Source organism: Syzygium oleosum, unplaced genomic scaffold (genome assembly GCF_021117445.2).
Source record: "Syzygium oleosum isolate NSW1041296 unplaced genomic scaffold, Sole_v2.1 Sole_v2.10, whole genome shotgun sequence".
Taxonomy (NCBI): Eukaryota; Viridiplantae; Streptophyta; class Magnoliopsida; order Myrtales; family Myrtaceae; genus Syzygium; species Syzygium oleosum.
This window is the reverse complement of record NW_026607494.1, coordinates 6,983,710-7,117,159: the sequence shown is the minus strand read 5'-3', so window position 1 is coordinate 7,117,159 and position 133,450 is coordinate 6,983,710. Positions and strand designations below refer to the sequence as shown.

Genomic DNA, 133,450 nt, shown 5'->3' with positions numbered 1-133,450 from the left:
AATCCATGGATGACAAATTGAGCTTACTTTACTCACCAATTACCATCATGAGTTTCATAATTAAAAACTCCGTTCGTCACGGTTTGATCTACATTAGGTTAATAATTTTCGGCAGGGCCCGATACTTTAGGAGCAATCACAAAACTAATGTTAGAAAAAAAAAAAAAGATCGTGGGCCACTAAACGCCTAAAATGACTGAATTGAAATCCCGTCGAAGTATCAAAGAAGAAATAGAGCTAATACCCATTAAAATTTCCAAACCAGTATCCCGCGGAGCTGTGACACACCTACTCCAAACTAATTTTCGTCTTAATAAACATCCCCAATCACTACCCATTGATATAATTACTCAAAACTAATTCTCCTCTCACAAAAAATTCAAACCGGTACCCAACGACACATTCACTCCAAATCTACCCCGTTAGCTGGTTGGGTTCCGACGTGGAGAATAGATTTGAATTGGAGATACCGGTTCAAGATTTCTCGTGAGACTTAAATTATTCGCAATAAATGTACTATGGGCTGTTGGTTTGAGATTTCTAATGGATAACCCGAAAAAGTATTCTAGAAGTACCTAAATATTTGAACTTTCTCCCTTGTAGCTGCCCCTGCCCTTGTTCAAATTTGCTTCATTTGGGGGACAAAAAGCAAATCAAAATGCCCAATTTTTTTTTTCGTTGGCGATTTATTTATGTATTGGCGCCACGAGAAGTTTATGTTATTGGTGTAGCTGCATTGGAAGTTCGAAACTGCACTGACCTTTTTGTTTGCTTGTTTGTTTTTTTTTTTTAACTTCCCCCATTTCTTTTTGGATGCCACTCCTCCTCCAAAATGCCAATCGAAACGAGAAGCAGGAAAAGGGCAAAGAAAGGCCAGCAAGAAAGACAGACACGAACATCGCACCCGATGGTTGTACTGAGTAGCCGACAAATTGTGAGCATTCAATTTGAAGGACAGTGCGGACCCGCTCGTTCTCTCCCTCCTCTCCCGCGCAATCAGCTCCATAAATTAGATCCGAAAACCCCTCTAACTCTTTTTTTTTTTTTTCGAGGATAAAAAGGCGAGGCGACCGGCTCCGGCACCAGCACTGGCACTAGAGACTCTCCCAGAGAATCATCGAAAGAGCTACATGTTGATTATGCAATGTTCTATTTGAGTCATGAGTATCATGCATGCTTCGCCGGTGACCCAAAATTCTGAGTTTGGCGAATTGTTACCGTAGCTCCAGCGGGATGATGGAAGTCGGAAAGCCTCTCCGTATAAAATATACTGCAACTAGGCAACATAACATGAGACGTTTGGAGATCCGCAAGAGTTTTGGTGGTAACTTGGCCATCTCGAAAGGACACCCCGATGTGCATTTTGGATTTCATCATTACAGAATGCGCCACAATTGAGTTGCTGCTAATGAAACTCGTCCAAAGTTATCGTATCGCGCCACTTTTGAGTATCGCGCCACTTTTGAGTATCGTAATCAACATACGATATATATATATTTTGTTCGAAACATATGACATTGTAAAGGCTCTATTACAAAGCAAATAACATTTTTAATACGGGCAGAATTACAAGAACCATGTCCAAGGTCTTCCCTAACTTTAATTTTATGCTTTCGATTAGAAATAAATACTTTTCATTTCATAATTTTGAAGGATTTTTTTTATTGTAAATTTCGCCGGTGGAGAACATTTCTCCACACGCGGCTTTCGTTACTGTCAGTGCATAAAGTTCGTGAAGTGGTTCATGATTACAGTCAACACATCGCCAATGATGCGGTCGGATGTGAAGAAAATCTTCTCCTTCGCTAGTGTTTCTACGAATAATTCATTGGCAAAAATATTATGAGAATGCATCTTGTAATTTGCTTTTAGTTTATTACTATATTTTGTTGCCTTTAGTGTGGACTTAGGGACGAAAAGTAGATTCCTTTTCAAATATTTATTTACGATATATTCTCTTCAACCCATCTAGATTTTGGAAATCATGAGATTGAGACACTTGGTTTGTATTATACATTGTGATTTAAAAATTCAAATACACCGTGACATTGAGGAAAAAGTATGACATTATATATAAATAAGTTGATTTGTGATTATAAGAATTTTGTCAACGGTTGAAATTTGTTGAGACATAAAACGGAGCACAGCATGAATACGAAATGAGGAACTCCACCCTTTATATTTGACCCAAAAAAAATTTCGACCTTTTATAGACTATGCAATGCCTCCACACAAGCAATCATATTGGTGCACCTAATATTTTTGGAGAAAAATAACACAAATGGTCCATGAACTTTGGTGCAATGAAGTCCATAAACTTTTAAATATTTAACGTGGTCCTTAAACTTTAGCCTAATGTGCAATATCGTTCTCATTGAATATTTTCATATAGTTCAGGAACTAGCTCGAATATGTATCAATAGTTCAGAGACCACATTGAACAAATTGAAAGTTTATGAATTATATGGAAGTGTTGGTTTGAGATACAGAATCCCGAAATTGTTGCAACTCTTCATTACCAAATGGTGTATAGAGTTAGAGAAACTCAAAAGCTATTAAGTACTTACTGGTTAGGTACCATAATAGCCATTTCCTATTACGCTCAAATAGGAAATTAGCCCCAGCCAGTCATGCCTTTTCCTGACAAATTCAAAATTTGAAGACTGCAGAGGTTTGCTATTTTGAATTAAATCTCCAGGTAGTTTGCAGTTAAAAGGCAGTCTCTCAAGGGCTTGAGCAAGAGGTTCATCCTTCCTACTATCTTTATGATAGAACTTTGTGTACCTAATCTAGTTCCTGAGGAACCAGACCAAAAAAAAGTTAGTTATATTGCCTTTTCAGATCTCCAGCTACTTTCCTTCTTACGCTCAAATAGGAAATTGGCCCCAACCAGTCATGCCTTTTCCTGACAAATTCAGAATTTGAAGACTGCAGAGGTTTGCTATTTTGAATTAAATCTCCGAGTAGTTTGCAGTTAAAAGGTAGTCCCTGAAGGGCTTGAGCAAGAGGTTCGCCCTTCCTACTATCTTTATGATAGAACCTTGTGTACCTGATCCAGTTCCTGAGAAACCAGACCAAAAAAAGTTGGTTATATTGCCATTTCAGATCTCCAGCTACTTTCCTTCTTTCGCTCAAATAGGAAATTGGCCCCAGCCAGTTATTTATACCAAAGTTCAAGGATTATTTGTATCATCATCCCCAGTTTTTTCGAGAAAATTAACATGCAAATGTGTTTTGTTTTTCCATAGATGGATAAGAAATCCAAAACCGTCCAAATGCCAGAAGAAAAAAACTTAGGACGATTTGTTAAATTTTACTACCCGCTTAAAAGAACGTCAAAACATTTTTACAAAACTCAATATCGTTTGGATATATGAAACGTGTATCCGAAGTTTTTTTTATTATTAAATTCTCTCGCATGGTGAGCACTTTAATTTTTTTTATTTTTTTTTAACAATGGTGAAGGTGCAATAAAAAATAGAAAAAATAAGTTTGAACTTTGGAATAACTAGAACTAGAAGGAGAACTAAGTTTTTGTCCACAAGGAAGGAACCTCCCAACAAACGTTAGTGAATGATGGCGGCAAAAAGGGGGGCGGCGGCTGGACGGCGGCGAGCTGGGTGGCGGCGACGGCGGCGACAGTTGGGCGGCTGGACAGCGACGAGCTGGGTGGCGACGGCCTCGGGGATGGCGAGCTGGGCGGCGACGGCTAGACGGCGGCGAGCCGGGTGGCGGCGACAGGTTGGGCGGCAGCGGCTGGACAGCGGCGAGCTGGGCGGCGATGGCCTCGGGACGGCGAGAGTTGGGCGGCGGCGGCTAGACGGCGGTGAGCTGGGCGGCGAGGCCTCAGGCGGCGGCTGGCGGCGACGGCGAGCTCGGCGAGGCTGGGCGGCTGCCGATCGGCGACGGACTAGGCGGCGGCTGGGCGGCGATGGACTGGGCGGCGGCTGGACGGGGACGGCGAGCTCGGCGAGGCTGAGCCGCTGCTGGGCAGCGACGGTTGGGCGGCGGCGGAGCTCGGCGAGGCTTGGGCTGGGCGCGACGGTTGGGCGGCCGGGCGGCGACGGCGAGCTCGGCGAGGCTGGTCGACGACGGCTTCAGGCGGCTGCGATCCGGGCCGGCGAGGTGCGCAGGCGAGCTAGGAGACGGCGAGCGGAGACCCCACGCGTGGGCAGACGACGACGGGGACGGCGGAGACGGCGACGGGGGCGACGGCGACGTCGGCTGCGGCGACGGAGCAAAGAGACGAAGAAGACGGCGACGACGACGAGGATAGTGCACTCGGCGAAGAAGACGAAGAACAATAATACGAGGCCAAAAACAACAAAAAATGTCAGAGAGGAAAAGCTGACCGGGGCACGTGCGCGTGCAGGCGGGAGAGAGATATTGCGACGGACGGTATCGGCCGTCGCAAATTTGCAACGGACGGGAGTTGTCCGTCGCAAATTTGCGACGGGAATTTTTCCACCCAAATTTGCGACAGACGAGAGTGGTCCGTCGCAAATTTGCGACGGATAATAAGAGGCAAAAAACAACAAAAAATGTCAGAGAGGAAAAGCTGACCGGGGCACGTGCGCGTGCAGGCGGGAGAGAGAGATTGCGACGGACATTTTTCGTCCGTCGCAAATTTGGGACGGGAATTTTCCCTCCCAAATTTTCGACGGACCAGTCTCGTCCGTCGCTAATTTGCGACGGACAAGACTGGTCCGTGGCAAATTTGCGACGGACTGCACGGAAATTTGCGTCCGTTGCAAATTTGCGAAGGACCAGTCTCGTCCGTCGCAAAGTCCGTCGCAAATTTGCCACGGACGCAAATTTCCTTTGAGTCCGTCGCAAATTTGCGATGGACTTTTTATATCCGTCGCAAATTTGGGAGGGAATTTTTTTTTCCGTCCCAAATTTGCGACGGACTTGTTTTTGTCCGTCGCAAATTTGCAACGGACATGTTTTGGTCCGTCAATTTGCGACGGATTCGAACAATTGCCGTGAATTTGCAAATCCGTCAATAATTATTCGATGAACAGTAGCCACGAATAAGTTGTTGTCGTAAAATGAGCAACGAATTTAGCGACGATCCAAATCTATTGGAAAATATAATATCGCAAATGTCATCGCACGAATAATATTTGACTTGTCGTCATTTAGCGACAAATTTTCCGACGATCAATTAAATTAAGAAGAATAAGCGACAACAACAGTAATAGAAACAACAATAATGTTAATAACAATATCAATAATAATAATTATGACAACCAAAATAACACTTGTCGCAATAATAATTACACATCATTAGTGTTTTGTCACAAAAATTTTAATCTTCGTCTTCATCTGCGTCTTCGTCTTCGTCTTCCAATTCGTCTTCGTCTTGCTCTTCGTCTTCATCATCTGTCTCAAAATCAGATTCTGAACAGTCTTGTACATTTAATTCGCAAATTTCTGTTGGATCCACATCTATCATAGCTCCACATGGATCTCGTAAAGTTGGAATGTTATATTCCTCGCTTTTCAACCGTGTTAGAAACTTCCTCTTGTTGATAGGCTCTGTCCTTCCAGTGTTCCTCGATTTTTCTCCGTGCTTTGATTTTACATATAGCCCACCAATCAGCTTTATCACGTTTCAAACTTGGATATGATGCATAACATACTTGAATTGCTTGTTGTGCCAAGACAAATGGTTCATATTTCATATACATTTTCTTGTGATTTATTTTAACCAAATTAAACTTCGTATGCACCTTCATTCCTTTGACGGGGTCGAACCACTTGCACTTAAATAACACAACCCGCATCATTAATGATCCATGGTACTCTATCTCTATGATTTCATCCAACAATCCATAAAAATCATCTTTTGAACTGCCACCATTGGATGACCGAACAGACACACCACTATTCATTGTGGCTTTTCCCATTCCATATTCTTGAGTGTGAAAATTATATCCATTTATGAAATATGCTGGCCAACTCCGCACTCTTAACTGTGGACCCCATGACAGATAATATAGCAATCCTTGCTCTCCAAGTTCATCGTGATTATTGTGAAGCTAAGGTTACACACGCAAAGTCAATAATATATATTTCAATAAATGATGTATAAAATTTTAAAAAGGCAAGTGAACGGTCCATAGGCAACTTACATATATTTTGAACCATGCTTGCAAATTGTTAATCGCACATACGGTCAAACTCATTTTGTGGTAGTCCATACATTGAAGTTTGGAAAATCCTAGTAATAAATACCATTTATATATTAGCAAATATTTGACACACAATACATATATTTGCAAATTTACACTTACTCGAAGTATGGCTCGACTTCTGGGCAGTTCAGTAAAATATATGTATGGGTTGCATGCAATTCTTCGCCTGTTAGGTAACGAGACTGACATGCGCCGCTTGGTCGACCCAGATAATTGAAAATAGAGAATGCTTTGCAATTGGGATCAATGGGGCCCTCATCATTTCTGCCTGCTCTCCGCCTCTTGCACTGCACGCGCGGCTCAAAATAGTATGATGCAAATATTGTCACTTTTTCCACAATATATGCATTACAAATTGAAGCTTCAACACGTGCTTTATTCTTCACTTTTTTCTTCAAATGATATAAGAATCTAGTTGCAATAGAAAGAAGTTTATCGGAACATAATATATAATAAAGTAATTTGAACTTTATTTAAAAAATAATTTACCTCTCAAATGGATACATCCATCGAAATTGTACGGAACCTGCAACTTTGGCCTCATAAGGCAAGTGAACTAAGAGATGCTCCATCGAATCAAAAAATGATGGAGGAAATATCATTTCTAAGTTGCAAAGAATAATTGGAATATCTCTCTCTAGTTTGTCCATGTGCGATGCTTTTAACACTGTCGAGCAAATATCATGCAGGAAATTGCTTAACTCTATAATGGAGCCCCAAACAAAATTCGATAGAACTTCCTTGAAAGCTATTGGAATTAGTCTTTCTATCAATATGTGACAATCATGACTCTTCAAACCTGTCAACTTGCATTCATTCAAATCAACACATCTTCCGAGGTTCGAAGCATATCCATCAGGAAACCGCACAGATTTCAACCATTGACAAACAACTCGCCTCGCTCCTTATCCAATGTATAAACCGCTTTTGGTTTTGGTCCCCGTCTTGCTTGCATCCACATCTAGTATTGGTCGATCACAAATATCTCTCATATCTTTTCTTGCATTCAAGTTGTCTTTTGTTTTTCAGGTGACATCCATCACAGTATTTATGACATTGTCGAAAACATTCTTTTCTATGTGCATGACGTCAAGATTATGATGAATAAGACGGGCCTTCCAATACGGTAGATCCCAAAATATACTGCGTTTTGTCCACTTATGTCTACTTCCGTACGCAAAAGTCGTACCGTGAGGGTTCTGAACAACAGTTGGAAAGTCCTGCACCCGATCCCAAATTTGATCGCCGGTCAACCTCAATGGTGGACGTGTTCTTTCAGTCCTATTCTTCATGAACTCTTTTTTATTCCTTCTGAAGGTATGATTTATCGGTAAAAATTGTCTGTGACAGTCAAAATAGCTGGGCTTTTTTCCATGTTTTAATCTAAATGACTTTGATCTCTCCAAACATATCGGACATCCTAAGATTCCAGCTATACTCCATCCAGATAACATTCCGTAAGCTGGAAAGTCATTTATCGTCCAAAGAAGAGCAGCCTTCATTACAAATGTTTAATCGGTAGAAACATCATATGTAAGGACACCTTCCTCCCATAGCCGTTGTAACTCTTCAATCAATGGTTGCATATAAACATCTATTAACTTTTTCGAATTTTGCGGGCCAGGCACGATTAATGTCAAAAACATATAAGGTGTCTTCATGCACATACCAGGTGGAAGATTGTATGGCGTTAAGATAACTGGCCAACATGAATAACTTTTTTCTGATTTCCCAAATGGGGCAAATCCATCAGAGCAGAGACCTAACCTGATGTTTCGAGGCTCTATCGCAAACTCAGGGTACGTTATATCAAAATGCTTCCATGCCTCTGCATATGAAGGATGACACATTAGATCCTCTTCTGTTTCATGATTTGCGTGCCAAGTCATGTGTTCAGCTGTGGCTTGAGACGCATAAAGCCTTTGTCAACTGGGGATTAAGGGCGGATAAAACATTTGCTTGCATGGTCTACGCTTCGATTACGACCCCGCCTCCTGTTAATCTTGTACCTAGGTTGGCTACGAATTTGCAAGATTCTGCATTTTCATCATCTCTCCAATATAACATACAACCCCTACTACATACATCAATCCTTACAACCGGAAGACCTAAGTTATCCACTAGCTTTTTCATATCGTAACAATCACTTGGCATGCTGTTATCACGTGGCATTGTTTCCCGCATTACTTCAACAAAAGAGTTGAAGCAATCTTGCGACACATTATGCTCTGCCTTGATATTTAACAGTCTTGCTGTCACAGATAACTTAGTGTGGTTGTCACAACCTGGCCATAAAGGTTCATCTGCTGCTTTCAACACTTCCCAGAATTGATTATATGAAAAAGCTCTATTACACACATTCTCATCAAAACCCGTTACTCCCATGTCTTCCAATTGTGATGTATGACTAGTACCCACTTGTTCATGTGTAGGAGTAAAACTAGTACTTGCATGGTTCGAATCTGAAACAAAATTCTGACCAGCTGCATCAATCATCATCCTCTCGTATGGGTTCAATTGGTCATAATAGCTACTTTTTTCGCCTCCTAAAAATTGGTCACTTCTTCGATATCCTTCATCAGATATAAATGGTTCACCATGGCAAGTCCAATTATAATAATTCGGAGTAAACCCAAATCTACAAAGATGTTCTCTAACTCTATCACACACATGAAATTTATCATTACTGCACTTTCTACACGGACACCTTAACTTATTTCCATCCATGAACTCATATTTACTACTAGCAAAGTCTAAAAATAGTTCCAACCCAGTACGAAACTCATCGGTCAATCCTTGACGTCCAGGTAAGTTCTTATTATACATCCAAGCCCTGTTTCTTTGCATTGTGTCTGTATTAAAATAAAAAAATATCGTAAAATATTTAAAATATCATATCTACCGTTGTTAAATAAAAAAAATTATGAAAACTAAAATTTTGTTTTTCACGCAACAATTACTACGAAATTTTAAAAAATGGAAAAATTACCATGTAAAGAAAACTTACCCAGATATTTGACTGAAATCTTGGTAGCATAAAGTGGTCAATTTGAAGAGAATTGCAAAGTTCACTTGGATTGCGAGACCTTCAATTGGACACGTACCTAAATAAAAGCAAAATCACTTAACATTCATTTTTTAAAAAATTTTTAGTTTTTCCGAATTTTTTTTTAAAAAAATTTCTTATAATTTTCTCCGGTCGCCGGCGAGGCCGCTCGGCCTCGCCATGGCTGCCGGCCCGGCTGATCTGGGCGAAGCCGAGCGGGGTCGCCATGGCGCGGTCGACCTCGCCGTCGCCTAGCCGGGCGACAGGCGAGGTCGACCGGCGGCCTCGCCCGGATCCGGGGAGGCCGACCGGCCTCGCCGCTGGGCCACGGGTCGACCTCGCCGTCGCCCGGCGGGCGACGGCGAGGTCGACCCGCGGCCATGGCCACCCCGCGCGGCCTCACCGGCCATGGGTCGACGCCGGTCGGCCTCGCCCAGATCTGGGGGAGGCCGCCACCGCGGCGAGGTCGACTAGCACCTTGCCCTTTCGTCCGTCGCAAATTTGATTTGCGACGGACAAAGACCGTCCGTTGCAAATTTGCGACGGACCAAAACCGTCCGTCGCAAATTGGTGGCAGGTCGCCGGTCAGCTACCGGCCACCAATTTACAACAAAAACAGAAAATAATGTCAATAAAAAAAAAATTCGCATCTGACGATGAATCAGAAGGACATGACCATATTAGTTGCACGTTTAAACGGACTTAATTAGCTACGATACTTACCTGTGGAAAAGCTTCACCGAGATTGATTTCTGTGCGCACGGATTATTGAGAGAAATGATAGAAGGAGAAGGTGAGAGAAAAGCAGGCGACCAGACGAATCACTACCGAAAGAGAGAGAGAGAAATTGACGGATTGACGGGTGGGGTGGGGTGCATATCAAAAAATTATTTTTCCGGTACAAATTTGCGACGAATCCAATTTCGTCGCAAAATCCGTCGCAATTTGGGACGGATAAAATATTCGTTGCGACGGAAAATAAATCCGTCGCAAAATTCGTCGCAAATTTGTGACGGAAAATTAGTCGTCGCAAATTAGCGACGGAACTGGCGACGAAGGAATTTTTTTCCGTCACAAATTTGCGACGGATTTATTTTCCGTCGCAAATGTGCGACGGAATTTTTTTCCGTCGCAAAGTTTGTCGCAAATTTGCTACGAAAATAATCCGTCGCAAAAAACATGTTTCTTTGTAGTGCTTGCTTGATGTACTATGTCACTATTAAACCAATATTCGACATTGACTTTAGGAAAATAAGGTGATTGAGTGAGTTGGTTTAATTGTTTCCAAAAATAATGCCACAAACAAGAATCGAATATTTGGCAAGCACATTTCTATAATTTAGGAAGATACAACACCGATAAAGATATTTCAAGGTAAATGCTCGACTTAAAACCGGTCAATCCGCATATATCATCCCTCTTTTCTCGTACCATTTTATTATTATTGATGGGCTCATAAAAGTGACAATACGATCATCCATCATATGTATCGTAAGGTTACATTAACGATGTTATGATATTCATGTCTACAAGTATCAATCATCCTCTGCTTGCTGAAAAGGTAAGGAATTGTCTGATCGCCGGTGTTAGTGAGAACCCCACAAGGTCAACCTTTTTTATTTAAGCTTACAAATTGTCCTGGAAAACAGTCAACAGTGTCTCTCTAGATGTTCAAGGTACACTATTGAAAGCATAAGGAGATGCACTGAAGAAATAGGGACTGAATTGTGGAGGTGGTTTATAGTCTGGTTGCTCAATTTGAATCCGATGCTCGAGATCTCCGGACCATCGAAACGGTTTCCCGTCGACGGGAAGAGCGCAACTCGAATTTCCAGATAGTCGTCGGCACCGAAGGATGGGTTCTCTAGGAAAACTGAGCAGGTGGCGCGCCGGTCCTTCTTCAGGTCTCTCATCCCGTTGCAGCACAGTGACCCGGGTACCCTCCTTTAGTGAGGTACGATGCGCAAGGGCCGCCGCCAAAGCCACGCCCTTCATATCTTTTCTCAGTCGACAGAAACTTATGTCGAACTTCTCGAAGAAAGTGTAGTGTGTGTGTGTGTGTGTGTGTGTTTGAGGATGATATGTGGAGAGAGTACTTATAGCTGTGAATCGAGAACTAGTCCAAAACATGGTGACCAAGATGGTCACCAATAAATAGTACAGAGAACGGTTTTCTGCGACCACACTTTGTGCTTTCACCAGGAAGAATTGCTTAGGCTCTGGACAAGTGTTGATGTTTTTGGTTCAAGATGACAAATTTAGTGACTAGGATCAACTCGTCAAAGGGTGACTTTAGCTTCCATTGTTTGTGTTGGGCAGGAGTTACTACCATTCCATCATCCGTACTCTTCCTCGGTCAATTAATGTCATGTTCATCATGCACGCGAGAAAAATATGCTTGTCAGTTGGGAAAAGTACAAAAGTTTATGTTTTGTTAATTAGTAGATATTATAAAAACTAGGCCTAAGCTTGACTACTGAGGAAAGACTCTTGAACTCGTGCGATAAAACATTACCAAGCAAGAAACAATCGAGAAAATTAATGAGTATGAAAAATTTTGATGCTTTATGTTGGCTCCCCCAAGTCTTAATGCCTGGATCCGAGCCAACCACAGCTGTATCCGTTGCAAGAAAACTATACCAGATGGGCCCTAATCAAATATATATCGATTCAACAGAAGGACAAACTCTATCTTTCCATGGCAGAAAAGGTTGGGCTAGTTCTTCAATTTGGTCCGTTGGCCTGTTTTGGTGTTGTAGGACATTGGGTTCAGCAGGTTTGGGGTTTGAGCCTATTGGCTCTTGGGGCTGTGGACAGATATGATTTAGTGGGTTTTATACCCGGATAACTAGGTGTTAGATTACTGGTGAAATGGTGCTTTCATAATCTACAGTCATCAAGCATGCAGTCCAGGCTGCAAAATTCACCGCTTGAAGGTGATTTTGCAGAACTTTACTGAGGATCCTACAGTGTCGGTGTGCAAATCATGTCCCGCTCAGTCGGTCCCTCCTTGCTCAAGGCTGAAACGGTGCCTTTCAACCGCAATTTTAATTCTTTCACCGCGTTTCAAGTGTGCTTATTGCTGTGTCAGTATAAAGGTTTAAATTGGTTGGTTTTGCTAACAGCAGATGAGCTTAGATTTTGAGCCAAAGCTTATGGCTTAGGACATCATGCTTATTCTTTTCCCAGATCATGACTGGTTTTCGGCCCCTTGGCAAGACTTGTTATGAGTTTCCTCAAATTGTGTCAGATTTGGAATTCTTCTAAAACCAGCATGAGAGAAGGAACTTTGAAGAGGAGGAACTTTGCTACTATATTGAAGAGTGATAGAATGGTTGGCCAGATTGATAGAGCTTGATGGAGTGAGATTGACTCCTGTTCTACATTCTTTATTCCTTACTATATTCCCAGAGGAGTAAAATACTAGGATTAGTAAAGACATCCTAAGGAGCAACCATAGGTGCTCGAGTTTTATTTCAAAACGTACTGTCATATTAGGAGAACAATTAGAGTCTGGCCGGACATCGATCAATGTTTGACAGAATAGCGTCGCACAACAGAGAAGCTTACTTGCAATGTCCTTTTTCAGACACCTCGCAAATCCATCCTCGTTGACATCGTACAAATACCACTCCTCCTCCACGCGGTGACGGAGGATCAGCTTGTCGTGTCCGTATGGGCCTACCACGGTGTAATAGCAGCCGCCGGGGCACGGGGCCGGATCCTGTATTTCCTGGTCCACTCTTCTCGTGTAGTCCCCGAGCACCCACACGTCGTTGTGCCTCGTGTCTGGAGAATGGACAACCGCCAGCGATCCCCCCAGCTCGAGCATTCGCATCCCCAGATTGAAGTTGCCGCATTCGAAGAAAACGTCCGGGATAGGGATCAAGCTGAATTCCTCCTTGGTAAGGTCGAAAGAGAGCATCGCCCTCGCCAGGAGGCCGCCCGACAATGTGTAGCTCTTCAGAAACCAGTTCAAAGCTCCCGAAGCAAAGACGAAGTTACGTAAAGGACCATCAGCGTTGTGAGGAAGTGGCGGGGCTTTGCAGGTCGTCCACGATCGCTTGTGGAAATCGTAGACTCGAGCCCCCAACGTGCAGGTGCTAGTCTTCTCATCAAAGTCGATTGCATTGATTTGTACCATCTTGTACGTGTTGGTAGAGCGATCGAACCCCAACCCATAAACAGACATGTCCGGCAAAAGATCGGGTGCTCTTAGGCAATTTCACGATTCTTTTAGTAAGGGGATTAATCAGGAGCTCAGGATACTTCTTGACATCGTTAAAGTGCGCGAAAAAAAGCAAGCCATTGCAGGCACCTCGGATCATGTAGTTTTTCGATCGGAACTCCACCATCCGGATCACCTTCATCGGTGCTTTCTCGTGTTCCTTCAGGAGATGGATCTTCTCTTCCTTGACCTCGCGGTACAGCAACACGGGTTCTATCGCATAATGCACCGAGTTGCAGAAGTAGGTATCACCGACGACATCCCGCCAGCGCTTGCAGACACGCCGGCAACGCAGCAGCGACTCGCTCGAGACTCGGGAGAGGACGTTGGAGAGGAGGGCTAGTGGAAGCTCATCCATGCTAATCAAGAATGCAGCCACGATCTGCTTGATGATGTTCAGCATCTGTGTATATATAGAGTGCAAGGAATGAGAGGGATTGCTTACCAAGAGTATCTGAATTATATATTCTGTTTCCTTGTTCTATTCCCATGAGGATTACCCTATGTAGATACACAGAGATCGATATCGTTGGTCACCTTTCTTAAGAGAAAGCAAACAAAAAAAACAATTACTTACTAAATTTACAATGATTATGAATAAAATCGCACACAAATTTGTGTGTGGACGTAAAAGTTTCGAATTTTCAGATTAAAAAAAAGAGTCAAAAAGCATGAACCGCAAGAATGGACTAAACAAAAAGTAAAAGGTAACAAATATTATTGGTAAATCGATAAAATATTGGTGATTGCGAGCATTTATGAAATTTTCCTGTACCTGTTGAAGGCCAGATAGTCATTCATCTTCCATGAGAAACATGAAATTGCAATTAGAGGTGATGGGCGGACCCGAATCAGTTGAAAGTGATCAATTACCTATATCGAGAATTATACTGAGTAAACCAGAGAATACTTCGCGTGACTTTATCTTCGCCAGTTGATTTTAAGAATCCAATCATTCTAGTAAAGTCTTAGTTAAAACTCTTCCTAGCCACCTCATGATTTTAAAAGAAAATCCGTAAAAAACGTCCTCTTATCGTCCGTACACATCCTCAATCAATTATTGTCATCATCTTCTCTTAAATTCTTAACTTGTAATTTTAACGGAATTTATTACTTGCTTTTTCCTATTTCAATTATTGCCATAAACATATAGTTTTTTTATTTTGTATTTTTGTACATTTTCACAGAAAGATATCATTTCTCTACACTAATACATTTATACATATTTTGGTTAAGCTTATGAAACAGTGCATTTTCGTTTTTCAACTTAATCACGGGAGAGAAGACGGTATTGTAAAAATACATGTTTTGGTAACTATTATCTATTATCAAAGCTAGACCAAAGTTTGATTACTAAGGAAGACTCTTGGACTCGCGCGATAAAGCATTACCAACGTCGCGGGAAAACTATATCAAATAGATTCTAACCGGATACATATTGACTCGATAGAAATAGAAAGTGGTCCGCTTCGTGTCCGTGAATCCAATGCAATCAAAATCGTTGGTCACGTGATGTCCACGTGATCAAAGTCTAAGCATGACTCGAGTCCACATTGATCGCGTTTTAGGCAAGAATATATCCGAAAAGAGAGTGAATATATTTCGATTGAAATGTAAATTTACATGTGCTCTAGAAGTTGCTTCGGTCTATAACCTCGTTATTTTCTAATGTAGAGATATACGGATGGAATACCATAATATGTACAGCTTGACTACACAAAACTGTTCCAAGTATACGGTTTTCTCTAAAGATATCCTTGAAAAGATAAGGAAGGAGCAAGGTGCTACGTATGGTGTCATATTTGGAGAACAATTAGAGTCTGGCGGCGTCACCAAGTCGCTCGAGAGGAACAAGGCTTAGGGGCTCATATCTGAAATGCGCATAACAACCACGTGCGCCGGTCCAACACTTCGTGAATCTATCCTCGTTCACATCGTACAAGTACATGTCTCCGTCGCGGCGGAGGATCAGCTCGTCGCGTTTGTACGCACCTACCACGGTGAAATAGTTGTTCTTGAGCCGCATGCTGTATTTCCTGGTCCACTCTCTTCTCGTGGAGTCCTGGAGCACCCACAGGTCGACGTCCTCGTTCCCCAGACGATGGACAAGCGCCAGCGATCCCCCCAGCCCGTGCATTCGCGTCCCCAGATTGAAGTCGCCGCATTCGAAGAAAACATCCGGGATTGGGATCAAGCTGAATTCCTCCTTGGCAAGGTCGAAAGAGAGCATCGCCCTCGCCAAGGGGCCGTCCGACAACGAGTAGCTCTTCAGAAACCAGTTCAAAGCTCCCGAAGCAAAGACGAAGTTACGTGAAGGACCAGCGCTGTGAGGAAGTGGCGGGGCTGTGCAGGTCCTCCACGATCGCTTGTGGAAATCGTAGACTCGAGCCCCCATCGTGCAGGTGCGAGTCTTGTAATCAAAGCCGATTGCATTGATCTGTACCATCTTGTACGTGTTGGTAGAGCGATCGAACCCCAACCCATAAACAGACACGTCCGGCGAAAGATCGGGTGCTCTTGGCAATCTCAGCAATTTTTTTGTAAGGGGATTAATCAGGAGCTCGCCATTGTTCTTGACATCGGTCCTGTGCCTGAAAAAGAGCAAGCCATTGCAGGAGCCTTGGATTGCATAGCCTCTCGGTACCGGGAATTCACCTATCTTGATCATCTGCGCCGCCGCTTCCCCGTGTATCTTCAGGAGATGGATCTCCTCTTCATCATAATTATGGAATAGAACCGCTCGTTCTTTCGAGCAGTGGATAAGGTTGCTGAAGTAGGAATCATCGATGGCTTCTCGCCAGTGCTTGCAGACGCACCGGTACTGCGACAGCGACTCGCCCGAGACTCGGGAGAGGATGTCGAAGAGGATGGCTGTCGGAAGTTCATCAATGCTCGTCAAGAGTGGAGCCATCGTCTGCTGAGGCTGTTCAGCGCCGTACGTATGTCCATTACAAGGAACGAGAAGGGTTATTTATTGAGAGTTCACGAGGTTTCCTAGTTCTATTCGGATGAGGATTGCTCTTTGGAGATATGTATAGATCGATATCTTTCATCACCTTCCTCCTCAACATGCGTTAAGATCAGCATCACTATCTTTCCAAATTTGGGTTGGATTCTGCTACTTCATGATTGGTTGTTCATAAATATAGACTTGGCCACTTTTCTTCTTTTTTTCTTTCTTAAGAAAGAGCAAACTCATGCAGATAAGTTAAGTTTACAATAATGATGAAAACAATCGAATGCAAATTTGTTTGTCAACAAATTGACAAGATTTTGTCGACTTTGGCTTCCACTGTTTGTGTTGGGCAGGAGTTTAATACAGCTTTCTCAGGTTTTTGGTTAGGGTTAACAGAACAAAAAACACAACTAATACACCTGTGATAAATTTACCCTAAACTAATTTTTTTATTACAAAAAATCCAGATACTAATTTATCCTAAACTAATTTATTGACCACCAAAAATCTCAAATTGATATATTTGTGATAAATTTACCCTCCGTTAGTTTCTGTTAAATTGGATTAATACCACAAAAAATCACAAACCAGTTGTAACAAACGGAGGATAAAACATAAGATCGGTACATCTCTCAACTGTCGAGTGTCATTTAATAAAAGTAATTTGACAGTAAAATCTAACGGAAATAAACTGAAGGTAAATTTATCACGGTTATACCAATACGGGTTTTTTTGGTATTAATCCTTTTGATTATTCAACCCTTCCGTCGTCCGTGTACACATCCCCAATCAAATCAACGTCATCCTCATCGTGCGTGCGTGCGTGCGTGAATGCAATTCCAATGTAACGGGTGCATGCAGAGGGTCCCAGAAAACATCGGCCCTCTCAATTTTTTGGTTTCTTGCTTTATCCTACTTCAGATATTACTAGAAATATATGAATGTTATTTTTGTATTGTTGTAACATTTTCCACGGAATTTCTCTGTTCTCCGCATTGTAAAACTTGTATACCTATTTTAGTCGAGCTCATAAAAAAGGGCATTCATTATCGATGTGGCAACAAATTAAAATAGGGAAATTTTTTTTTATTCTACATTCTTTATTGCTTACTATGGCCATGCAGATTATTAAAAACATCCTTGAAAAGATCGTAAAGGAGCAAGCATAGGTGCTCGAGTTTTACTAATGGATAAGAAAAGAACAAACTGCGGTGTCATGTTTGGAGAACAATTAGATTTATGAAAGGTCCACGTCGTCTCGTCAGTGTGCCGCTTGAGAGAAACAAGGCTTAGGGTCTCGCACCAGAAAAAGCGCATAACAGCGTAGTACGATGTACTCAGTCCTACACCTCGTGAATATTCCCTTGTTGACATCGTACACATACGACTTCCTTGTCCCCCAATTAAGTGACAAAGGATGTCGACCAGAAAAAGAAAAAAAAAAGTGACAAAGGATGAGCTTGAATTCCTCCTTGGTAAGGTCCAAAGAGAGTGTCGCTCTCGTCCACGGGCTTGGCGACGAGTCCCTCATCAGAAACCAGTTCACAACTCCGGAAGCAAAGGCGAAATCAGGATGAACGTCACGAGGGGGGCTTTGCAGGTCCTCCATGACCACTTCTCAAAATCGTAGACTCTACCCGCCATCATGCGGGTGCCAGTCTTCTCACCATAGCCAATTGCGTTGATTTGTACCATCTTGTACGCGTCGGTAGAGAGCGATCGAACCCCAACCCGAACCCGAACCCGAAAACCGACATAAGTCGCGGAAGATCGGGTGCTCTTGGCAATCTCGGGATTTCTCTAGTAAGGTAAGGCGATTAATCAAGGAGCTCGGGATTGTTCCTGACATCGATGATGGGCGCGAAAAAGAGCAAACGAACAAATACTAATTAAATTTCAAATAAGTATGAGCTAATCACACACGAATTTGCGTGTCAATGGGAGAGTTTTCAAATTATCGGATTTAGAAAAAACTAAGTCAAAGAGCATGAACGTATATGTAGAGTAAGCAAGGAGTAAAAAAGTATAGCATGTATTTGGTATACTGACCTCTATGTATATATCATAACAACAAAAGATTTATTGTCCATTTTGCCATAGATGCGGGTGGATGTAATCCTCTTGGTTATAACAATCCTATAAAAAAAATTGGCAGACCACAACCCTTGATAAAAATAATAAATAAAGTTCCATTGAAAGTCCTCAATTACCTATGTCGAGAACCATACTAAGCCAATCAGGTAAAATTTCGCATGGTTCTATCATCGCAGGTTGATTTAAAAAAATCTGTACATTCTAATAGCATCTCGGTTAAAAAAATTTATAATAACTTCGAACATTCTTCGTAACCGTCTTATTTAAAAGTGTAAAATGTGTCCCCTTATCGTCCGTACGCTTCCTCAATCAATCAATGTCATCTTCACCATGCATGCAATTGTTAACGTAACGGGTGGATTGCGGGGGTCCCCCTCAAAAAATCATCTTCACTAGGCCCCTGGGGAATATATATATATATAAAGATGGTGTACACCCTCTTTCTCTTCTCTCAATGTCTTAACCCGTAATTTCAGTAGATTTTATCTCTTGCCTTTTCCTACTTCGATTATTACCCTAAATATGTGATTTTTTTTTAATTCTGTATATTTTTAAATTTCCACAGAACATATCATTTCTCTACATTGCTAAGCTTTTATACATATTTTGGTTAAGCTTATAAAAAGGTACATTTTTGTTTTTCAACTTAACCACGGGAGAGAAAACACATTATTGTACAAGTTCAAGTTTTGCTTCTTGTTATCTATTGTCGAAGCTAGACCTAAGTTTGATTAGTAAGGAGTCGTGCTACCGGGAGAATTCCGTAAGCGCTCGCACTTACTAGTAAAATGGACAATAATCTTTAGTCGGTATGATATGTACAAATATATATTATGCTTAAATCTCTCAATTGCTATAAACATATATATCTAAATCATCCACATTCTCTTGTTTTTGGTCAACTAAATCATCCACGTTCACGAAGCGTTTTTATTCTTTCTCAAAATAACATAGTTCTTTATGTATTCCAGATTTGTATCGATCTATTGATATTTCCCTTTTACTTCTCTTTTACTTGTTATTGTTTGTTTAATCTATTCTCGCGGTTCGTGCTCTTTATCGATTGGATAGCAAACGTTAATTTTGCAGTCTATCGTGAGCATGACAAACGAATTCGTGTATTATTTTGTCCATAATTATTGTAAATTCTTAAATGGCATTTGTTTGTGTTTGCTTTTATTTCAAGCCAAAAGAGGAAAGGGCGCCCCCGTCCATATTTGAACGAACGACCAATCATGAAGCAGCAGAGCAGAATCCAACCAAATTTTGGAAAGATAGCGATGCCTATCTTTGAGGAAGAAAACAGACGATATAATTCAGATACTTCTTAATAAATAATCGTTCTCTTTCCATCCTCCCTCACGTCCTCGTACTCTATATATACACAGATGCTGCCCAGCCTCACCACTCGTGTAGTGATGAGCATGGATGAACTTCCACTAGCCCTCCTCTCCGACATCCTCTCCAGAGTCTCGAGCGAGCTGCTGCTACGGTGCCGGTGCGGGAAGTCATCGATGATCCCGGCCTGCTTCCGCAACTCGGTGCACCGCGTGAAAGAACCCGTGTACCTATACCGCAAGATTAAGCAACGACCCACGAGGCGGCCACGACGCAGATGATCGAGATAGCGCAGGTCTAAAAGACTACAGTTGCAATGGCCAGCTATTTTTGCGCCCATCACCCATGTCAGGAACAATCCTGAGCTCGTGATTAATCTCTTAATTTGATGCATCTTAATAAAGCTCCTGATTAATCTCTTAATTTGATGGATCTTAATAAAGCTCGACCTAAGAGAAATCCGGAGTTTGATGCATCTTAATAAAACTCGATCTATGGGTGCTCCTTTATTATCTTTTGGAGGATATTTCTAATAATATAGGCAGCCATAGTAAAGAATATAGATGGTAGAACCAACATAGAGAAAACGATATACTTGGGAAAAAAACAACAGTACACAGTCAGTATCAACAAGTCAAGCTTCCGTATATACCATCCATACCAGTACACTTCCAGTACTCACTTTCACTTTCTCATCCGTATTTCTTTACTAATCTGTATTTTTCAGCCAAATCACGAACGGCCTTCTCCTGAACTTCAACGCCCTCAGAATATGGTGCAGCTCTTCTCATGATCTCATCCCTGCCCAAATTCAGCTCCCCATCTACAGCATAAAATCTCACTTCACCAAGTTCTTTTAATCCGTGCAAATAACCGCAACATTGGTCCACACTTATGACCTTCCCTTTCTCATCCAGCCTTTTGCCATTCACTTTTCTATAGCAAAACCCTCGGTGGAAATGGAAGTAATAGTGAAAAATAGCATTGAAACCATTCACAATCTTTGGAGAAGGTTCCTCCTCCCCTTCAAAGATGGGTACCAACCGTAGATCCCATAGTCTAAGTGCCTCTTTTAAAGCCTGCCCAACAAAAAATCAACAAGTTTTGAAAGCCTGCCGAAGGAAAAATCATCAAGTTTTGAAAAAAAGAAAACCTATCACATGCTGGTTTTAGAAAAACTCCAAAACTGTAATAACTAAGTAATGCGAACGGCATAGGATATCCAGAGCCTTTGGGTCGAAATCATTTTGCCTCATAACAGATCTGTGTTACATTGCATATCTGACAGATCTTGGTGCTTTTGTGAAAACAGAACCATTGTTTCAAATGTGGGAACCAAGATTTTTCCTTCACGCTTTAGCTGTCATAGATCCATCATCAACTAATTCTAAATACAGAGATCTTTAAACCTGCTCATTGCATTGAAAATTGAATAACCTGTACTTCTCAGAAATGATGGACAGAGACAACAGATAGATAGTTTTGAGGACACCAACCTCAAAGCGTGTATCTTCGACAGTCAATGGCATGTCCGGACTTTGTTCGAGCATTTGATCCCAAAACTTCTTCCACATCCCGCCAGAGAAAACGTCGAACTGCATGATGATGTTAATGCAGTCGACAGCCCATTCGTAAGAGAGACCCATGTCCACTTTTTCTTCTCTGCAAAAGGAGGAGAGAAACATGAGGACGATAGCGACTGAAAGAGTTCCTCTAAAGGCATCCAAAAAAAATCATTAAAGCCACAGTAAAAAAAAAAAACATCTGCTAAAGCTCATATCGAAAGAATACCTCGAAAGCATTTTTTGCAGGAAGGAGATGAATGGGTAGTGGGTATTGGGTATAGGGTTTTGGAGAGAGACGGGTTATAGTTCTGTCTCTTGAAATTCGAACTTATGCAAGAACTCTCTTAACTTGCAGTAATAATCGGGAGAACACATTTGAAATTGTGACACGTGATGTAAGAAAACTGACTAACAGAATTAGACTTGCAAGTCAACTCAGAAAAACTGAATTTGCCGCTTATTCTAACAAACTAATAAGTCGGTCATTCCACGTGGGAAATAATGAATTTTTCCCATTTTTAATATATACATAAACATGGAAAGCTCTTTGCCTGAACTTGTTATAGCAACGACGAATCTATATTTGGGGTTACACAATTCAAACTGCAAAGACAAACGCACTACATTCTTTCATGCAGTCATTACTATAGTGTGGATCGATCCGAAAAAGGAAAAATCAATTTGACTTGAGTTGGCTCAAACTTATAGTTGAATCTTGTTTGGTTTTATTTTTCTTAAAATTGTATCCTTGCTTTTCGATTTGAGCTGGTATCCAAACCGAGCCGGATCATGTCTTACTCGTCTCTCGTGTCTATTCAGGTGGGCTTTCTCGTCGATGCGAAAATGCGACATGATTAACCAAGCAAGTGTGCTTTTAAATTAGATTGGCTCGAGAGCTACACTTAGTTTTGGACGGTCACAAAAATAATAATTAAATGAATCAATCAATTGCAATAACACATACATGAGGAGTTAAGAATGCTAATTTTCACAAAAGAGAGAGGAGCTTTAGTCGGCATTGCCCAATTTCGCGATACTGACGGCATTGCCAACGTAGCGACCCGCGAGACACGGAGTGGCTGATTCGGTGAAGGTGAAGGTACGACAGCGCGGAGGAAGGTCTCCTCGTCAGTTCGCCGAAGGAGCGATGGAAGCGGTGCGAGGAGTCCGAGGCGGCGAGGTAAAAGTGCGATAGCCTGGAGGGAGGTCTCCTCGTCGGTTTGCCGGAGGAGTGACGAAGCCGAGGGACAAGGCGGAGCTGTCCATGGTGCATGGGTGCGGACTCTTTGCATGAATTCTTTTAACTTAAATGAACTCATTCAAATTTAAAAAGTCAATAAGGTACATATAAAGATGGCTTTGTCTATACGGCCAATTTTGAAAACAACTCTCTTTGAATAGTTACTACTAGAATTCCAGCTAAGTAGTTCGCTATTTTATGAGATTATAGACCGACGGAAGTAATTTCCGAGGCCCGTGTAAATTTACGTTTCAATCAAAAAGTACTCACTCTCTTCTTGGACAAGTTCTTGCCTAAAACGCGGTAAATGTGGACTCAAGTCATACTTAGAGGTTGATTGCGTGGAAACCACGTGACCAACGATTTTGATTGCATTGGATTCATGGACACGAATCAGACGATACTTTGTACTTCTATTGAGTTAATATGTATTTAGTCAGAGCCTATTCGATATAGTATTTGTGCAACGATTACAACCGTGATCAAGGCGGGTCCAGACGTTGAGTCTTGTGGAAGCCTGCAAAGTAACGAACTTTTCGTATTAATTAAATTTCTCGATTGTTTCTTACTTGGTAAAGTTTCATCGCACAAGTTCAATTGTCTTCCTTGCTAATCAAACTCAGGTCTAGCTTCGACAATAGATAATAAGAAGTTAAAACTTGAACTTGTACAATAATGTTTTCTCTCCCGTACGGTTAAGTTGCAAAACAAAAATGCACCTCTTTATAAGCTTAACCAAAATATGTATAAAAGCTTAACAGTGTAGAGAAATGATGTGTTCTGTGGAAATTTAAAAAAAAATACAGAATTAAAAAAAAAATCACATATTTAGGGTAATAATCGGAGTAGGAAAAAGGCAAGACATAAAATCTATTGAAATTAAAAATGTCCTTGAAAAGGTGCTCGAATTAGAATCCTGGCGACGTCTCCATGTCGCTCAAGAGAAACGAGGCTTAGGGTCTCACACCAGAAAAGGGCGTAACAGCGAATTGCAATGTCCTCCTTGGTCCTATACCTCGTGAATGTTTCCTTGTTGACATCGTACACATACAACTGCTTGTCCCCTATGTGACGGAGAACGAGCTTGTCGCGTTTGTAAAGGCCGATCACGAAGTAATTGCCTCCGTCAAGGCCGTCCGGGCATGGGGCCTCCAACGTGTCGACCCTGTATTTCCGAGTCCACTCTTTGCTTCTGTAGTCCTTGAGCACCCAAACGTCAATATGCATCCAGTTCGAATGATGGACCAGCGCCAGCGACCCTCCCAGCTGGTGCATTCGCCCAGACTGCCACTGGACGGTGGGGCGGCCGGATCCGGAGAAGTCGTCCGGGAGCGGGATCAAGCTGAATTCCTCCTTGGTAAGGTCGAAAGAGAGTGTCGCTCTCGTCCACGGGCTTGGCAACGAGTTACTCAGCAGAAACCAGTTCAAAGCTCCGGAAGCAAAGACGAAATCAGGATGAACGTCACGAGAAGACGGCAGGGCTTTGCAGGTCCTCCACGACCGCTTCTCAAAGTCGTAGACTCTAGCCCCCATCGTGCGGGTGCCGGTCTTCTCGTCATAGCCAATTGCATTGATTTGCACCATCTTGTACGTGTCGGTAGAGCGATCGAACCCGAACCCATAAACCGACGCAAATGCCGAAAGATCGGGTGCTCTAGGCAAACTCCGGATTTCTCTAGTAAGGGGATTAATCAGGAGCTCGGGATTGTTCCTGACATTGGTGATGGGCGCAAAAAAGAGCAAGCCATTGCAGGCGCCGCGGAACCTGTAGTCTTTCAGACCCGGGAATTGCGCTATCTCAATCATCTGCGTCGTGGCCGTCGCTTCCTCGTGTGTCGTCGCTTCCCCCTCACGTGTCTTCAGGAGATAGATCTTCTCTTCCTCAATCTCGTGGTATAGGTACACGGGTTCTTTCACGCGGTGCACCGAGTTGCGGAAGCAGGGATCATCGACGACTTCTCGCCAGCGCTTGCAAACGCACCGGCACCGTAGCAGCGGCTCGCTCGAGACTCTGGAGAGGATGTCGGAGAGGAGGGCTAGTGGAAGTTCATCCATGCTCATCACTCCATGAGTGGTGAGGCTGTGCAGCATCTGTGTATATATAGAGTACGAGGAAGGGAGGAAGGGAGGAAAGAGAAGGATTATTTATTAAGGAAGAATCTGAATTATATCGTCTGTTTCCTTCTTCTATGCGGATTTGTATATTGATATCTTCCTCAAAGATCGGCATCGCTATCTTTCCAAAATTTGGTTGGATTCTGCTGTGCTGCTTCATGATTGGTTGGTTGTTCAAATAATGGACGGGGGCGCCCTTTCCTCTTTTGGCTTGAAATAAAAGCAAACACAAACAAATGCCATTTAAGAATTTACAATAATTATGGACAAAATAATATACGAATGCGTTTGTCATGCTCACGATAGACTGCAAAATTAACATTTGTTATCCATTCGATAAAGAGCATGAACTGCGAGAATAGATTAAACAAACAATAATACAAGTAAAAGAGAAGTAACAGAGAAATCTCAATAGATCGATACGTATCTGGAATTTATAAAGAATTATGGTATTTTGAGAAAGAATAAAAACGCTTCGTGAATGTGGATGATTTAGTTGACCAAAAACAAGAGAATGTGGATGATTTAGATATATTTATATATATTTATAGTAATTGAGAGATTAAGCATAATATATATTTGTACACATCATACCGACAAAAGATTGTTGTCCATTTTACCGGTAAGTGCGAGCGCTTATGGAATTCTCCCGTAGCACGACTCCTTACTAATCAGACTTAGGTCTAGCTTGGACAATAGATAATAAGAAGTCAAAACTTGAACTTGTACAATAATGTTCTCTCTCCCGTGGTTAAGTTGAAAAACAAAAATGCACCTTTTCATAAGCTTAACCAAAATATGTATAAAAGCTTAACAATGTAGAGAAATGATATGTTCTGTGGAAATTTACAAAAATACAGAATTAAAAAAAAATCACATATTCAGGGTAATAATCGAAGTAGGAAAAGGCAAATACATAAAATCGGCGACGTTCGTTCTAGTTTCGTCTATGCTGCCGGAGCTTTAAACAGGTTTCCGAGCAGCTACTTGTTGCCAGGCCTGCGGGCGAGAGGCTATGCTCTCCTTCGACCTTACCAAAGGAGGAATGCAGCTCGATCCCAATCCCAGACGACTTCATCCGGGAGCCAGAGACGCGGATGCACGAGCTGGGAGGATCGTTTGGTGCTGGTCCGTTATTCGAACACGACGGGCATCGACGTGTGGGTGCTCAAGGACTACACGAGCGGAGAGCGGACCAAGAAATGCAGGATCCAGACGGGCAGGCCCCCCCGTTTGTCAATGGTCGCAAAATTTTCTGGTTGGTTTAGTACGATTCTCGATATGGGGGAATTGATAACTTTCAGTGAAATTTACCATTTGTCAATAGCCGTGGACTACCAATCTTTATGAAATGATTGCTATAACCCAGAGAGCACCGCATTCATGTCTCTAAGGGTCCGAGTCCCACCCATTAATCACCTCTAATTGCAGATGAATGATCATCCAAATTAACCTCCAAATTTTACGGGAAAATTTCATAATTGCTCACACTCACTAGTAAAACGGACAATATTCTTTTGTTGGTATGATATGTACATAAAGGTCAATATAACAAATATATATTATGCTTAAATCTCTCCATCGTTATAAATATTTATTGAAATCATCCACCTTCACAAAGCGTTTTTATTCTTTCTCGAAATAATATAATTCTTTACATATTCCTTATATGTATCGATCTATCAATATTTTGCAGTCTCTCGTGAGCTTCATTGGTGAATTTCACAAAATTAATGGTGGCTGCTAGAGAAAACAAAGGTCGACGATTTCTTTAACCCCCCCTGCAGCGGAATGCTTTTAGTGATCCAAAAATTAATTTTGAGTAAATTTATCACGTGTTTACCAATTAGGCGTTTTTAGTAGTATTGACCCTAATTTTAAATGATTTCTTTTATTGTAAAGCTGGTCGGTGGAGAAAATTTCTCCGCATGCGGCTATCATTACTGTCGGTGTATTAGTTAATGAAGTGTTCCATAATTACAATCAACACATCACCAGTGACTACGGTCGTGTGCGGAGAAAATCATCTCCTTTGGTAGTGTTTTTACGAATAATCCATTTTCAAAATATTATGAGAATGCGTTTTGTACTATACTTTTAGTTTATTGCTATATTTTTGTCTTTGGTGTGAAGTTAGGGAAGAAAAGTAAATTCCTTTTCAAATATTTAAGTATTGTTCTCGACCCATTTGGATTTTGAAATTTACGAGATCGAGATACCTGATTCTGTACTGCACATTGCAATTTAAGAAATCCATTATACAGGAACATCAAGAGAAAATTATTGCATATGTATATATGTGTGTGTGTGTGTATAGCGACTCAAGTCTATGTACGTCGTTGATTATGGGGCCTCAAGACTTAATTTAGTCAGCATGTTATATGAAAATATTTAATGTTGTCCATAAACTCGAATTATTGTAAAAGTTTATGTTTTGCTAATTAGTATCTATATTATCAAAGCTAGACCTAAGTTTGATTACTAGGAAAGAGACTTGGACTTGTGCGATGAAAAATTACCAAGAAAGAAACGATCGAAAAATTTGATGCTTCGTACAAGCTCCGCCAAGACTCGATGCCTGGACCAGCCCCCAATCACAGTTACCATATCAAATAGGCTCTGACCAAATACATATTGACTCGATAGAAGTAGAAAGTGTTGTCGGATTCGTGTCCATGAATCCAATGCAATTGAAATAGTTGGTCACGTCGTGTCCACGTGATCAACGTCTAAGTATGACTGGAGTCCACATTGACCTCATCTTGGCAAGAACTTGCTCAAGAAGAGAGTGAATTCTTCTCGATTGAAATGTAAATGTACATGTGCTTTGAAAATTACTTATATCGGTCTATAATCTCATAAAATAGCGAACTACTAGTTGAATGCCCACGGTATACCTGGATATATTACTTAACTGGAATTCTAATGGTAACTATTTGGAGAAAGTTATTTTCTAGATTGGCCATAGAAGGAATATGAAAGATTGCCGATAAAAATAAATAGACAAAGCCATTTTTATATGTACCTTATTGACTTTTTAAATTTGAATGAGTTCATTTAAGTTAAAAGAATTCAGGCAAAGAGTCCGCACGCATGCACCATGGACAGCTTGTCCCTTGGCTTCGTCACTCCTATGGCAAACCAACGAGGAGACGTCCCTCCAGACCATTGTACTGAATATTTTCATATAATCTAGATACTAATTTGAATATGTACCATCACTCCTTCGGCGAACCGACGAGGGGACCTCCCTCCAGGACATCGCACTGAACATTTTCATATAGTCCAAGTATTAGTTTGAACGTGTACAAAAAGTTTAGGGACCACATTGAATAAATTAAAAGTCCAGAGACCACATTGTATAGTGGGCTAAATTTCAGGGAACACGTTGAACAAATTTAAAGTCTAGGATTACATTGCACATTTAGTCAAAATTCACGAACTATTTATGTCATTCTACCTAAAGTATTTTGTGGTTTACATATTTTATTAAAAGACTAAAAAAATTTTTGGAGTGATATTTACATTTGATCTCATATTTATTAGAATAGGAACTTTCGCCGATTCAAGGACTAGTTGTGCCACTAATTTAAAAACAAGTACCACTTGATAGATGTTTATTTTCCTCTCCATTTACAAAAAGCTCATGTAATGACTTGGTTCTCTCGGTCCATTGCTTAACCGAAAGCATTCCCCATCTCCTTGCCGAAAAAGAAAAAGAAAAGAAAAGAAAATTTCCCTGTCCTCCTATAGAAGCGATGAGATTGTTTTCATATTCTAGTATTTTCACTACAAAATATCCACAGGTGCTTGAAAATAAAAAGGTAGGCTAAAGCATAATCATTGGAATTGTTCACTCTTTTGACCAAAAAGATGAGACTCAACAGATGTCTCTGGCTTCATCAGAAAGAAAAGAAAAAGGGATGCTTTGGAATATAAGCTTTTCCTTCTTGGACCACTTCCCCCCATCTTCAATCCATAGATGACAAATTGAGCTTACTATACTCACTAATTGCCATCATGAGTTTCATAATTAAAAACTCCGTTCGTCACGGCTTGATCTACATTAGGTTAATAATTTTCGGCAGGGCCCGATACTTTAGGAGCAATCACAAAACTAATGTTAGATAAAAATAAAATAAAAAAAGACCGTGGGCCACTAAATGCTTAAAATGACTAAATTGAAATCCCATCGGAATATCAAAGAAGAAATAGAGCGAATTCCCATTAAAATTTCCAAACCAGTATCCCGCGGAACTATGACACACCTACTCCAAACTAATTTTCGACTTAATAAACATCCCCAATCACTACCCATTGATATAATTACTCAAAACTAATTCTCCTCTCACAAAAAATTCAAACCGGTACCCAACGACACATTCACCCCAAATCTACCCCGTTAGCTGGTTGGGTTCCGACGTGGAGAATAGATTTGAATCGGGGATACCAGTTCAAGATTTCTCGTGAGACTTAAATTCTTCGAAATAAATGTACTATGGACTGTTGGTTTGAGATTTCTAATGGATAACCCGAAAAAGCATTCTAGAAGCACCCAAATATTTGAACTTTCTCATTTGCAGCTGCCCCTGCCCTTGTTCAAATTTGCTTTATTTGGGGGACAAAAGGCAAATCAAAATGCCCAATTTTTTTTTTCGTTGGCGATTTATTTATGTATTGGCGCCACGAGAAGTTTGAGTTATTGGTGTAGCTGCATTGGAAGTTCGAAACTGCACTGACCTTTTTGTTTGTTTGTTTGTTTGTTTGTTTTTACTTCCCCCGTTTCTTTTTGGATGCCACTCCTCCTCCAAAATGCGCCAATCGAAACGAGAAGCAGGGAAAGGGCAAAGAAAGGCCAGCAAGAAAGACAGACACGAACATCGCACCCGATGGTTGTACTGAGTAGCCGACAAATTGTGAGCATTCAATTTGAAGGACAGTGCGGACCCCCGCTCGTTCTCTCCCTCCTCTCCCGCGCAATCAGCTCCATAAGTTAGATCCCAAACCCCTCTAACTCTTCTTTTTTTTTTTAAAGGATAAAAAGGCGAGGCGACCGGCACTGGCACCGGCGACCCTCCCCGAGAATCATCGAAGGAGCTACGCACTGATTATGCAATGTTCGGTTTGAGTCATGAGTATTATGCTTCCCCGGTGACCCAAAATTCTGAGTTTGGTGAATTATTACCATAGCTCCAGCGGGATGATGAAAGTTGGAAGGCCTCTCCGTATCAAATATACTGCAACTAGGCAACATAACATGAGATGTTCGGAGATCCGCAAGAGTTTTGGTGGTAACTTGGCTATCTCGAAAGGACACCCCGATGTGCATTTTAGATTCATCATTACAGAATGCGTCACAATTGAGTTGCCGCTAGCGGAACTCGTCCAAAATTATCGCATCGCACCACTTTTGAGTATCGTAATCAACATATGATATTTTTTTTTGTTCGAAACATATGACATTGTAAAGGCTCTCTTACGAAGCAAATAACATTTTTAATACGGGCTGAATTACAAGAACCGTGTCCAAGGTCTTCCCTAACTTTAATTTCATGCTTTCGATTAGAAATAAATACTTTTCATTTCGTAATTTTGAAGGATTTTTTTTATTGTAAATTTCGCCGGTGGAGAACATTTCTCCACACGCGGCTCCCGTTACTGTCAGTGCATAAAGTTCGTGAAGTGGTTCATGATTACAGTCAACACATCGCCAATGATGCGGTCGGATGTGAAGAAAATCTTCTCCTTCGCTAGTGTTTCCACGAATAATCCATTTTCAAAAATATTAGGAGAATGCATCTTGTAATTTGCTTTTAGTTTATTACTATATTTTGTTGCCTTTAGTGTGGACTTAGGGAAGAAAAGTAGATTCCTTTTCAAATATTTATTTAAGATATATTCTCCTCAACCCATCTAGATTTTGGAAATCATGAGATTGAGACGGTTTGTATTATACATTGTGATTTAAAAATTCAAATACACCGTGACATTGAGGAAAAAGTATGACGTTATATATAAATAAGTTGATTTGTGATTATAAGAATTTTGTCAACGGTTGAAATTTGTCGAGACATAAAACGGAGCACAGCATGAATACGAACAGAGGAACTCCACCCTTTATATTTGACCCAAAAAAAATTTCCAACTTTTATAGACTATGCAATGCCTCCACACAAGCAATCATATTGGTGCACCTAATATTTTTGGAGAAAAATAACACAAATGGTCCATGAACTTTGGTGCAATGAGGTTCATAAACTTTTAAATATTTAACGTGGTCCTTAGACTTTAGCCTAATGTGCAATATCGTTCCCATTGAATATTTTCATATAGTTCAGGAACTAGCTCGAACATGTATCAATAGTTCAGAGACCACACTGAACAAATTGAAAGTTTATGAATTATATGGAAGTGTTGGTTTGAGATACATAATCCCGAAATTGCTGCAACTCTTCATTACCAAATAGTGTATAGAGTTAGAGAAACTCAAAAGGCACATCAGTCTCTTTAAAAAAATTTCCTAAAAAGGATTTTACAACTCAGCAAGTTCAACAATTTCTCGGAATAAACTCAATAGCTATTAAGTACTTACTGGTTAGGTACCATAATAGCCATTTCCTATTACGCTCAAATAGGAAATTGGCCTCAGCCAGTCATGCCTTTTCCTGACGAATTCAAAATTTGAAGACCGCAGAGGTTTGCTATTTTGAATTAAATCTCCGAGTAGTTTGCAGTTAAAAGGTAGTCCCTGAAGGGCTTGAGCAAGAGGTTCGCCCTTCCTACTATCTTTATGATAGAACCTTGTGTACCTAATCCAGTTCCTGAGGAACCAGACCAAAAAAAGTTAGTTATATTGCCCTTTCAGATCTCCAGCTACTTTCCTTCTTACGCTCAAATAGGAAATTGGCTCCAGCCAGTCATTTATACCAAAGTTCAAAGATTATTTGTGTCATCATCCCCTGTTTTTTCGAGAAAATTAACATGCAAATTTGTTTTGTTTATCCATAGATGGATAAGAAATCCAAAACCGTCCAAATGCCAGAAGAAAAAAACTTAGGACGGTTGTTAAATTTTACTAGCCTCTCAAAAGAACGTCAAAACATTTTTACAAAACTCAATATCGTTTGGATACATGAAACGTGTATCCGAAGCCTTTTTTATTATTAAATTCTCTCGCATGGTGAGCGCCTTAAATTTTGTTTTTTTATTTTTTACAATGGTGAAGGTGTAATAAAAAATAGAAAAATAAGTTTGAACTTTGGAATAACTAGAACTAGAAGGAGAACTAAGTTTTTGTCCACAAGGAAGGAACCTCCCAACAAACGTTAGCGAATGATGGTGGGTCGTGTCCGACCCCCCGTTGATATTACCGATACCAAGAAATGCTCGCTTTCTCTCTCTATCTCTACTGTAATAACCCCAGTTTCACGTTCCACCTCCTTCTTCTTGTTCCCTTTCTCTCTCAGAAGTTCATCCACGAACCCAATTCGAGCCTCTCGAATGGGTCAAGCTCCTTCTTCCTGTTCCTCTTCCTCCTCGGCCACCGCCACCGTCGACAGCCATGCCCGCGACGCCCCCGCCCCCGCCGCCGGCCGTGCCCCCTGCGACCTCACGCTGGGCCTGCCCGACGAGTGCCTCGCCTCCGTGTTCGCCCTCCTCGGCTCCGACGACCGCAACTCCTGCTCCCTCGCCTGCCGCCGGTGGCACCTCGTGGACGCCAAGTCGCGGCAGCGCCTCGCCCTCCACGCCCGCTCCGAGGCATCCCCGTCGCTCCCGCCGCTGCTCCGCCGGTTCAGCTCCGTCTCGGTGCTCTCCCTCAAGTGCTCTCGCAAGCTCGTGAGCCTCGGGGACGACGCCCTCGCCCGGGTCGCGGCGTCGCTGCCGTCCCTCAAGAAGCTCAAGCTCAAGGGCTGCGTCGACGTCTCCGACGACGGCCTCCGCGCCTTCTCCCTCCGGCGGCCCCCCGCGCTGGAGAAGGTCTCGCTCGCCGCGTGCGGGTTCGGCGCCCGGGGGATCGTCTCGCTGCTCCTCAACTGCCCGTCGCTCCGCGACCTCACGCTCAAGCGGCTGCGCAAGCTCGACGCGCAGAGCACCCCTCTCTCGATCGACGCGTATTACGACGGCGACGACGACGACGACCATGCAGCGAACGACGCGAATGCGCCGAAGAAGAAGAAGAAGAAGCAAGCGAACTTTCAGCTGGAGCGACTGTGCATCAAGGACCTGCACAACGCTCGCCTCTTCATCCCTCTTCTCTGCTCGTCGAAGCCATTGAAGAGCCTCGTCGTTTGCAGGTAAATGCTAGTACACGCATAATTTTCAACACCCATCTTCGATTTGACACGAAACACGACCATGCAGTTCGAAATGATCGATTAGAAGGGCGACGGTTTCGAATCAATCCATTCCTGTGTTGCAGGAGCTCCGGAAATTGGGACAGAGTGCTCGAGAGCCTCCGGCTCCGCGGAGAAGGAGGAGCGACCGCCATCGCCGAGATTCAAATGCAGAACGTGCAGATGGGGGATTCCGGCTTGACCGCCATCGCCGGTTCGTGCCCCGATTTGGACACTCTGTACCTGAGCCGAGTTACGGATTGCTCCGACGAGGGCCTGTCGGCGATCGCCAGCTCCTGCAAGAAGCTGAGGAAGCTCCACATCGACGCGTGGACCCGGTTCGGGGGGCGAACCATCGGCGAGGAGGGGATCGCGGCCCTGGCCGCGAAATGCTCGCGCCTCCAGGAGCTCGTCCTGATGGGCGTCCCGGTGAGGGCTCCTTCCCTCGGGCTGCTGGCCTCCAACTGCCCGTGCCTCGAGAGGGTGGCGCTGTGCAACACGGACTCGGTCGGGGACCGGGAGATGGAGGCCATAGCGGCCAAGTTCGGGGCGGTGAAGAAGCTCTGCATCAAGAACTGCCCGATCACGGCGCGGGGCATCGAGGCGGTGGTCGCGGGGTGCGCGAGCCTGGTGAAGCTGAAGGTGAAGAGGTGCCGGGGGATCGGCCAGGAGAGCGTGAGCCAATTGAGGGCGAGGAGGGGCGGGCTGGTGATCTCGGTGGACGCCGGGTCGTTGGTGTTCGACGGGGCCGAGGGAGGAGGGGCGGGCTCGGACAACGAAGGAGGAGGAGGAGGAGCAGGAGGGGACGAAGAAGGGAGGACGAGGAGGAGGGGAAGAAGAAGGGACGATGCCGGCGGCAACGGAGGCGGCAGCGGCGGCAGCGGTCCGGCGGCCGCGAGGACTAATGCGACGCATGTGATATGCAGCAGCAGAAGCGCGCTTCTGTTGAGGTCCAAGTTCGGGAGCAGGAACGCCTCTCGTGCTTGATCCGACCAAAATCTTGGATTCGTTTTTGGTTTCCTTTTAATTTTTTCCACAATTGAATTCCCTTTTCCTCCTTTTTTTTTTCGATTAATTTTCTTTTGTTCGAATTTTTCGATTAATTCAAAAGATGCTTCGTTTCCTCCGAAGCTGCTGAGAAAAAATTCGGGCGGAGTTTGAGATTCGAATGTTTGGATTTTCAATTTACATGCAGGTTTTTCTGATTATTGGTTACGACGTGTTCCTAATCAGAATTCGCAACCTAACCACAAACGCCGCCCTAATCATTTTTATGAAATTTGAAATTACTCATTTCGCCGGTTTCGAAATTGGAATGCTTGGTGGACTGGTTTTTTGGCCGGGTTAATACCACAAACAACCCTAAATTATACCCATTACTGTGATGCAAATATTCTGAAATTCTTTTTATATCACTAAAAACTCTAAGCTTGCCTATTGTAAAATTTAACCTCGAATAGATATAATTGAAATAAATGGTATATATATTATACATGTATAAGTTTAGGTTTTTTCGTGACTAAAAAAAGAGTTAGAAAGTATTTGTGTCATAGTAGACTAGACAAGTTTAGGGTTTTTGATAAAAGCTGGGAATATTTGTGTTACGGTGAACGTGATTTGGATTATATTTAAGGATTTTTCCATTTTCGAACTGGTTAGTGAACAGGTTTATGAACAAATGACAGCACCGTGGGGCCCGATTCCTTTAGCAGAATGCCAATGTCGGAAGGGGACAAGGAGATAAGTAGGTCCTTTGTCCAATGTCCGTGCCTTTTCAGGAATTGTACGGCTACGTTTCACATTAGTACCTCAAAGGATCGAGCCTTTTTGTAATACCTTTGTTTTGTCCTGAAGGTCTTGAACTGTCCGTCGGGGCTTCCTCCCAAACCAAAACAACTTTCGCTTTCAAGCGCATGGAAGTAGTTAGTTTCGGCTTCCCTCTGTCTTGGGCTCATTGACTGGAATTCAGCTCATGGTAATGCGCCACCTTATTGATGTAAATAGATGGGGTCGATGCCGAGGCCCGGCCCAGATCCATCTTCGGCCTCTGCTGGGATCGATGGGTCTGATTCGGATCGTGGAATCGATACTGTTCTCGATGTGACCGGGCTAAATCCGAATACGACTTCTTTGTGAGCCGTCTTTTGGCCCAACATGGCCCGTGATGGTCTTGTGCCGGGCCATTCCGAGGGGCGGGTCGCCTCTGGGCCCTGTGTGGCCCAGAGTGAATGGGGCAAGGGCCGGCACAGCCCATTACCGCCGCATGCTGGCCATGCCAGACACGGTCCGTTACGCTAGTAGGTTTGGTTGAACACACATTCCATGTTGGGACGCACAAGGGACCCATGTTGTTTGGCATCTAGAATCCAACCACCAAAACTAACAAAAGGGTGCATCGCGCCCTTGGATATGCTTAGGGCTTGTTTGATAACTTGCCAAATAGTGATTGATTATGTTATTTTGTTTCCAGAATAATTTTGGGAACAGAAATCCGTTTGTTAAATTTTTTGTGCCCGGGCAGAATTAATTTTGGAATAGAATCAAGAATAAAAAAATAGTAACTTCTTAATTCTGGAATAATTTTTTCAGAACTAATTTTTCTTGGTTTTTTTCGTTTTTTTGGTTGCTATTATTTTTCGGCCCCGCCACCCGTCGGCGACCGGCCACAAGCCAGGGCCGGCAAGGGCGGCTCGCGGCCTTGTCCAGCCAAGGCGAGGCCGACCTCGCCGTCGCCACCCAGGTCCGTGGCGACAGACCTGGGTGGCGACGGCAAGGGCGGCGGCGAGGGCCGCGACGCCCTCGCCGGCCTTGGTCTGTGGCCGGCCGCCGGCGCCGGCGGCAGGCCATGGCCAAGAAAGGAGGGGGAAAGAAAAGAAAAAAAAAGAAAAAAAGAAATAAATATTAAAAAATTCAAAATATTATTAATAAAAAGAAATTTTGGGTAGTTACCAAACACATTTCTGTTCTTTTTCTATTTTAAGAACAAAAATTTTGGGCAGTTACCAAACGCCTTCAAATGCTTAGAAATTATTTCCGGGTACAGAACAAAAAAGAATCATTTTTGCTCAGAATCAGATTCTGGACACAGAATGGTTGTCATGCGCAGCCTTAGCATCCCGCTCGGACAAACACAGATCCCAGGTCACATCCATGGGCATATCCGAGTTTGACCGGAATAAGAACAACTTCGCATGCTTGAGATTCATGTCACCACCTTCAGTGATTTTGGACGGGTCGTTACTTGGATCGAAGCAATGGACCTAGCAGGAAAAATGTGTTAAAAAGTAATTTTTATTGCTCGTTTGTGGGAGGTTTTAACGGGGTCAACATAAAATCCATCTTTAATCTTTACTTGAAGAATAATATTTTGGGAGTAGAGACTTTCTAACAGCAGCCGTGATCTTCCGTATTTACTATGGGCTGTAAGTCTAATCAACCACATGAGTTTTTTTTATGAATGAGAAGGTTTTTATTTTTTGTGTACTTTTGTTTGGTACCCAATTACCTAGAACCAATCACATACTTATCATGCATGATGCAAATTTCGAGGGGCCTTCGAGAGATACCGACCTTGATCGTAATGGGTTATAACTAAACCTCTCAAAATGGGTAAAAAAATCCATATCTTAACTTATATATAATGTGACATTCCGAATTTCGACCCCTTTTTGGGATTTATAAAACGTGTAATTCGTCAGTGTGCTTATAGTAAAATCTCGCCCGGGAACTGATCACTCCCGGTTATTGTTTTTAAAATTGAGATTTCGCTAGAATCGCATTCGATCGAATTTGGCAGTTATTTAGAGCCCAAACTCTGGTATCGAATTTCTCGGAATTCCGGAACGAATTTAATTGGACGGTGTCGATATTAGTATGGCCAATCTCAATATTACCTGAGATACGTGAAAAATAAATTTTTTATCGGGTGCGAATTTGGACTGGTAGACCACCCTCGCAGTGTGTTTTTATTAACACCATTTTGGCCAAATCCTAAAAATATTAATTAGGATTTTTCGGGGACCGTCGGATCGTTTTTGGATTTGAATCGTGGCCGTTGGATCGCGATTATTACGATTTGACCTTTGCTTTTTCTCTCTCTCTCCTCTTTTTCCGCCGGTCTCCCCCTCCCTTTTTGCGTGTCTGACCACCAAACCCCCCCCACCTACCTCACTAGCCCCATCATTTCCCCTTTTCTTCTTCTTTTTCTTTTTCCCTTCTTCTTCTCCTTCGCTGGTCTTGCTTCTCCCTTGCTTCTGCTTCCCGTCGGCTACTGCTTCTGCTTCTTCATTTTTGCTGCCGCCGACTAGCCCTTCTCGCCGGAACCAGCCACCCGCCATGCGTCGTCCACCTCCGCCGCTCGTCACCATCGTCCCAGCTGCCGGGGCGCCACCCCCCTAGCCCTCGTTTCCGGCTGTTCTCCCAGCAAGGCGCGAGCAGCGCCCCTCGCCGGAGCCGATCGCGCCTCCCGTCAGCCCAGCCGTCATCCTCCCCGCCGCGAGCAACCGCCGCTGTCCAGTACCCCCAGCCGCCACCATCGGCCGCCATTCCCGCCTGGAACAGTCCCAGGCTGCGCTGGATCAGCCCCACAGCAGCCGCGCTCGTTCGTCACCCGTCCGTCTCTCGTCGGACCGAGCTCGCCCTTGCCCAGCTCCGCTCGCCGCCGTGCACCGCCGTCTTAGACGTCATCGACGTTGTCCCGGCTGCCGAAACACCGCCATCAGCCGTCGTTCAGTCCTTGAACCAGCCCCGACCAGCCACTACGGGAGCTGTCTCCCCTCGCCACGCCCGTTCGTCGCTCACCGGAGCATCCCGAGGACACCGCGGGCCGCCCTCGTCGCTGCCGTCGTCCTCGCGTCATCGCCGGCGTTAGCCGAGTAAGTTAACCCCTAATCCCGTGTTTAGGGTGTTAAACTTGCTTAGGGTAGTTTAATTTATGGTTAGTTTGTGTTAATTGTGGGTTAGTGGTTAATTAATTGTGTTTAGGGTATAAGTTATTGATTAGTTTATTGTTATTGATTATTATATGAAATGTTATTATTTTCGGAATTTAAATATTATTTTATTAGTTAATAAATTAATTCCGAATTAAATATTATTATTTTTATTATTAAATAATTAATTTCCGAAAATTAAATAGTATTATTTTCGGAAAATTTTCTAACGTTAATTGTGATGTCGATGTTGGATTTCGCCGTATAAGTTGGCGTATTTAGGAAATGATTTGAATGATTTCGATTCGAGGAAATATTTTGACATTTTGGAAAATTAAATTATTTTCGGATATTAGTAATTAATTAATTCCGAATTTAATTTATTGTTATTTCGGAAAATTTTATAATTTCAAATTATGATTTCTAGCTTGAATGTTGGCGATTTTGCCGCGTATTGTCGTATTAAATTGATTTTATGGCAAATTGTTTGATCGAAAGTTTCTGTGGAAAATTTATGAGACTTTTGGAATTAAATTATTTTATTCTGTTATGCCAAGTAATGTTAGTGATACTTTGTGGTTGATATTCGTGTTTGAAATCGAAGATTGCAAGAATTGATTGACTGTTGGCATGTGTGGCCACTTGGTATTATTGCATGACATTGAGGAGAGCACGATTCATGTATGCATGGGCTAATTGAGAAGATAATAATTGGCCTAGGAATGCTTGTGTGCTCGTGTGGTCACACGTTGGACCCGTCTTCTTGTGTATCGCTTGACGATGCCCGATTTATCGGATGCCCGGGGGTTATCCGGAGTGCCGATACCCCGGATGCCTTGTCGCGGCCCGAGGCCGGACTCGATGCTCCTTACGGGATACCATCTTACTGTAGATCGTTTGATGTTGCCGTATTGGAATGCCGTCTTACTGTAGATCGTTTGACGTAGCCGTGCCCGACGGGGCGGGACGGAGCCCGGTTTTACCGGTAGACCGCCATCTTGCTTTGCGTATCGCTTGATGTGTGGTGGCCCCAGGGGCGTAATAACTGGAATACGTGTGATGCATAGTGCTTGATTATGTGGTAGAAACTGCTAGGCATGGTATGGGACGTGCTCAAGTGGATTATATCTTATAATCGGGACACGCCCGCTTGTGATGCATTGATGCATGAGTAATTGATCTAGATGCTTCGAGTTTGCGACATATGCATTTCATCAACGAGTGTCCCAAGGCGAGGTAAGGATGCCTGTGACTGTTTAATGATGTGCTTGTTGATCTTTGTATTGCCTGGTTAGGGACCCCGTGCGAGTTAGCCTCCTAAGCGGGGCTTAGAGTCATTAACTTATTGAGACTTTCGTCTCATTTGTTGTTGTTAACCACTTTTCGGGCCCCTAGCATGTTGTTGCACCCAGTTTGGTTCAGGGCGTCTGGAAGCTGGCTTTTTGGGATCGACTTGTTGATGGAGTAGATTAACCCTAGCCTTTACTCTTTTTGCTGGCTTTTGTGGTAGCGCCCGATGTGGGCTTGTAAGAATGTTCCCAGGGGTTAATCAAGTGAAAATCAAAATAGTGTGGTTTGACTGTTGTGAATTATTTTCCTAACTATCCCTGTTTATTGTTGTTGTCCGGGGATTGTTGTGATCGTTTCCGCATGCGTAATTAAAAGATAAAAAGAAAAGGGTCGGCGACGAGTCCTGGGTCGTCGCATCATAACGACCATAGCGGGCTTCGGGGCGTGACATATAATGGGCTGGGTTGATAGATTAGTTAGTTATATTTATATTCAGTAAATGTGTCATAAATTGATTTAAACATAATATGATGTTAAATGGGTCATAAATAAATTTGTAATTTACTTAAACCTAACTCTTCTATATCACTCTCTCCTAATCCTCTCTCGACCTCACTCGATCTCGCATTCACTCACCGGCATTCTTACCTCAATTTGGATATAAGTTTTAATAATTTGAGTTAAATATAAAAGAGTTTTAGCAATATTGATAAGGTCGAGGTATGTGTTAAGTATGGGCCGGATCGGGCATGTATCACTAGACATGCATTGCATGGAAATGGTCAAAACGGATTAAATATATCTACTTGGGTCGGACCATTTGCAATACAACCAAAATCTGATCCGACCACGTCCATTTCATTACCATTCACATATAAATGTCATAATACACAACAACATTAAAAGTTTATGATCAAATGACTGAGATTTACTCGTTTAATTCGTCCTTCGCCGCCTCAATCTATATATATATATATATATCAAGGATTTATAGAAACCTCATATTTCCAAAGGGAGCTCGGACTTGGGTCTACCGGATCAAGTGAATCATGACCGTCGATTTTGCGATGCTATCCCCGGGGATTCTGATTCTACAGGATCAAAGGGTCGGGGGGGATTTCTTTTTTCCAACGCCCCCGCGAGCGGGGCGCCGTGGGGGGAGGGGGGGTTGTTTGGATCTTTGCTTAGGTGCCGAACCGATACCGGAGCAGCTCCAGCAAAAAGCAGGTGCACCTCGCCGCACACGAACCCACCTCCGCACACCTTTCCCTCTGCCCCCACGGGGCCCCACCTTCAGCAGCATCCCCTCCTCCTAAAACCCTCACTTTCTACTCCCTCCTTAAACCCTAGTCTCTCTCTCTCTCACTCTACACTCCTGAGCGCCACAAGATGATGCACATCGTTCTGAGGAAGGCGTCTTCTGTTGCGCTAATTCACCTCACGTAACCGGTACGTACGTTGCACGAAGTGAGAAGAAAAACAAGTGCAGCAATATAAAGAGGAGATCACAAATTTACGTGGTTCGACAGATAAGTCTGTCTACATCCACGGGGCAAGTACACGGAACTCACTTGTATAACAGGAGAAATTACAACGCACACCCCTCAACCTAACAAACACCAAACAAGGTCGCACTCTCAACCGTGAATCTTTTCTCGGTACAACTCTCACAATCACGGAGATATCGACACCCAAGATTCCCTTACAAGAGATAACCCAGGACCCCCAAGTTCTATTTCACCCGAACGTAGAGAAAAACAGAGGAATAACCCAAAGCACATTAACTCTTAACTCTGTTTCCTCTGTCTCTCTCTCCTTCACACGTTCCCAAAGAAGTAGAGGGGTGGTTGTACGCACTAAAGTAGTGGAGGAGTGGCATCGACAGTTACTCCCTATTTTTTAGGTGTCACATTCTCCCACTTGAAGACTATTCTCGAATAGGCTTCACGGCTCCGATTTGCCCAACCATCACCAATCAAGTGATAACTACAAGCCCAAGAGAAGTTCTCGCACCATAAAAACTTCTCTCTCGCAATAGGCTTCGTCGGACATCCGATACGTTGTCGTTGGTGTGAATTTTCTGCAAAGAGATAACTCCATCTTCCACTACATCACGAATAAAATGGTACCTGACATCAACGTGTTTCGTACGAGAGTGAAACATTGGATTAACGGCCAAATGTAATGCACTCTGACTATCACAATGAATAGTGATGACTTTCTGTTTGATTCTTAGCTCATCAAGCAATCTCTTCAACCAAATGCCTTCTTTACAAGCATCTGTTGCTGCGATGTATTCAGCCTCTGTAGTAGATAATGCCACCACAGATTGTAACTTAGACATCCAACTAATTGCTCCACTAGCTAAAGAGAAACAGTACCCAGTGGTAGATCTTCGTCTATCACGATCTCCCGCAAAATCTGCATCCACAAATCCAACCAACTCAAATTTTGGCTACTATAATGAATAGCCATATCGGAGGTACCCTTCAAGTACCGAAGGATCCATTTCACCACGGTCCAATGATCTCGACCGGGTTTGCCATGTACTTGCTGACTGCTCCCACTGCTTGCGCAATGTCTGGTCTGGTGCAGACCATGGCAAACATAAGACTCCCTACTGCCGACGCATACGGTACTCGAGCCATCTTTGTCTTCTCTGCTTCTGTGCTAGGACTTTGTTCAGAAGACAGTTTACAACCAATAAGAAGTGGGGTGTTAACTGGTTTGGCGTTCTGCATATTGAAGCGCCGCAGAACCTTTTCCACATAGCTCTTTTGAGTTATCCAGATCTTCCTATTTTCACGATCTCTGAGTACGGTCATCCCAAGAATTCGGTTTACGGCTCCCAGATCTTTCATATCGAATTCCCTAGCCAAACGAGCTTTGAGGTATGCAATACCTTCTTTCAAGTACCCGCAACTATCATGTCGTCAACATACAACAACAAGATTATAAAGCCACCATTACCATGATTGCGAACATAGGCACAATGGTCGCTTTCACATCTTTTGAACCCCAAACTCATAATGAAAGAATCAAATCGCTTATACCAAAGATCTTGGCGCCCGCTTCTAAGCCATAAAGCGATTTGTTCAGTCGACAAACCAAACTCTTCTTGTTCTCTTCAATAAAGCCTTCAGGTTGAGTCATAAAAATTTCTTCATCAAGATTTCCATGCAAAAAGGCTGTTTTTACATCCAACTGCTCAAGCTCTAAGTCAAGCACAGCTGCCACACTCAACACAGTACGAATAGTAGTTAGACGAACAACTGGAGAAAAAATTTCATTAAAATCGATACCTGATTTCTGAGCATAACCTTTCACCACTAAACGAGATTTATATCGTTCAATATTTCCGTTATTGTCTCTTTTCAACTTGTAGACCCACTTGGAACCGATAGCCTTTCGTCCTTCAGGTAACTTGACAAGATCCCAGGTTTTGTTTTTGTGTAAAGCCTCCATTTCCTCCTCCATAGATGCCCTCCATTGAGGAGCATTACTGGACTCACAAGCTTCTTGATATGTACAAGGCTCTCCCTCTTCAGTTATGCAAGCGAAAGTTGTCACATAATCATTTAGCCAAACCGGAGGTCTAGTAGTCCTCCTATGAGGTCCTTGGTCACCCCGAGTTTCACTACCGCCTTATCCGTATGCTCTCTATCGCCTTCATCTCCACTAGCTTCATCGATCGCTCAAATGTTCTTCAAATTGATTTTGAACTTCTTTTGATGATTCAAGTTCAAATATTTGTGACAAGTCAGCATTTGGCGTTTCTTTGTCTTTTTGCAACGAATCTTCATTGAAGACGACATCTCGGCTAATAACGACTTTGTGGGTAGTAGGATCCCACAATCTGTACCCCTTTACACCTTCTGCATAGCCAAGAAAAATACACTTTCTGAACCTCGCTTCAAGCTTTGTCCTTTGCTCTTTGGGAACCCACATATAAGTATCACAACCAAAAGTACGGAGGAAAGAATAGTCAACAGTTTTTCCAGACCATACCTCTTCTGGAATCTGTCCATTAAGAGCAGTTGTTGGGGAACGATTCACTATGTAACATGCCGTACATACAGCTTCACCCAAAAACTCTGCTTCATACCAGCACAGCTCAACATACTTCGAGTACGATCCATTAGCGTACGATTCATACGCTCGGCCACTCCATTTTGTTGTGGAGTTCTGGGGACCGTGAAATGTCTTTGAATGCCATGCTCGCTGCAAAAATCTAAGAACTCTTGCAGCATATATTCTCCTCCATTATCGGTTCTGAAACACCTTATTTTTGTTCCTTTCTGATTTTCTACCAACGCTTTAAATTTCTTGAAAGAAGCAAAAGCATCACTTTTCCTTTTAAGGATGTAAACCCAAACTTTTCTGGAAAAATCATCGATAAATGAAATAAAGTACTTTGCACCACCCAAAGACTCATCAAGAGACTCCCAAATGTCAGAATGTATCAAGTCTAAAATATTCTGACTTCTTGCTGTGGAACGACAAAAGGGAGTTCTATGAAACTTTCCAAACTGGCAATCTTCACAAAATTCTAAATTAATAGTCTTTAAACCAGGGAAGAAGACCGCGATCAAGAAGTACCTTCAGTCCTTGCATGCTCATGTGTCCCAAACGCCCGTGCCGAGATAGTTGCCGACTCACACAAGATTTGCAACTATGGCTTCACCGACTATGGTCTCTCCAATTAGCTTTGTATAAACCGCCTATTAATTCTCCTTTCGCCACGATAAGTGCTCCTTTGACGATCTTAGCTCGTCCCTTTTCCGAATAATTTTATAGCCATTTTCATCAAACTTTCCCAGCGACAGTAGACTTTTCCGCATATCTGGTACATGCCGTACACCAGATATTGTACGCGTGATGCCATCAAGCATGGTAACACGAACATCTCCAATCCCCACGATTTGACATGAGTTATCATTGCCCATGTATACCGTACTTCCATCACATAACTGATACGTATGGAACCAGTCTCTATGTGGTGTCATATGGAAAGAAGCGCCCGAATCCAAAATCCATTGATGTTGCACGCTCTTTATTGGAATTGCAGTCATCACCTCGCCATCTTCAGGTAAGTCTGCATTTTCAACGATGTTTCCTTGGGAATTTGTTGATGTTGATGCATTTTGGGAATCAGATTTGCGATTTTGTTGATTCTCCTTGGATTTACAATCTTTACGCATGTGACCCTTTTGTCCACATTTCCAACAAGGACCCAAAGTTCGCCTCTTTGACATGGACCTTGACTTCTTTCTCCCACTGAAACCTTTGTCCATGGATCTTCCTCTGGCCATCATAGCATTACCAGAACTGCTCTCGAGAGTTTTTCTACGAGACTCTTCCGTCAGCAACGTAGCTATAGTTGAATCCATGTCAAGATTCGCTCCAGTACTGAGACTCATGATCAAGGAATCCCATGTATCAGGCATAGAACATAGAAGAAGTGTTACCTTCTCGTCGTCCTCGATTTTGATGCCGATGGAAATCAATTTGCTCAATAGGGTGTTGAACCTGTTCAGGTGCTCTTGGAAAGAGGAGCCTTCCTTCACCTTTAAACTGTATAATTGCCGACGAAGAAAAATTTTGTTTGACATTGTTTTCCCTTCGTAGAGATTCTTCAATTTCTCCCATAAGCCTTTGGCGGTGGTTTCTTCAGAGACATTGAAGAGGACAGAATCATCTAACGCCAGAAGTAGATCCGCCATTGCCATTTGATCTTTCTGTGCAAAATCCTCATCTTTCATCTCTGTCGGCTTTTCGTCTTTACCGGCAAGAGCAACTGCACAACCATCTCTCACCAGCACCGCTTGCATTTTCAGCTTCCACAATGGATAGTTGGATCCGTTGAATTTTGGCACCTCGAACTTTGTAGAAGTTGATGCAGCCATCGCACAAAGCTGAAACACGTACGTTGACGTCGATCACGTGCAGCACAGGCTTCTCGAACCGTCGGCTCTGATACCAATTGTTGCGCTAATTCACCTCACGTAACCGGTACGTACGTTGCACGAAGTGAGAAGCAAAACAAGTGCAGCAATATAAAGAGGAGATCACAAATTTACGTGGTTCGACAGATAAGTCTGTCTACATCCACGGGGCAAGCACACGGAACTCACTTGTATAACGGGAGAAATTACAACGCACACCCCTCAACCCGACAAACACCAAACAAGTGGGTCGCACTCTCAACCGTGAATCTTTTCTCGCATAACTCTCACAATCACGAGATATCGCACACCCAAGATTCCCTTACAAGAAATAACCTGCACCCCAAGTTCTATTTCACCTTAACGTAGAGAAAAAACAGAGGAATAACCCAAAGCACATTAACTCTTAACTGTTTCCTCCCGTCTCTCTCTCTCCTTCACACGTTCCCAAAGAAGTAGAGGGGTGGTTGTACGCACTAAAGTAGTGGAGGAGTGGCATCGACAGTTACTCCCTATTTTTTAGGTGTCACATCTTCCTCGCCGATCACCTCCGGTCGCCCTCGAGACCCTGCTCCGCCGTCCCCAGCCGCTAGCCGCTTCCTCGGACACCGCCGCCCCGGCTGCGGTCGGGTCGGGCCATTTCCCGGCCCCCGGCGGGCTCCTGAGGAAGCCGCCGCCGTCGCCGTGGCTCGGCGGCTCCTCGGCGAGGGGCTTCCACGCGAGCCCCGGGCCGCTGGGTTTCCGGGCGTCGGGGGCTTCGCGGGCCGAGTTCGCCATCGACGATTTCGCGCCCTACGACGAGGAGAAAGGGAGCGGCGGTAGCGACGAAGGTCTCGAGATCGCGAAGCTCGGGATTGCTCCGGAGATCGTCTCTGCTTTGGCTGAGAAGGGCATAACTAAGCGCTTTCCCATACAGGTATCCCTGTCTGCGTGCTTCTGTTTTGCTGTTGTGATGTTGTTTGGGAAGATGGGGGTACAAATTGCCGTGACTCTACCGTGTGAATTTTCCGATTGCGGTTTGATTGTCGGTTCTTGTAGTTGTTGTGTGTCCAACTGTTAGCGGCTCCTCTTGTTTATCGAATCGTTTTGTAGTTGGGGTTTTGGATGTATCATGACTGAGGGTTGGAATCTTTGGCATGTTAGAGTATATATTCTTTAGTTTGATTACTGAGGGCTATTTCTTTAAGTATGTTTAAGGAATTTACATAATTGATAGCTTTTTCAAGGCGATTGTACTTTTTTGGGATTCTTATCCTGGATTCTCTGTTACTGAGGTTACATATGTGCTCTGGTAGTATGAATGGATCTTTCTTTCTCGATATGAGGAGTGTAATCCTGGCGGAATTTCGCATTAGAAATGCAAGAGCTCATTGAATGATATTTTTCCTGTTGTTATATATGATTATTTTGCCTAGAAATCTGAATTTTAAAGTCTGCTTGGAGTGACCTTTGCTTATGGCCTTTTGCTTTCTGTTGTCTTTTAGCATTTGAGATTCAACTTTTGATTGCTATCAAACACCCACAAACATTTAAAAAATTATGCAACGCGGACAATTTTAGACATTTGGGATCATGCACAATTCTAACATAAAAATGCTAAACTAATCTCTTTTTAGTTATAGCCTAGAAAAGCTGGAACGTAAAGGCCCTTTACTTTTTGCTGTCCTCTTTTTGTGCAGAAAGCTGTGCTTGAACCAGCAATGCAAGGGCGGGACATGATCGGCCGAGCCAAAACTGGAACAGGAAAAACTCTTGCTTTTGGGATCCCCATCATGGACAAGATAATTCAGTTTAATGCAAAACATGGGTTTGTTCACTTTGATAACCTTTTGCATAATCAGTTTGTTTAGTTTCGTTCGCTTTTAAGTGGGAAAGGCTCCGAATTAGGGGAATTATGTAATCATGGAATGACACCTGTGATTTCCAAATGAGCAGACGTGGGAGGAATCCCTTGGCTTTAATCTTGGCTCCAACAAGAGAACTTGCTATACAAGTTGATAAGGAATTCTGTGAGTCTGCTCCCAATTTGGATTCTATTTGTGTTTATGGGGGTACACCCATCGGCCAACAAATGAAGCAGCTTGACTATGGTGTTGATGTCGTTGTTGGAACACCTGGTCGTATTATTGACCTGCTCAAGAGAGTTGCACTGAACTTATCAGAAGTCCAATTTGTTGTCCTTGATGAAGCGGATCAGATGCTTGCAGTGGGATTTGAGGAAGATGTTGAAACAATATTACAGAAGTTGCCACAGAACAGGCAGAGTATGATGTTTTCAGCGACGATGCCAAATTGGATAAAAAGCCTCACCAGGAAATATTTAAAGGATCCGTTGACTATTGATTTGGTAAGCACTCTATGCACGAGAACACACAAGAGTTTCTGCATTTGTTCTCCTTCTTATTCTTCTGTTTTTATTTTCGGTGCTGCTTTGAGAATTACGCCATTACCTGCTTCTTGGCGCTTGTACTGGAACACTACCCGAAAATATCATTATTTTTGCTGTGCGATAGAATTATTACAGAGAAACTGATGCAGCTTAGTGAATTAAAAATTGAAGAATGTGCGGTTTCAAATCTTCTTTTTGGGGTGTTTCAGTGGCTTATTAACTTTTTGCAGCCGATCAAAATAATCCCACCCATTTTTGTGCTTTTAGATGGTGAGTCTTTGGATTGAAGGGTGAAATGACACATATTGTTAGTATCCTAAATACAAACATGGGTAAGCTGTAATGTGGATGAAATAACTGCTGCTTAATTGGAGACAGCTCTTTATTATATAAGAAACAGCAGCATAGAGTACATGAAATGGACGTGTTGATGCGATTGATTTTGCTACGAGTGTTGATTTCATGTAAAATTGCAGGTTGGAGATTCTGATCAAAAGTTGGCGGAAGGTATTTCACTATATTCGATTGCATCGGACATGTATGGAAAAGCATCAATTATTGGACGTCTGATAACAGTAAGAACCCAAAGCCTTGTGGTTACTGTTAAGATGTTTGATGAGATGCCTTCTTGTAATTGTCAACTTTTCCTCCTCCATGTCTGTAACCTAATGCTTAAATACTGCTACCCGCTCATCCGGTTTCCTATTTCTGTTATTTGATGACCTTGTAGGAACATGCAAAAGGTGTGTTGAATCGATGGCGGAATCTATCCCGTTCCTGATGTGACGGGACTAAACCTGAATAGGACTTATGGGAGCCATCTTTTGGCCCGACATGGCCCGTGATGGTCTTGTGCCGTGCCATTCCGTGGGCAGGTTGCCTCCAGTGATATTGGACGGGTAGTCACTTGGATCGAGTTATGGACCTAGCAGGAAAAGTGTGTTGAAAATAGTTCTTATTGCTCGTTTGCAGGGTTTTAACGGTCTTTATAAAATCCATCTTTACTTAAAGAATGATATTTTGGGATTAGACTTTCTAACAGCAGCAGTGATCTTTCGTATTTATTATGGGCTATAAGTCTAATCAGCCACATTTTTTTAGATCGAGAAGGTTTTCTTTTTGTGCACTTTTATTTGGTACGCGATTATTAAGAACCAATCACATACTTATTATGCATGACGCAAATTTCGAAGGGCCTCTTTGGTATATTGAGAGATACTGACATTGATCGTAGTCGGTTGTAACTAAACTCGTTAGAGTGGGTTATAAATTTATTTTTTAACTCATATATAATGTGCTGGATTGTTATCTAAGTTAGTTATATTTAATAAATGGGTTAAAACATAAGATGTGTGTTAAGTGAGTTATAAATAGATTTACAATTTATTGATCCCACTCTTCTTCATGACTATCTCTTCATTCTTTTTCCCATCACTCGATCTCGCGTTCACTTAGTCTACACTCTCACTTTGGTTTTGGTACAATTTTTTTTTTAAATTGGGTTAAATATATAAGTGTTTTCGTCTCCATGACTATCTCTTCATTCTCTTTTACTATTACTCGATCTCGCGTTCACTTACTTCACATTCTCACTTTCGTTTTGGTACAAGTTTTCTTAAATTTGGTTAAATATATAAGTGTTTTAGTAATATAGATTGGGTTGGATATGGGCCGAGTTGGTTATGTGTGACTAGACTTGCATTGCATGAAAATAAATCAAAATGGATTAAATGTGTTTATTTAGATTGGATTATTTTTGACATGATCCAAACTTAACCCAGCCTGCTCGTTAGACAAGTCTATTTATAATCACATCCATCTATTACGATATAATACACAAAAACACGTTAAAAGTTGATAATCAAATGTCTCAATTTACTCATTTAATTTATCATTCGCCGCCTCAATCTATATATATGGAGGATTTATAGGAACCCCATATTTCAAAGGGAGAGCTTCTTTCTCTGACTTGGGTCTACCGGATCGGGTGAATCACGACCGTCGATCTTGCGATCCCCTTGCACTCTGGACGCGGATTTCACGAAATCAAAGAGCCGGGGGGATTTCTCTGACACCCCCGGCCCCCCACCCCAGCCGTCGAACCGACACAGGAGCAGCTCCAGCAAAAAGCAGGTGCACCTCGCCGCACGCGAACCCACCTCCGCAAATATCTTTCTTTCCGGACGTGAAACCAAAGAAAGTAAACGAAAGCGAGAGAGAAAAATCTCACAGTCGCACATAAACCCTTCCCGACGTCTCTCTTCATTTCTCACACACTTCCCTCTGACCCCCACCCCGCAGCAGCAGCATCCCCTCCTCCTAAAACCCTCGCTTTCTCCCCCACTCCTTAAACCCTAATCCCTCCTCCGCGCCACCCCCCCCCCCGCCCCTTCCTCTGAGCGTGCATCTCTCCACGAAGATGATGCACATCGTTCTGAGGAAGGCGTCTTCCTCGCCGATCGCCCCGGGTCGCGCGCTCTCGGCCGCCCTCGAGACCCTGCTCCGCCGTCCCCAGCCGCTCGCCGCTCCCTCGGACGCCGCCGCGGCTGCGGTCGAGCCGGCCCATTTCCCGGCCCCCGGCGGGCTCCTGAGGAGGCCGCAGCCGTGGCTCGGCGGCTCCTCGGCGAGGGGCTTCCACGCGAGCCCCGGGCCGCTGGGGTTCCGGGCGTCGGGGGCCTCGCTGGCCGAGTTCGCCGTCGACGATTTCGCGCCCTACGAGGAGGAGAAAGGGAGCGGCGGTAGCGACGTAGGTCTCGAGATCGCGAAGCTCGGGATTGCTCCGGAGATCGTCTCTGCTTTGGCTAACAAGGGCATAACTAAGCTCTTTCCCATACAGGTATCCCTGTCTGTGTGCTTCTGTTTTGCTGTTGTGACGTCGTTTGGGAAGACGGGGGTACAAATTGCCGTGACTCTACCGTGTGAATTTTCCGATTGCGGTTCGATTGTCGGTTCTTGTAGTTGTTGTGTGTCCAACTGTTAGCGGCTCCTCTTGTTTATCGAATCGTTCTGTAGTTGGGGTTTTGGATGTATCATGACTGAGGGTTGGAATCTTTGGCATGTTAGAGTATATATTCTTCAGTTTGATTACTGAGGGCTATTTCTTTAAGTATGTTTACGGAATTTACATAATTGATAGCTTTTTCAAGGCGATTGTATTTTTTGGGATTCTTATCCTGGATTCTCTGTTACTGAGGTTACATATGTGCTCTGGTAGTATGAATGGATCTTTCTTTCTCGATATGAGGAGTGTAATCCTGGCGGAATTTCGCATTAGAAATGCAAGAGCTCATTGAATGATATTTTTTCTGTTGTTATATATGGTTATTTTGCCTAGAAATCTGAATTTTAAAGTCTGCTTGGAGTGACCTTTGCTTATGGCCTTTTGCTTTCTGTTTTCTTTTAGCATTTGAGATTCAACTTTTGATTGCTATCAAACACCCACAAACATTTAAAAATTTATGCAGGCGGACAATTTTAGACATTTGGGATCATGCACAATTCTAACATAAAAATACTAAACTAATCTCTTTTTAGTTATAGCCTAGAAAAGCTGGACCGTAAAGGCCCTTTACTTTTTGCTGTCCTCGTTTTGTGCAGAAAGCTGTCCTTGAACCAGCAATGCAAGGGCGGGACATGATCGGCCGAGCCAAAACTGGAACAGGAAAAACTCTTGCTTTTGGGATCCCCATCATGGACAAGATAATTCAGTTTAATGCAAAACATGGGTTTGTTCACTTTGATAACCTTTTGCATAATCAGTTTGTTTAGTTTCGTTCGCTTTTAAGTGGGAAAGGCTCGGGATTATGGGAATTATGTAATCATGGAATGACACCTGTGATTTCCAAATGCGCAGACGTGGGAGGAATCCCTTGGCTTTAATCTTGGCTCCAACAAGAGAACTTGCTAAACAAGTTGATAAGGAATTCTGTGAGTCTGCTCCCAATTTGGATTCTATTTGTGTTTATGGGGGTACACCCATCGGCCAACAAATGAAGCAGCTTGACTATGGTGTTGATGTCGTTGTTGGAACACCTGGTCGTATTATTGACCTGCTCAAGAGAGGTGCACTGAACTTATCAGAAGTCCAATTTGTTGTCCTTGATGAAGCGGATCAGATGCTTGCGGTGGGATTTGAGGAAGATGTTGAAACAATATTACAGAAGTTGCCACAGAACAGGCAGAGTATGATGTTTTCAGCGACAATGCCAAATTGGATAAAAAGCCTCACCAGGAAATATTTAAAGGATCCGTTGACTATTGATTTGGTAAGCATGCACGAGAACACACAAGAGTTTCTGCATTTGTTCTCCTTCTTATTCTTCTGTTTTTTTTTTTTCGGGGCCGCTTTGAAAATTGCGCCATTACCTGCTTCTTGGCGTTTGTACTGGAACACTACCCAAAAATATCATTATTTTTGCTGTGCGATAGAATTATTACAGAGAAACTGATGCAGCTTAGTGAATTAAAAATTGAAGAAATGTGCAGTTTCAAATCTTCTTTTTGGGGTGTTTCAGTGGCTTGTTAACTTTTTCCAGCCGATCAAAATAATCCCACCCATTTTGTGCTTTTACATGGCGAGTCTTTGGATCGAAGGGTGAAATGACACATATTGTTAGTATCCTAAATACAAACATGGGTAAGCTGTAATGTGGATGGAAATAACTGTTGCTTAATTGGAGACAGCTCTTTATTAAATAAGAAACAGCAGCATAGAGTACATGAAATGGACGTGTTGATGCGATTGATTTTGCTAGGAGTGCTGATTACATGTAAAATTGCAGGTTGGAGATTCTGATCAAAAGTTGGCGGAAGGTATTTCACTATATTCGATTGCATCTGACATGTATGGAAAAGCATCAATTATTGGACCTCTGATAACAGTAAGAACCCAAAGCCTTATGGTTACTGTGAAGATGTTTAATGAGATGCCTTCTTGTAATTGTCAACTTTTCCTCCTCCGTTTCTGGAGCCTAATGCTTAAATACTGCTGCCCGCTCATCAGGTTTCCTATTTCTGTTATTTGATGACCTTGTAGGAACATGCAAAAGGTGGAAAGTGCATTGTTTTCACTCAAACAAAAAGAGATGCCGATAGACTGGCATATGCTATGGGCAGGAACTTTAAATGTGAGGCTCTGCATGGGGATATTTCACAAAGTCAGAGGGAGAGAACACTTTCAGGTTTCCGGGATGGCAATTTTAATATTCTAGTGGCGACAGATGTTGCTTCCCGTGGTCTTGATATTCCCAATGTTGATTTGGTTAGTTCTACTGCTTTCTGCTCTCTGGATAACAATCTCTTGATATTTCATACCTCTGCTTTCTGCTCATGAACTAAGTTGTATATTAACTGATATTTTCTGTTAGGGGTGCAGTCATTGTTGCCTGGTGACTTGATGGCCCTTAATTTGGTTTTACTTCTCAAGTTGTTCTCTCTCTGTCTCTGATACTCTCTTCTCGGTTGGGTGCAATGCTTTTTTTTAAATTTTATTTAGTGGCTAATGTTTTAACGTCATAGTATGTAATGTAAGTACAAGCTGAATGTGACCTTATTGCTAATTTTCTTGCAGCTCAATATTCTGTAGTGGTTCATCATAGGCTGGAATAGAATGGGTAGTAGTGGATGCGGTTTGTGTGATATAAAGGGTGGTTGGTGTGCTTTATACTTAATTTGTCTGCTCACCAATGCCTCTGATATTGTTGCGTGCGGGATGATCTTTGTTTGGAGGGGAGACTGCTTAATACATAATATCTTGATAGATATATGCAGCTGTTCTGCACACCTACTAAATTTTTGTTACCATCTATTAAAGTTCTATGTTTTAATCCGTTAATGTACAGATCATACATTTTGAGCTTCCAAACTCTTCAGAGATTTTTGTACATCGCTCTGGTCGAACAGGGCGAGCTGGTAAGAAAGGAAGTGCGATCCTCATCTACACACGGGAGCAGACAAGGGCCATGAAGGTTATTGAGCGAGACGTGGGATGCCGATTTATCGAGGTAAATTTGCACCTTGCATTTTCCCACTTGTATTTTCTTCAATTCAAGATGTTTGCATCGAAGTCCTGTTTGACTCATACATTTTAGATAGTTGAATAAGCTTTGTCAGCCATTTATCTTCTGTGTCTTTTTTTCTTCCCGGCAAGCTTTCTTCATTTTTTTTTGTTTTTAAATTCTATAAAAAGAATCATATGCTGTTAATAAAAATGCAGCATAATTGTGTAAAAGGGATGGAGAATTTGCAGGTTCTTGCTTGGAGAAAAAATTTAATCTAAGAATTTTTAAATCTCGATGGTGTAGTGTAAAATTGTCCCTTTTTTCATGTTAAAGTTTACTCGACTAATTAGTCCTTGATCATATTCATTAGCTTCCCAGTATAGCTGTTGAGGGAGGTAGTGCGGATATGTTCAATGACTTCGGTGGTGGTGGTGGCCGATCTGGCTCATATGGTGGTGGAAGAGAACGTCGTTTCGGCGATTCAGGATTTGGACGTAGTCAAAGAGGTTCAGACTTTGGTCGATACGGAAGTTCTAGCAACTCTAGTCGTTTTGGTTCCTTTGGTGGTCCTAGTACAGGTTCTTCTGGAGGAGGCTTTGGTAACTCAAACCGATCTGGGAATTTTGGTGGCTCTGGTTTTGGTCGCCCTTCAGGATTCAGCGATCGCTCCAACAGCTTTGGAGACTCTGGCTCAGGCAGATCAGGTCGCACTGGAGGATTTGGTGACAACAGTTCCAGCAGGAGTGGTGGTTTTGGAGATAATAAGTCTAGCCGAAGTGGTGGTTTTGGCAACTCTTATTCCAGCCGTTTTGGTGGCTTTGGCGATAATAAAAGCTGATGATCTGTAAACTGCAAGATCATCCAATACAGTTGAAGGGTGAGCATGCCCTGTCCTCAAATATTCCGTTTTTTCTGTCTGCTTTGTGTTTTCATTAGTTATCCAGTTAATTTTTCTCGCCTATGTTCTCTTGCATGTACTCAAGTACATGCTCAAAGTCACCTGTGCATCTAGACTATATAAATGCTGCATTGAAAGTTTGCTTTAGCGACAGAGTTGCCTGTACCGATCTGCTGTAGTGCAGCTCTCCCGACCTTACTACACTCGAGATTATTATGGGTTTTTTCCCTCCCTTGTATAATTCAGGCGGTTATGCTTTCCATTGGTGTCAAGATGGTTAGTAATAAGGATCATTTATTTGGTGTTTCTCAAATCTCCCATGCGTGCACTTTTATTCCAATTGCAGGTGCCTAGAAGAGGCATATAAATGTTTACCAAGGTAATTTAATGCCCCATTGATGTCAAAGCTTCTGCACACATGATGTTTTGCTGCAAGGATACGGGTCTCCGTCGGGGCTTTTACTTGACCGAAGACGAGAGCGCTGAAGTGGTGAAGTTAGTGTGAACCGCGTAGGGTTTTTGTGTTGTCGATATCTACTAGATGTTATCATTCTATGGGGGAAATAAACTGTAGTTGAGATCCAACATGAGGAAAAAGAGGTGGCCTATCTTTGATTTTTTATTTATTTTTTTCCGCATCAATAGTAAAACAAATTTCGCTTCCTTGCCCGTTCCTCTTGCGACAGGAAGTGCTGGGTAGTTGCTAGTGTTTCCCTTTTAACGTTGTATTGGTTAAAGTAGCTGATGAATTTCCTAATCCTATGTTTAACGATGCGACCATAAGATACGGGGGCGTTGGACGCCAGCAGGACAGCACTCGTGCGGACGAAAGGGGGGAGAAAGGGTAGTGGGACCAATGCTTTTGCTGTCTTGTCTTTGTTAAAGTACGAGAAAACAACATACCGTCTGACAGCGTCCTATTCTCTTTTTTATTTATTAATGGGGAAAGTGAGAAAAAGGAGCGCATCGCATTTATGGATGCGCACGCAACAAAAACAACTGGCGTGGCTGTTTTTTAAGACAAATATAAAACGCGAACGGATCTCACACGGTTTGATTGTATCTTTTCTTTTGACGTTAGGGCTTCGTTCGTTTGGCGAAAAATATTCTCCATTTAAAAAATATTTTTTCGGAAGTCATTTTTCTGAAAAATATTTTTTCGAAACATAATTTTCCGGTGTTCGGCGATCAATATGAAAAAGTTTCGGAAAATATTTTTCGCCGGCGATCGACGGCCAACGTCCGGGCGGCGGCGGCGGCGGCCGATGGCGGCGGCCGGCGACCTTAGTGAAGAAGAAGAAGAAGCTCCGGAAAATGATTTTCGCTTTTGAAGAAGCGGAAGTCATTTTCCGTAGACTTAGGCTATTTTGTGAGGGGGGGAAGGAAAATATTTTCCCGTGGAAAACATTTTTCGCCCCCCGAACACCGGAAAACCCGGAAAATATTTTCCAGGAGAATATTTTTCGCCAAACGAACGGAGCCGAGGAGTTTCTTCCTCACCAATAGTATTTTCTCTTTCGCGTGCATTTATTGGTTATTTTCCTCCTCTTGTTGTAAGTTTTGCGATCCCTATGATTTACACAATATTCCCCGTAATTTCCCTTTGGTGGTCGTCGGTTCTTTGGTGCATGTGATTCGTGAATTCTTTGTTGTATGCGTAATTGCTAATGAAACATCTAGTTAATTGTATCCTATTTTAACATTTCGTAAGTCCTTCAACCTAGTCAGTACTTATCCTGACCCATCGTAATTTTTTAGTTTGATCATCTTCGTGCAACTTTCTTTTACCATCGGCGATAGAAAACCGATTTCCAAAGCAGATTTGAGGAGTCCCGTTTTCCCCATTTCATGCCTCGTAAGAACACTTACTGAACTGTAGATACACAAAAATAGATTTTATAGTCTCTTGGACACACAAACACGCACCAATGAGATCGATTCATGTTGCTAGCGAACATTCGTAGGGCTCGTGTTGCGTTGCCTGATTGCAGCATCACTTATGTGGAAAAAAACTTCACGGTTGCTAATATCTCGACGGGATTGCAGACGACGGGCTTGTCGACCTTGAATTTTCACATCACAGGCGATGCGAAATAATTATGGCTCATACTAAACATTCGTTACGAGCCCTTTATAATGATGCCCAAAAGAGGATTGCTAGGGTCGATTGTCCCATTTTTTATTTGACATTTTTTTTTTGGGGGGGGGGGGGGGAAGAGAAGAGAAAACGATCTTTCCTAATGATGAATGAGTGAGACACAAGCGATCCTCTTGTGTGGTAAGTGATAACACTCCCAAGCACGCACTGCCGAGTGAGTTACGTTGTCACCATCGTCATTACCATTGCCCCCCCCCAGCCCCAATATAAATTTTTGAACTTCACTCCATCCCCCCACCCCCCCCCCCGGATGCGTACAACCTACCACTGCCTCTCTCTCTCTCTCTCTCCCTTTCCTTCTCCGCTTGATCGGTCCGAGCTCCGATGGAGTGCTCCGCCGGCGAGCGCCGCCGAGCACCGGAGGAATCCGCCGCGGAACCTCCCTACGGTCCCCAGGTACTTCCGTCCGTTAGCTCGCAGCCGCCTGGTCCCGTGCCTGAAGTCGACGAATGCGGTGCGCGAGTTGCGGAGACGAGCGGTGCTCGATCCCGTTCTCGCTTTGCCGCTCTGTGTTCGAGCGGTTCGGTCGCCGTCGCGGTGAAACAAACAAAACAAAAGGGGTCGAGTCCGAGGGGAGGAATATGGCGATTCTTCCGGCGGCGGCGGCGGCGGCGGCGGCGTCGGTGTCGCGCGTGATTCGTCCGCTGAAGAATGTCGCGTTTGATCCTTCTCCTCGCCTAGGGCAAGGAGTATAGTGATGAGCTGATCATGTTACAGTGTTACTGCGGGGATGCGATGATCGCGTTCGCGAGATGTTTCGTTAGGCCGCCGCTCGAGTGTGCTTGAAATGTTTGCTCAAGCTATCGATGATTCTTTCGGATACATTTCGTGGAGTGTGTGCCGTTCCGTTCCGTGCGGAGCGGAGCGGAGCCGATTTGTTTGTGCTCCTCGCATCTTCAGTTAGCTCTTAGCTTCGTCCACCCTATCCTGGCATTATTTGGTGTTGAATTTGGATGCTCTTGTCTTGTTTATTTGAGCGACTCGTTTAATCTTTCTAGGCGTGCGACGAGATAGAAACAAGCGAACAGATCAACCCGGCTCAACAGTCTAGGCGGCCGAATCTGTCGTCCCTGCAGATACCCGAGAGGTCTCTGGAAAGCGCCATCTCCACTTTCGTGAGAATCGATATCCCGTCGACGTCGAGTCCCGGTTCGAGCAGACTCGGGCTGCCCCCGAGACCCAATTCCGCCAAGTTCAAATCGTCCGTGAGGAATCTGCTTCCTCAGAGGAGCCTCCGGGCGAAAGAAATCTCCCGGGATGTCGAGAAGGCGGTTCTCATCGTCCCGGACGCTCCGCTGTCCGACGGTCGTCCTAATAGGCCTAATACCCCGAGATCGTTTTCCCTCAAGGAAGTCTTCTCGCCTTCCTCGGCGAAAGTCGCGCATTCTGTCCCAGTTACCCCGGTTACCAGTATGGGTCCTGAAAATGCGAGGGAAAGGCCAGTTGACGGTCCTAATCACTCTGTAAGTGGTCCTTATTTGTTCCCTCTGATCATAACTTAAAAGGTAGTAATTAGTACTGGTCATGTGAATTTCATTCATTATTACAGGAAACAGAAGTTCATCACCATATGACGCGATCCTTCTCGGTTCCGGTTAATGTCAAAACTACAAGTCTGAAAAGGATAAACTCCGGGGGCCTCATCCGTGTGATTTCGGCCACACCTCGCCCTGAAGCCGTAGATCCTGCCTCGGCGAATGATGCTCCTGCAGATGATATTGGTAAGATTAATGATGCTGGAAAACTCGAGCTTCGTTTGTCTTGTACATGCTGAAAAGTATTGCTGTCCTGCAAATTGTCTGCTTCAGGTAATGAAGATGCCGGTGAAGATATTCCAGAAGAGGAAGCAGTTTGCAGGATTTGTTTGGTCGAGCTTAGTGAAGGAGGAGATACTCTAAAAATGGAATGCAGCTGCAAAGGGGAGCTCGCACTTGCTCATCAAGAGTGTGCGGTGAAGTGGTTCAGCATAAAAGGGAACAAGACTTGTGATGTTTGCAAGCAAGATGTTCGGAACTTACCAGTTACATTATTAAAGATTCATAATCCTCAGGGTGTAATTAGACGGCCACCAAATGTACAGCAGCAAAGGGAGGTACCTCGTTACAGGCAAGCCCCACGAATTTTGACAATCTTCCTAGCACTTTTTCTGGGTGGGGATTGTCAATACTTCCATGAATAAAATATGCGATTCTTTTTTGTTAAAAAGCATGTTTCTCTAGAAAGGGAGAAAGAATCTGGACACCGTCCTACTAGTTATCTATTCAGAGAAGTGCTGCAAAGGCTTCGGGATGCATTTGATTCTTGAGAGGTCTTCTTGTTTCCAGTTACACTAAATCTTCTCCGCCAACTATTTTTGCTTTTCCACTGTCCTGTAATGTGTTCGGATGCATATTTTTCTTTTCTTTCAAAGTAAGACAGCTGCCCACTTGCATCTTCCCACTCTACCATGAGGTTCAAGGTTTGAACCTGGACTCTCCCTTTCCACCCTTTCCAAATCAGATAAATGCCACTGAATGGGTACATTATCTCTATTAACTTTTTTTTTTGACTTTTCCCTTAGTTTGCTATAGATGTGGTCCAGTAAATCAAATGCTAAAAAAATTCATCCTCAGAGTTTTTCTTCTCATTTCATTCAGAAAACATGGGAAAGAACTTGTTTATTGTCTTCTGGTTTTGTTTCAGCTCTCAGAAGATGAAAATACAAGGGAGGGTGCCAAATACGTCTTCTAAGTTCTAATCGACTTGTTTTTTCCTTGAAAACAACATTAAACTACCACAATGTTACCAATATGACACTTGAATAGGTCCTACTACCATATTGTACGTTGCCATGGTGGTATCCATAGTTGATTGGACTCTACCTACTACTCAAAACTGTTAACTGTTCGTATCTTCTCTGGATGATATATTGCATGCTTCATTAAACTACCACAATGTTTACCAATATGAGTTTTCTATGGTAGTATAACCAAAAAAAAAGTTATCTGTGGTAGGCGTTATTTGCTGATGCACGATTGTGACTTGATTCGCGGCCTCCCATGCAACAATATTGAAGGCTCTACAGGAGTCAAATAGTTCATAGCATTGCTTAGAATGACTAAGACTTCTTCTTGTGATGCTTTCTCAATCCATGTTTATTTTGTAGAGGAATTTAACCCTAGATTGAGCTGTTTGCTGTTGTATTTGATGGTGAAAAGCAGTATAAATGGATTGATGATGCGACCTATGTCATCCAAGTAGACTGTATCAATTTTGCTGCACATCATAATTTTGGTAGCCCAATTAAATCTCTAATATATTCTCTTGGCTGTTCGATGGTTAACAGGGTCTGGCAGGATGTACCAGTCCTAGTCATGGTCAGCATGCTCGCATACTTTTGCTTTTTGGAGCAACTCCTGGTACATGCATTTTTTTGAACAGTTGTTTATTCCCGAGATTAGATACCTTTGTCATTGTGTGGATCACATTATGGTGCCATATGACTTAGCAACTATTCAATTGATGGTTAATTTCTCATTAGAGTACCATCTTCAGTTGCTGTGTGTCTATAAGTTCATATGATCATCTTAAGCAGGGTAGTAACGCAAGGTTCAAGACTTAGTTTGAAACTTATTGCAAACTTCACTATACTAAGCACAACTCTTTTTAGTGAAGAATCTTAAAGATGTACATGAAAATAAAGTTCCACTCATCTTAGCCATCCGTAGACTTATACTACAAGGACAAAAGCTGCAAGTTGTTTGTGGATATTTAATCTTCTCTTAGATGCATGTGCGTATTTTTTGTTCAGTCTATATGTCTGCCTTCTTGTAAATAACCATGTATGTTCAGTTTTTTTTTATTTTTTTAATTTCTTAACCCCATTGGTGATTGTATTTTGAGCAATGCCCCTAAAAGAACTTTTATTTCTTATTGACTCTGATGACATTATATATTTTACCCAGGTATCAGATTTGGGACCTAGAGCTCTAGCCATAGCATTGCCCTTCTCGTGTGTCCTAGGCCTTCTTTCATCTATGATTGCTTCCACCATGGGTAAGTCAAAAAGCCTTAAATTACCTGCCATTTATTTTGGTAAAGAAAATCTGACATCTTTCCCACGTTTACCTACCGCTACCAAATAATGATTTCCCCTTCAATGGGTGAATACATGGATCATCCTATGCTATTGCTTTCTGTCAAAGATTGAACGACTGAATAAAGTCCACATATTGTGGGTTCTTTGACACTTAGTTTGGCTTTCTTTAACTTCTCTCTTTCCAGTCTTCATGAGTGCTTTGCCTATATTCACGTTTTCTTACTAGTACTTCTTGAGGATGTCTTCACCTTTTAGTCCTGGCTTATTTTCCAAGAATTTCTGTCAAAATGCATTCTGGGCGCAATCGTTTCTCATCTAGTCAGAGAATGCTAAACAACTTAACATTCTTCTATAAAACTCTCTTATTGCCATCTCCTTGATCTTTCTTTGAGTTTAAGTTGTGTTCTGCTGTCACAAGGCCATATAGCTTATCCATTCCAATTGGGTATTGCCAGTATTTAGTAATTACTACTGCTTACTTTTCATCTGCATTTTTGTCAGTCCCACCTGTTCACTTCTATTCACTTTGCTTTTGTTATAATGCATTCCATGGAATTTTGTATATATAAAGCGATTGAAGTGGAAATTGTAAAATGATGAGTGGCTCTCCGAGAGATTTTTTCAATGGTTTCTTTTTGTTTTTGGTTTTCATGCATCGTTGCTTTTCAAAATTTGGCTACTATTAGTAAAACGAAATGTATATACATTTTCAACAAAGTAGAATGGGGTTCTAAAGAATATGAGGACTCTAGAAGATTCTCGTATGCTTTTAAATTTATTTTTCGATCTCGCAAATTGCTCAATGTATTTGTATTCTTACTTTTCCTAATCTTGTAATATTCCAATTTTGATAGATATGGCAACATTGTGCCTATATACAAAAACAAAATGAGAGTATGGTTGTTCTAGGGTGATGTGGTCTTCTTAAAAATTGTGAATTTATTTTCCAATTTGAAGAGGTGGAAAGAATAATGTTAGTTTTTCCTGGGAAAATGGTGTGTAATTTACTCGATGTATTCCAAACTTGAGTTCTTTAAATGTTTTCTAATAGTGAACTAAAAACTTTAGCTTTAGTTATGCCTACTTTTTAATTATAGATGTTACTCTTTTCAGATTTCGCACAATAATAAATTCAATTATATTTATGTATTTTGGTATCTTGCCTAACCTAAGTTCAACTGCTTATGATGTTTGATGATGAACTTTACGGTAGATGTGGTCTTTATCTATGATAATCCATGGTATATTATGCTAAATATTACACATCAACATTTGTAGTTTACCCTTGTATATTTTCTTATAAAAAGTTATAATATGATAATCACAAGGTTTTTTGCACCCTAGCACTATCTATACGAGGTGTTTGGTGAACGATTATTTAAATACAATTTAAACAATCAAAGATGGTCTGTTTGATTGTTAACTTAGATTATTAAGATTACCAAGATAAAAATGATTAGAAGTACAAATTTTGTCTTGTCAACTTATGTACACTCTTTTGATAAGAATAAAATTTACTTAAGAGACATTACATGGATTTGCCATTCTATAGACAAACTATTTGATTTTTTTAAGCCAACAAGATCTTTGGACTTTCTGAAGCCTAACCCATCTGAATTTCCGGTAATATTCGAGTAAATAGTTTAAAAGCAGAATATGGGAGGTGAATGACACCCCAGTTTTTTGCTCTATTCAGCATAATACTACTAAAGGTCTTATTCTCAAACTTTTATTTTACCTCTCTCTGTTTTTGTTTACTTGCTACAGCTCTAACTTGATTCCTGTGTAGCTATTTGCTGTGACCTTTAACTCATAAATTCAGTAAGTTGGACGTCCCTCCTGTAGCACTATATATCCTTGTCTCTAATCAAAATTTTGAGTTCATGGATGCAGTGTAGCAACAGGTTTATTTATCACAGCAAAAGACCATCACTGCCCTTGCCTTATATAATGCAGAAATCTTAGTCAAACTCTGTCAGCTTTGTTTGTGTCGTTTTTTAGGTCTATTTTTGTTTCTGCACTTCAGAGTGTATAGCCTCCCGTAGGAGTCTCAACCTTTGACTTTCGGATATTTGCAGTGAGCAGGGGTTATATCTGGGCATATGCTTCGTTTCAGTTTGCCATTGTGATCCTCTTTGCTCATATCTTCTATAACGTGGTGAGTGAAACAAATTTAATAAGTACTTTCTGCATTCTACTTTTGTATCTGAACGTCCCCTGTAATTCGTCGCTTTAACTCGATTCTTCCTGCTAATGCAGCTTAGTGTGAACGCCATTCTCTCGGTCCTACTGTCCTCATTCACGGGTTTCGGGATTGCAATCAGCACTAACTCCCTCCTTGTGGAGTACCTTCGATGGAGAATGAGCAGGCAACTAAGACCTCGTCCTAATAATCCGAACAGAAGAGTGCAGGAGCGGCAGCATTTGCACCCTCCGCAGCATGAAGCACGCCACGAACAACATCTAGAGCACTCACAACGGCATAATCACCACATCCATCACCAGCAAGATCGTCAAAACCCGCACCACCATCAACTTCAACCAACAGAAGAACCGAGTGTAGTTCCAATTGATAGATCCAATCGGCAAGAAATGGGGATTCAGCAGAGCACGTAAGTCCCTATCACTGGGTCGAATGCTGGTTTTCATCAGGAGGTAGAGTTGCACGAGGTCTTCAAATTGCGAATGGTCAAATTATTTCACTGTTTCCTGAGAAATGGGTGTTCAGAACTTCTAACCACACGTAATGACCTGTGAAGCACTTCACTATGAAGTATAAAATACAGAAGAAAAGAAAAGATAATTATCTAAATCGAATCTGTACAAATTAGAGATGATATGTGCATGCGGTCTTTGTATTCTGACAAAAGAAATCTAATAAATATCTTTGGTCAAAGAAGAAAATAGATCATGAAATTGAGTAACATGGAAATGAATCAAACAAGAAGCCCAAGGAAAGCAGTTCGGTTGAAGAGGTCGTAAGACGGGGGACTGCACTCCGAAGACTTAAAGAAGAGAAGAATCCTGTGGATTAACACACAATGTGGCCAGGGATAACCGGAGTGTAGAATGGAAAATAACCTCCGTATATGATACGTTTAGCTCGTGTAAAGAAGAGAATTGTCAGCATTGCTTGACTCGTAACTATTTCTTCGTGAGCGACTACTCTTCGTTTCTTCATTGCCGCGAGGCTTTGGAGAAGACAAAGCTCGGTTTTATGTAACATCCATCCCCAACAACCACTTGGAAGATCTGTAGGATGGGATGCTGTGAACCTCATATTCTCGAGATTGTACAAATGGACTCATTCCCTAAATGACGCAGTGGCAGCTTGTTAGTTTCATGTAGATCTATCGAAATGTAGTCACTATAGTATTCGCAGGAGGGTCCTGCTGATGTGATCCTATATTGGTGTGTCCACTCTTTGCTCGTGTCATCCCAGTGCCAAGGTCCCTTCAAGCTCGAACATTCCTTCCACGTCGAGTGACAACGAAATGTCCGGAAAATTATGGGATCTCGATCAAGTTGAATTCCTGTTTGTTGCGATCGAATGAAAGCATCTCTCTCCGGGGACCATTTGGTGCTGAAGATCTGTCGGGCACCCCAGTTTTAGAGCTCCAAACATGAACACGGAATCATTGGGTACCAGAGGATGAGGAGGGACATTTCAAGTTCTCCGCTCTTTTTCTAAAGTCATAAAAACTAGAACCCCCATTATGCTGTTGCAAGTCTTTTTCCAGAGTCGATGGCGTAGACGCAAACTGTCTTGTCTGTGTTTGCGCAACGATCGAACCCCTATTGTGTCCATCATGATGTCACGAGACTCTAGCCATTGCAGCCATTGGCTACCTCAACATCTCCTTTTGTAACGGTGTTAACCGAGACTCCGTAGATCAGTTTTCTTGAAGATCGATTCGAGAAATTTCCATCTCCATAAAAGGTTTTACCTGCCATAGCTACCCAAATCGACGAATGTCGAGTTCAGGAAGTCTCGCTCTTTCTCCTTTCGGCTTCATTTGATAAGATAATCCCATTTATTGAGAGAGTTCACGTTGAAATGCAATAACATGGGTTCTTCTTCAGATGCGAAAATTTCGACCATCAATGTTGTCTTTCCAGACTCTGGAGACGAACTTGTAACGCAGCAACGACTTTGGCGAGACTTTTGAAAGAATGTTGAAAAAGGATAGGATGTGGAAGTTCATCCATGCTCGTCTTGTGATGGGGACTTCCAGTCTTGCAATAGGTGCTAAACTTTCTTAAAATTCGAAAATTTTCCACTAGATTTAGTTATGACCCTCAATTTGTACTCCAAACTTTATGAAATTCTTCAGAAATCAAAATGACCACAATTAATAAGAAAATTAGTTAATTTGGAAACTGTAATCTTTACAAAATCAATCATTTGACCCAATAATTATTAATTTCTTAGAATTAGAAGTTCTTCCTTTAAGATGTACTTTGATCCTCAATTTTTGCTCCATACTTCGTTAAGTTCTTTTAGAACCAGAATGATCGCATTTGTTTTATGCACAAATCAAACCCTCTAATTAACTTAATTAATGGGATCGCATTCCCGTGATGATTCATCAGTCAAATCGCTAATTATTGACATGGATAAATTACTAAGATAGCAATGCCATACTTTCATGGACAATCTAAAACAAGAACATTGTAACAGAAACCCAAGAGTTACAATCTACTTTCAAAATGAGAAACCTGCTAGAGAAGAGAGAGAAACCGCTTTGGAAACATGTTCACTAGGGGCGGACAACCTTCGTGCCCCCGCCCTCAGGCCGGCTAAAAAAGACCTTCAACCGACATAGTCAACGTGAAACCCAACTGCAGCATGGTCCGACAATTACCCAACTGCAGCATGGTCCGTCCATTGTCAATTCAACATCGAATCATGACTCACCTGAATCCACTTAAACCAACATGGGGATGACTCCTGCATGCTGAACTAATACATGTTCTAGACTCTGTTTCGAGCAGGCACAGAAGACTGTCAGCCAATACAGCCAACGTGAAACTACTGCGGATCCACCAAAACGTGACTAGCACGCCATAGAGATCATACTCCGGAACAAAGTACTCAAGTACTGCTTGTTCTAGACTCTGTTTCTCTGAGGTAGATGTGTTCACACATTTAAAAAGAAAGTCTATCTGATTTCATTTGCTTCTCTTTTGGAAATGATTTGTAGAAATAATCAAATTCTTGGTCAAAACTAAGATACATTCAGTACATTAAATCACTTTCTGTCTACTGAAACTACAGTGACGACAATAATTAGACGAGATCTACAATTCAACCCCCCGGCCTCATATCTAACCCAATGGCGCATGGGCGAGAAATCTCCCATAGAATTTAAGAATGTTCTGTTCAAAATTTTCAGGAGAAATGACAGGTAATCAGAGCTCCCCAACCTTATCAGCGTACACTTCTCGGGTTTGGCTTAGTGATGGTCTCAAGAAGCCTGTACATCCAACGATCAAGCATTCCTGTCGATGGGGCAAGAAAGAAATAGGCATACAGAAGGTTAGGCAAATGCATCTAAAAGGAACTGACAAACACGGGGCAGTTGAAGAAGAACCATCAACAAAGCACTACTTTCACGCATAAATTGCAGGCACAATTTCAACACCAGTTAATTCCCATAAGTTACGCATGATTCATTACATCAAATATTACGTATTCACCATCATTAGCAGCAATACAATGAGGAAGAGAAGAGTTTAATATCTAGCTAAGTCCATGACTTTCCATGCTTATCATATTTCCAAGAGAGCCACTCTCAAGACCTTAAGTTGATTCTATAGCAACCCCATTCAAATTCCAGTCCAAGGGTACTCATGGAAGTTATTCTAACCCACATCAGGAAGAGGGCGAGACCTACCTGTCAAAGCAAATGTACCGCCAAGTACAGCACAAAGCCGAGTGATGAAATGAAGAAAACTACGACGTTCTTCTCTGATAGTCACAGTAATGGGTGATAGATCATACAGGAAATAAACCGCTGAACCAAGAAAAAGCAGAGAAGTTTCATTAGAAAAGAATAGAGGAAAAAGGCAAGATTAATATCTACATTTGAATAGTCACAAAATAAGTCAAATGACATGCCTTGAGCACAACACAAGCTCACACAAACGAAAGGATAGAGACAAAAGAAGTCTAACCTGGCCATGTCCTGTCATACTCATTCATTGGCGAAAAGTATTCTGTAACAGAAAATTGATTTGTCGGCAAAACCTCTTTTGAAATGTATCTATATTCAGTCGGGACTATCTGCAATGCAGTTACAGAAGCGAGCACAATTAATAGTCTAAAATAGAGCTATAACATGGAAATGCTTATGAGAGAAGTAAGCTTCCATGCCACAATTCTGCACTTTTAATCTGAAATGCTTTCCTCTTAATTGGCTATTTCATGGAAAGAGAACACATAAATATCACCTAGATAATTCAGCACTTCACAAGAAGAAAATCCAAGTAGTAGAACAAAAGAAGACTCGAAAGAATGAAAACCTAGGATGACGACAGCACCAAATAATTGACAGTGAAAACTTAACCTGAGCCTTGAGTGTATAAAGAGCCACATGAAGACACACCCCACCCCCCAAAAAAAATAAAAAAAACACACACACACAAAGAGGGTAATGAAGTCAGACAATACAGACAAAAGTAAGATCTCTTTCCCAGGAAAGACATTTTTTGCTATCTTGTTTCTAGCTTCTACTTCAATTTTTTCATGCTTCATGTCAAGTCATTTCACAGCCTTGACCCCATATTAATTCTAGTTCCTGCCAAAATGCTTTTATACCTGATGAAAGACATCTGAAATCCAGACTCCATCCAAATTGAAAGGTTTATGGAATCATACCTTAATATAATACTTGAAAGTTCCGCTCGCCTTATGTAGAATTCGCACATTCCCATCAAGTGGATTGTGGAGTCCCGGATACTTTGGGCCAAATGACAGATCGTGGATGATGTGACTAACATTTACATGCATAGCTCCTTCAAATATCTGCACTAACATATTACTTCAGCTTGGATAATACTGCTAAAGCTCCAAAAAAGAGCAAAAGAAAACAGTCTCTCAGCTAATAATGTTTCTTAAGGCTCAACAGAAGCATCTAAGACAACTTGTAATATAAAATTCAACCCACTCTCAAGTTAAAGCTTCAAGCTTAACATACACCAACTAGGCGATTGTTGGAGTTGACCTACATCAGACTTGTTGCACAAAAGATCAAGTATGCTCTAACAATCTTCTTTTTCTTCTTCTTCTTTTGAAGTTTTACATTAGGATACAATGGAAACAAGAAAAGGAAGATTCGTTGAACAAACTCTAAACATTTGAAGAGAACATTAGGTTATGAAGGTACAATCTCAATAAAACATTCAATTAGAAAGGTTCTTAAGTAGCACGAGCAGTTAATAGAAAGATCCTCAGAAGTCCACCCACAATAACAAAGTTACATTTTTTATCCATCGACTTACCTAATTGTTAAGTGCATTAAATATCCTAAAAAATTTATAATGAAGTGCAATCGAGTTCTAAAACTTTCAAATAGTGCAATCAAGTTCTAAAACTCGTTCATTTGTACAATCACGTACTTCCGTTAGCTCCGTCCAATTGATTGATGAAAATTCTGATGTGAATTTTTTTAACATATTTTGATGACACATGGTGTAGATGTGGCGTCAAAGGGTGCCATGTCAAAGAAAGGCCATAACTAAAAATTAATAAAACCAAGAAAGAAAAAAAAAAGAAAATCAAAAGGAAAGCCAAAGAAAATGAATATGGAAAAAGGAAGACCACATATGGCCATGAGTGATGGTTGAAGAGGCACCAACGCCATCCCGTCTTCGTCGATGAGGGCCGTCGACCCTCGCCAGGGCGTTGGCAAGGGCCATCGACCCTTGCCCAAAGAAGAGAGGATAAGCCAGATCCAAGCGCAGCCATTGCTGCCAGCGTCCAATTGAGGTTGACACCACTCAATCCAAACCTTGTCAATTCCTTGGGTTTTCTTTTCTTTTTTCGGTTTTTCTTTTTGGCTTTTTTCAATGTTTTCTCTTTGGCTTTTTTCAATGTTTTCTCTTTTGAAGATAGGTGAGATAAAGGTTGAAAGCAGCCAACCAATAGAGCGAACAATTACATCAGAAATGGGGATAATTTCTTTAAACTAACTAAATATCAAGATCTTAAAACCATTAGGAGTACATGGATATTAAAAGCCTAGAAGGCTATTACAGTAAAACAACAAGAACTGCTGAAAACCAAAGCTGGCCTATGGAGATTATCTCTCATATGAGGAGACAGGGGGCAACACATTTTCACAGTTTAAACGTAATTCAAAACAGATATAATATAGATTCATTTGCCAGATTCGCTATTTCACCAAAAAAGCAGCTGATTATTATTATTGTTAAGAACCTACAGTAAGTTATCACAATTTTTTCTTTAAAAATTCGTGTGATTTAGGGTAAAAATTAACTTTTTTGATCATATTATTCAGTAAAATATTTTGAATCTATGTTGAACTAATCTGCCATGACCTCCTGTTATAAATCCATCGGGACCTTTACCTAATTATAGACACTATTTTCTTGACACACAAGCAATAGTAGACATGCAATCATTCATGCAGTTGTTATCTCTCTAAGCTCTCCTCGAAATTCAATTCAGTAACAAAGTTGAGTGTTTATGAATCTAACTTGACTATGAAAAAACTTTAAACCTAATTAAGTGGTAAGCATCTTATGTTACAAGCCCCACAATCTCAACAAATCAACCATCCTCAATTTTACCCACATCTATTTTAAGCATTAGGTTTCACAAAATCTATAAGAGATAAATCTAAGATAAATATGAAGTCGAGCATATACAATTGACAGAATACTAGAGATCAATGTCATAGAAAAGGAAAATGAAGAAGCGGCATTACCATCTGAGCAACAAATATATTCAACCCATGAACTGAAATGTGGAAGTTTCCAGCAACCCTTTGCACATCCAGAACTCCATACACCTGGAAAAAGTGTCAAGGTAATGAATTAGCTATTGCATATTTGGAGCAGAAACTACCAGCAACTCAACGTTTGTCTCCTTTTAAACTAGAGCCACACTTAATTAAATGAACATGTATGCAAAAAAATTCAAAGTAAGGACATAAGTACCCGACAGCCTTCTTCATTTGCCAATGCTTGCTTCACCTTCTTAATCATTTTCTCTGCAGTCTCATCAAAGCCATGGCCATGAGTCTTTTCACTTGATTCCTTGTGATGATCCTTACCATCATCTGGTCAACGTTTTCTAAATGTTATAATCGTACACCCTCTTGATACACATTAATATGTTAAAATAAAAAAGCAGCTTTATGAGCTGCAACCCATAGTGGGTTGACAATCACAGAAGGATGTAATGATACACGAACAAAACCAAAGAAATTATTCTTATCTAGGGGGTAAAATAAACTAAAAAAGAAAAAAAACAAGGCCCGTTCAGCAAAATTTGAAGTCAATAGTTATGGGATGGAATTATGTCTAAATTTCTTCAAATAGACTACTTTTATCACAACCGACTTTCCTGAAACCTAATGAAAGAAAATAAACCAAGTTTCTTCTATATCAAAAGTAAACCCGTTCTCTATACGAGGACTGTAAAAAAGCTAGTTTATCCAATAAAAAGAAAAAAAAAACCTATCAATTAAAGGAGCGTCAGCTTAATAATACTTTTCAACTTGCTCCTAATGGAGTCTAATACCTTCTAGATACCTCACTAGTAGGAAACCTCCAAAACGAGCCCATCGGCAATTAACTTTTATTAGCCTGATTAAGGGACGAGTAATTTGAAGTAGTGATTAATTGAGTAATCGCTTGGTAACTTCACAATCAATGGTCTGATAAACTTATTAATCACTTGTGGTGAGCCAACATTTATCATGCAGGTAAAAAATAAATAAAAATGCCTCAAAACCATGATATGAGACTACAGCCTTGAGAGCAACTTATGCTCTGAAAGCTTTTCTTTAATACATGTATGTTGCAATTTTCTTTGCCTATCTTCCTGTCTCGGTTCTTATTGCCGTTACTCTCCCTTTTTTTTTGGTGAAATTCCTATTCTTGGTCCTTTGGTAAATTTGTTTGCTGTTCCGTTTTCTTGCCTTTCACATTTTCTGCCTCTCAAATCAAGCTAATCAGGTAAATTGTATATCTCCTTAGTGTTGCTCCAACTTTCTTCATAAGTGAGGCAATGCAAATATAGTTTCTTAGGGTAAATCACGAAACTGGAAGATGAAAGATATGGTCAATGGAGAACTATTGAAAGGTAAATCATTGTTCAAGCCCATCGATTCATCTAATGAAAGGATTTGTTGATGCCAACAGTTGAAAGAGCAACCAACGACGATGAAGAAAGTTTGGTGGTTGGCATCTAGGATAAACTGCCATTGTAGATACTGCCGGTTAATCCTCCTTGTATCTTATTTGATAATGCTATACCCTAAATATGTGTAGTGAAGTATAATGCAAAATAGTGATTAATAATACACTATCGAGAGGGACAAACCCTACATATGACATCATATACAACCACAAAACAGAACTGCACCTCAGAGACATTCCCAGCAAACAGAATTTAGAATAAGTGACAATCTATGCCACCTGTGGACTTATTACAAAAAGAGCAGCTAAAAACTTAATATTGCGCCCACAAAATGATATTCACACCAAGGATTTTACCATGCTTATGATCTTCATGCTCATGATGTTCATGCCCCTTCTCCACAAGGTCCGACAAATACTCCGTACCAATTATCTGGCCATATTTGTTCAGTCGAAGCTGCAAAACAAGCGCAACACATCCATATGAATATGGGTGAAAGGAGTATATTTAGGCTCTCCACAGCAAACACATATCACATCCTACTAAAACAACTTTCGCAACTGCCTTTTCAACTTTGAGAGGTAATAACCCCACCAATTTGAAATTTGAAGCTTCACAAAGACACCTAGGTATGTCCACAGTATTGTGGTGAAGTGCCCATGTCACAAAGCATGTTAGCTTTCATCTGTCAAAGAGAAATGTTGCCTATAAAGGGCAGAGAATAATTATTTGACCTAAATCCATAACCCCTTTGTTAAACAGAGATGGCATCTAGATATGGGTAATGGTAGAAATATTGCCTCACTGACAAATGACTTCCTTAAAATGTGTTCTCTTTATCAACTATTAATGCAAGAAAACCTTTTAACAATGAATAAACAAAGAGCTCTTCGTCAATAGTTTTCCTTACAGTCGAGCCAAACTGCAAAGCAATTCTTCCATTGCTTTTCTCCTGATTTCTTCATATACTTAAATGTGAAGTAAAAATTTGAATGTCCACAAGTGGTGGAGAGCTGTTGCCAATCCAATCAGTCAGGGAGCAGAGAGTTAATCATACATTGATAAAGGTCTCCTCATATTCCTCAAAACTTGTGGATGAGTGAGTAATTATACATTTAACAAGAGATAACGCACATAGCATTCAATCATCAATCAGCTCAAACCAACAAAGGGTTTCAATATGGAGCAAGAATACATTACTTTCCAAATGTTAGTATCGAGATCCACTTCATGCTTCCCCGACATGTCAATAGCATCAACACTTACAACTGCATGAAGCCAAAAATATAAAAAAAGATTAAAACAAAGCCTACGTATAGATAAGCTGACAGAAACTGCTGATGTTTAGTACGAACCATCACAAGGCAAAGATGGAAACGTCATATTTATGTGAATTGGAAGTGTTTCTCCTCGTTTCAGGTCCACTGACATCTGCCACACATGCGTAACCAAGTGAGGCACCAACAACAGATATTAGAATCACTTACCTTCCAACACTAATTTTTGCAACAATATCTAGTGCCTGGACAACCCTAGAAACTTCAATCTCGAGCAAGGATACACCATATACATATTATGGTGAAAACATACACACTATGTGAAAAAAGCTTCATGATTAAATTCCTCTCTTTGCTCTCTACAAAGCATTGGAGAATAGAACTAAACCATCCTCTTCCCTCGTTCTCTCTAACCGCATCTACCGATTTAAGGATTAGAGTGTCCAGAGGCATTAGCAGAACAATCACAAACTATGAGAAAAATAAGAACGATGCTCTAACATGAACTTCGAAGTAATAATCAAAGCTATTCCTGTAAAGAAAAAGTGATTTATACTCATTTTGCATCATTCATAACAAAACAAAACAGATGTTACAACTATGCAGAGAAACAAGTGCCAACAATCCTCAAGAAACTTGAAGACGTCCTTCATACGCATGTTCCACAAGAAAAATATATGAAATCTCATGCACAAATTGCCAAAAGTAACTCTAACAACAAAGTGGTTTTTGCCTAAAAAAACTCAGGAGAAACATGCACTTATGGTCATCTCATTGGCAACCCTCAAAAATCACAAACGGTTGCAGAAGAGCAGACAGACACTGTTTGAAAACTTTTGACTCGGAAAAATTAGACAGCAAATTGACATGGGACAAATGTCAGACTACCGAGAGGCAAAAGGAAAGGGCGTGTAATGTTGTCAGGATGAACATGTATCAAAAAAGGAATAAATCAATAGCATGCTGATGTCATTCATGCCCATGAAAACAAAACAAATAAGTTCTGGTCCCTGGGCTTCGGCACTTAAAGGATGTGCTTGAGAGTTCCATGCATAACTCAGTATGACAGATTCCAAGAACCACAAATTCTGTCAATCCTGGAATGAAACATCTGAAACTGGCCTAAACCCCAAGCAGTCACACATCCCAAAAAAGTTGCAGCATCGGTATATCTACAAGAGAAAGATAGAAACAAACCTGATGAACTGTATACGTGGTAATGTAATATCTCAGCTCGTGCAAGAACAATGTGGCCATTATTGTGAGCCCAATGACAGAAACTACAATAACATAAAGGAAAAGTCTCGGGTTACAAACATTATCAACCGTCCATATGGAGGATCAGAACAATCAACCAGCGATGACAGTTATCAATACTTCATATTGTAGGGAAAAGCATCAGCCATTGCCAAAATCGCATGTTTTAAATTATCCACCGCATAAACTTAGACGAATATGACGGCTAAATGACTTATTGACAAGATAATCATGAAAGACTGGAGATGTGTTTAGAACAAATATAGGATGGTCTGGAAAGAAGGCACAATTTCGGACAATCTTCAATATGAGCTTTCAGAATGCAGTCGAATTCTTTTGGACTACAATGAAATAAATATCACCTATACTCGTGCCACGGCTAACAGCCAGCAGAGCTAGCTTATGGGTGGACTAAGAAACTTAATTTGAAATCCTCAAGTAAACCTTGATGTTGGAGGACCAATACTCTATGCTCTTCAGCTCCTTCTACACTCACTTCACGTCCTTTTTTATGTTTGAGAAAAGACTAGCAACAGAGGAAGGTAAAAGAGGAAATAACAGGTTGGTGACGCCTAATCAACCACATATTTTGCTTTTCTCGGAAACCCATATAGTAGAAGCGAATTGACTAAGAAACTACACGCCCCTGTGAGTCCGAAACCCCTGCCAAAAGCATCCTTAAAACTACTCAATCCCTATCAGAAAGAATTTCAAAAAAGACAGATGCAAAGAGGAAGTTGCATTAAGCCAACAAATGGGCCCCCTCAAATCTCGGCAATTTGCTCCCCCCGCCCTATTCAAGCGACACACCCTCCAGGACGGGCATCGAAAGTTAGGCCCTCGGCAAATCCCCCCCTTCAGCACACAATCGCAAACGCCCCCGCAATCGCAACCCGCAATCGCAATCAGGAAGAGCCGATTCGACCCCCTTCTACACCAGTCACAGACGAACCGCGAAGGGCCCCGAAAAAAAAAAGGCATTCATTCTCGCGAACAATCCCACCAAAACCGAGAACAACGCGGCGAAGCGCGAGCAAAACCCGAAGAAAGGACCCCAAAAGCGACGGCTCACCGAGAGCTCCGGACTGCGTCTTCTGCAGCAGGTGCTCCTCCGCGCGCGGGAACGCATCGAGGCTCTTCAGAGCTTGCCTAACCCCCATCGGTCTTTCCTCCCTCTTTTTCACCCTCGATTCAGCGCAGAGGAGATCTTCCGGAATTTCAATTCGCCGTCACCTGAAAACGCCGATCACGAGATGCTCCCGTCATTGGCCCATTCAACAATCCCCCACCCACCCGCAAAAAAAGAAGAGGAAGCAAAGAAAGATCGAGCAAGAGACGATGACGGAATCGATGCAATCGGAAAGCACATGAGCTCGTACCCGACGAGTCGCGGTCGTGATCGCGGTCGGCAATTGCAGAGAGAGAGAGAGAGAGAGCGAGAGGGAGATGACGACGGAGAAAGATAGGTGATTCGGGTCAACCAGCTACGGACCCGAATCAAGCAATTGCAGATTTCGCCATTTATATTTTTAATTTTTTTTTTTTTTTTCTTTTTTTTGCAATTTTCTTCTGCTTTTTATCTATTTTAATTTTACATCGTCTAGCTATTTATTTAGAGAGTGAGTTGAGAATTAAAGTATGACAGACAAAAAAAAAGGTTTGAGCATGTCCTGGCCCTCACCCGCGGTAAGCAAGGCCCCTGGCGACCCTCACCGGTCGCAGTTAAAAAAAAAAGAAAAGAAGGAAAAGAGAAAAAAATAAAAAGTTGGGGTTTTTTAATTGACGTTATTTTATTTAGAAGACAATTGGCTTTTTTTTTTTTTTTTTTGTAATTTTCTTCTCGCTTTTTATCTATTTTAATTTTACATCATCTAGCTATTTATTTAGAGAGTGAGTTGATAATTAAAGTATGATAGATAAAGCATGTCTTGGCCCTCACCCGCCATCCACGTCATCGCCGCAATTAAAAAAGAAAAGAAGAAAAGAAAAATAAATAAAATAACAAATTTGTTTACGTCGATTGCTCTTAAGGTCAGATTGACGCACGGAAAGACGCTGAAAAATGTCACGTATCTTAATTGGCCGAATAATTAAAAAAAAATTTATGACTTAATTATTTAAAAAATTTATGAAAATTGACAAAATTGAATAAATTGAAAGACTTTTTTGGTAATTTTCCCAAAAACATGTGTTAACCAAGGTTCTTATAAAAATTGGATGACCAAAATCAATCTTTTTGGTTTCCTGGCCAAAATAACAAGCCCCTTATTGGCTCTTGACACCCTCTTATTACTATAAATTGACTATATTGCTTTTTGCGAGTCTCACTCTCAATTTAAGATTATTTCTTACATCTTTTGTTTCAATTTTATAAAAAGGCAAAACTACCCACGTCCCTTTCAAACAATTTTTTTCACCCAAACTACTTCTTCCACACCCATCGCATTTTAGGTTTCCTTCATGTTTGTTTTCTTCTAAACTTATTCCACCAACCCGGATAATTCTCATGATCGTGAATTTTTTTATTTCGATTTTCGGTACAAATATACTAGAATTTACTCAAAGATTGTTGTATTTTTTTTACAATGTAGGCACTATGGAAGACAATATTGAAGATGACCCAAATTGCTTGACTATATCCATTGCGATTGGAGAATAGAAATGAATCATGTCAGCAAGTTCATTTGGATAAAATTATTCCTTGATATATATTGTTTTAAGCGAACAACGACTCTCTCATCAATATAATTAATAACTTTTATTGTCTAATTCAAATAAAAGCAACTGAATGGACAATATGTTTTGTTAAATTGCATATGCAACTTGTTATTATTGCAATACATTTGTATTTTGAAGATAATTTTCTTGTCATTGATGATTTTATGAAAATTCTGATGCGTTCAAGATTGACAAAAAAAAATATGTTTTCAAATGGTTTGAACGGGTTGTCTTATGATGCTATTACAATTGCCATAATTTCTTGTCAACAGCTAATTATATCACATAATCAAGGCAAGATAGTATTATATGTAATAATGTTATAGGGAGCATTTTCTTTTGCATTTGCATGATAATAATGGATGTTTAGAATTTTTTATGTACTAACTCTGTCAAATTTTTAATTTTATTAAAGTATCTTTTAAAACATGATGCAATGATGGCATGAAAAATAATTAAAAGTTAGATTATTATATTTACTTATTTTCTTTTTTTTTTTTCTTCATCTTCACCTCCTGGCCGCCGCGGCGACCGACCGAGGCGGCGCAGGGCCGCCTCGCCTGAGCCGGCGAGGGCGCCGACGAGGGTCGCCTCGCCGATCGGGCGAGGCCCTCAGCGACCGGTGAGTGACTCCCTGCGCGGCGAGGCGCCTGTGTCGAGCGAGTCCCCCGTCCGGGCGGGCGAGGAGCTCTTGCCCACGCCGGTGAGGTTGGTCAGCCCGCCGGCGCGGCGGGCCGACTGCGCTTCGCTCGCTCGCCGGCCCGTCGGCCGAGGTTGAAGATGAAGAAAAAAAAAGGAAAAAAAAAAAAAAAAAAAAAATAAAAATAATATTAAAAATTATTAGTTCGGGGTAAAATTGCAGTTCCAATTTGAGGTTTTTCGTGGTCAAAAATAGTTTAGGGTAAATTTATCACGGTTACTTTGAGTAAAAATGTCTAGTTTGGGGTTTTTGGTGGTAAAAAAAGTTCGGGTAAAATTGTCACGCATACTAGTTTGGGTTTTTGGTGATATTAACCCAAAATTAATTAAAAGTTAGACTATTATATTCACTTAATAAAATGAAAGTCGAGTAGCTAAAATACATAAATTACGTCATGACACATATTAAAGTTATAATTAAACGAAATGCATACTAAAAATTTGTAGATTGTTTTTTTTACTCTTGCTTGCGCTTAGGTTACTTTTCAAATAATAGTTCTTAGTACAAAAAAAAGGTCATACAACTCATTAACATAATAATTAGTTAGTCATCTACTAAATAAACTACTTTTGACACCAACTTATTCCAAGTGGAGAAAGAAAAGAAAAAAACTAAAAAAGAAGAAAAGAAGGCAAAAAATCTTAAATCAAGAACAAATCTCATATTTAACCTAAATAAATATTGTTTGAGATGATCATGGGTAGCTCAAGAAAATTGAAATAAAATATCAAGTAAAAAAAAGGGTAAGAAATCATCTCAAATTAAAAGTCGGACCGGTAAAAGATAATATAGTCAATTTAATGTGGTAGTGAAAATAGCGAGCCAATAAAAATAGTATTTTTTTGACAAAAAAATAAAAATGGTATTTTGATTTCTCTCTCTACAAACAAGAAGGGAAACGAACTATAGTTGCAGAAGAAGAAGAAGGAAGACGACACCAACCCCAACAACCGAGCAGAAGAACAGCGGTCCATGCCTGCCGTTAGACATTAGTACGAGAAAACCGGGAACCGCCGCGAGCGTCGGGGAGGATATGCCGGTGCCCAAGTGCGCTTGGGTGGGGATCACCTCAGTTTCGGTCGCTCTCGTTGCCCTTCTCATCAAGATCAACCCAACTCCATTCTCCTTCTCTCGACAGGTCCGCATGCTCTCGCTTGCCATCTCCCTGCTTTTCTTTACTTTTCTTTCTTCCTTTCGATACTCGGGGTCATTTTGAGTTCTGGGTCTCCAACTTTTATTGTCCAACGAACGAAAGTTTGGATCTTTGACTTCGAACAGCTCTCCAATTGCTCAAGCAATAGCTGAATTTGAGTGGGACTGGTTGATTTTTTGTGGCAACGGTGGTGTTCATCTTGGAGGCTTTTTTGATGGGACTGTGCTTAACGGTGCTGTTATTGAATTATTTGTAGAGGGTGTTCACGGTTGAAGAACTAGCTTTGTATAATGGGACTGATGACGCTTTACCTATCCTTCTAGGAATTCTGGGGTACTCTCTCTCTCTCTCTCTCTCTCTCACACACACACACATTGCAATTGTATTTCTCAGAGTCTCAGTTTCTCTGATGTTGTATCCGAAGGAATATACTCGTCTATTCAATTCTTAATGAATATCAAAACGTGGGATTCTGCTTATTTATAAAGAAAAAGAAACGTGGGATTCCTCAAATTTGTCATGTTATGTTTCCTCTTCAGCATCAACCGATTAAACTTGGGTTCAAAACATTTGTCTGGCTATCTGGTGACGATGATTCTCTACTTGCCACAGGGGATGTTCGTATGATCAGATCGGATGAATAGCTAGTTTCGTTTTGTAGAGATATGTTGACTTCATTCTGGAAAATCCTCTTCTATCATACTTCTTGAAATCGTTAAGTTTGAGAACTTGTTATGATTGCTCAAACAAAGGAATTGCCACTGTGTCAGAGTGGGTCTTACTTTTCCTTGAAGAACAGGAGAATTATGATATAATTGGATATTAACTAATAATGAAACCACTTAGATTTCTATGCGTAGAACAATCACATGCACTTTGCTGAGAGAATGAGACAATGTTTCAAAAAACTGAGACGTGTGATTTTGAGGATTTTTAATGTAGCAAACACAGATAGGAAATTTAAAGAATAGCTTTTCTCATATCAAAATCAAGAAGCATGTAGTATGTGATGCTGATTTAGTATTTCCTACTTATTTGAGATTGGTATCATGTTATCTTGGACCAGTTCAGTGTTTGACGTAACAAAGGGAAAGTCACACTATGGCGTGGGAGGAGGCTACCATCATTTTGCTGGAAGGTATGTGATTTGATTTGGGCTCTGTATCCCGTTGCTTGTGGATGCAAGTGTATTGGTCGCTGCTTGTAGAAGAAACTATCAACATCAGGCAATATTGGCTATTATTGTTAACTTACATGATGAATGCATTCAGGGCATCTGCAATCACATAAAGGGTATTACTTTAGTATCTTTCGGAAAGAGGGGAGTCCATCTCATTTCTACCTGAAGACTGTACAATTGAGCTACTTTAAAATTACGTTGTTAATTATAGTAGGATTGAATTATCCAGAGAAAATTTAAGGCAGAACAATCACATTTCGTGTGTTGAGGTTTTTATCTATTGGCATATGGTAGATAGATTTCATCATTTTAGTATATATTATCATCTAATCTCCTTACAAAAATTGCCTTTAAGGCTGAAGAGTAGAAAGATTGTTTATACCAATGGTCAAGGGAACTCCTTGATAATGGCGTAGCAGAACTCGCAGGATAAGAATTTGCAGAAACGAAAACCTCAAGTATATCTCTTATTGAAAATTTTCTGGGTTAGTTCAATAAGTAAATGATAGCAAATGATTCTCGCTTTTGTGCACTGATTCAGACTGGCTTGTCAGGGAAGTCCACATTATGTTCTTAGCGCAAAACCTATGTAATTTACCTGTAAAGTTGGTGTTTCTATTGCTTTGACCATGATACTCGAGAGCTCTATTTGTTATGGGAGTTATTGGTAATGATACTGGATGCTCTGGCAAAATCTGCTGTAATTCTTACTTTTGGGCAAGCCTCTAATTCAGTTAATACCCCATCTGTTAGCATTTTGCTATAGGATCTTGAATTTCTTTCACCTGTGACTCACGTACTGATGTCAGTCTTGACATGTTGCCTTGGTCAACTCAGAGACGCCTCCCGAGCATTTGTTTCAGGAAACTTTACAGGTAATGGTGATCTTTCCTTTCAGTATGAATACTGTATTGCAGTTAAATGAAAGAATTCATGGGCAAAAAATGGGATGGTGCCCACATAATGAAAATTTTGGGTTCTTTTGACCTCTTGTCTTCTTTCTCATCTGGTATAAGATCTCATGATAATATAAAGCAAGGCATTCATAAAGGTAATGATTTATATCTATTTCTTTTACCTAAGAGAGGATAATAAGTCTAACACTCTATGTGGATAATTTGTATTTTTAGGCTTTATTAACTCTGCCTTCACTATGTAGGGCCTTAACTGTTTCTCTTTGAAGTTTCAGTCTGTAGTTGCACAAGTATCGGTTTGGTTTCTTCATTCTCATCCTCATCCTCATCCGAGTACTAGTCTCAGTAAATGACATAGTTTATGGAGTCTAAATTGAGAGATGATAATTTGCTTTGACATATTTAAATTATAGTTTCTAAAACTTCCAGATCTATTTACATTTATCTTTGTGCGTTTATATTGTTTCATTAAGGAGAGGGACTCACGGATTCGCTGCGTGATCTATCCAGCTCTCAGGTAATTAACATTATGTTGGACTCCAAATTGTTGTCTTGGGCTCATGAATTTGCAGCGACTCACCTCGTCAGATAGACCTTTGCTTTAGCTGGTGCAAGTGTAGCTGTGCTTAAGAAGGTCTTTAAGGTTGTGTGATTGGCAACCAAAAGGACATGAGACAGAAAGGACTTTAAGACGAGCATATGAGCTTCGGGCATTAAAATTCAAATATAGTCAAAATCTTCTACACATTGCCACAGTCAACACTTAGTTGCACCTGTATTGTTGCATGTATTATTGCAGCTCACAAATTTTTCTTCTGTTTTTTATTAACTTAGTTTAAAGCTATTTGATAGCACCAAAGTAATTTTTGGGATAAAAAAATAAACTTTGTCATTTCCTCAAATATGGTACTGCTTTAGTCAGAAACTATGTTTTATTGTAATCTTGTTAACTTGAGTTGCCGAAGACCTGTATCTTACCTAAACCTTACTCGACGAGGGATTGGCTTCATTGGTGCTTGGGGAATCTATGCAGACATGTATGCTACAAATATCAAACTAAAAAATCATGTCACCGTCCATGCTTATCCGATAGTGGTCATTCTTTGATTCTACTTTGCCATTTTATGCAGGTGAAGAGTGTAGTCGATTGGAGGGACTTCTACTTTAGAAGTTACACGTGAGCTTATTATATGCTACATTCTAATATTTACTAGTAGCTTCTTATTCTGTGCACTTAAAGTCTGCATATATCATAGGTCGAGATTTTCCACATAACATACTTATTTTGATAGAAGAATGAAAAGCCATTTAATCCGAAACTCACAGAGAGTGCTTTGATGCTGAGAATTGAGGACTCGGGGAAGCTTATTTGTTCGATCAATTTACTTTTTTTCCCTAGGAGGTATATTCACACCACTTTTATTTTGTAGAAAAGATTTTCACTTGAATATGACTTTTGTAAGAGGGTGTTCAAAAGGTTCATGGGGCTTGCCGAGTTTTATATCTCACTGCAATACTTTGCTTGAATGTCTATCGGAGGTCTCTCAGTAATTAAGAACGTATTGACCTTGGCCCTTAGGTGGGTTCAAGAGGTACTCTCATTGTCATCTTTTTCATTTGGAATGGAAGAGGTGAGACGTAATGGCTTGAACCTTGGCCCTTAGGTGGGTTCATGGATCAAGAAAGTGGGTAATTGTAATTTTGCAAAATGCAGAGATTATACCCAACTTTTGTTGTCTAATGTAGTGGCCGCCATAATAATTTTGGTTTAATTAAACCAAAAGTTCTTTTGTGTGGAGGTCTCTTATATATTTTCTTTATGTCATCAGATATGTAGGCAAGTTAGTCGGCCATTATTATGACAGCCAAGGGAACCCCACAAAATATTTGAAAGGAGTTGAAGCTAAGGCCGCTAGAGGTGCGCAATTAATGGAAAAGCAGAAGAAAGAAGAAGCTAAGCAGCCTAGTTGCAATTCCAGATGGAGTCAGGACGAGGGAGGACAGGTATGTCAAGTTGGATGACTTCAGATGTCTACTTTAACAACCTCTAGATCATGATACAGATTCTATTTCTTTGTGTGCTGTGTTGGACGAAAGTGAACATGTCATCATTTTTGCAATACCCATAGGCATTTCAATCCGCTGAAGCGTGCATGACTGCTTGCACATCATTTCTGATGATCTAAATGTTCCGTGTTTTTTTTCAACATCTGTCCTTATTTGTCAGGTTTGGTGTGACGTTGGCTTCCCGAGATTGGTACAGAGACCTCAAGAGATTGCTTTGACGGGGAAGATGAGCAAGCGTTGCGCCTGCTTTACAGAGGACCAGCTGAACAATCCAGGGTTGGAAGTATATCAAGGATGTGACTACCTTGCTAAGACCTGCATTGTCTGAGTTGGGATTTTGCATGAGCCGTGCATAACAGATGTTTCTTTTTGTAGTGTAGACATTGAGCTTGAAATGTTCATGACGCCATAGAAGATAGAAATGTCTACACCAAAGCACATATATTGCTGCCGCACATCAATGACGTGTTTCTTGAAAGAACAAAAGTCAGGATTTTGCACTCACTTGAGTTGAATTGATAGTTCATCATATTGTCTCTACATGTTAACTTCACTCAATTAAGTTCGTTTGCAACGCCTGCATTTTGTTTGGTCCTATAGTGTTTGGTGTTGTTATTTTCACTCTTAACGGCATGACCATACTGATTAACAGCGTTTTTAAGATTGAATAATTCTGTAAGGCGTAGTTGAAGCACAATGAAAACTACATAGGCAAAACAGGAGAGTTGGAAAGTGCCATGGGCCAAACGAACGGTGAATGCGATGTGAAACTGGTTGCATAACGTTGTGCTACTATACCTGGATTAATCTGTCGTTACCGTGACTTGTTTACCTTCTTCAATGGGTTGAGAAAGGACTCTGGAGGGGACTTCAGGACGTAATGTGACATGAGTGAGGGTCAGATCCCAACACTGGATGACACCATGTATACAAAGACATGATATCCAACTATCAAAACTCTGAGTCTCGGCAAGTTCTAAAATAAGTGAGGATGGTTGCAGACACAGCAACTGGAGAATCCTAAGAGCAAAGGTATTCGTCCAATGACCGAATCCTGTCATACAACACTACTTTGCATGTACCCACAATGTCAAGTTCAATAAGCCATTTCAATTATTAAAAGCTCAAGCTACTTCCAAATAGGCATGAAACAAACCTTTACATTAACATTCAAAAGCCACTTCTCCGGCTGTAGTTTTTAGGAAAGGAAGCAACATGTCGGTCTAATCAGCAGAGTTTTAGAAATTTCAAGGGGAAGAAAATCATCAAATTAGAGCAAGCATAAAGTTCCTTAAACGTATGCACGAGAGCAATATCAGACGGTAGAATCCCGTCTTTTGAACAATCCAGTGTGACTGCGAAAAGAGTTACTTTCTCTGCCACATTGTTATTGCCTTCCTCTCCTCATTGTTAGGAGGAAGGCAATCTTTTGCCCAGTGCCCTGCCTTGCTCATTGTTATTGCCTTCCTCCCCTCATTGTTAGGAGAAAGGCAATCATTTGCCCAGTGCCCTGCCTTGCTCATTGTTATTGCCTTCCTCCCCTCGTAGTTAGGAGAAAGGCAATCTTTTGCCCAGTGCCCTGCCTCGCCGCACTTGTAACAAGAACCCGGTGCAGATGACTTTCCAGTTCCACTTGAAGCGGAAGAATAGTCAGGTGCAGGCAAAGAGCAGTCCTTCGCCCAATGTCCCTCCTCACCACGCTTGACACAGGACGATCCACTTGGTGTGCCATAGCTTTTGCCGCCCATGTCATTGAAGCTGTTATAGACCTTACCGGCACTTGCTGGAAGACTAGCTACCGCTGTATGGTAATTGCACCATTTGAAGTAACCACAGGAACTTCCCTGCATGAAAATGGACAACAGCTAAGATTCACAAACCACAAAATTTCGTCAAAAGTACTCCCATGAGTCCCGAAAGTAATATGACACTTTATGGAAGTTCTAAATAACCAATTAGGTGATGCTAATCAGGCTGCCGCCATCAACTTCTATTGAAGATCTGAAAAGAGTCCAAGGTCATTCAACAGAGCCTCAACAGTGCCAGAAGAACGAAAGACCGATAAAACTGCTAATATCACCAATACCAGAACTAATGTTTCACAAAAAAAAAAAAAAAGCCGACCGAATATTTGTAATATCAATCATTTCCTATTCTCAAGTTGGAACTGCAGAACAAGTCCCCAAAGTGCTTCTATTTCCTCCCACCTCATATTTTGCTGTCTGCTCAAGTGGGATTAGGCACATCTTGTGTCATATTGGAGGAGGACATACTGCAGGTAGGGGAGTAACTTGTTTCGAGATAAAAGTGGAACTTTCAATTGGAATGTGCAAAAATCTTTAACAGGAGTTATCTGACTTGTGGTGTGCAAAAATGTTGAACAGGAGTTATCTGACTTGTGGCCGTTAGGCTGATGCAGAAACTGGTGAAAGAGTCACAAGCCTCGCATCTACGACACAGTGAAAATAGCAATGGTTTTATCCAAGTTTAACTCAAAACTCCAGAAAGAACAATTTAATGAAGAGGGAAAAAGAATGCAAAAGCAGAGAAACTTTAATATGTGAGGGAGAATATTGGAAATCTATGAGGATTAAACCTCTGAGTGATACCTGATTGGCAGGACACCGATAGAATTGCTGCCCCACATTTTTCCCCGTTTTTGCTGTTAAAATTAAGCAAGACCCAGCCCCACATGGGCATAACAGATCTGGAAATTGAGAACTGCTGCGACTATCGAAAGACATATTGGGCATGTAGGTTGCTCCAGAAGCATTATCGCACCACTCGAAGAAACCACATCCCCCATTTTCCTGTACAAAAGCAACAATTAGTCCACGAAGTAATGACAGGAGCTCAACTGTCAGATTAGAGACATTCAAGATATCCTTAAAACTTGCTTCAGCCTAAATGACAATATCTCCACTGAAATTACTTAAATGAAAACCAAGTACACTGTGAATATGTGTGCTGGCGTAACACTTGAGTTATGAAAAGAAAACGAGAGAGGAGGAGACTGAAAGGACAAAAAATCATGACCCTTTTAGTGCAAAAGGCAACAGAACCTTTCTTATTTCTGACCAAAAAAAAACAGAAGCTTTCTTATATAATCGAGCCAGACCCTCTCAAGACAGTAGAAACCAATAGGATGAAATAACTTGCCAGACCTCTATCTGTGAAATAATTTCATGGATTGAGCCAAACTCTTTTTGTATGAAGAATATGGTTCACGGCTAATTCAGAGCTCGATAAACATTAAAGGGAAGCAGAACTATTGTAGTTGGCCATTACTCAAGCTAAGAAACAACAGTCACTCAGCTACAATGAGGCAAGGCTTCAATGGGCAACAGATAAGCTCTTCAGGAATCAGAAAATCTGATTGCAGTATCTATTTTTCGGCTACTTTGGCAGAAATTAATATAGATGTTGAGGACACTGAGACTAGTGTTTCTCCCATGATTTTATCAAACACAAATGAAAGACGCACCAACCCTTCCCACAGTCGATGTGGACTGGTTAACTCATTTAAGTTTTTGGCCATTCTTTTATCTTCTTGATTGTTCAGTCGAAATGATTATAGTGGTACACAGGCAGCACCGCATTGATGCCATCTTGCGAAAGATTTGTGCCAAGTGATCAGCTGGCAACATTGCAGATTGTTGCGTGATTCTTGTAAAGCTTCCCGAATCATGACTTGTAACTGGAATTCTCGAACACCCTATGGAGAATTTCTACACCAAAATGCTGTGCAATGGTAATGCTAGCCACAGCTCCAGTTTCTCTCGGGAAGGAACATACACGCTTTCAATGAATAGCAAAATAATTTCCGCATAAACCATGTCGAGTGTTTGTAGGTTCTAACACACTTGTCAGATCATCAAACATTCAGCATAAATCTCCGTTCGCTGATCAACATTTCAGTATGCGAAAATCAATACGCGTACCTCTCTCACAGGGCACTTGTAAAACCTCCTGCCCCTGTTCTTCTCAGTATTCGCAGTGAGAACCAAGCAATCGCCCAGCCCGCAGGGACACGCCTTCTGAGGCTCGCTCGATTGCGCCCCTCCCCCGACCGGAGCACCATCGCAATCCCGCGCCCAGTGCCCTAACTTACCGCACTTGAAGCACGCGTTATCCCCGCCGCCGCCGCCGAGCCCTAACCGATCGCCGCCAACATTAGCGCCGTCGGCCGCGACGACCTTGAGCCGGCTTCCCGCGCCGGCGGACTTGCTCTGCTGCTCGCGCCAACGGCCAGTCGCGTCGTCCCCTCTCAGAGCCGCGAGGTACGCCCCTTTGACCTGCGGCTTGACTTCTCCGGCATCATCGGCGGCGGTGAAGGAGGGCCTGGCGCGCTTGGCGGCGGCCTTCGAGGAGAGAGCGCGGGATTCGGCGTCGGCGACCTGGGAGAGGAAGTCGTAATCGGCGTCCTCTCCGTCGTCGAGGTCGATGATCTGTCGGAGTTCTCTCTTCATGGTCTCGCCGGCCGGACGGGAGACGCCGCGATCGTCCGCCTTCTGTGATTTTTCGCATCTCTGCATTTGTTTCAGGGTTTTTATAGCTCCATTTTTCTAGTGCATCGTCTTTCCCGCCCCTTTCTTTCAATGCGTTTTCAAACGTACGGCCGTAGACATGCGAATTCGTATATTTAGAAGTATATATTATTATTTCGTTCTTTCTTCACCAAATTTAAAATGTTATATCATTTCAAAAAGATTACGAGAAAGTAACATATTTATATTATAAATTCACATGTCGATATATTTTTTTATTTTTTCAAATTGATTATTCCGGTATTACTCGAAGTCAAAACTAGAACTTAAACTATCCATTCGAAAAGCATACATGTGACAAGTAAATGGCCTATCCATCCAGTACAAAGTAAAAAAATTAACAGAATCATTTTATGCTATGACTTAAAAGGATTTGCAAAATAAATCTTTGAGACATGAATGGTAGATGATAATAAATATTATTGGCAATAAAAAGTGTTGGAGATATATATGATTGGAGATATGAAGGGATTTGATTGTGATACCGATTCTGATTACGAACTAATTGATGCGGTCAATCCGTAATTGGTTAAGTAAAATAGGAAAATGTAATTTTGTATATTCCTTTTTTCCTGTTTCTGTCTTTCTTCCTTGTACTGTAAATATACTTATGTACATGCGCACAAATTAGAGCAATCCAATAAATTCTTCCAATATTCTTCAGTTTTTGTCAAAAAGTTAAAAGAATAAGACAAAAATTGCATAAACGACAAAGTAAAAACATCAAAAGAAAGTAAAGCTAGGTGATAACTTTGTAAATGGTACAACAAGATAATAAGAAACATGAAAAGTTCCAGTGAGAAAATCTGAATTAGCCATGACTCACAATATCAACGGGATCAATCTAAAATTGGCTTGAATTAATTCTTTTTTCTATCACAATAGAAGAATTATAAGATAATAACTAAAGGACAAGCATATTTCATTTAATTATTTGCGAAAAAACTGACGATAGCCGAATAATAAGTAGAGCTATTTAGTTTTGGATATGAAATTGATATATTACTTCCATTTGATCATAGAATTGAGATTCAAGAACTCATTGACAGTGCCCGAATGGTAAGTCCTCCATCCATTGACGTAGTTCCAATTGCCCTTGATTAACATCTTCCCAATCCTGTCACCTACTAATATGACATTGGTCTTTTTACTGTGCACAACACATACTCCAAATATACCATCACAAACCTGTACAAAACAATAAAGGTTTAACAAAAAGAAGACGATAGAGACATTAATAGCACATTGGACTGAAAATAGACGCACGAGCTCCTAGAATATACCCAGAAATCATACGTTAGAACCTAGGAGAGAAAAGACCTGGATGCACAAATATGATTTTGAACTTGAAGCCATGTTTGGAAAAAAATAGTAACATAAAATGAGGTTTAAATAACTTTGATTTGTGTTGTGTGACACTCCTACCAAAAATGTCTAGGAGAATTGTAGAACAAGTGGGAGACATTTTTAATAACTGTGTGGTCTCATAATTGTAATACGCAACGTGTATGTTTTGGAATTAGAGGAAAGTTATGAATGGTTCTTGTAAACTTCCTGAAAGAAAAGAGAAAAACATTCCATAATTATGTATAGTCCAAGATGATTTCACCCTCGTTCGTTTAATTGGAATAAAATAATTTGAATGAACTATTTGGTAATCGAAATGGTGAATTACCATGTTTAGTAGTGGATTGGTATCGGAATAATTTGAAACGATAAATTTTGAGCAGAATTCGTGCAAGGTTCGTACCGAATTTGTGCAAGGTTCGAGCAGGATTTGTGCGTGAGTCGTGCAATGTGTCGTGTTTTCATGTGCTTGAATGGTTTCTCTTTGGATTTTATTTCAAAAATTTGCTCAAGTTGAAAAAGAATTTAGCACATTTGGGTGTTGTTGCAATGGATTTAATCAACCAAAGCTAATCGGAGTGGCTCATGGATGAAGTGAAACTACCAGAACCGTCCTTTGTCACCACGAATCCCCTCATCCATTTCTCCTATGGCTTTCTTGTACAGGCTGCAATTCTAGAGAACCATTGCCGTATTTCCAAACACAAAATCCACCATGCCGTATACATTGCAGTTGTGATACAGGTGAAGACCAATGTTACAGCGTGTCTTGGTATCTCAAGAAGCTGACCTGAAGAACGTCGACTTTCCGAGCTGCTCTGAAAAGCCACGGCTTGATGCATCCTTGGCCCCGCAAAATTCTCAATGGTGATTCCCTTAGCAAAAAATCCATTGGCTTGACTGTTATAAAGAAAATGACACTAAAAATTTGCTAATTTAATTACATATCCTTTTAGAATTGTACCCAGGATAAAATAATAGAGTGCTGCTAGCATAACGTATGTCTAAAATTGATCAACTGGCCAAAAATTTCCCTTGCTATATAATTTTGGCCCAGACTACAGATTTCTCACAAAAAATGGGCAAACAATTATAAAAACTATAGTCCAAATTAATTATCCTCATATAACTAAAAGGCAGAACCGAAACTTGAATTTTCCATTTAAGTGCGTACACGTCACATGTAAATGCCCTATCCAATACAAAATAAAAAAAAATTAACAGGGCGATTGTTTTGCTAAAACTTTAAAGAATTTGCAGGAAAAATCTTTTGAACTTGAAAAATGGGTGTGACTTGATAAATTTAAGGTGTAAAATCTATATTATACAATATGTATTGGAATAGGTGTAAGATCTATATTAAACAATATGTATTATATTTCAATTCTGAATTAGAGACCAAGTGTTATTGAGTATATGACAAGTTTATAAAGAAATGTTCTCAACATTTATTTATTTCCATTTTTGATATGGATGACAGATGATATAGAGATATAATTTTCCCATAAAAAGTTAAAATAATAAGGTAAGAATTGCATATTAAATAAAGATTTCGCGTACATTAGAGTGGTTTTTCTTTTTCAGTTTCTAAAAAATGAGAGTCGGTGCACATACGAGTCATGTACTAAAGTAACAAATACCTTAGTAGAAAAATACAGTATTAAAAAATAATGTAAACACCCCTAGGTCTTATTACTATAACTAAAGAATGTAAGTATAGGTGATAATTTGGTAAATGGTGAAACAAAATATCAAGAAACGTGAAAACTTCTAGGCAGAAAATCTGAATTAGTCGACGCTCACAATATCAATCTGATTTAAAAATTGGCATGAATTTGTTCATTCACATCCTTTTTCCATTACAATCAATTTTTTTCCTTTAATAATTAAAGGCCGAGTTATGAAATAAATTAAATAAATTCATGTCAATTTTTAAATTGATCTTACTAATTTTTTGAGCCGTGACTAATTCAGATTTTCTCCATAGAACTTTTCATGTTTCTTTATTATTTTCTTATACCATTAACAAAGTTATTACCTAAGCCTAGGGGTGTCAAAAATACCCGCTCAAACATGACCCGACCCGAACCGACCCGACCCGAACAAGGAATTTTCGCATTGGGTCGGGTTGGCCTTAACTTGTTTGGGTAACAGTATAAACAAGGCTTAAGCTTGTTTTGGATCTACCCGAACCCGTCCGAAACAAGCCCACCCAAAACAAACAAGAGCCATTTGTTCTTCTTGCTCCAAGCCTGCCCCAAACCTTGTTTATCGTGATAGTGTGACGCGATCTGTCATCTTCTTCCAGAGCTCCGGATCTGCAACCGAGTAGTGCGACGTAAAGGCAACTGGCGGCGACGATCGGCGTCTTCGCCGCCGGCGCCACCCTGATTGCGGCTGGCATCACCAAGTCGGCGAAGTAGGGTTCTGCAGTGTTCCAGAAATATTCTCATGGGTTCGTGACCAGAAGTTCTCTGTTCAACGAAGGTAAATCTGCGAGGAAGGGAGCGAAGGAAGAAGAGAGAGGTCAGTCGAATCGAACGTGTGCCTTGAGATTTTGCGTTAAAATCTCCGCCTCCGGCTTCTCCTCCCCTGTATCGGATCGTTTGCGGTTCTGGGTTGGTCTCGGCTTCGGCTCCCCTCATCTGGGTTCAGGCGCTCGACCGGCGTTCAGTCTTCGGTCCGGGTGAGTTGGGTTGCTCTAGTCTCCCGCATTTGTATTCGTGGGTGATTCCGGCTCTCTGCGACTTGGGTCGTGCCCTATTTTCATTGCTTTTACCTGTGCTGGTGTGGGTTGAATTCTCGAGTTTGGTTTGGCTTCTCAACTGGAAGTGGAAGTGCCATCCTTTGTTGAAAGTCCTGTTCTTACCTTGCTGGCATTTGCTTTTCTCTTTTCCCTCTTTGTTGCGTGATGAATGGAATTAAAAGGTGTGTGATTGTATCGAGAGTTTTCTCAGTTCAATTTTTTGTGTACTTCTTGTTGTTCTAGCAGCTGATCTTCGCTCTGCTAGTGGGACTTAAGCTAGCACCACCTTGTGGTGTGATTTTAAGGCAACATCTGTTTGTGGGATGACCATGTTTTGACTGATCTCTGTTCAACAGAATGAGGAACCCATCTGGATGCTTACACGTTTCGTTCATTGTTACATTGTCCTTTACGTGATTAATACAGCCCCTAATTCACAATGCTGGTTGGTTTTTTATAACAGAACGTTGAGCAAGAATGCATTGAGAAACAAGAAGAAAAGGGAGAAACAAAGGGAAAAAAAATCTGCAGAGGCCAGTTCTGCCTCAAGTGATTCATGATATGATAGTTAATGTGAGTTGCATGTCTAGAATCTTGGTCACTGGTTTGATTTCCTGTGCATAATGAAGAGGTCATAGGGAAAAACAACGGTGCAATGCCTTCTGGCAATTCCTTTAGAGTGGAGCTACTCCAATGCTGCCGGTATTGGGTTTTTGAGTGAATATTGGAAGACGAACTTGTGAAGAGATGGCTCAGTGTACTTCTTTGCTCTCTGTTCACCGTTCTTTGAATTTATTGTGGTGAGGGGGCAGCATCGTGCCAACTTGGAACTCCTTTTCTTCGAATAATGTTCAAATATACGTGAAATAGCATAAATTGTTCGACTTACTTAGCTTCTACTAATTTGGCGATTGAGTCGTGTTCCCGTGTGTCTTGGTCTATATATCTATGCATAACGAAAGCTATTGCCAATAGAGCATTCTTGAGAGCTTTGGTCTATATATCTAATTTGGTGTTCCCTCTTTCCAAAACACGAACCCGACCCGACCCGAACATGACCCGAACCGACCCCGATTGTGTGGCTATATCATGTTCGGATCTTGTTTCGGGTCGGGCTAAGCACACATATTCATTGTTTCGGGTCGGGTCGGGTATAATGAAAACCCGACCCGATCCGACCCATTGACACCCCTACCTAAGCCTACTTTTTTTTTTTTTTTTTTTATATATATCAAAACGGATCGGCAGGTTTTATACTTTTATTGAGACTCAACATGAACAATGTCTTGAGAAGCACGCTTAATTCTTCGACTTACGGTGAAAAAGCGCCTTTAGAGGTTGGGAACTTAGGATGACGTGTTGCGGTTGTGTTTGTAATTCGTGTATCTTGATTCTGATTCTACCTGCCAAATAACTAAATTACACTAAAAATATGTCAATATTGACATATGAAAGTAAGTATTGTTATGTCGGGTCATATTCGAATTTTCGCTCTTTTATCTCGTGTCATGATAGTACAGCTCACAAATTATGAGTTTGTCCGGACTAGCTTTTTAATTTTGACTCTTTTTATTTCTTTCTTTCTCATTTTTACATTATACGTACTTTGACTTTTTTTAGTTTTAAATATCTGAAATTTTGATAATATGTAAATGTCGATACTAAAAACCACCATATATTTTATTATATTGAATCGTATTGGAGAATTTGATGAGAAAGTAAAAAGTATATATATTTTTGACTTTTCACGAGTCCCACCAAACAAAACCCTAGTTTTAGAAAAATGAACGATGCTCAGCAATCAGAAAAGAAAATTTTTCAATTTTCAGTACAGTTACATTTAAAAAATTTAGAAAATTCCCTCGTTCTACGACACTCATCAATTAAAATAATAAAAATTTTAAAAAAATTCAGGTTAAACTAAAAACAACAAGATTAACGAGAAACGAAGCGTTCGAACCGAATCGATCCGGCATGATAATGAGATTCGATTCGATTTTGCTTCGCTGAAAAAAAAAAGAAAAAACATTTCAGTTTGACCTTTCCTTAGTCTTTGCCCAATCAATCGGACCCGATTCCTTGCTGTGTAAGCAATTCATGTTTTTTTCTGGAATTTCTTTTTCCTAAATATAGTCCCTTTCAAAATGCTAGGCAAATGTCGTATACGCTGACGAACATAACTCCCCTCCTCGTACGTTGAGAAAGACACACGAACGTCCTCGGAAACCTACCAATTAAACCGGTACGTTCAGGTCAAACATGAATTTCATATTTTTTTTCTGGAATTTCTTTTTCCTAAATATAGTCCCTTTCAAAATGCTAGGCAATGTAGTTGGTCCGATTTCCCTTTGAAATTAGGAACCGGACCGCCCGAATACCGATTCCACTTTTAGGAATCAGGAACCGGACTGACACTCCCGGGAACCGGATCCAACTTGCCAGTTCGGTCCGTTCCGGTAATACAGTGCTGCTAGCATAACGCATGTCTAAAATTGATCAACTGGCCACAAATTTCCCTTACCATATAATTTTGGTCACAAATTTCCCTTACTATATAATTTTGGCCCAGATTACAGATTTCTCACAAAAAATGGGCAAAGAATTATAAAAACTATAGTCCAAATTAATTATCCTCATATAACTAAAAGGCAGAACCGAAACTTGAATTTTCCATTTAAGTGCGTACACGTCACAAGTAAATGCCCTATTCAGTACAAAATAAAAAAAAATTAACAAAGCGATTGTTTTGCTATAACTTTAAAGAATTTGCAAGAAAAATCTTTTGAACTTGAAAAATGGGTGTGATTTGATAAATTGAAGGTGTAAAATGTATATTAAAAAGCATGTATTAGATGCCAGTTACGAAGTAGCGACAAATATTATTGAGTACATGATAACTTTATAGTATGGAGTCATCCGCTCATATTGATATGTTCTTGACGTTCATATACTTCTATTTTACATATGAATGATGGATGATATATATAAATATATATGTATATATTTTCCCTTACAAAGTTAAAGAACAAGGCAAGAATTGCATAGTAAGAAAAGATTTCTTGTATTTTAGTGTGGTTCTTTTCCAGTTTTCGAAAAATTGAAAACTTCACGTATCAAAGTAACAAATACCTTAGTAGCAAAATACAGTATTAAAATATAATGTAAACACCCCTAGGTCTTATTACTATATTTAAAGAATATAAACATAGGTGATAATTTTGTAAATAGCGAAACAAAATAACAAGAAACATGAAAACTTCTAGGCAGAAAATCTGAGTTAGTCGACGCTCACAATATCAATCTGATCGATTTAAAAATTGGCATGAATTTATTCATTCATATCCTTTTTCCATTACAATCAATTTTTTTCCTTTAATAATTAAAGGCTGAGTTATGAAATAAATTAAATAAAATTCATGTCAATTTTTAATTGATCCTATTAATTTTTTGAGCCATGACTAATTCAGATTTTCTCCATAGAACTTTTCATGTTTCTTTAATATTTTCTTATGCCATTTACAAAGTTATCACCTACGCTTACTTTCTTTTCTTTTCTTTTTTATATAAAAAACGGATCAACATGTTTTATTGAGACTCAACATGAACAATGAAGAATGCCGAATTATTCGACTTACGGTGAAAAAAAGCTTTGAGGTTAGGAACTCGGGATAATGTATTGGTCGTGTTTGTAATTCGTGTATCTTGATTTTGATTCTAAATACCAAATAACTAAATTATATTAAAAATATGTCAATTCATATTGACGTATAAAAGTAAGTATTGTTACGTTTTATATTCTAATTTTCGCTCTTTTACTTGTCATGATAGTACAACTCAGAAATTAAGAGTCTGTCAGGGGTAGCTTTTTAATTTTGACTTTTTTTATTTCTTTCCTTCTCATTTTTACATTGCACGTATTTTGAATTTTTTTAGTTTTAAATATCTGAAATTTTGATAATATGTAAATGTCAATACTGAAAACCTCCATATATATTTTATAATAGTTTTTAACATTTGAATCATACGGGAGAATTTGATAAGAAAGTACAAAAAAATTTATTTTTGACTTTTCACGAGTCCCAAAAAACAAAACCCTAGTTTTAGAAAAATGAACGATGCTCAGCAATCAGAAAAGAAAAATTTTCAATTTTTAGTTACATTTTGGAAAATTCCCTCGTTCTATAGCACTCATCAATTAACATGACAAAAATTTTAAAAAAATCAGGTTAAACTAAAACAACAGGATTAATGAGAAATGAAGCGTTCGAACCGAACCGACCCGGCCTAATCATGCGATTCAATTCGATTCGATTTTGCTTCACCGGAAAAAAAAAAAAACAGTTCACTTTTATCTTTCCGTGACTTTTGCCCAATCTCTCAGACCTGATTCCTTGGTGTTTAATCAATTCAAGTTTTTTCTGGAATTTTTTTTTTCGTAAATATAGTTCCTTTTAAAATGCTAGGTAAATGTCGTATACGCTGACGAACATAGCTCACCTCCTCGTACGATGAGAAAGACAAAAGAACGTTCTCAGAAATCTACCATGCACAGTTCTTCCTACCAAGCCGTTGACGACCACAAATAAGATTCCAATCTCAAGTAATTGAATGCCTTCATATACAAATTATGTTCAAAGCCGATCTCTGACTTGGCTTGGAGACGGATGAGCCCGCCGGCTATGATTCGCGAACCCTGGTGGATAACGACTTGGAGCGGTAGCCTGAACGGCGAACCGTTTGCATTTGGCCGGCCTTATGAAGAATTCGAACTTATGTCGGGTGTCTAGTCACTGCACACAAGCCCTTTTTCTTAATCACCGAATCGATCGCGCGGATTGTTATTATTTCTACCGCCGGCAGATGAGCACACGCATGAAGTCATTTTTTTCTCTTGTTCACAAGTCAACGGAAGGAAGCAGCGAACGAAGCAAGGATGTACGCCTTTTGCCTGCGATGGTTCCTGCACTGTTGGACCACATTTTGGACTTCGATTATACGCATGAAGGCGCGTTTCTGGCTACTTTTCTATTGCGCGTGGAAGCATGTATTAAACTTGAACTTCTCCTTCCACTCCTATAAATCTCCATGGAATGGAAACTGTGTCCATGCAAAATTCAGCACAGAGAGAGAGAGAGAGAGAGAGAGAGAGAGAGAGAGAGAGAGAGAGAGTTATTAGTGACTGAGCCGAGAAATTGTGGGAGGAGGCATCATGGCAGCAGCAGAGGCAGAACATAGAGACATAGTCATTGTTGGTGGTGGCATCTGTGGCCTAGCCACTGCACTTGCTCTTCACAGGTCATTTAGAATCATACCCTTTTCGATCTTGTGATTTTTCCTGGTTTTAATTTGCCATTGCACGGTCAGTTTTCGCCTGCACCAGTCGATGCTGACGTAATCGCCTGTCTATAATCATCTCTAAAGAATTGGCTCATCTTCCCGTCAAACGATATCCGAGGCATGGACGTGTAATTTGCAATTGTTGCGAGCTAAAGTGTTCTTATGCTCATATTTGTGCAATGCTTGGCTTCCATTGGTCACAGGAAGGGGATTAGCAGCCTGGTTCTTGAACGGTCAGATGCTCTTCGGGCCACAGGGACAGCTATCGGCATTCAGACTAACGGTTGGCGCGCGCTCGATCAGCTCAGGGTTGGGTCGAAGCTCAGACAAACTTCGCTTCCTCTCAAAGGGTAAGCACTAGATGCGTATCCCAACAAATATTGTCACGTTATTGAGTGAAATGATCGAAATTTCCGGTTGAAATGAAGAATGCCCTAGTGTTTATGCATGTAAATTGACATACTTGCGTTTGTGTCGCCAGATTTCGCGATATATCGATCAACAATACTACTCTGAAGGAGGTTCCTATCGGGTATGCTCTTGCTCTTTCTTCTTCGACATATGTGGTGTTACAATCTGATGGAGCTAAATAAAGCACCCATTCTTGCTGGCGAAAGTAGCTTCGAAATTCAGCTGAACCGCAGAAGCCGTTCGCAATATGAATTACGCTGAAATCTCTGGCGCATGCTCTCATATTGATTGAACCATGCAATCTGCAGAATTAGGATGTGGACTAAGAAATCGCTGAAATCAGAACGAGGCGAAAGTAATGGATGCTCGGTCGAAACTAAGTTCCCTTTCCTTCTTGATTGCTCACAGGCTTGGAGAAGCGCGATGCTTGAGACGCAGCGTTCTCTTGGAAGCTTTAGCCGGTGATCTACCGAGTGGGACAATACGCTTCGGAAGCCGAGTACTGGCCATCGAAACGGATCCTCAAACTTCATATCCTATCCTCTGGCTACACGACGGTAGTGTCATCAAAGCTAAGGTATCCCGATTCATATATCGTGCTTGGTGCATTTAGACAAGAAACTACGATCGGAAGCGGATAGAACACCGTTAGAACATGTCGGAATTGAACAACTGCGTGATCAGTCTCTCATTGTGGATTTCACAGGTCGTGATCGGATGCGACGGAGTGAACTCCGAGGTCGCTAACTTTCTAGATTTGAGGCCGCCAAGAATGTCACCCACATGCAACGTGAGGGGGTTCACAATTTATCCGGACGGGCACGGTTACCCTCACGACTTTGTCACGATAAACCATAATCGTGTTTTTCTCGGAAGAATCCCACTCGACGATAAGTCGGTCTACTGGTTCATAGCCCGACCGTGGACACATCAAGGTAACTCCTTTTCTCGTGCCATTCTCTTCCAAGATTCATGTAATCCTCCATGTTCTCTTCAACTGGTTTTTTGGTGATAGCCATGTTGTCTGCAACTTCGTTATAGCTTGTTGATCAGCAAATTTGCCGTAGAAAACTCAATCTTTGTGATGATTTTGTGTCATCATTTGACAGATTCAACCATCTCAAAGAACTCTGATCTGATCAAGCGATCGACCGTGGAATCTATGCTTGGCTTCCCAGCAGAAATCCTGGAGATGATCGAGAACAGCAAGCCCGATTCGTTGTCCCTGACACGCACGAGCTACCGTGCGCCGTGGGACGTCCTATTTGGAAGCTTTAGGAAAGGAACCGCGACAGTTGCCGGGGACGCCATGCACGTGATGGGCCCGTTCCTAGGACAAGGCGGGTCCGCCGCATTAGAAGACGCGATCGTCCTAGCTCGATGCTTAGTGCCGAGTATGACTTCCCTAGGCCACGGGGAATTAAGCAGGGAAAGAATAGGTGGCGCATTGGACAGTTATATAAGCGAACGGAGGATGAGGCTGGTCCGGTTGTCCGCGAAGACCTACACTATCGGGTCGCTGCTCGAGTCGACCTCTCTGGTCGCGAAATTGATCTGCATTTTGGTGATAATTTTGTTCTTCCGAGACCGGCTCGGCCACACGCAATACGACTGCGGCCGGCTGTGAACCCTCGGAACGTTCTTCTTGCTGCTTCTTGTTCGGATGTGCTCTAATATACTTGATTTGTGTCCTTGGCTGTTTTAATTAGTGTTGTATTGATTTATTCAGTAGACATTTCGTTTTCATGCAAAATTGGCTCCGGCGAACGAGGGAGGGCCATTTCTACCCAGCCGCTGGCTAAATCGCGGCAAAGTTGTCGGGCCAATCATACGCCGACATTCAGGATACGGGCAAAGTTGTGGAAAGATTTAAGATTAAATTGACCAAATTAAAAGGTTTACTTTTTTGGTAATTATCTCCTTATTATTCTGTCAACTTCGTTCTTTACTAGATCCAAGTATTTTAATTTTCGTTGGACATAATTTATTCGTAAGTGAATAAAACTATGGGTGATCGATTCCCGCTTCTCAAAATTGGGAACTGGGGACCGGACCTGTTCACTGAAACCGGTCACTTAGGGCTTAGTTCACATTTTATTAATTTTTGTCAATGAATTTATGTCAATAAAATTTACTTAAGGTTTAGTTCACATTTTATTATTTTTTTTGAAAAATAAAAAAAAATATACGTAGTCGGTCCGGTTTCCCGAAACCAGGAACCGGACTCCTGATACCTGGTTCCACTTTTAGGAATCGGGAACCGGATCGACACTCCAACCGGATTCAACCGGCTAGTTCGGTCCGGTCTGGGCGATTCCCGATTTGGGTAGTCCGTTTTGCACATCTCTAGAACAGAGATGGTCAAACGCAAATGTGACTTGGGGCCTGAGAATTGGTACCACAACCAATACAACGACCACTCTCGTTGTTTTCTACTTCTTTCCTTTTCTTGTCAGTTTCTCTTTCTGGTTCGTGAGGCTGAGATTCGTTGTGTTCGGCCCGAACTGCAAAAGCTAGAAAGTCAGTTTGACCTTTCCTTAGCCTTTGCCCAATCACTCGGACCTGATTCCTTGGTGTTTAAGCAATTCATGTCTTTTTCTGGAATTTCTTTTTCCTAAGTATAGTCCCTTTTAAAATGCTAGGTAAATGTCGTATACGCTGACGAACATAACTCCCCTCCTCGTATGTTGAGAAAGACACAAGAACTTTCTCGGAAACCTACCATGCACAGGTCTTCCTCCCAATCTCATGTAATTGAATTCCTTCATACAAAAATTATGTTCAGAGCCGATCTCCGACTTGGCTCGGCGACGGACGAGCCTGCCAGCTATGATTCGCGAAACCGGGCGGATCACGACTCGGAGCGGCGGCCTGAACGGCAAACCCTTTGCGTTCGGCTGGCCCCGTGAGGAATTCGAACTTATATCGGGTGTCTAGTTGCTGCACGCGAGCCCTTTTTTCTTGATCACTGAATCCATCGCACGGATTGTTATTATTTCTACCGCCGGCAGATGAGCACGCGCACGAACCCCAGTCATTTTTTTCTCTTGATCACAAGTCAACGGAAGGAGCAACGAAGGAAGCGAGCATGTACGCCTTTGACCTGCGTTGGTTCCTGCAATGTGGGACCACATTTTGGACTTCGATTGTACGTATGAAAGCGCGTTTCTGGCTACTTTTCTATTGCGCGTGGAAGCATGTATTAAACTTGAACCTTCTCCTTCCACTCCTATAAATCTCCATGGAATGGAAACTGTGTCCATGCAAAATTCAGCAGAGAGAGAGAGAGAGAGAGAGAGAGAGAGAGAGAGAGAGAGAGAGAGAGAGAGAGAGAGAGAGTTATTAGTGACTGAGCTGAGAAATTGTGGGAGGAGGCATCATGGCAACAGCAGAGGCAGAACATAGTGGCATAGTCATTGTTGGTGGTGGCATCTGTGGCCTAGCCACTGCACTTGCTCTTCACAGGTCATTTAGAATCATACCCTTTCGATCTTGTGATTTTTGCTGGTTTTAATTTGCCGTTGCACGGTCAGTTTTCGCCTGCACCAGTCGATGCTGACGTAATCGCCTGTCTATTATCATCTCTAAAGAATTGGCTCATCTTCCCGTCAAACGATATCTGAGGCATGGACGTGTAATTTGCAATTGTTGCGAGCTAAAGTGTTCTTATGCTCATATTTGTGCAATGCTTGGTTTCCACTGGCCACAGGAAGGGGATTAGCAGCCTGGTTCTTGAACGGTCAGATGCTCTTCGGGCCACCGGGACAACTATCAGCATTCAGACTAACGGTTGGCGCGCGCTCGATCAGCTCAGGGTTGGGTCGAAGCTCAGACAAACTTCGCTTCCTCTCAAAGGGTAAGCACTACTTCTCCCGCAGTGAACTCGAGCCATTCTATCACGTTATGGCGACAATACAATACGATATGAGCATATGGGATTTCACCTTAGGCCGGCCTCTATTTACTCGACTGAACTTGAGCGGCTTGTCCATCTTAAGAGGATAATATGAGTTGGAAGCCTTTTCTTGTTGTCCTGTTTTCTGCATAAATGAACGAGTCTAGTGCACTAAGCCTTGTAATTAAGCCTGATCGATGCGTATCCCAACAAATATTGTCACGTTATTGAGTGAAATGATCGAAATTTCCGGTCGAAATGAAGAATGCCCTAGTGTTTATGCATGTAAATTGACGTACTTGTGTTTGTGTCGCCAGAATTCGCGATGTATCGATCAACAATACTACTCTGAAGGAGGTTACTATCGGGTATGCTCTTGCTCTTTCTTCTTCGACATATGTGGTGTTACAATCTGATGGAGCTAAATAAAGCACCCATTCTTGCTGGCAAAAGTAGCTTCGAAATTCAGCTGAACCGCAGAAGCCGTTCGCAATATGAATTACGCTGAAATCTCTGGCGCATGCTCTCATATTGATTGAACCAATCTGCAGAATTAGGATGTGGACTGACCTTATGTTATACTAAGAAATTGCTGAAATCAGAACGAGGCGAAAGTAACGGATGCTCGTCGAAACTAAGTTCCCTTTCCTTCTTGATTGCTCACAGGCTTGGAGAAGCGCGATGCTTGAGACGCAGCTTTCTCTTGGAAGCTTTAGCCGGTGATCTACCGAGCGGGACAATACGCTTCGGAAGCCGAGTACTGACCATCGAAATGGATCCTCAAACTTCATATCCTATCATCCGGCTACACGACGGTGGTGTCATCAAAGCTAAGGTATCTCGATTCATATATCGTGCTTGGTGCATTTAGACAAGAAACTACGATCGGAAGCGGATAGAACACTATTAGAACATGTCGAAATTGAACAACTGCGTGATCAGTCTCTCATTGTGGATTTCACAGGTGGTGATCGGATGCGACGGAGTGAACTCCGAGGTCGCTAACTTTCTAGATTTGAGGCCGCCAAGAATGTCACCCACATGCAACGTGAGGGGGTTCACAGTTTATCCGGACGGGCACGGTTACCCTCACGACTTTGTCACGATAAACCATAATCGTGTTTTTCTCGGAAGAATCCCACTCGACGATAAGTCGGTCTACTGGTTCATAGCCCGACCGTGGACACATCAAGGTAACTCCTTTTCTCGTGCCATTCTCTTCCAAGATTCATGTAATCCTCCATGTTCTCTTCAACTGGTTTTTTGGTGATAGCCATGTTGTCTGCAACTTCGTTATAGCTTGTTGATCAGCAAATTTGCCGTAGAAAACTCAATCTTTGTGATGATTTTGTGTCATCATTTGACAGATTCAACCATCTCAAAGAACTCTGATCTGATCAAGCGATCGACCGTGGAATCAATGCTTGGCTTTCCAGCAGAAATCCTGGAGATGATCGAGAACAGCGAGCCCGATTCGTTGTCCCTGACACGCACGAGGTACCGTGCGCCGTGGGACGTGCTACTCGGAAGCTTTAGGAAAGGAACCGTGACGGTTGCCGGGGACGCCATGCACGTGATGGGCCCGTTCCTAGGACAAGGCGGGTCCGCTGCATTAGAAGACGCGATCGTCCTAGCTCGATGCTTAGCGCCGCGTATGGCTTCCCTAGACCACGGGGAATCAAGCAGGGAAAAAATAGGTGGCGCATTGGACAGCTATATAAGCGAACGGAGGACGAGGCTCGTCCGGTTGTCTGCGAACACCTACACTATCGGGTCGCTGCTCGAGTCGACCTCGCTGGTTGCGAAATTGATCTGCATATTGGTGATAATTTTGTTCTTCCGAGACCGGCTCGGCCACACGCGATACGACTGCGGCCGACTGTGAACCCTCGGAACGTTCTTCTTGCTGCTTCTTGTTCGGATTTGCTCTAATATACTTGATTTGTGTCCTTGGCTGTTTTAATTAGTGTTGTATTGATTTATTCAGTAGACATTTCGTTTTCATGCAAAATTGGCTCTGGCGAACGAGGGAGGGCCATTTCTACCTCCGCCCCTGGCTAAATCGCGGCAAAGTTGTCAGGCCAGTCATACGCCGACATTCAAGATACGGGCAGAGTTGTCGAAAGATTTAAGACTAAATTGGTTAAATTAAAATGTTTACTTTTTTGGTAATTATCTCCTTATTATTCTGTCAACTTCGTTCTTTACTAGATCCAAGTATTTTAATTTTCGTTGGACATAATTTATTCGTAAGTGAATAAAACTATGGGCGATCGATTCCCGCTTCTCAAAATCGGGAACTGGGGACCGGACCGGTTCAATGAAACCGGTTACTTAGGGCTTAGTTCACATTTTACTAATTTTTGTCAATGAATTTATGTCAATAAAATTCACTTAAGATTTATTTCACATTTTACTAATTTTTTTGAAAAATAAAAAAAAATATGTAGTCGGTCCGATTTCCCCTTGAAACTTGGAACCGGACCGCCCGGATACCGGTTCCACTTTTAGGAATCGGGAACCGGACTGACACTCCCGGGAACCGGACCCAACCGGCTAGTTCGGTCCGGTCTGGGCGATTCCCGATTTGGGTAATCCGTTTTGCACGTCTCTAGAACAGAAATGGTCAAACAGAAAGGGCACATGTGACTTGGGGCCTAAGAATAGGTACCACAACCAATACAACGACCTCCCTCAGAAAAAGAAAAATAGCTCCTTGACTAGTCCCAACTTTTTCCCAGAAAAGAAAATTCACATTTTCCATGCAAATCTCTCCTCCCTCGTACCTAAGAAAATATCTCTCGTTGTTTTCTACTTCTTTTCTTTTCTTGTCAGTTTCTCTTTCTGGTTCGTGAGGCTGAGATTCGTTGTGTTCGGTCCGAACTGCAAAAGCTAGAAAGTCAGAAGCCGCACGCCAAACATCGTGACATGAAATCCTTTTCGATAACTTCCACGAGCAGCACATGTTCACGGTCCCGATCGACGTTTTCCGGCGAAGGGAGTCGGCCGACGTGTCCCCATTTTCATACGGCCCTATGATCCGTCGCCGATGATCGGGATAGTTAGTGGAATTCGCAAGTCACGACGGGCTTGGATGGTATACTTTTGTTGGTCTTTCAATTACGTCGTTGAGTGTTGATTTTACTCGGCCGCTGCACCGAATTTTATGGGATTCTGCAATCGGTACGATCCAAGCAGAATTCGGCACAATTTGGTCCTGGAACTTATCTCCAATGACAAGTTTTAGGGACCGCATTCAATCTTCCGTCTAGTTGTGTGGTAGTGGTGCCTACATGTACGGATTTCTAGAATATTACACTTTCGGTCCTTGTACTTTTGTGATGTTCAACTTTAGTCCTTATGTTTGATTTTAGTTAAAAAACCGGTCTCGATATTATTTTTCAATGAAAAATTAATTTCTTTCGTCACATTTTTTTCCCAAAACCTCCTGAAAATTTAAATTAAAACCAAGTATTAATCTGCGATTCCTACGTTTACAAAAGTGTCTAATGTGATGAAAAGTCCAATTAAGATAAATTCCATCATATCTATAATTTAACATCTTGAGTTTTGATACAGATCCACATTCAAGTAACTAGGCTACTTTTAGGAAGAAAAAAGTAGAAAACCTTTTAATATTCCAACCGCAGTTTTAACTCACCATTTTATAGGCAAAATATTTTAGATTGGTTAAATTGGTCTTCAATTTACAGGATCATCAACATGTTTGCATCATCTTGACTAAACCCATCAAATGGGTGGATCGGGTCAGGTTTGGGTTGGAATGAAAATAGTCCGACCCAAATTAACCTATTTCATTCGTTTTGATCAATTTTCATGCAATACAAATCTAGTGACACATACTCGATCCGACCCGACCCGGCCCGTTCTGCTAAAACACTTATATATTTAACCCAATTTAATAAAACTCATACCCAAACCGAATTGAGAGTGCAGAGTGGCAAGCGCGAGATCAAGTGAGGGTGAGAAAGATTGAAGAGAGAGTTATAGAAGTAGGTTGAGTGTAAGCAAATTGTAAACCCATTTAACGTCCATATCGTTTTGGGCTTTGCCAATCTAAACCTATTTATGACCTTTATACTAAATATAACTACTACATATAACAACTCAGCTCATTAAATATGGATTAAGAAATTGGTTTATGACTCGTTATGACAAGTCTACTTCTTGACTGTAGAGAATTGTTCTTGTCGCGAGGAGGCAGTTAGTATGGAGTATCAATTCAACTCTTGTTAGAATGGAATTAGTAAAAATGGCACTTGCTCAATGGCATGGAGACATGAACAATTCACATATAGACTAATATTCATTGTAAAAGCAAAATAAATGGACTAATTTGACACAATTCACATATGCATATGCACGTGCGAGCTCCAGCCTTAGGCATGCTCACCTCAATGCAAGTGTCATTCTGCATTAACATATTTCAACTTGAATCTTCACATTATTGTAATGCATCCGGAGTTATGCACAACAACTATCATCAATTTGCACTGTGTTTTTGTTGCCCAAAGCCCGCTGGCACTCATAATCTCTATCACGCTTATCAGATCAGCTGTCCATTCTTCTATCACTCAAAATAAGTATTAATTATGAGAATTCTTTCTTTAAATATATCGAAAAAAGGATATCGGAATAGATTGGCAGCCTACCAATCAATCATCGCACGCCACTTTGTTAGGACATGCAGCAATTGAGGCGGCTCAGCCGCGACGGCGACGGCACAAAAATTAGGGCCTTCTCTTGGTGGGCGATTTAGCATTTGAGAGCGATTGCACATGAACTTGCCCTCGAATTGGGAGGATCTACATCTGGTAATTGACGGAACGGGGGAGAGCCCTTTGCCCGAGGAATTGCGCACGTGCCATGTGGAACCATTGTCAAACGTTGTTCACGTGCGGCAAATGGCGAAGAGGCAAAAGAACCTCGTTGAACATCAGGCGTTGCCTTCGTTTCTCTAATTAATAATGCTCATGCTTGCACGTTAGTCCTTGAATTTCAACAAACATTTAGCGTGTGTTCCAGCTCTTGAACGTATTCCATTTCGCGAGCTATTCATCCGAATTTTCGTAGCCATTTCTCCCTTTCCTCTTTTTTGCATCCTTTTTTGACTTTCGATCTATCACTGGATTTTCGCGCAACAAAAAAGAAGATGTAACGAATACATCAACCGGTAACTATCGAGGGCTTCATTATATCATGGTAATCAGACCTCACCTGATAACATGAACGGACTAACTGAACACCTCGAGCCATCGATATAACGCGTTGCAATCACTTTAGGAAATGCTTATACCCCAATCAAAATTCTCCACAAGCTATATCAAAATTGGGCATTGCTACGTTATCTCCGTTGTAATCATAAATCGTCACTACATGTTGTCATGAAGATTGTGTTATGATATCATAGCAACCAAGTATAAGAGTCTCGAAGATTGTGTTATGATATCATAGCGGGTGTTCACGGTTGAAGAACTAGCTTTGTATAATGGGACTGATGAGGCTTTACCTATTCTTCTAGGAATTCTTGGGTACTCTCTCTCTCTCTCATTGCAATTGTATGTCTCAGACTCTCAGTTTCTCTGATGTTGTATCCGAAGGAATATACTCGTCTGTTCAATTCTTAATGAATATCAAAACGTGGGATTCTGCTTATTTATAAAGAAAAAGAAACGTGGGATTCCTCAAAATTGTCAATTTATGTTTCCTCTTCAGCATCAACCGATTAAACTTGGGTTCAAAACATTTGTCTAGCTATCTGGTGACAATGATTCTCTACTTACTACAGGGGATGTTCGTATGATCCGATCAGATGAATAGCTAGTTTTGTTATGTAGAGATATGTTGACTTCATTCTGGAAAATCCTCTCCTGTTATACTTCTTGAAATCGTGAAGTTTGAGAACTTGTTATGATTGCTCAAACGAAGGAATTGCCACTGTGACAGAGTGGGTCTTACTTTTTCTTGAAGAACAGGAGAATTATGATATAATTGGATATTAACTAATAATGGAACCACTTAGATTTCTATGCGTAGAACAATCACATGCACTTCGCTGAGAGAATGAGACAATGTTTCAAAAAACCGAGTTGTGTGATTTTGAGGGTTTTTAATGTAGCAAACACAGACAGGAAAATCAAAGAATAGCTTTTCTCATATCAAAATCAAGAAGCATGTAGTTTGTGATGCTGATTTAGTATTTCCTACTCATTTGAGATTGGTATCATGTTATCTTGGACCAGTTCAGTGTTTGACGTAACAAAGGGAAAGTCACACTATGGCGTGGGAGGAGGCTACCGTCATTTTGCTGGAAGGTATGTGATTCGATTTGGGCTCTGTATCTTGTTGCTTGTGGATGCAAGTGTATTGGACGCTGCTTGTAGAAGAAACTATCAACATCAGGCAATATTGGCTATTATTGTTAACTTACATGATGAACGCATTCAGGGCATCTGCAATCGCATAAAGGATATTACTTTAGTATCTTTTGGAAAGAGGGGAATCCATCTCCTTTCTACCTGAAGACTGTACAATTGAGGATGCTACTTTAAAATTACGTTGTTAATTATAGTCGGATTGAATTATTCAGAGAAAATTTAAGGCAGAACAATCACATTTCGTGTGTTGAGGATTTTATCTATTGGCATATGTTAGGTAGATTTCATCATTATAGTATATATTATCATCCAATCTCCATACGAAAATTGTCTTTAAGGCTGAAGAGTAGAAAGATTGTTCGTACCAACGGAGGGTACTCCTTGATAATGATGTAGCAGAACTCACAGGATAAGAATTTGCAGAAACGAAAACCTCAAGTATGATCTCTTAATGAAAGTTTTCTGGGTTAGTTCAATAAGTAAATGATTGCAAATGATTCTCGCTTTTATGCACTGATTCAGACTGGCTTGTCAGGGAAGTCCACATTATGTCTTTAGCGCGAAACCTATGTAATTTACCTGTAAAAGTTGGTGTTTCTATTGCTTTGACCATGATACTCGAGAGCTCTATTTGTTATGGGAGTTATTGGTAATGATACTGGATGCTCTGGCAAAATCTGCTGCAATTCTTACTTTTGGGCAAGCCTCTAATTCAGTTAAAACCCTATCTGTTAGCATTTTGCTATAGGATCTTGAATTTCTTTCACCTGTGACTCACGTACTGATGTCAGTCTTGACATGTTGCCTTGGTCAACTCAGAGACGCCTCCCGAGCATTTGTTTCAGGAAACTTTACAGGTAATAGTGATCTTTCCTTTCAGTATGAATACTGTATTGCAGTTAAATGAAAGAATTCATGGGTAAAAAATGGGTTGGTGCCCACATAATAAAAATTCTGGGTTCTTTTGACCTCTTTTCTTCTTTCTCATCTGGTATAAGATTTCATGATAATAAAAAGCAAGGCATTCCTAAAGGTAATGATTTATATCTATTTCTTTTACCTAAGAGAGGATAATAAGTCTAACACTCTATGTGGATAATTTGTATTTTTAGGCTTTATTAGCTCTGCCTTCACTATGTAGGGCCTTAACTGTTTCTCTTTCAAGTTTCAGTCTGTAGTTGCACAAGTATCAGTTTGGTTTCTTCATTCTCATCCTCATCCTCATCCGAGTACTAGTCTCAGTAAATGACATAGTTTATGGAGTCTAAATCGAGAGATGATAATTTGCTCTGACATATTTAAATTATAGTTTCCAAAACTTCCAGTTCTATTTACATTTATTCTTTGTGTGCTTGTATTGTTTCATTTAGGAGAAGGACTTACGGACTCGCTGCGTGATCTATCCAGCTCTGAGGTAATTAACATTATTTTGGACTCCAAATTGTTGTCTTGGGCTCATGAATTTGCAGCGACTCACCTCGTCAGATAGACCTTTGCTTTAGCTGGTGCAAGTGTAACTGTGCTTAAGAAGGTCTTTAAGGTTGTGTGATTGGCAACCAAAAGGACACGAAACAGAAAGGACTCTAAGACGAGCATATGAGCATCGGGCATTAAAATTCAAAAATAGTCAAAATCTTCTACACATTGCCACAGTCAACACTTAGTTGCACCTGTATTGTTACATGTATTATAGCAGCTCACAAATTTTTCTTCTGTTTTTTATGTACTTAGTTTAAAGCTATTTGATAGCACCAAAGTAATTTTTGAGATAAAAAAATGAACTTTGTCATTTCCTCAAGTATGGTGCTGCTTTAGTCGGAATTATGTTTTGGATTGTAATCTTGTTCACTTGAGTTGCCGAAGACCTGTATCTTACCCAAACCTTACTCGACGAGGAATTGGCTTCATTGGTACTTGGGGAATCTATGCAGACATGTATGCTACAACAATCGAACTAAAAAATCATGTCGCTGTCCATGCTTATCCGATAGTGGTCATTCTTTGATTCTACTTTGCCATTTTGTGCAGGTGAAGAGTGTAGTTGATTGGAGGGACTTCTACTTTAGAAGTTACACATGAGTTTAGTATATGCTACATTCTTAGATTTACTAGTAGCTTCTTATTCTGTGCACTTAAAGTCTGCATGTATTATAGGTCGAGATTTTCTGCATAACATACTTCCTTTGATAGAAGAATGAAAAACCATTTAATCCGAAAATCACAGAGAGTGCTTTGATGCTGAGAATTGAGGACTCGGGGTAGCTTATTTGTTCGATCAATTTACTTTTTCTTCCCTAGGAGGTATATTCACACCACTTTATCTTGTAGAAAAGATTTTCACCTGAATATGACTTTTGTAAGAGGGTGTTCAAAAGTTTCATGGGGCTTGCCGAGTTTTATATCTCACTGCAATACTTTGCTTGAATGTCTATTTGGAGGTCTCAGAGTAATTAAGAACGTCTTGACCTTGGCCCTTATGTGGGTTCAAGATATACTCTCTGTCATCTTTTTCACTTGGAATGGAAGAGGTGAGTGGTAATGGCTTGAACCTTGGCCCTTGGGTGGGTTCATGGATCAAGAAAGTGGGTAATTGTAATTTTGCAAAATGCAGAGATTATACCCAACTTTTGTTATCTAATGTAGTGGTCGCCATAATAATTTCGGTTTAATTAAACCAAAAGTTCTTTTGTGTGGAAGTCTCTTATATGTTTTCCTTATGTCATCAGATATGTAGGCAAGTTAGTCGGCCGTTATTATGACAGCCAAGGGAACCCCACAAAATATTTGAAAGGAGTTGAAGCTAAGGCCGCTAGAGGTGCGCAATTAATGGAAAAGCAGAAGAAAGAAGAAGCTAAGCAGCCTAGTTGCAATTCCAGATGGAGTCAGGACGAGGGAGGACAGGTATGTCAAGTTGGATGACTTCAGATGTCTACTTTAACAACCTCTAGATCATGATACAGATTCTATTTCTTTGTGTGCTGTGTCGGACGAAAGCAAACACGTCATCATTTTTGCAATACCCATAGGCATTTCAAGCCGCTGAAGCGTGCATGACTGCTTGCGCATCATTTCTGATGATCTAAATGTTCCGTTTTTTTTTTCAACATCTTTCCTTATTTGTCAGGTTTGGTGTGACGTTGGCTTCCCAAGATTGGTACAGAGACCTCAAGAGATTGCTTTGACGGGGAAGATGAGCAAGCATTGTGCCTGCTTTACAGAGGACCAGCTGAACAATCCAGGGTTGGAAGTATATCAAGGATGTGACTACCTTGCTAAGACCAGCGTTGTCTGAGTTGGGATTTTGCATGATCCGTGCATAACAGATGTTTCTCTTTGTAGTGTAAACATTGAGCTTGAAATGTTCATGACGCTATAGAAGATAGAAATGTCTACACCAAAGCACATATATTGCAGCCGCACATCAATGACGGGTTTCTTCAAAGAACAAAAGTCAGGATTTTACACTCACTTGAGTTGAATTTATAGTTCATCATATTGTCTCTACATGTTAACTTCACTCGATCAAGTTCATTTGCAACGCCTGCATTTTGTTTGGTCCTATAGTGTTTGGTGTCGTTATTTTCACTCTTAACAGCATGACCAAACTGATTAACAGCATTTTTAAGACTGAATAATTCTGTAAGGTGTAGTTGAAGCACAATGAAAACTACATAGGCAAAACAGGAGAGTCGGAAAGTGCCATGGGCCAAACGAACGGTGAATGCAATGTCAAACTGGCTGCATAACGTTGTGCTACTATACCTAGATTCATCTGTCGTTACCGTGACTTGTTTACCTTCTTCAATATGTTGACAAAGGACTCTGGAGGGGACTTCAGGATGTAACGTGACATGAGTGAGGGTCTGATCCCAACACTGGATGACACCATGTATACAAAGACATGATATCCAACTATCAAAACTCTGAGTCTCGGCAAGTTCTAAAATAAGTTAGGATGGTTGCAGACACTGCAACTGGAGAATCCTAAGAGCAAAGGTATTCGTCTAACGACCTAATACTGCCATACAACTCTACTTTGCATGTATCCACAATGTCAAGTTCAATAAGCCATTTCAATTATTAAAAGCTCAAGCTACTTCCAAATAGGCATGAAACAAACCTTTACATTAACATTCAAAAGCCACTTCTCTGGCTGTAGTTTTGAGGAAAGGAAGCAACATCTCGATCTAATCAGCAGGGTTTTTAGAAATTTCAAGGGGAGGAAAATCATCAAATTAGAGCAAGCATAAAGTTCCTTAAACGTATGCACAAAAGCAATATCAGATGGTAGAATCCTGTCTTTTGGTGACAGCGAAAAGAGTTACTTTCTCTGCCACATTGTTATTGCCTTCGTCTCCTCATTGTTAGGAGGAAGGCAATCTTTTGCCCAGTGCCGTGCCTTGCTCATTGTTATTGCCTTCCTCCCCTCATTGTTAGGAGAAAGGCAATCATTTGCCCAGTGCCCTGCCTTGCTCATTGTTATTGCCTTCCTCCCCTCGTAGTTAGGAGAAAGGCAATCTTTTGCCCAGTTAGGAGAAAGGCAATCTTTTGCCCAGTGCCCTGCCTTGCCGCACTTGTAACAAGAACCGGGTGCAGATGACTTTCCAGTTCCACTTGAAGCGGAAGAATAGTCCGGTGCAGGCAAAGAGCAGTCTTTCGCCCAATGTCCCTCCTCGCCACACTTGAAACAGGACGATCCACTTGGTGTGCCATAGCTTTTGCTGCCCATGTCATTGAAACTGTTATAGACCTTACTGGCACTTGCTGGAAGACTAGCTACCGCCGTATGGTCATTGCACCATTTGAAGTAACCACAGGAACTTCCCTGCATGAAATTGGACAACAGCTAAGATTCACAAACCACAAAATTTCATCAAAAGTACTCCCATGAGTCCCGAGAGTAATTTGACACTTTATGGAAGTTCTAAATAACCAATTAGGTGATGCTAATCAGGCTGTCGCCATCAACTTCTATTGAAGATCTGAAAAAGAGTCCAAGGTCATTCAACAGAGTCTCAACGGTGCCAGAAGAACAAAAGACCGATAAAACTGCTAATATCACCAATACCAGGACAAATGTTTCACAAAAAAAAAAAAAAAACCCATCCGAATATTTGTAATATCAATCATTTCCTATTCTCAAGTTGGAACTGCAGAACAAGTCCCCAAAGTGCTTCTATTTCCGCCGACCTCATATTTTGCTGTGTGCTCAAGTGGGATTAGGCACATCTTGTGTCATGTTGGAGGAGGACATACTGCAGGTAGGGGAGTAACTTGTTTTGAGATAAAAGTGGAACTTTCAATTGGAATATGCAAAAATCTTTAACAGGAGTTATCTGACTTGCGGTGTGCTAAACTGTTGAACAGGAGTTATCTGACTTATGACTGCTAGGCTGATGCAGAAACTGGTGAAAGAGTCACAAGCCACGCATCTACGACACGGTGAAAATAGTAATGGTTTTATCCAAGTAAGTTCAACTCAAAACTCCAGAAAGAACAATTTAATGAAGAGGGAAAGAGATTGCAAAAGCAGAGAAACTTTAATATGTGAGGGAGAATATTGGAAATCTATGAGGATTAAACCTCTGAGTGATACCTGATTGGCAGGACACCGATAGAATTGCTGCCCCACATTTTTCCCCGTTTTTGCAGTTAAAATTAAGCAAGACCCAGCCCCACATGGGCATAACAGATCTGGAAATTGAGAACTGCTGCAACTATCAAAAGACATATTGGGCATGTAGGTTGCTCCAGAAGCATTATCGCACCACTCGAAGAAACCGCATCCCCCATTTTCCTATACAAAAGCAACAATTAGTCCACGAAGTAATGACAGGAGCTCAACTGTCAGATTAGAGACATTCAAGATATCCTTAAAACTTGCTTCAGCCTAAACGGCAATATCTCCACTGAACTTACTTAAATGAAAACCAAGTACACTGTGAATATGTGTGCTGGCGTAACACTTGAGTTATGAAAAGAAAACGAGAGAGAAGAAGACTGAGAGGACAAAAAATCATGATCCTTTTAGTGCAAAAGGCAACAGAACCTTTCTTATTTCTGACAAAAAAAAAAATACAGAAGCTTTCTTATATAATCAAGCCAGACCCTCTCAAGACAGTAGAAACCAATAGGATGAAATAACTTGCCAGACCTCTATCTGTGAAATAATTTCATGGATTGAGCCAAACTCTTTTTGTATGAAGAATATGGTTCATGGCTAATTGAGAGCTCAATAAACATTAAAGGAAAGAGGAACTATTGTAGTTGGCCATTACTCAAGCTAAGAAACAACAGTCACGAAGCTACAATGAGGCAAGGCTTCAACTGGCAACAGATAAGCTCTTCAGGAATCAGAAAATCTGATTGCACTGTCTATTTTTCGGCTACTTTGGCAGAAATTAATATAGCTGTTGAGGACATTGAGACTAGTGTTTCTCCCATGATTTTATCACACACAAATGAAGGACGCACCAACCTTTCCCACGGTCGATGCGGACTGGTTAACTCATTTAAGTTTTTGGCCATTCTTTTATCTTCTTGATTGTTCAGTGGAAATGATTGTAGTAGTACACAGGCAGCACCCAATTGATGCCATCTTGCGAAAGATTTGTGCCAAGTGATCAGATGGCAACATTGCAGATTGTTGCGTGATTCTTGTAAAGCTTCCCGAATCATGACTTGTAACTGGAATTCTCGAACTCCCTATTGAGAATTTTTACACCAAAATGCCGTGCAATGGTAACGCTAGCCACAGTTCCAGCTTCTCTCCGGAAGGAACATACACGCTTTCAGTGAATAGCAAAATCATTTCCGCATAAACCATATCGAGTGTTTGTAGGTTCTAACACTCTTGTCAGATCATCAAACATTCAACATAAATCTCCAATCGCTGATCAACATTCCAGTATGCGAAAATCAATACGCGTACCTCTCTCACAGGGCACTTGTAAAACCTCCTGCCCCTGTTCTTCTCCGTATTCGCAGTGAGAACCAAGCAATCGCCCAACCCGCAGGGACACGCCTTCTGAGGCTCGCTCGATTGCGCCCCTCCCCCAACCGGAGCACCATCGCAATCCCGCGCCCAGTGCCCTAACTTACCGCACTTGAAGCACGCGTTATCCCCGCCGCCGCCGCTGCCGCCGCCGAGCCCTAACCGATCGCCGCCAACATTAGCGCCGTTGGCCGCGACGACCTTGAGCCGGCTTCCCGCGCCGGCGGACTTGCTCTGCCGCTCGCGCCACAGGCCAGTCGCGTCGTTCCCTCTCAGAGCCGCGAGGTACGCCCCTTTGACCTGCGGCTTGACTTCTCCGGCATCATCGGCGGCGGTGAAGGAGGGCCTGGCGCGCTTGGCGGCGGCCTTCGAGGAGAGAGCGCGGGATTCGGCGTCGGCGACCTGGGAGAGGAAGTCGTAATCGGCGTCCTCTCCGTCGTCGAGGTCGATGATCTGCCGGAGTTCTCTCTTCATGGTCTCGCCGGCCGGACGGGTGACGCCGCGACCGTCCGCCTTCCGTGATTTTTCGAATCTCTGCATATGTTTCAGGGTTTTTATAGCTCCATTTTTCTGGCACATCGTCTTTCCCGCCCCTTTCGTTCAATGCGTTTTCAAGCGTACGGCCGTAGACATACGAATTCGTATATTTAGAAGTATATATTATTATTTTGTTCTTTCTTCACCAAATTTAAAATGTTATACTATTTCAAAAAGATTACGAGGAAGTAACATAATTATATTATAAATTTGCGTGTCGATATTTTTTTTTTTTTTCAAATTGATTATTCTTGTATTACTCGAAGTTAAAACTGAAACTTAAACTATCCATTCGAAAAGCATACATGTGACAAGTAAATGGCCTATCCAATACAAAGTAAAAAAATTAACAGAGTCATTTTATGCTATGTCTTAAACGGATTTGCAAAATAAATCTTTGAGACAAGAATGGTAGATGATAATAAATATTATTGGCAATAAAAAGTGTTGGAGATATATATGGTTGGAGATATGAAGGGATTTGATTGTGATACCGATTCTGATTACGAACTAATCGATACGATCAATCCGTAATCAGTTAAGTAAAATAGGAAAATGTAATTTTGTATATTCCTTTTTTCCTGTTTCCGTCTTTCTTCCTTGTACTGTAAATAGACTTATGTACGTGCGCACAAATTAGAGCAATACGATAAATTCCTCCAATATTCTTCAGTTTTTGTCAAAAAGTTAAAAGAATAAGATAAAAATTGCATAAACTACAAAGTAAGCACATCAAAAGAAAGTAAGCTAGGTCATAACTTTGTAAATGGTACAACAAGATAATAAGAAACCTGAAAAGTTCTAGAAAGAAAATCTGAATTAGCCACGGCTCACAATATCAACGGGATTAATCTAAAATTGGCATGAATTAATTCATTTTAATCTTTTTTTATTACAATAGAAGAATTTCAAGATAATAACTAAAGCACGAGCATATTTCATTTAATTATTTGCGAAAAAAACCGACGATAGCCGAACAATAAGCAGAGCTATTTAGTTTTGGATCTAAAATTGATCTATTACTTCCATTTGATCATAGAATTAAGGGAAAATGTCAATTAAGGACCCAAAGTGCCCAAACTAGTCTCAAATAAGACCCAGCTCACCGGCCGGCGACCGTGAGACATTTTCCAGCGCCGGAATAGGGACAATTTTGTCTTTTTCTTTTTTTTTTTTTCTTTTTCCTTTTTTCTTTTCTCTCTTCCCTCTTGTGGCCATCGTCGGCGACGTCCACCGGCATCAGGCGAGGGCCGCCCTCACCGGCGTCGGGCGAGAGCCGCCCTCGCCCTTGCCCTCCCCATATCTGGCGAGGGCAAGGGCAAGGGTGGCCCTTGCCGAATCTGGCATCGGGTGAGGGCGGCCCTTGCCGCAACCCTCGCCAGCCCAAGCGAGGGCGGCCCTTGCTGCAACCCTCGCCAGCCCAGGCGAGAGCGGCTCTCGCTCGCCCAGATCCGACGAGGGCTGCCCTTGGCCTCGCCAGTCCAAGCGAAGGTTGCCTTACCGGCGTCGGGCGAGGGCAACCCTCGCTTGGGTTGGCGAGGGCTGTGGTGAGGGCCGCCTTCGGCCTTGCCGGCGTCGGGTGAGGGTGGCCCTTGCTTGGGCTGGTGAGGGCCACCCTTGCCCACCCAGGCGAGGGTTGCGACACGCCGAGGCTGGCGAGGGTTGCGGCGAGGGCTGCCCTCGGCCTTGCCGACGTCGGGCGAGAGTTGCCCTCGCCTGGGCTGGCAAGGGTGTTCCTCGCTAGATCCGGCGAGGGCCACCCTTGCCCACCCAGGCGAGGGCGGCCGTCGCTTGAGGCCGGCGATGGCCACAAGAGGGAAGAGAGAAACGAAAAAGGAAAAAGAAAGAAAAAGACAAAATTGCTCCTATTTCGGCGTCGGAAAATGTCTCACAGTCGCCAGCCGGCGAACCTTTGGCCGGCCGGCGAGCTGGGTCTTTATTTGAGACTAGTTTGGGTACTTTGGGTCCTTAATTGAAACATTGTCCACTTGAGGTCCTTTTTTGAAAAAAGAGACCCACTTTGGGTCCTTAATTGACATTTTCCCTAGAATTGAGATTCAAGAACTCATTGAGGGTGCCTGAATGGTAAGTCCTCCATCCATCGACGTAGTTCCAATTGCCCTTGATTAACATCTTCCCAATGGTCAAGTCCATTGATCAATCTCTATAAAAACCACGTCAATGGTCCATTCTATTGACTAATCTCAAATCACATATCAATGGTGTATTCCATTGATGAATCTCATATCACATCACACGTCAATGGTCTATTCAATCGACCAATCTATTGCTCAATATCAAACCATGGTCATGACATAAAGTCTTGTGACAAGGCAACCAAATTTCCCCCCTTGATAAGGTCTTCACCTACAAAGCCGGTGGCTCTGCCCAGAAGGATATCCTAAACCCGTATGCATACCCCAAAACCCCTCAATGGGTTCACAGTCATATTGAGCATCAAATAACCATCATCCAATATCAGAAATCCAATCCAGAATACATTTCACAAACCAAATAAATAACTTTCTCACAATATGGCTCATCCGCCAGAAATACATTTCGTAGAGCATTTCTTGAATCATTTTCGAAGTCATTTCATAAACCAGTTCGTAACGCAATACACATATATATATATCCTTTCACAATACATTTCCAAAAACGATTATCAAATCATTCTCAAATACTAAAAAAGTAGTAAATGCTCGAACCCAATTTATGCAACAGAATGCACTTTTAAGTTCAACATATATATTTATATCGAATCATAATTTCTTCGAGATATGATTTTTATAAAACCAAAGAAGAGATAGGACCACTCACCTGAAATCCCCAAAAATCAAACAACGACGCTCACTCGAACCGACGATCTCATAATCCTAATAATTAAACGAGAATCGACGTCAAAATCAAGTAAAATACTACGATAATTACGAAACGGCTAAACGACACTTAAACGCTAACAAGACAACTCAAAGGTGCCCACAAATCGCTTGTCCAAAGTGATTATCCAAACTGTCCGCAACGCGGAGCTTGAACGCGAAACTTGATTGCATCATAAATTCCTCCACCGAACCCCGTTTCAAGCGAGCTTATAATCAATAGAAAGCCCATTCATAGCAGTACAAGAACCCCAACTTGGCCGTCCCAAAATCGAGCCGAAAACCGACGAAAATCGGCCTAAAAGCCGCTGATCGCGTACTGTTCACCTTGCGTGGCCAACTTCAAAAATTCATATTGGGCAAACCGTAAGTCTAAATCAAGATCCGTAAAATCCCACAGCTCCACGACACCCTAAACTACCAATTCTATATATATTCATAGCTCAACGACTCAAAAATCGGACTTCGCCTCTCAAATAACACATAATTCCGAAATATGAGCTTTAACCCGGAAAACTATTCTGATTGGACGAACGAGAGGGACGAGCACTTACCGGACGTTGCGAATCGAAGTTGAATCGGGTTGATGAGGCGTCCGTGGTGACTATGTGCGAAACCCCTCTTCTTTCTCTTTCTCTTTCCCTTTCTTCCTTTTCTTTCCTCTTTCTTTCCTTTCCTTCTTTTTCTCTCTCCCGCAAGCTCTCGGTCCCTTTTTATAAAACTGAAGTCCACTGTAGCTTCTTTTTGACTTTTTGACTTCTTTTTTTTTAAATCCAATTATTACATTCATCCCTCCTTAAAAGAAATTTCGTCCTCGAAATTTGGACTTACCTCCACCATTAAACAAATATGGATATTTGCATTTTTCGTCTTCCTCATACTCCCAAGTAGTCTCCCTATGCAATTTTGCCATTGGATCTTAATGTATGTTCTCAAAAAACTCCTCTGCTTCTTTAAGCTTATTGGGACATTCCAAAGGTCCACCACACTTCCGCTGCGCCTCTAATAAATATCAGTTTTACTTTCTTTTCTATTTCAGGTTTTTCATCACCCCCAGAATTATTCAATCGCAAAAAGTAGCTCATAGTTCATTCACATGAGTATCAGAAAACAGAAACCGGTCTGACCATACTTGCAAAACCTTCGAGACTTGTGACGTGCAGTACATGCAAATCGTCATACTATATTTCTTTTTCATGAGAGGGAAGTCTTTCTAGCATATCTCGGAAAAAGAATTAGTTCTCTAAGACTCTGTATAGGTCATTCCTCTTTCTATCCAGTGAATGAGTACCGTCATTATCATCAATTGTCAACTGATAGAATTTCCATTTAGACCATACCCCAAATGAGCAGCATACAGAAGCTTACCGTCAAGATCAATTTCTTCGTCTAGAAAATCCATAGAATCGTACATCAATTCAGCCAAACTTCTCTCTTTCTCCTTATAATCAACTATATCCTTCAAGTTGTGTTTGTGCCCAGCTTTTGGGGGCTTTCAAACCATCCCGCCGAGAGGAGACCATCGTGTATTCAGAAACCAGAGATCTAGATTATGTGTTATTGCCCACATGATTATCGCCATCGGAATTTAGAGCTTTAGCAACACTTTCCATCAAGCCTTCACAAAATTGCAGTTCAGAGGGCTCATTATAACCTTTCTATCTCTAGGTTCTTCCTCAGCATATCAATCTTCCCTTAGATCGTTGTTAATCACTTGGGGGCCACAAAGATCAGCAGCAAGAGCTTTTAGTTCTTCAACCTTCTCCTTCCAAAGCTCTAGAAAACCAGAGAGAGGTTACCAAGAGAATTCAGTTCTTGATTATCTCGAAGTCTCTCTGCAAGAACACGCTTCTATTCTTTCGAATCTATAATCTTCTCCATCAAAGCTTGGTTTTCAATTAGTATGTTGGAGTTATCTTCCTGCAAACGCTATTGAGTCATCGGCACATTAACCAATTTCTTGCGCACAATTTCATATAAGTCCCTAGCACCTCCTATTGTTGCTCCGCCTTGCCTAGATCCAATCTTTAAGAGGTTTTCATCTCTAGGAGTTCATGCTTATCTTTTCCAGCATCATATATTGCTCGGTCATGATTCTGAGCTCCTGCTCGAAGGAGTCTTTACTTGGCCCGAGCTCATTACACTTTAATCTGAGTCCTCCGAGAAAGACTATCAGCATGGTGTTCTTAACTAGCGACTTTTGCTCTTCATCCTTGCTCCTTGTGAGCGATTTCTTTGATTGTCCTACTCTATCCAAGATATGCTCTAAAGGCAATTTGTCAAGTTGGGAAAGCATTTGCTGCCTCTCGATCTCACCTTCACACCCTACTTCTGCATCAATTTGAAGAGCCCTAAACACTTGATAAAATGCCGTCTTCAGCCTTCCAATTTCATCCGCCAGCATTTCCCTTTCTACCGGCTGCTCGAGATTTTCAGTCTCCAGATCATTGATCAACTTATTAGATAATTAGGAGGCTTCAACGTGATTCTCATATACTGATTAGAGGAATAAATTCTTTGCTTCCAAATCTTGTACAAACTGATGCAAGATGAATATCTTAACTTGTGCATTTACGTCTTTCTCCACTTCTTCCTCAAATTTCTTCCTCCTCATTCGAATTTCTTCTTGCAAAAAGTGTACATAGTTTTCCGAACCCGCGAAACGTGCCTCACTTGATGTACGTAAGTTGCACTTTCTTGTTTTGCCCTTACTTCGTTGTTTGTCTGAAACATGCAAGGTCGAGACTAGCCTGCTCCACTTGGGAGAAAACACTTTATAGCACCCATTAAAGCCCTTAATTTCTTCTTGCAAAGACTTTGCATCTCTCTATAACCCCCTATTTCCACCGGACAATGCATCACAATGCCTTTCAGATTCTCTTCATCATTGAGTCTTCCTCTCCAACAGTTTCCACGACAAGAGATCCCTTCCTTTGACCTTGATTGCCACAATCCCTAGCTCTAGCTAAGGTTTCTTCCCGACCACTACTAATTCCATCTGCGATTAAGCCACTAAATTGTTATCTGTTATTGAAAACAACTCCTACATTCCTAGCATCATCCAGATAATACACGTAAAGCTTCTCAATTAAGAAACATGTCTCTACATGGTTTACAAGAATATCCAACATTTGATTGACATGCCGCTGCCAAGAATATTCCTCAGTATTTGTGAGTCTCTAACCACAAGTCTAAGAAAGTCTTCAACCGTAAATATCCTCGTCTTATTTAGCATTTTATGTAAGGAGCCATGTTTTCCAATTTTCTCCAATCTCCAACGTCATCATGCAGTGAAGGTGGATAATGTTTCTTGTCCAATTCTCTCCTGCAATCCTTACCGGATGTTGCGAATCGAAGTTGAATCAGGTTGATGAGGCGTCCGTGGCGACTATGTACGAAACCCCTCTTCTTTCTCTTTCTCTTTCCCTTTCTTCCTTTTCTTTCCTCTTTCTTTTCTTTCCTTCTTTTTCTCTCTCCCGCAAGCTCTCGGTTCCTTTTTATAAAACTAAAGTCCACTGTAGCTTCTTTTTGACTTTTTTTTAAAATCCAAATATTACAGATTATACGTATGAAGGTGCGTTTCTGGCTACTTTTCTGTCGCGCGTGGACGCGTGTATTAAACTTGAACTTCTCCTTCCACTAGCTCCTATAAATCTCCATGGAATGGAAACTGTGTCCATGCAAAATTCAGCAAAGAGAGAGAGAGAGAGAGAGAGAGAGAGAGAGAGAGAGAGAGAGAGAGAGAGAGAGAGAGAGAGAGAGAGAGTTATTAGTGACTGAGCTGAGAAATTGTGGGAGGAGGCATCATGGCAACAGCAGAGGCAGAACATAGAGACATAGTCATTGTTGGTGGTGGCATCTGTGGCCTAGCCACTGCGCTTGCTCTTCACAGGTCATTTAGAATCATACCCTTTTCGATCTTGTGGTTTTTCCTGGATTTAATTTGCCGTTGCACGGTCAATTTCGCCTGCACCAGTCGATGCTGACGTAATCGCCTGTCTATTATCATCTCTAAAGAATTGGCTCATCTTCCCGTCAAACGATATCTGAGGCATGGACGTGTAATTTGCAATTGTTGCGAGCTAAAGTGTTCTTATGCTCATATTTGTGCAATGCTTGGTTTCCACTGGCCACAGGAAGGGGATTAGCAGCCTGGTTCTTGAACGGTCAGATGCTCTTTGGGCCACGGGGACAGCTATCGGCATTCAGACTAACGGTTGGCGCGCGCTCAATCAGCTCAGGGTTGGGTCGAAGCTCAGACAAACTTCGCTTCCTCTCAAAGGGTAAGCACTACTTCTCCCGCAGTGAACTCGAGCCATTCTATCACGTTATGGCGACAATACAATACGATATGAGCACATGGGATTTCACCTTAGGCCGGCCTCTATTTGCTCGATTGAACTTGAGCGGCTCGTCCATCTCGAGAGGATAATATGAGTTGGAAGCCTTTTCTTGTTGTCCTGTTTTCTGCATAAATGAACGAGTCTAGTGCACTAAGCCTCGTAATTAAGCCGGATCGATGCATATCCCAACAAATATTGTCACGTTATTGAGTGAAATGATCGAAATTTCCGGTCGAAATGAAGAATGCCCTAGTGTTTATGCATGTATATTGACATACTTGCGTTTGTGTCGCCAGATTTCGCGATGTATCGATCAACAATACTACTCTGAAGGAGATTCCTGTCGGGTATGCTCTTGCTCTTTCTTCTTCGACATATGTATTGTTACAATCTGATGGAGCTAAATAAAGCACCCATTCTTGCTGGCGAAAGTAGCTTCGAAATTCAGCTGAACCGCAGAAGCCGTTCGCAATATGAATTACGCTGAAATCTCTGGCGCATGCTCTCATATTGATCGAACCAATCTGCAGAATTAGGATGTGGACTGATCTTATGTTATACTAAGAAATCGCTGAAATCAGAAGGAGGCGAAAGGAATGGATGCTCGTCGAAACTAAGTTCCCTTTCCTTCTTGATTGCTCACAGGCTTGGAGAAGCGCGATGCTTGAGACGCAGCGTTCTCTTGGAAGCTTTAGCCGGTGATCTACCGAGCGGGACAACACGCTTCGGAAGCCGAGTACTGGCCATCGAAACGGATCCTCAAACTTCATATCCTATCCTCCGGCTACACGACGGTAGTGTCATCAAAGCTAAGGTATCCCGATTCATATATCGTGCTTGGTGCATTTAGACAAGAAACTGCGATCGAAAGCGGATAGAACACCGTTAGAACGTGTCGAAATTTAACAACTGCGTGATCAGTCTCTCATTGTGGATTTCACAGGTCATGATCGGATGCGACGGAGTGAACTCCGAGGTCGCTAACTTTCTAGATTTGAGGCCGCCAAGAATGTCACCCACATGCAACGTGAGGGGGTTCACAATTTATCCGGACGGGCACGGTTACCCTCACGATTTTGTCACGATAAACCATAATCGTGTTTTTCTCGGAAGAATCCCACTCGATGATAAGTCGGTCTACTGGTTCATAGCCCGACCGTGGACACATCAAGGTAACTCCTTTTCTCGTGCCATTCTCTTCCAAGATTCATTTAATCCTCCATGTTCTCTTCAACTGGTTTTTTGGTGATAGCCATGTTGTCTGCAACTTCGTTATAGCTTGTTGATCAGCAAATTTGCCGTAGAAAACTCAATCTTGTGATGATTTTGTGTCATCATTTGACAGATTCAACCATCTCAAAGAACTCTGATCTGATCAAGCGATCGACCGTGGAATCAATGCTTGGCTTCCCAGCAGAAATCCTGGAGATGATCGAGAACAGCGAGCCCGATTCGTTGTCCCTGACACGCACGAGGTACCGTGCGCCGTGGGACGTCCTATTTGGAAGCTTTAGGAAAGGAACCGTGACAGTTGCCGGGGACGCCATGCATGTGATGGGCCCGTTCTTAGGACAAGGCGGGTCCGCCGCATTAGAAGACGCGATCGTCCTAGCTCGATGCTTAGCGCCGAGTATGACTTCCCTAGGCCACGGGGAATTAAGCAGGGAGAGAATAGGAGGCGCATTGGACAGTTGAGGCTGGTCTGGTTGTCGGCGAAGACCTACACTATCGGGTCGCTGCTCGAGTCGACCTCGCTGGTTGCGAAATTGATCTGCATTTTGGTGATAATTTTGTTCTTCCGAGACCGGCTGGGCCACACGCGATACGACTGCGGCCGACTGTGAACCCTCGGAACGTTCTTGCTGCTTCTTGTTCGGATGTGCTCTAATTTACTTGATTTGTGTCCTTGGCTGTTTTAATTGGTGCTGTATTGATTTATTCAGTAGACATTTCGTTTTCATGCAAAATTGGCTCCGGCGAACGAGGGAGGGCCATTTCTACCCCGCCGCTGGCTAAATCGCGGCAAAGTTGTCGGGCCAATCATACGCCCACATTCAAGATACGGGCAAAGTTGTCGAAAGATTTAAGACTAAATTGGCCAAATTAAAAGGTTTACTTTTTTGGTAATTATCTCCTTATTATTCTATCAACTTCGTTCTTTACTAGATCCAAGTATTTTAATTTTCATTGGACATAATTTATTCGTAAGTGAATAAAACTACGGGTGATCGATTCCCGCTTCTCAAAATCGCTGGGGACCGGACCGGTTCAATTAAACCGGTCATTTTGGGCTTAGTTCACATTTTACTAATTTTTGTCAATGAATTTATGTCAATAAAATTCACTTAAGGTTTAGTTCACATTTTACTAATTTTTTTGAAAAAAAATAAAAAAAATATATGTAGTTGGTCCGATTTCCCTTTGAAATCAGGAACCGAACCGCCCGAATACCGATTCTACTTTTAGGAATCAGGAACCGGACTGACACTCCCGGGAACCGGATCTAACCTGCCAGTTCGGTCCGTTCCGAGTAATACAGTGCTGCTAGCTTAACGCATGTCTAAAATTGATCAACTGGCCACAAATTTCCCTTACCATATAATTTTGGCCACAAATTTCCCTTACTATATAATTTTGGCCCAGATTACAGATTTCTCACAAAAAATGGGCAAAGAATTATAAAAACTATAGTCCAAATTAATTATCCTCATATAACTAAAAGGCAGAACCGAAACTTGTATTTTCCATTTAAGTGCGTACACGTCACAAGTAAATGCCCTATTCAGTACAAAATAAAAAAAAAATTAACAAAGCGATTGTTTTGCTATAACTTTAAAGAATTTGCAAGAAAAATCTTTTGAACTTGAAAATGGGTGTGATTTGATAAATTGAAGGTGTAAAATGTATATTAAAAAGCATGTATTAGATGCCAATTACGAAGTAGCGACAAATATTATTGAGTACATGATAACTTTATAGTATGGAGTCATCCGCTCATATTGATATGTTCTTGACGTTCATATACTTCTATTTTACATATGAATGATGGATGATATATATAAATATATATATGTATATATTTTCCCATACAAAGTTAAAGAACAAGGCAAGAATTGCATAGTAAGAAAAGATTTCTTGTATTTTAGAGTGGTTCTTTTCCAGTTTTCGAAAAATTGAAAACTTCACGTATCAAAGTAACAAATACCTTTAGTAGCAAAGTACAGTATTAAAATATAATGTAAACACCCCTAGGTCTTATTACTATATTTAAAGAATGTAAACATAGGTGATAATTTTGTAAATAGCGAAACAAAATAACAAGAAACATGAAAACTTCTAGGAGAAAATCTGAATTAGTCGACGCTCACAATATCAATCTGATCGATTTAAAAATTGGCATGAATTTATTCATTCATATCCTTTTTCCATTACAATCAATTTTTTCCCTTTAATAATTAAAGGCTGAGTTATGAAATAAATTAAATAAATTCATGTCAATTTTTAAATTGATCCTATTAATTTTTTGAGCCATGACAAATTCAGATTTTCTCCATAGAACTTTTCATGTTTCTTTAATATTTTCTTATGCCATTTACAAAGTTATCACCTACGCTTACTTTCTTTTCTTTTCTTTTTTATATAAAAAACGAATCAACATGTTTTATCGATCTTTACCAAAAAAAAAAAAACATGTTTTATCGAGACTCAACATGAACAATGTCTCGAGAAGAATGCCGAATTATTCGACTTACGGTGAAAAAACGCTTTGAGGTTAGGAACTCGGGATAATGTATTGTGGTCGTGTTTGTAATTCGTGTATCTTGATTTTGATTCTAAATACCAAATAGCTAAATTATATTAAAAATATGTCAATTCATATTGACGTATAAAAGTAAGTATTGTTACGTTTTATATTCTAATTTTCGCTCTTTTACTTGTGATGATAGTACAACTCAGAAATTAGAGTTTGTCAGGGGTAGCTTTTTAATTTTGACTTTTTTTATTTCTTTCCTTCTCATTTTTACATTACACGTATTTTGAATTTTTTTAGTTTTAAATATCTGAAATTTTGATAATATGTAAATGTCAATACTGAAAACCTCTCCTTACCAAAAAAATACTGAAAACCTCCATATATATTTTATAATAGTTTTTAACATTTGAATCATACGGGAGAATTTGATAAGAAAGTACAAAAAAAATTATTTTTGACTTTTCACGAGTCCTAACAAACAAAACCCTAGTTTTAGAAAAATGAACGATGCTCAGCAATCAGAAAAGAAAAATTTTCAATTTTCAGTTACATTTAAAAAATTTGGAAAATTCCCTCGTTCTATAGCACTCATCAATTAACATGACAAAAATTTTAAAAAAATCAGGTTAAACTAAAACAACAGGATTAATGAAAAATGAAGCATTCGAACCGAACCGACCCGGCCTAATCATGTGATTCAATTCGATTCGATTTTGCTTCACCAGAAAAAAAAAAAACAGTTCACTTTTATCTTTCCGTGACTTTTGCCCAATCTCTCAGACCTGATTCCCTGGTGTTTAATCAATTCAAGTTTTTTCTGGAATTTTTTTTTTCGTAAATATAGTTCCTTTTAAAATGCTAGGTAAATGTCGTATACGCTGACGAACATAGCTCACCTCCTCGTACGATGAGAAAGACAAAAGAACGTTCTCAGAAATCTACCACGCACAGTTCTTCCTACCAAGCCGTTGACGACCACAAATAAGATTCCAATCTCAAGTAATTGAATGCCTTCATATACAAATTATGTTCAAAGCCGATCTCTGACTTGGCTTGGAGACGGATGAGCCCGCCGGCTATGATTCGCGAACCCTGGCGGATCACGACTCGGAGCGGTGGCCTGAATGGCGAATTGTTTGCATTTGGCCGGCCTTATGAAGAATTCGAACTTATGTCGGGTGTCTAGTCACTGCACACGAGCCCTTTTTCTTAATCACCGAATCGATCGCGCAGATTGTTATTATTTCTACCGCCGGCAGATGAGCACGCGCACGAACCCCAGTCATTTTTTTCTCTTGATCACAAGTCAACGGAAGGAAGCAGCGAACGAAGCGAGCATGTACGCCTTTGGCCTGCGATGGTTCCTGCACTGTTGGACCACATTTTGGACTTCGATTATACGCATGAAGGCGCGTTTCTGGCTACTTTTCTATTGCGCGTGGAAGCATGTATTAAACTTGAACTTCTCCTTCCACTCCTATAAATCTCCATGGAATAGAAACTGTGTCCATGCAAAATTCAGCACAGAGAGAGAGAGAGAGAGAGAGAGAGAGAGAGAGAGAGAGAGAGAGAGAGAGAGAGAGAGAGAGAGAGAGAGAGAGAGAGAGAGAGAGAGAGAGAGTTATTAGTGACTGAGCCGAGAAATTGTGGGAGGAGGCATCATGGCAGCAGCAGAGGCAGAACATAGAGACATAGTCATTGTTGGTGGTGGCATCTGTGACCTAGCCACTGCACTTGCTCTTCACAGGTCATTTAGAATCATACCCTTTTCGATCTTGTGATTTTTCCTGGTTTTAATTTGCCGTTGCACGGTCAGTTTTCGCCTGCACCAGTCGATGCTGACGTAATCGCCTGTCTATTATCATCTCTAAAGAATTGGCTCATCTTCCCGTCAAACGATATCCGAGGCATGGACGTGTAATTTGCAATTGTTGCGAGCTAAAGTGTTCTTATGCTCATATTTGTGCAATGCTTGGCTTCCATTGGTCACAGGAAGGGGGTTAGCAGCCTGGTTCTTGAACGGTCAGATGCTCTTCGGGCCACAGGGACAGCTATCGGCATTCAGACTAACGGTTGGCGCGCGCTCGATCAACTCAGGGTTGGGTCGAAGCTCAGACAAACTTCGCTTCCTCTCAAAGGGTAAGCACTACTTCTCCCGCAGTGAACTCGAGCCATTCTATCACGTTATGGCGACAATACAATACGATATGAGCACATGGGATTTCACCTTAGGCCGGCCTCTATTTGCTTGATTGAACTTGAGTGGCTCGTCCATCTCAAGAGGATAATATGAGTTGGAAGCCTTTTCTTGTTGTCCTGTTTTCTGCATAAATGAACGAGTCTAGTGCACTAAGCCTCGTAATTAAGCCGGATCGATGCATATCCCAACAAAAATGGTCACGTTATTGAGTGAAATGATCAAAATTTCCGGTCGAAATGAAGAATGCCCTAGTGTTTATGCATGTAAATTGACATACTTGCGTTTGTGTCGCCAGATTTCGCGATGTATCGATCAACAATACTACTCTGAAGGAGATTCCTGTCGGGTATGCTCTTGCTCTTTCTTCTTCGACATATGTATTGTTACAATCTGATGGAGCTAAATAAAGCACCCATTCTTGCTGGCGAAAGTAGCTTCGAAATTCAGCTGAACCGCAGAAGCCGTTCGCAATATGAATTACGCTGAAATCTCTGGCGGATGCTCTCATATTGATCGAACCAATCTGCAGAATTAGGATGTGGACTGACCTTATGTTATACTAAGAAATCGCTGAAATCAGAAGGAGGCGAAAGGAATGGATGCTCGTCGAAACTAAGTTCCCTTTCCTTCTTGATTGCTCACAGGCTTGGAGAAGCGCGATGCTTGAGACGCAGCGTTCTCTTGGAAGCTTTAGCCGGTGATCTACCGAGCGGGACAATACGCTTCGGAAGCCGAGTACTGGCCATCGAAATGGATCTTCAAACTTCATATCCTATCCTCTGGCTACACGGCGGTAGTGTCATCAAAGCTAAGGTATCCCGATTCATATATCGTGCTTGGTGCATTTAGACAAGAACCTACGATCGGAAGCGGATCGAACACCGTTAGAACATGTCAAAATTGAACAACTGCGTGATCAGTCTCTCATTGTGGATTTCATAGGTCGTGATCGGATGCGACGGAGTGAACTCCGAGGTCGCTAACTTCTTAGATTTGAGGCCGCCAAGAATGTCACCCACATGCAACGTGAGGGGGTTCACAATTTATCCGGACGGGCACGGTTACCCTCACGACTTTGTCACGATAAACCATAATCGTGTTTTTCTCGGAAGAATCCCACTCGACGATAAGTCGGTCTACTGGTTCATAGCCCGACCGTGGACACATCAAGGTAACTCCTTTTCTCGCGCCATTCTCTTCCAAGATTCATGTAATCCTCCATGTTCTCTTCAACTGGTTTTTTGGTGATAGCCATGTTGTCTGCAACTTCGTTATAGCTTGTTGATCAGCAAATTTGCCGTAGAAAACTCAATCTTGTGATGATTTTGTGTCATCATTTGACAGATTCAACCATCTCAAAGAACTCTGATCTGATCAAGCGATCGACCGTGGAATCAATGCTTGGCTTCCCAGCAGAAATCCTGGAGATGATCGAGAACAGCGAGCCCAATTCGTTGTCCCTGACACGCACGAGGTACCGTGCGCCGTGTTAGTGCTACTCGGAAGCTTTAGGAAAGGAACCGTGACGGTTGCCGGGGATGCCATGCACGTGATGGGCCCGTTCCTAGGACAAGGTGGGTCCGCTGCATTAGAAGACGCGATCGTCCTAGCTCGATGCTTAGCGCTGCGTATGGCTTCCCTAGACCACGGGGAATCAAGCAGGGAAAAAATAGGTGGCGCATTGGACAGCTATATAAGCGAACGGAGGACGAGGCTCGTCCGGTTGTCTGCGAACACCTACACTATCGGGTCGCTGCTCGAGTCGACGTCGCTGGTTGCGAAATTGATCTGCATATTGGTGATAATTTTGTTCTTCCGAGACCGGCTCGGCCACACGCGATACGACTGCGGCCGACTGTGAACCCTCGGAACGTTCTTCTTGCTGCTTCTTGTTCGGATTTGCTCTAATATACTTGATTTGTGTCCTTGGCTGTTTTAATTAGTGTTGTATTGATTTATTCAGTAGACATTTCGTTTTCATGCAAAATTGGCTCCGGCGAACGAGGGAGGGCCATTTCTATTTCCGCCGCTGGCTAAATCGCAGCAAAGTTGTCGGGCCAATCATACGCCGACATTCAAGATACGGGCAGAGTTGTCGAAAGATTTAAGACTAAATTGGTTAAATTAAAATGTTTACTTTTTTGGTAATTATCTCCTTATTATTCTGTCAACTTCGTTCTTTACTAGATCCAAGTATTTTAATTTTCGTTGGACATAATTTATTCGTAAGTGAATAAAACTATGGGCGATCGATTCCCGCTTCTCAAAATCGGGAACTGGGGACCGGACCGGTTCAATGAAACCGGTTACTTAGGGCTTAGTTCACATTTTACTAATTTTTGTCAATGAATTTATGTCAATAAAATTCACTTAAGATTTATTTCACATTTTACTAATTTTTTTGAAAAAAAAAAAAAAATGTAGTCGGTCCGATTTCCCCTTGAAACCAGGAACCGGACCGCCCGGATATCGGTTCCACTTTTAGGAATCAGGAACTGGACTGACACTCCCAGGAACCGGATCCAACCGGCTAGTTCGGTCCGGTCTGGGCGATTCCCGATTTGGGTAATCCGTTTTGCACGTCTCTAGAACAGAGATGGTCAAACAGAAAGGGCACATGTGACTTGGGGCCTAAGAATTGGTACCACAACCAATACAACGACCTCCCTCAGAAAAAGAAAAATATCTCCTTGACTAGTCCCAACTTTTTCCCGGAAAAGAAAATTCACATTTCCCATGCAAATCTCTCCTCCCTCGTACCTAAGAAAATATCTCTCGTTGTTTTCTACTTCTTTTCTTTTCTTGTCAGTTTCTCTTTCTGGTTCGTGAGGCTGAGATTCGTTGTGTTCGGCCTGAACTGCAAAAGCTAGAAAGTCAGAAGCCGCACGCCAAACATCGTCACATGAAATCCTTTTCGAGAACTTCCACGAGCAGCACACGTTCACGGTCCCGATCGACGTTTTCCGGCGAAGGGAGTCGGCCGACGTGTCCCCATTTTCATACGGTCCTATTATCCGTCGCCGATGATCGGGATAGTTAGTGGAATTCGCAAGTCACGACGGGCTTGGATGGTATACTTTTGTTGGTCTTTCAATTACGTCGTTGAGTGTTGATTTTACTCGGCCGCTGCACCGAATTTTATGGGATTCTGCAATCAGTACTATCTAAGCAGAATTCGACACAATTTGGTGCTGGAACTTATCTCCAATGACAAGTTTTAGGGACCGTATTCAATCTTCCGTCTAGTTGTGTAGTCGTGCCTACATGTACGGGTTTCTAGAATATTACACTTTCGGTCCTTGTACTTTTGTGATGTTCAACTTTAGTCCTTATGTTTGATTTTAGTTAAAAAACCGGTCTTGATATTATTTTTCAATGAAAAATTAATTTCTTTCGTCACATTTTTATCCCAAAACCTTATGAAAATTTAAATTAAAACCAAGTATTAATCGGCGATTCCTACGTTTACAAAAGTGTCTAATGTGATGAAAAGTCCCATTAAGATAAATTCCATCATATCTACAATTTAATATCTTGAGTTTTGATATAGATCCACATTCAAGTAACTAGGCTACTTTTAGGAAGAAAAAAGTAGAAAACCTTTTAATATTCCAACCGCAGTTTTAACACACCATTTTATAAGCAAAATATTTTAGATTGGTTAAATTGGTCTTCAATTTACAGGATCATCAACATGTTTGCATCATCTTGACTAAACCCATCAAATGGGTGGATCGGGTCAGGTTTGGATTGGGATGAAAATAGTCCGACCCAAATTAACCTATTTCATTCGTTTTGATCAATTTTCATGCAATACAAATCTAGTGACACATACTCGATCCGACCCAACCCGACCCGACCCGACCCGTACTGTTAAAACACTTATATATTTAACCCAATTTAATAAAACTCATACCCAAACCGAATTGAGAGTGCGGAGTGGCAAGCGCGAGATCAAGTGAGGGTAAGAAAGATTAAAGAGAGAGTTATAGAGGTGGGTTGAGTGTAAGTAAATTGTAAACTCATTTAACGTCCATATCGTTTTGGGCTTTGCCAATCTAAACCTATTTATGACCTTTATACTAAATATAACTATTACATATAACAACTCAGCTCATTAAATATGGATTAAGAAATTAGTTTATGACTCGTTTTGACAAGTTTGCTTCTTGACTGTAGAGAATTGTTCATGTCCCGAGGAGGCAGTTAGTATGGAGTATCAATCCAACTCTTGTTAGAATGGAATTAGTAAAAATGGCACTTGCTCAATGGCATGGAGACATGAACAATTCACATATAAACTAATATTCATTGTAAAAGCAAAATAAATGGACTAATTTGACACAACTCACATATGCATATGCATGTGCGAGCTCCAGCCTTAGGCATGGTCACCTCAATGCAAGTGTTATTCTGCATTAACATATTTCAACTTGAATCTTCACATTATTGTAATGCATCCGGAGTTATGCACAAGAACTATCATCAATTTGCACTGTGTTTTTGTTGCCCAAAGCCCGCTGGCGCTCATAATCTCTATCACGCTTATCAGATCAGCTGTCCATTCTTCTATCACTCAAAATAAGTATTAATTATGAGAATTTTTTCTTTAAATATATCGAAAAAAGGATATCGGAATAGATTGGAAGCCTACCAATCAATCATCGCACGCGACTTTGTTAGGACGTGCAGCAATTGAGGCGGCTCAGCCGCAACGGCAACGGCACAAAAATTAGGACCTTCTCTTGGTGGGCGATTTAGCATTTGAGAGCGATTGCACATGAACTTGCCCTCGAATTGGGAGGATCTACATCTGGTAATTGACGGAACGGGGGAGAGCCCTTTGCCCGAGGAATTGCGCACGTGCCATGTGGAACCATTGTCAAACGTTGTTCACGTGCGGCAAATGGCGAAGAGGCAAAAGAACCTCGTTGAACATCAGGCGCTGCCTTCGCTTCTCTAATTAATAATGCTCAGGCTCAAGCTCATGCTCGCACGTTAGTCCTAGAATTTCAACAAACATTTAGCGTGTGTTCCAGCTCTTGAACGTATTCCATCTCGCGAGCTATTCATCCGAATTTTCGTAGCCATTTTTCCCTTTCCTCTTTTTTTTTTGGCATCCTTTTTTGGCTTTCGATCTATCACTGGATTTTCGCGCAACCAAAAAGAAAATGTAACGAATACATCAACCGGTAACTATCGAGGGCTTCATTATATCATGGTAATCAGGCCTCACCTGATAACATGAACGGACTATCTGAACACCTCGAGCCATCGATATAACACGTTGCAATCACTTTAGGAAATGCTTATACCCCAATCAAAATTCTCCACAAGCTATATGAAATTGGGCATTGCTGCGTTATCTCCGTTGTAATCATAAATCGTCACGACATGTTGTCGTGAAGATTGTGTTATGATATCATAGCAACCGAGTATAAGAGACTCGAAGAAAAAACCGTGGCATGACATATCAGCGTACCTTAAAATATTGCATGTGAATTTGTGTTGCAGTCAGACGCGCTGCATTTTGGAAATTTATTCGTGTGATTAAACGAGGGCAACGGAAGGTAAATATCTTGCATTCCTTTAGATCACGTGAA

At 41.4% G+C, this 133,450-nt stretch overlaps 12 protein-coding genes, 1 long non-coding RNA gene and 1 pseudogene across 17 annotated transcripts; 10 read left to right on the top strand and 4 right to left on the bottom strand.

Moving 5' to 3' along the window:
* Positions 1-15,287: 15,287 nt before the first annotated feature.
* On the bottom strand, positions 15,288-16,385 carry LOC130139166 (F-box/kelch-repeat protein At3g23880-like). The gene has a single exon (XM_056315592.1). The coding sequence runs from the start codon at positions 16,383-16,385 to the stop codon at positions 15,288-15,290; it is 1,098 nt and encodes a 365-aa protein (XP_056171567.1).
* Positions 16,386-32,240: 15,855 nt separating this feature from the next.
* LOC115668678 (F-box protein SKIP2-like) lies at positions 32,241-34,174 on the top strand. The gene is made up of 2 exons (XM_030590088.2): positions 32,241-33,076; positions 33,202-34,174. Exons 1-2 carry the CDS (start codon positions 32,283-32,285, stop codon positions 34,100-34,102), a joined length of 1,695 nt encoding a protein of 564 aa, XP_030445948.1. The 5' UTR covers positions 32,241-32,282; the 3' UTR covers positions 34,103-34,174.
* Positions 34,175-40,710: 6,536 nt separating this feature from the next.
* Positions 40,711-55,230, top strand: LOC115667578 (DEAD-box ATP-dependent RNA helicase 53, mitochondrial-like). Of its 2 annotated transcripts, XM_056315304.1 has the most exons (9): positions 40,711-40,749; positions 50,114-50,506; positions 51,268-51,395; positions 51,524-51,935; positions 52,452-52,550; positions 52,706-52,930; positions 53,511-53,672; positions 54,040-54,546; positions 54,914-55,230. In XM_056315304.1, exons 1-8 carry the CDS (start codon positions 40,726-40,728, stop codon positions 54,505-54,507), a joined length of 1,911 nt encoding a protein of 636 aa, XP_056171279.1. In that variant the 5' UTR covers positions 40,711-40,725; the 3' UTR covers positions 54,508-54,546; positions 54,914-55,230. The 2 variants fall into 2 exon arrangements, with proteins under 2 accessions (XP_056171279.1, XP_056171278.1); XM_056315303.1 differs by lacking the exon at positions 40,711-40,749 and having other exon boundaries at positions 50,039-50,506.
* On the top strand, positions 45,826-48,763 carry LOC130139037 (DEAD-box ATP-dependent RNA helicase 53, mitochondrial-like; the record flags this gene model as incomplete). The annotated part of the gene is made up of 5 exons (XM_056315084.1): positions 45,826-46,197; positions 46,961-47,088; positions 47,217-47,628; positions 48,147-48,245; positions 48,401-48,763. Coding segments are annotated over 5 exons (1,062 nt in total), but the record flags the coding sequence as incomplete, so codon positions are not given.
* A 1,748-nt stretch (positions 55,231-56,978) lies between the features above and the next one.
* On the top strand, positions 56,979-63,615 carry LOC115663581 (uncharacterized). Its single transcript, XM_030585572.2, has 8 exons — positions 56,979-57,121; positions 57,724-58,188; positions 58,275-58,446; positions 58,534-58,831; positions 60,051-60,123; positions 60,670-60,760; positions 62,882-62,961; positions 63,063-63,615. Exons 1-8 carry the CDS (start codon positions 57,050-57,052, stop codon positions 63,417-63,419), a joined length of 1,608 nt encoding a protein of 535 aa, XP_030441432.2. The 5' UTR covers positions 56,979-57,049; the 3' UTR covers positions 63,420-63,615.
* A 2,336-nt stretch (positions 63,616-65,951) lies between these two features.
* LOC115663582 (uncharacterized) lies at positions 65,952-75,229 on the bottom strand. Its single transcript, XM_056315427.1, has 12 exons — positions 75,107-75,229; positions 74,800-74,960; positions 73,668-73,750; positions 72,549-72,624; positions 72,394-72,461; positions 71,550-71,649; positions 69,987-70,108; positions 69,755-69,838; positions 67,684-67,830; positions 66,981-67,089; positions 66,701-66,820; positions 65,952-66,305 (listed from the first exon to the last, which is right to left on the bottom strand). The coding sequence occupies exons 2-12, from the start codon at positions 74,885-74,887 to the stop codon at positions 66,235-66,237; spliced, it is 1,068 nt and encodes a 355-aa protein (XP_056171402.1). The 5' UTR covers positions 74,888-74,960; positions 75,107-75,229; the 3' UTR covers positions 65,952-66,234.
* A 2,806-nt stretch (positions 75,230-78,035) lies between these two features.
* Positions 78,036-110,699, top strand: LOC115688874 (membrane-associated progesterone-binding protein 4). 2 transcript variants are annotated; one of them, XM_056315114.1, is made up of 8 exons: positions 78,036-78,283; positions 78,555-78,631; positions 79,365-79,436; positions 80,316-80,353; positions 80,866-80,909; positions 109,169-109,217; positions 109,869-110,041; positions 110,265-110,699. In XM_056315114.1, exons 1-8 carry the CDS (start codon positions 78,179-78,181, stop codon positions 110,430-110,432), a joined length of 726 nt encoding a protein of 241 aa, XP_056171089.1. In that variant the 5' UTR covers positions 78,036-78,178; the 3' UTR covers positions 110,433-110,699. The 2 variants fall into 2 exon arrangements, with proteins under 2 accessions (XP_056171089.1, XP_056171088.1); XM_056315113.1 differs by lacking the exon at positions 109,169-109,217 and adding an exon at positions 81,523-81,569 and having other exon boundaries at positions 109,867-110,041.
* Positions 83,602-87,009, bottom strand: LOC115667483 (uncharacterized). The gene is made up of 3 exons (XM_056315106.1): positions 86,401-87,009; positions 85,069-85,269; positions 83,602-84,303 (listed from the first exon to the last, which is right to left on the bottom strand). Exons 1-3 carry the CDS (start codon positions 86,992-86,994, stop codon positions 83,827-83,829), a joined length of 1,272 nt encoding a protein of 423 aa, XP_056171081.1. The 5' UTR covers positions 86,995-87,009; the 3' UTR covers positions 83,602-83,826.
* On the top strand, positions 90,412-91,326 carry LOC130139044 (uncharacterized). Its single transcript, XR_008817286.1, has 2 exons — positions 90,412-91,043; positions 91,186-91,326. It is a non-coding gene; the product is annotated as an uncharacterized LOC130139044 (long non-coding RNA).
* Positions 96,209-98,580, top strand: LOC115669415 (monooxygenase 1-like). 2 transcript variants are annotated; one of them, XM_056315108.1, is made up of 6 exons: positions 96,209-96,394; positions 96,640-96,786; positions 96,918-96,968; positions 97,256-97,424; positions 97,554-97,782; positions 97,957-98,580. In XM_056315108.1, exons 1-6 carry the CDS (start codon positions 96,309-96,311, stop codon positions 98,472-98,474), a joined length of 1,200 nt encoding a protein of 399 aa, XP_056171083.1. In that variant the 5' UTR covers positions 96,209-96,308; the 3' UTR covers positions 98,475-98,580. The 2 variants fall into 2 exon arrangements, with proteins under 2 accessions (XP_056171083.1, XP_056171084.1); XM_056315109.1 differs by lacking the exon at positions 96,918-96,968.
* Positions 100,133-102,691, top strand: LOC130139043 (monooxygenase 1-like). The gene is made up of 6 exons (XM_056315110.1): positions 100,133-100,312; positions 100,557-100,703; positions 101,060-101,110; positions 101,409-101,577; positions 101,707-101,935; positions 102,110-102,691. Exons 1-6 carry the CDS (start codon positions 100,227-100,229, stop codon positions 102,625-102,627), a joined length of 1,200 nt encoding a protein of 399 aa, XP_056171085.1. The 5' UTR covers positions 100,133-100,226; the 3' UTR covers positions 102,628-102,691.
* Positions 110,700-111,440: 741 nt separating the features above from the next.
* LOC115688831 (uncharacterized) lies at positions 111,441-114,666 on the bottom strand. The gene is made up of 3 exons (XM_056315107.1): positions 114,072-114,666; positions 112,737-112,937; positions 111,441-111,965 (listed from the first exon to the last, which is right to left on the bottom strand). Exons 1-3 carry the CDS (start codon positions 114,606-114,608, stop codon positions 111,462-111,464), a joined length of 1,242 nt encoding a protein of 413 aa, XP_056171082.1. The 5' UTR covers positions 114,609-114,666; the 3' UTR covers positions 111,441-111,461.
* Positions 114,667-121,258: 6,592 nt separating this feature from the next.
* Positions 121,259-123,737, top strand: LOC130139165 (monooxygenase 1-like; annotated as a pseudogene).
* Positions 123,738-127,225: 3,488 nt separating this feature from the next.
* LOC115669400 (monooxygenase 1-like) lies at positions 127,226-129,814 on the top strand. 2 transcript variants are annotated; one of them, XM_056315111.1, is made up of 6 exons: positions 127,226-127,394; positions 127,640-127,786; positions 128,143-128,193; positions 128,492-128,660; positions 128,790-129,018; positions 129,192-129,814. In XM_056315111.1, the coding sequence occupies exons 1-6, from the start codon at positions 127,309-127,311 to the stop codon at positions 129,338-129,340; spliced, it is 831 nt and encodes a 276-aa protein (XP_056171086.1). In that variant the 5' UTR covers positions 127,226-127,308; the 3' UTR covers positions 129,341-129,814. The 2 variants fall into 2 exon arrangements, with proteins under 2 accessions (XP_056171086.1, XP_056171087.1); XM_056315112.1 differs by lacking the exon at positions 128,143-128,193 and having other exon boundaries at positions 127,227-127,394.
* Positions 129,815-133,450: the final 3,636 nt, after the last annotated feature.

Bases quoted from the DNA above. Each gene is read 5' to 3' on its own strand.
- LOC115688874 (XM_056315114.1), top strand. From the start codon at position 78,179: ATGCCGGTGCCCAAGTGCGCTTGGGTGGGGATCACCTCAGTTTCGGTC. The intron at 80,354-80,865 runs GTAATGGTGATC...TGTTTCATTAAG, and splicing joins TGTTTCAGGAAACTTTACAG to GAGAGGGACTCACGGATTCG. The intron at 110,042-110,264 runs GTATGTCAAGTT...CTTATTTGTCAG, and splicing joins GTCAGGACGAGGGAGGACAG to GTTTGGTGTGACGTTGGCTT.
- LOC115669415 (XM_056315108.1), top strand. From the start codon at position 96,309: ATGGCAGCAGCAGAGGCAGAACATAGAGACATAGTCATTGTTGGTGGT. The intron at 96,787-96,917 runs GTAAGCACTAGA...TTGTGTCGCCAG, and splicing joins ACTTCGCTTCCTCTCAAAGG to ATTTCGCGATATATCGATCA. The intron at 97,425-97,553 runs GTATCCCGATTC...TGGATTTCACAG, and splicing joins GTAGTGTCATCAAAGCTAAG to GTCGTGATCGGATGCGACGG.
- LOC115663582 (XM_056315427.1), bottom strand. From the start codon at position 74,887: ATGGGGGTTAGGCAAGCTCTGAAGAGCCTCGATGCGTTCCCGCGCGCG. The intron at 73,751-74,799 runs GTGAGCCGTCGC...ATGTTATTGTAG, and splicing joins GACGCAGTCCGGAGCTCTCG to TTTCTGTCATTGGGCTCACA. The intron at 70,109-71,549 runs GTAAAATCCTTG...AACGTTGACCAG, and splicing joins GCATGAAGATCATAAGCATG to ATGATGGTAAGGATCATCAC.
- LOC115668678 (XM_030590088.2), top strand. From the start codon at position 32,283: ATGGGTCAAGCTCCTTCTTCCTGTTCCTCTTCCTCCTCGGCCACCGCC. The intron at 33,077-33,201 runs GTAAATGCTAGT...CCTGTGTTGCAG, and splicing joins AAGAGCCTCGTCGTTTGCAG to GAGCTCCGGAAATTGGGACA.
- LOC115669400 (XM_056315111.1), top strand. From the start codon at position 127,309: ATGGCAGCAGCAGAGGCAGAACATAGAGACATAGTCATTGTTGGTGGT. The intron at 127,395-127,639 runs GTCATTTAGAAT...CATTGGTCACAG, and splicing joins ACTGCACTTGCTCTTCACAG to GAAGGGGGTTAGCAGCCTGG. The intron at 129,019-129,191 runs GTAACTCCTTTT...ATCATTTGACAG, and splicing joins CCGACCGTGGACACATCAAG to ATTCAACCATCTCAAAGAAC.
- LOC115667578 (XM_056315304.1), top strand. From the start codon at position 40,726: ATGATGCACATCGTTCTGAGGAAG. The intron at 51,396-51,523 runs GTTTGTTCACTT...CCAAATGCGCAG, and splicing joins CAGTTTAATGCAAAACATGG to ACGTGGGAGGAATCCCTTGG. The intron at 51,936-52,451 runs GTAAGCATGCAC...GTAAAATTGCAG, and splicing joins ATCCGTTGACTATTGATTTG to GTTGGAGATTCTGATCAAAA.
- LOC130139166 (XM_056315592.1), bottom strand. From the start codon at position 16,385: ATGGCTCCACTCTTGACGAGCATTGATGAACTTCCGACAGCCATCCTC.
- LOC130139043 (XM_056315110.1), top strand. From the start codon at position 100,227: ATGGCAACAGCAGAGGCAGAACATAGTGGCATAGTCATTGTTGGTGGT. The intron at 100,313-100,556 runs GTCATTTAGAAT...CACTGGCCACAG, and splicing joins ACTGCACTTGCTCTTCACAG to GAAGGGGATTAGCAGCCTGG. The intron at 100,704-101,059 runs GTAAGCACTACT...TTGTGTCGCCAG, and splicing joins ACTTCGCTTCCTCTCAAAGG to AATTCGCGATGTATCGATCA.
- LOC115688831 (XM_056315107.1), bottom strand. From the start codon at position 114,608: ATGAAGAGAGAACTCCGGCAGATCATCGACCTCGACGACGGAGAGGAC. The intron at 112,938-114,071 runs GTACGCGTATTG...GCTTTTGTATAG, and splicing joins ACAAGTGCCCTGTGAGAGAG to GAAAATGGGGGATGCGGTTT. The intron at 111,966-112,736 runs GTATCACTCAGA...AATTTCATGCAG, and splicing joins ATCGGTGTCCTGCCAATCAG to GGAAGTTCCTGTGGTTACTT.
- LOC115663581 (XM_030585572.2), top strand. From the start codon at position 57,050: ATGGAGTGCTCCGCCGGCGAGCGCCGCCGAGCACCGGAGGAATCCGCC. The intron at 60,124-60,669 runs GTACATGCATTT...TATTTTACCCAG, and splicing joins GCTTTTTGGAGCAACTCCTG to GTATCAGATTTGGGACCTAG. The intron at 60,761-62,881 runs GTAAGTCAAAAA...GGATATTTGCAG, and splicing joins TATGATTGCTTCCACCATGG to TGAGCAGGGGTTATATCTGG.
- LOC115667483 (XM_056315106.1), bottom strand. From the start codon at position 86,994: ATGCAGAGATGCGAAAAATCACAGAAGGCGGACGATCGCGGCGTCTCC. The intron at 85,270-86,400 runs GTACGCGTATTG...GCTTTTGTACAG, and splicing joins ACAAGTGCCCTGTGAGAGAG to GAAAATGGGGGATGTGGTTT. The intron at 84,304-85,068 runs GTATCACTCAGA...ATTTTCATGCAG, and splicing joins ATCGGTGTCCTGCCAATCAG to GGAAGTTCCTGTGGTTACTT.